General features: G+C 40.6%; 2 protein-coding genes across 4 annotated transcripts in view; both read left to right on the top strand.

Moving 5' to 3' along the window:
• The first annotated feature begins 7,010 nt into the window (after positions 1–7,010).
• GLRB (glycine receptor beta) lies at positions 7,011–69,469 on the top strand. 3 transcript variants are annotated; one of them, XM_045018996.1, is made up of 10 exons: positions 7,011–7,143; positions 9,249–9,403; positions 27,799–27,905; positions 30,352–30,419; positions 32,975–33,204; positions 35,194–35,276; positions 43,889–44,029; positions 48,038–48,190; positions 56,540–56,832; positions 68,628–69,469. In XM_045018996.1, the coding sequence occupies exons 2-10, from the start codon at positions 9,282–9,284 to the stop codon at positions 68,922–68,924; spliced, it is 1,494 nt and encodes a 497-aa protein (XP_044874931.1). In that variant the 5' UTR covers positions 7,011–7,143; positions 9,249–9,281; the 3' UTR covers positions 68,925–69,469. The 3 variants fall into 3 exon arrangements, with proteins under 3 accessions (XP_044874931.1, XP_044874930.1, XP_044874932.1); XM_045018995.1 differs by lacking the exon at positions 7,011–7,143 and adding an exon at positions 8,084–8,117; XM_045018997.1 differs by lacking the exons at positions 7,011–7,143; positions 48,038–48,190 and adding an exon at positions 8,088–8,117.
• Positions 69,470–102,741: 33,272 nt separating this feature from the next.
• The window catches only part of GRIA2 (glutamate ionotropic receptor AMPA type subunit 2), a 127,984-nt gene continuing 86,546 nt past the window's right edge, over positions 102,742–144,179 (top strand). Inside the window, 2 exon segments of the mRNA XM_045018888.1 lie at positions 102,742–103,022; positions 103,544–103,684. Of these exon segments, the coding sequence (XP_044874823.1) occupies positions 102,929–103,022; positions 103,544–103,684 (235 nt within the window). The 5' untranslated portion in view covers positions 102,742–102,928.

Consider the following 144,179-nt stretch of genomic DNA (forward strand, 5'->3'; position numbering starts at 1 on the left):
GTTTCAACCCACATGTCTCTCTCTTACCTGACTCAGAAGGTGTGACTCTGTGCTTTACTCTGCTGGAGATTAGGCCATCCTCAGCTGTTTTTAGAAGATCAGATAGCTGTGGCCTGGATTGCCTTTATTTTAATCTGGGGAAAAAAAGGTGGTGACCTTTTTTCCTGGGATGTGGACCATTATACGTCCTGGCTGGATAACTGCATTGTGCTTCACTGTACAGAGTGCTGCACTTTAAAAACCATTCTGAAACTTAAGTGGTTTGAAAAATGCTACTGCCTGCATGTTGAGTGGAGTCTCTAATATGGAGCACATTACAACAGTGCTGCATAGTCTACATTCAATGTCTATTTGCTGATATTAATTTGTGAAGCATTAAGTGGCCTGAGACCTCTCTAATAAAAAGATATTACATTCTGCTACCTTTACTATCAGTACCAGAAGATACCTGGGTTTGAGTTCTTTCACTTTATAAGAGAAGGGAATGCAGCTAGAGTACTTTCTGTGAAGAGGCCTTATCATTAGAACTCAGTTTCCAACAGTCCAAAGTAGCCTGAGTTTGTTGACATTCAAGTCACTCTATGTGACACTTCTTGGGGCAACCAAAGCTATGAGTCACTCTGTCATCACTTGCCTCCAATGTGAGTGGGTCTTTCCTGTGCTGGCTGGGTATTAGCTTCTAACAAAACCAGCCACTCAAGTACTATGTTCTAGGCTACACCTGCCCTGTCTTTGCCTTTTATGATGACAACAGGTGCACCTGAGCCCCTGAGGCCTTTCAAAGTGTCCCTCTGTGTTATCCAGCCCCACAGAAATACGCTCTGAATTCCCAGATCCTCTGTTCCCAAAGGAATAGTGACCACAGTTCACCGTAGACCGCTGCTTCTGTATTATGCACAGCACTTGAGTTCAGTTATAAAACAAAGAAATTTATTTCAGAAATAATAGAGTCAAATAAAAAGTAGCATGAGTGATGGGAACAAATGGTAACATATAACACAGCATCATAATGCATTCTGATGCCTAAACTTAACTAACTAGTTATCATTCTGTTTAAAGAAGAATATCTCATCCAAAGTTCTCTTCAGAATTTTCCGTCAAGCCTGATTGAGATCCCTTTTTCATGAAGCAAACTCTGTTTACTTCCTAGGTGTCTCTTTGCACCCCAAAATATACCGGAACAGATCTTTGATGTTCACCTCAGGATAGGGGGTCCCCCCGACCTGCAGCTTACCTCTTCCTGTTAGTTTCCTTCCAAAGTCTCCTCCTCATTAGCATTTGACTTAGAATGCTAAGACTCCTGTTGTATGACATACAACACACAATCACCCCCCACTTCTGCCCAGAGATAAGTGTCTCCTACCCCTTTTCTGGATGAGGTTTGTCTTGAGTGACCTGTTTTTAACTACAGAGCTAGAGAACATAATTTTTAGTGTATATACACATAACTCTGCACTTATTCTCCATACATATATCTTGCAATGATTATGATGACCTATATCATCAGAGTTCTCAACCTTTTTACTTTCTGAGGTTCCCTAACATGCTATACAAACTCCAGAGCCCAACAGAGTGGGAGGGGGATCTCAGGCCTTATGTGGGGGCTGGGGGGCTTGGGATTTCAGGCTTCAGCTGCCAGGTTGGCAGAGGGGAGGGGCAGAGGGGGCTCAGGGCTTCTGCCCCACAGGCAGCAGGGCTGGGGGCTTGGGACACCAGGTTGAGAGATTCTGACCTATGTTACACAGGCTTTCAGTAGAGACCATACATGACAATTCTGTGGTGAACCCAGAGATCCTTATACCCCAGTACCCTCTGCTAGTTGGTATGCATTAGGTTCTTGGGTAACACTCTGCAGGGGTCATCTATTTTCTTGAATGTTTGAGAAAGATTGAGAAGTATGGGAGAACTGGAGTTCGTAGAAATGATGTTATCTTTTTTTTCTTTGCTTGGTTGTCGAGCTTGTTGATTATTTCAATTATTTTGTTTATATGTTGGTAATTTATGCTGGGTTTTCCTTTTTAAGTTTAATGTATGAATTGTATATTTTAAAATGAAATTAAGGTGCCTAGACTTCTAATAAGTGGCACCATCACTCTTCACAGAGCATGATGTATGCACCAATGAGTTCTTTGATGGCTGAGTCTGATGCATGACTGACAGTCCCATCCACAGGTCCGGCACACCCATGCACTAGCAGTGCTGTGAATCTGAGTAGCAGATTCTTTACTTCTCTGACACTGGTTATCATAAAGCTTGATCCAGTCTGCCTCACTCCATCTACAAGCTGACTCCACCAACCAGAGTGGCATTTGCATTCCTTCCCCAGTCATCCACGGAGATTCCAAAGGATATTGTCATTTTTTTCAAGCATTCCAAAATCTGTGCAGCAGTCTGCCTCTCTTTCTAGACCCTTCATGAGCTTCAGAATACAGCACACTCTTTGCGATCCTGTAATCGCATTCGCTTGACATGTCCAAGCCATCTGAGTCTTTTCTTACAAATCAACATTCTCATGAATGACATACCAGCACAATTTCAGACTTCCACATTTGTCACCCTGTCTTGCTATCTTATTCAAAGAATTTTATACAAGCATCTGGTATGAAAGATATTCAGTCTTTTGGTATGTTTGGCGTAAGTTGTCCACATTTCTGAGCCATATAGAACAGTGGATAAAACAAATCTCATAGACATGGATTTTCATTTTAGTTAACAATTTGTTATTTTTCCAAGGTCTGTGTTGCAAAAGACCAAAGTTCCTGGATGCTTTTCAGATTCTACTAGTGAGTTCAGCTCCGCATCAAGATCTACATTACTGATAACAATAGAGCCAAGGTAGCAAAATGGTCAAAATTAGACTTCTAGATGACAAATAAATCAAATGCCATTTCCATTTTGGCCACTGGCACCTATAAAAACTGACATTTTATGTCCGGTCCCAGGCTGGTATTAGAATAGTCAATTCACTGACGCAGTTTGACTTCTCTTCTTGCCACCTCGTATTGGCAAATAGACTTATATCACTATATATCTATGTGGCAGAAGTGAATTCAATAGAACGCTCTACATTCTTGGGAGGGAACATGCCTAATAAAATGATGGTTATTTCTATTGGGTTTGTTCTCATTAGTGTCTCCTGTGAAGAGTAAGACGTCTGTGCTATCAGTATTAACTTGAGTTGGAGGTGTAATGGATGAAGACTTGCCTGTCTAATCTGACTAATCATGACCTAGTTATTTTATAAAAAACTGTTGGATGCAGCGTATTATTAGGAGTGGTGCAGAGCCATATTGCCCCTTAGAGGGGAGAAGGGAAAAAAAACCCTCCTAAAGGTGCTTGATAATGTTGGGAGAGAGAGAAGATAACTTGCTATACCTTTGAAACTGCCACTATGTAACAGAGGCAATCAAAATGTGTGACAAATAACCAAAATGAGGAGCATCAGTGTTTTGTTGCATGTCACATTATAACTGACAAATTGTTGTTTTTAGTATAAAATCTTTTAAAAGGAGTGTTAATTAAATCACCCAGTTATATAAAAAAATGAAAAAACAAATTTCATCATGTGCAATTGCAAGGACCCTGTGTGTGAGTTGTCAGTAGGGTTTTAGTGCTAGACTTTCAGATGCCCAGCATGAACCCTTACAACTTGAGCTCAAGAAGCAATTGACATCCCTAGTTTGGAGGAATCCCTATAAGAGGACTAGATATTTATTGCCAGTGGTTTATGCTACTATTAGTAGTAGAATGCTGGCGATCAGGAATTTTGTGATCTCTTCCTGAATCTGCAAGGTGAACATGGCCAAATATTTAGAGACAGGATAGTGAAGCCCACAGGTTTGGCATATTTATTTTGGGAGGCACAGTGGATAAGATTTGGGTTTGCATTTTCGAGAACTATGTTCTATTCCTAGCTTCTGTAACTTACTTATTGTTAAAAGAAGGGGTGGGATGATATTAGCTTCCTTCTAGGCAGGGTATGAGATCTTGCTCATTAATAAGTGCACAGAAATATAAACAATCGGCGGAGGTAAAACCATAACTCATGGTCTCTTGGCACCCTGCGTGTGTGGAGAAATCCCTCTTCATCTCTTTGATCCACAGATACCATTGCCCTGACTGGGCAGTGCAGTGGACCAGATAGCAGATTGAACAAAATGTAAAATGTCCTGCAAAATCCTGTACATATGAAAGCCCTGGGTTTTTCTGGAAAGCACAGAGCAAGGAGGGGGAGTAACTATTGCTCTGCCTATTCCCTGGCACCTTTTCAAAAACTTGCTCTGAGGTTCTAGGGCTGTGATCTTGTCCAGCTGTTACACAGGATTTTCAAGGGCTGAAGGGGAGACCTCACTCCCTCTATCCCTCCACTCTATGTAGCTTCTTAAGGGCTAGCCATAATCTGTCCACTATTAAGTACATCTTTAAACAAATCAGTTTTATAGGAATACTTGCTCCTTGTATTTGTGGGTTTTGAACCATATGGTATCATCTATATGTATAGCTAGAGAGAGAGAGAGAGAGAGAGAGAATCTATATCTGACCCAGACAGGTCTTCTATGTCTGTATTTGTAACATCTATGTATCTCATAGCTACAGTGCTAGGTAAAGATTTAGCCATTTTTTCTCATTTTCTTGAGTCTCGGGGCAGGGGGTGGGGTGGAGGAGGAGGACAAGAAATGCATTACTTTCCATATTTCAACTTAAGTATTTGGCTAGCACTGATCCATCCATTAGCTGTGTGTTGCTGTAGCAGCAGGTTCTTGCAAATGTTAGTGGATTTGCAGCAAGCCCATAGAAGGCAACTGCACACTTTGCAATGTAAATAAAGTTTAAAGGCACCATCATTGTGTGGCTGTTGGGAAGAAGATTGCAGGAATCGGGAACACTTTTCAGTGTCGCTGTAGCACTAGCTCAGTCTGCTGCTGCTGCTATTACTGCACATGCTGCAGGTACTATACTCGTCTCCTCCATGTTAATACTTTCCTGAGCCAAAAGAAATTGAAACAATCAGGTGGCCAAATCCCTTTATCACATTCTAGGATGCTGTCAAGATGCCTTTGGCTTATTTCTGCTGCTGCTTTAACCTTTTTCCTTTCATCTCTGTCATAACAGCAGTCCACACACAAAATATGAGATGCAGTCAGTGGGGCACTCCCCTTTAATGTGCCCATTATATCAGAAGGAGCCTGTTGCCGATCTTAACTTCTGGCAATGAAATCTGTGGTTGCAAATTCTGATGAGCACAGAGCAAATATTAGAAAGTACCCCAAGCATTTGATGTATAGTAGCAAAGGAAAAATCCCCAGCACATACCCGCACACACTTCCATTACTACAGGGCACGTTCTGGTGGATGTAGAATACCCTTTTGAATGTGCCCACCCTCCACTAGCACCCGTGCCTCATAGCACAGAATATTTGAGAGATATGAAATGCCTCAGAATGTGCCCATCAATACATTCTCATCTCTTATAGCAAGACACGTTCTAAGGCATATGCTCAGCAGAATGTGCTTGCCCTTCCATTAGCATCCATGGTCCCTTACAAGGAACATTCTGAGTGGCACAAGGCAACGCTCAGAATTTGTCTTTCTGCAAACCATGGATGAAGAGTTGAAGATGGGCACACTTTGAGGAATATTACATAATATTGAGAATATGCCCTGCAACAAGGAATGGTAGTTGAAAGGTGCCCTGCTAAGGACCATGATGCTAATGGAGGAGTAGACTTGTTCTGTGCTGAGTCTACTCAGATGACTAAACTTACTCCTGTATGTGTTTCCATAATTTGGTCTTAATGCTCTGATTTTGCAAGTATTTATGCACTTCATTGGAACTATTTATATGGTTAAAGTGCTGCGCATGTGTACATTTCAGCACAATTGGGGCCTAATTTTTTTTGTAAATGATGTCCCTTTCTATTCACTCTTAATTTATAATACAACTAATTTATGTAATAATTAGGAAAGATTTTATAATATAAAAATTACAGTATCTGCAAGAGATGCAAATGTACAATAATCTTTGAAACAGAAATCCTTCCTTTTTTTCAGTGGAATTATGCCAGTTTAAATGACATGCTGTTCAATGCCCAAAGGTCTCCAACAAGAATTTATCATTATTTTTATTTGCATTATGATAGTGCCCCAAGGCCCCAACTGGAACCATCTGTGCTAGGCACTGTACAAACACATAGGAGGATTTAGTCTCTGTGATTTGTTCACATAATCTAAAACAAAAAATGACAAAAATAATGGGCAAACATACAAGCAGAATGAGCAGGTGGTCATAGGTACATATCTTGTAGTTCAAGATTATTTCCTCTTATTTATTTACTAAAATTGTCCTATATTACTGCTCTTGCCTATTCTGATTCCCCCCTCCATGTTTTTCTGATATTTTTTAATTATTTCATCCTCCTCTCCATTTTTTAAATTGTATTAACTGTACATTCCTATTCCATTTTCCCTACTTTTGTGTAGTTTCTATTTCCAGAGCGTGTTAATTGCCCTTTTCCGTTTACTTGGGAACCCCTTTGGATACTTACTCCTACCCCCATATCCTGATCCAGTGTTTCACCCCATACATGATTTCCGCTGGGAATTCTGCCTTCCTCTAGCCCTCATGTCTCACAGTGGGTGCCCACCCTTCTCTGTATCTGAGCACGCGGGGTGCCCACAAGAGCCGGGGATCTGGTTGAGAGGAGGTGGGGAGAGCGAGGCTAGCGTTTTCCCCCCTTATGCCACTGTCCCAGTTTAACCTTTTTTTTCCTCCCCGAATTCTAGCGGTGATGCTCATAGGTAAGAGCGAATATGCATCCCTAGCCCCTTCCCTCTCCGCTCCTAACTATACCTCCCCCTCCCCGCATTCCCTCGGGGAAATGAACACACAGGGAAACTGAGGGCAAAAGGCTTCACTTCCCCAGGGCACATGGGCAGGCGCTGTGCACATGCTCACTAGGGCCAGCCCGAGCATTTTGCACATGCTCAGTAGGGGAAAAGGCGCATTTTGATGCAGGGTTCATTTTGCTACGCTGCTGGAGGAGCTGCTCGGTCCGTTGCGGCTCTGCCATGGCGCGCTGCAGGTTCCCGAGCCACCTCCGGCTCTAGGAATCGGGGGCTGCGGCGCCCTGCGCTCGGGCTGTGGTATGTAGCGGGTGTTTGCAGGGTGGGCCGTGGGGCTGCGTGGGTGCTACGTTTGCACGGGCGCGGGGGGATTCGCCCCCCCGGAGAGGGGTTTGGAGCCGGGAAGCGGCGGAGGAGAAGCTCCATCAGCCCCGTTGGCCCAGGGAGCCCCTGTCTCTGGGGCCCCTGTGCACGGGGCGCGCTTGCCGCCTCGCGAAGCGCCTTCAGTACCTCGGCCAGCACTGGGCAGCTGGTGGAGACGCTGCTGCTCGCGGCCGTGGGGAGCTGGGCGGGCAGGGAGACGGGGCTGCTGCGCGGGAGGGGGCAGACAGAGAGCCCCAGGGCTGGGCTTGCGGAGGCCGGCGGGGCGTCGCTCGCGCAGCTGTTGCAGGTGGGGTGGCTGCTGCTGGAGAATGGGGGGCCCGGGGAGCCCCTGTTGTCGCTGGGTTGGTGATGAGTTTAGTGCAGATAACGTGTGGCTAGCACTATACAAGAACAATTTGTGTTGGGACAGTTTGTAAGTGGGGATGCTGAGAGCCATTGAACCAAACTGTAAACTCTGAATCTAAGGGAAACTATTTCAGGGGGTGCAGCAACCTCCCCATCCCTAGTTCTGGCACCTATGTACCAGACCCACAGCTGAAGGGAGCCCCAGAGAGCTTCATGTGGTTGGAGAAGGAGGCAGTGGGGAACCCCCCTGTTGCTCTGCTTGGGTCCGGGAGGAGTAGAAAGTCACTGTTGCTGTGATTGGAGAATGGTGTGTGTGTGAGGGGGGTGGGGGAGTAGGTTAGTGGGACCGGATGCTATAGTTAGAGAGTAAGATCCCTTATGTGCATTTTGTAAAGCTCTTTGGGAGCCTCCAATGAAAGATCCAATATGAATGATTATTATTACTATTGTGTATTAATGCTGCTTTCTTTGAGGGGAGGACAGTTTTCTATGTGGGAGAGAGGACAGGAAGTCCCTGGATGCTCTATATGAGTGAAGGTATTAAGGTATCCCTCATCCTCCTGCTGCTATTGTGGTTGACAGTCAAGAGACTGCTACTGCAGTTGCGGAAGGTATCAGAGAGCTCTGCAGCTGTTGCTTGGGAAGGAGATGGAGATTCCCATATCTTGCAATTTGGCAAGGTGCCCCTGCTGCTGTTTGCTTAGGGCATAAGAAGCCCCTTCTGTTGTTGCTTTTGGAGGGCGGACAAGAAGCTCCTTCTGTTGCTGATGTTAAAAGGAGTATAAATATCCTGCTGTTTCCAAGGGAGAGAGCAATGCAACTACTGTTTCTTAAAAAAAATCCATAAAGTGCTTCTGTTGGTCTAGGAAGAAAAGAATGGAAAAGCTACTTGTGTTACTTGGGACACAAAATGCACAGGAAAGCATAGTATTCTGTAGGTTATTGGTCACCCTTGATAATTACCATGTTCATTATAATCTGTAATTTCTGTAATACTTGTTATGGTATATTCATTGTTGTCTAATATGTTGTATTTGAAAGCTATTCAAATATACAATCCCATTTAAGAGCCTACATGTGCAATCTTTGTTCACACTTAACATTTAGAATAATGGGACTACTTGTGAGAGTTAAGGTTGAAGTGTGAGTCCCTAACTTTGTGTCTTGTCTATTAATGGTAAATTTGTTGATCAAAATGTTTTAAAATGAAATATGAAATTTTCATTATCTCAATACTTGGCATACTGTGGGGCATACTGTTGCATATAAATGTCTCTGAGTGAATATGGTGGTTTTTTTGCGGGGGAGAGGAAGAGAGGGAAGTCCATCCATGTCTGGTGAGACATCATAGGCCTCTTGAGTTAGGGCTTCTTTTAGATGGTTTAAATGTATTCCTCCAAAACACAGCAACAAAAATATGTTTATATCAACCTGTTGTGTATCTCTTAACTATCATACAGTCTATCCATGTACGTAAATATTGGGAGGATACTTAAAACAGACACTATATCTCATTTGTAGCCCAGGAGCACCTCTCTCTTGAGATAACTTACAGAGCTGAGTTTTCTGTGATCGTTGTGTGTGAATGAAATATATTTGTTTACTTCCTATATGTAGGTGATCCCATTTTCCATAATTAATCCCACTAATATAGCCCTTTTTCTTATCTACCATAGATCAGCTGTACTTCTGAGACTTATGCCCTCAAGATGAAGTTCTTACTGGCAGTTCTCTTTTTTGTTTTATTGTCATTATGGGTTGAAGAAGCGTATTCCAAAGAGAAATCTTCAAAGAAAGGAAAGGGGAAAAAGAAGCAATATCTCTGCCCATCGTATGTTCCTTATCTCTTTTATACTTTTTGTGTGACAAGACTGATGGGTATTATCTTTCTTTTATCTGAAGAGATTGCATACAATTATAAAGTGAAGCCTGATTTTTCCTATTGAAAGAATATAGTTGTTTAATAAGTTTTGTGGGTGGGAAAGAGAGCAAGGGCTTTTGGTCAGTATAATGTCTTAAAGGTCTATCAGTTGGCATTCATTTTCTGCCCTAGACTCCTTTGGGTTTCCTTTCAAGTTTCATGAAAAAAATCTGATGGCAAAATGACTTTGTTTTTAATTGTGATGTAGAATGTTGTGATTTCAGCCCAATACCCTCAGATTTTTGCAAAAATAACACTACAGGCTTATAATTGTGTGTTGTCTAGCATCAGATCAAAAATATACTAGTAAGTAAAGAGAATTTAAAACGTGGTATTAAAATCCCTTTCCTGGGTATGTAGGTTTTGTTCCAGCCAAAAAGTAATGTATTGGTAATGCATTACTAGTGTCTTTAATATCTCCCCACCAATAAGATGTAAATATTCATTTTATATTAAAGGAAGTACCATTGATGGTTGCTGTATTAGGTGAACTGGCACGTGCCTTTTTGGAATAGTTCTACTAATGAAATATAGAACTTAAAAGTTATTAATTGCCAAGTTGAATATAAAGAGCTCAGTAACAGAGAGCATATACAGTAAAACCCTTAGTGAAAATCTATGATGATTTCATTTTGCAAAGACTCCCTGTTTTTAATGTCAAAACACTTTAGTTATATTTCAACTTCTAAAATGGCATAACAGTTTTCTCATGGACAAATTGCCCTTTGTCATTTTTTGCATGGTGTGATGTAAAGACTCCAGACAGGGATTGACAGGGTAGAATGGGTTATCACTAAATATAGAAAAAACATGCTGTAAATGCAGAGATTGCCAAAGTAAAATGGTGAGGCTAGAGGCCATGTAGGAGGTACCAGAGTCGCCAGTTAAAAAAATCAGCATTTTACACAGAGTTACTACACAGGGATATCTGAGATACTGCTGTCACTTTGTGTGCTTCTGTGCTAAATGTAGACTTTTTAACCAGTGTCATTCCTTAATGCACTATAAGAAAGAGGCAGGAATTAGGGGACATATCTTCCTGGGAAAAGAGAAAGGAGATATTAACTGAAAAAGCCATTATTATTTTTCTTTTAAATGCCAGACACAAACACTGGTTGTATATACCCTTTTTGAACTCTCATTTTGAACAATGGCTATAGTGTTTGTTTATTTGGCAAAGGAGCAGAAACATCAACCTATGGAAGTAGTTATTTATTTATTTTATTTTATTTTATTTTATTTTGTTGTTTTCATTGGGTTCCAAAGAATTGGGTGCTGGTCAGTTAGATTTGGAACTCTTGAGTTTTTAGTGTCAAATGTGACCAGAGATCTCCTGAAATGTTACAGGTAGATTTTACTTTGTGTTCTTCTACTATTTTTTTTTTGTCAGATGAACAGTACACCTCATTGATTTGTAAATAAATTCTTAAACCAGTATTTAGAATCCTTTGATAAAATGTTTTTAGGTCATTGGAGAGAAGTTGTGTAAGGAAAAGCTGAGGCTGATAATAATACCTAGCTTTTATATAGCACGTTTCATGAGTAGATCTCAAAGAACTTTAAAAAGGACGTCAGTATCATTATTCTTATTTTATAGAGGTGGAAACTCAGGCTTCAGGTCATTAACATAAAGATAGGCCCAGTCAGATTTTCTAAAAATAAACAAAGTACCCATAGTTGGCATATCTTAAATTCAGAGCCTCACAGCCAATAGGATCCTGATGTTATAATATGGAGGAGTCCCTGTTGGAGTAGTTAGAAGACATCGAGAACACATCAATGTCAATGGGTGGTGAAAATATTAATTTTTAGAATTGAGGTAGAATGATATCTTGCATTGAATCTGTGCAGAAATATTCTCATATTCTATTTGCTATTGTCTTGATAAGAAAAGATGATGACTCAGCTATGAACCTGCCAGTTGATTCCAAAATCCTAAAAAATACATACCTAGTCTGTGTGAGTTTGCCAAACCTGAGAGAATTTCCCATAATGTCTCTTAAACTGCATGATACAGATTGGATACTTCGTTAGTTGATGACCTTGTATATTGTAGAGTTGTGTTTTATTTATTTGGGGTTTTTTGTTCGTTTTGTTGTTGGTTTTTTTTGTTTGTTTGCTTTTTGCTGATGACATAATTAAGTCTTTTTGTTAATACTATTTACGTGGAAAAATTCAGGGAATCTCTCTCCCTCCCGCCAATAAATTTCAATAAGTAACCTCTTAAGGGCTGACTAAAATAGCCTCAAAGGAGTGGTCTTTTCATAAAGTGGGATGAGAATGTTACTTGACAAGCAAAAGGGAGGGATAGCTCAGTGGTTTGAGCATTGGCCTGCTAAACCTAGGATTGAGTTCAATCCCTGAGGGGGCAATTTAGGGATCTGGGCAAAAATCTGTCTGGGGATTGGTCCAGCTTTGAGCAGGCGGTTGGACTAGATGGACCTCCTGAGTTCCCTTCCAACCGTGATATTCTATGAATCCTATAAAAGATTAAATTTTCTTGATGCGGAATATTATTGCATTCTTTATTAAACTAATATGTTTTAATATTTTAAATACAAATAACTGGTGAAAACATGCCTAAGTATATAACATCAAAATGTTCATCTGTCTTCCATTAACCCTAGCCATTAGTGAAGGAAAAAAATTATAAGTTATTATAATGATCTACTGCAGGGTTTCTCAAACTTCATTGCACTGTGACCACCTTCTGACAACAAAAATTACTACATGAGCGTGGGTGGGAGGGGGCTAAAGCCTGAGCCCCGCCGCCCCTCGCTGAAGCCGGCCCTGGGCAGTTGAGATCGGGCTGCAATCCTGGGCCTGAGCAAGTCTAACGCCAGCCCTGCCGACCCCATTAAAATGGGGTCGCCACCCACTTTGGGGTCCCAACACACAGTTTGAGAACCACTGATCTACTGTGAACTATGAATAATTAACTATGTAAATCACAGTCCTAAGTCATTCAGCTATTCTCCTAGGAAAGATTTATACTACGTCGGACAAATATTTGGTTACTTTGGTTGGAGAGATTGTAATTTACTACCGGTAATTTAACACTGTAAAATGGACTCTTAATGAAGGTCATCTTTAAACTTTATCACCAGGTTTCTCTGTAATACAGGCAAATATGTCAGTATTTCCCCCTTTACCTGCACCATTCCCAGTGTACTAGCTGTCAGCCAAACACTACTCTCCCTTGTGAAATTGACTAGCGTCAGCATGAAACTGACAGATGGGGGTGCGGAAGAAAAAAAAAGTTGCATTAAGTTCATTTTATTATTTACAAATATTTACTGGAAACTAACTTGTTTTGCAAACAAGAAAATTCTAGTTTCTATCTAAGACAAAAAACTTTTGTCATGATTATTTATGATTCCTTTTTTTCTGTGTGTTCTATTTGATTATACAATTGGTGAGTAGTATGATGTGCTGCTCTCTAGTCTGTTTGAATCTGAACCAGTTTACCAGTTGTGTTTTGAAACAGTGCAGACTCTTGCTTTCATTAAATAGACAATTAACAGGCTATTAAGATTTAATGCTTATATATAAACCTATAATGATTATAGTAGAATAGGGCTGCTGTAGTGTCTGACCCTTGAATATTTTCCCGTTTTAAAGAACAAATTGATATATTGGAATTAAAAGGCCATAATAGGGAGCTCTGCTGTATAAACCTGCAAAGAATTCCACAGATGGGGAATGTGTTTGTGAAATGATTTGACATAAACTCTTGCTCAAGGAACTACATAAATCCCAGTGTCTCCATTGTTCACTAAATGGAGGTGACTGTGTGCTTGTGGTGCGCCTGCTGTAATTAACCAGGAGTTCAGGTATAAAAAGCATGATGAATGCATTTGTGAAGTGAATCCTTGATTGCCACTGAAATCTTTGTAAAGATCTTGGGTGTTAGAAAGATTTCAAATAGAGGAACATTGAACTGACAATGGTTTCTGAGTAGTAAAAATCTTAAAGGGACACTGTCCTGTTGATTAAGGCACTAATGTGATCTATTTTATAAAAGTATTTATTAGGTGGGAAATGTTTATCAGATTAAAAGTATTTATTTAATTTAAAAATCCATCCTTGTCACAGAGAAGGAGCATAAGATAACTAATAAATGTTAGCCATAGATATAAGTATTGTGTGCTGTTGATGATGGATAAGTACGTTTAGATGGGAATCTTTGAGACTGGAATTCTGTAGCCTGCTTCTAAGGTTTGTTCAAAGCAGTCATCAAGTAACTTGTTTTTCCCCAGAGTACATTCTTCTCAGTTCCCTGGTATTTCTGGTTAAGGAAAATTGAAATACATTGAGATGATTGCTGTATCATTCTTGTAGCCTTTTTTATAGGGTTACCAGATAGCAACCGTAAAAAAATGGGAAATGGGGTGGGGGATAATAGGTGCCTATATAAGAAAAAGTCTTAAAAAATGGGACTGTCCCTTTAAAACGGGACATCTGGTCACCCTACTTTTTTCTAAGATATTCTCCAAAACCCTGGTCTGGACTCAGTAACACACATCAACCCCTTCTGAAGCTGAGAAATAGCCCCTTTAAGCCTTTCAGAGAATATCACTTCTGTCATTGGCCAGAAGCAGAAACTCAGAAAGGTCAGAGACAACAAAGTCCAATAAATCGCTTATTTTAAAAGAAAATGAATACATTTTACATTTTAAAATGTTAGTGGAATTGAAGATTTTCTAGGTGGCTAAAAAATGGAATTACTTGAAAATTTATCCTAGAATTTTTATTGGTGAACTACCAGTCCACAAAATATTCCTTGCATTCTCTACTCTTCTTTTAGTTATTTATCTTGGCTTTGCAGAACCTCTCTGGCACACCACACAGCAGTAGAAAAAATAACCTCTTGTTTCCTTACCTGGTATCTAGCTGGGTACTTACTTGGCTCCATTTCTGCAGTGTCTGAGCACCTCCCAAATATTTAAGGGTATGGCTACACTTGCAGCTGTACAGCGCTGGGAGTTAAACCTGTCTTCGTACAGCTGACTAGGGAAAGCACTGCAATCTGGCCACACTGACAGCTACCAGTGCACTGTCGTGGCCACATTTGCAGCATCTGCAGCTGCATTGGGAGCGGTGCATTATGGGCAGCTATCCCAGCGTTCAAGTGGCCGCAACATGCTTTTCAAAAGGGGGAGGGGTGGAGTGTGACAGGGAGCATGGGGGAGAGAGAGAGTGAATTTTTGGAGCCCACACTCTGTCAGCAGCAGCAAGTTCCAACCCCCTCCCCCACCCCTCTCTCGCTCAATGAAAGCACCAGATAAGCAGCCTCCCCGAAACGGACTCCCTCCTCTCGCACGCCGTGCTGCTTCTCTCCTCAAGCCCCCTCTCTTCAAGCAAACACTAGCTGTGGGCGTTCCAAAGGGAGCTCATTCACAGCAAACAGGAGCTGTGTTTGTTTTTTTGATAAGCAGCTTCGGGAGCCTGGAGTTCACAACAAAACAAACAGAGGCATCACAACAAAACAAAGAGCGTAATCTTTACTTAAAAGCATTATGGGAAGCTTCCGGAGGTCAGTTACAGTGTAGTAAGATTATTCCCTGTTTACACTGGCACCCCAGCGCTGCAGCACCAGCGCTTTTCTCTTTATTCCTCTCGTCGAGGTGGAGTACATGCAGCGCTGTAGCCAGGGAGATACAGTGCTGTATGTGCCTTGCCAGTGTGGACAGGGAGTGAGTTACAGCGCTGTAAAGCCACCACCAGCGCTGTAACTCTCAAGTGTAGCCAAGGCCTAAATATAAGGAGTGTGGCAGGGAGGGAGAAGGATAAGCAATCATCTCTCTGTTTTTTCCTTCTTTCCTAGCTTGTAGGAGAAATAGTTTGCTAGTTTACAAAGGTTTGGGGGTGAGTGGCTGGGGGTGTAAGTAAAATTATGAAGAAAAGCTAAATTGAATAAATGAGTTGTGTATTTAGTTTTTAAAGTTGTGAGGTTTTGTGGCCCTTCTGAAGATAAATAAGCTCCATAATCTACATCTGACTCCTGTGAAATTTCATTATTCACATACTCATAAGCCTCTCCTGTTGATCAATAGTTTCATTGTTCTGGTGGCACATGGCTGTCATGGGAAGTTATGGGGGAATAAATGATCTCCCAGGTATCTAGGGACAGTCCCCTGGAGGGCATTCAGTATCAGGACAGCCCTGTATTCAATGTAGATAGGCATTCTGGAGAGTAAAGGGACAAAATTCTGTATAAACTGTGCATTATATTGTTTTTGTAAAATATTTATACTGTAATATTACACATAATCTGGGCCTATTTATGCAACCCTCACTCAGTAGTGCTTGCTCACATGTGTGGCTATACTGCATGTATTTTGACCACTGGTGTGATTAGATACTACTCCTTGTGAGTAATGGTTACACAATCTGTCCCTGTATTTCATCTTATAGTTACTAGGTTGAGAAACACTTGTAACTTCCCCTGGAAATCTGTCCCACAATACAACCATATAAGAAAAAATTTAAGGGGTAAATTGTGTTCTCAGATCTGTCAAATGGATCTTTAAAAATTGACTAAAGTATGTGTGATGTATCTCCATTTATATTTTCTAACCAAGATAATATTATTCCCAAGATCTATATGTTATCTGTGTGTGGCTGCACATATTTAGGGAAAAAAAGAACATGGCAAGTGAAAATGTGGGTGGATTAGTCTAAAACATGTTTTTTTGCCTGGTGCTCTTTAAGAGGTAGATGCTGGCCATGTTTCATGTGTGTATATATAATAATGCCAACACTAGTTCGTGTATATACTTCACTTGGGGGCCAATCCTGAAACCTTTGTGCATGTAAAAACGCCCAGTAAATTAAGAAATGTTGGGTATGCAAGGAATGTGTGGTTGGATACTAGCAGTTGTCTGTTTACATGAGTATACACCTAGTTATTCAGAGATACACAGATCTAAAATAATATTATGAGAAATCATGTGAAGAATTTGAATTTCTGGAGGATTCTTCTTCTTGATATCATTCAGTGCTTGTCCCAAAATGGATATATTGTACATGGGGCAGTTATATAAATACTGATATTTATCACATACATATTGTATAATTCCCTTCATACTGAAAGAAGTTATATAATTATATGGTACTAGACCTTTTCTACAGTATGATGCATATCACTCAGAATATCAAATGCCCACATCACAAAAGACTAATTCATATAAAAAGTAATAGTGCTTGCGGTTTACTGTGATATGTCAGATGTCTTGTTGCATTATGTTATGTTTCACTGCATTACGTTTTACTTTATCGATATCTGCATCGCTGTTATTTGTGTATCACTGTTTGTGTAAAACATCTGCTCATATCACTGTGGTTAGATAAGCTAGAATCAAAGTCTGCTTGAGTGATATATTGTTTGTTTGTTTTTAAATGCTTGAAGTTAATACAGCAGTGTGTATATTTACCACACTCTCTATCAGTCAACCAGCAGTCTTGAACTCTTCAATAGTGGGACAAGATGCTAAATCATTTAATGCCTACGCTATAAGGAGGTTCTGGCAACTCGGTTTACATATGGCAGTCTGGACAGTAGTACAGTGTTTTATAAAATGACATGTGGATTAACTTGGCTGAGACATGTCTATTTCTTCTCTCATAGTCATGCTCCATGTCAACGGTGTATACCACACACTCATTAAAATTACAGATGCCACAGCATAATGAGATCTTAAGAGGTAATTGATATGAGAACAAGACAATAACAAATAGTATTCACTAGCAGTTCTTTCCCCAAATAATTATCCTTGTATAACATAGTCTGTTAGGATAAAGATTCCCTGTAACCTCAGTGAATTGTGTGAGACAATAAATCCCATCATATGTATGTCTCAGAAGCCCAAAAAAATGAGACATAATGTATCCTGACAAACTCAAGGAAGCCTTATAGACTTCAAACTGAGAATGCCACCTATATGTCTGCTCAGACTTGCTGAGCTGAACAAGAGTTCTAAGAGTCACCTTTGGTCAATGAATCAGTATCTCACCACCATCAATATAAATGTATTTCCTCCACCACACATTTGATAATGCCTTGCTTCCATATCACATATGGATAAGCTGTCTGAGAATTTGTGTTGACGATATAGGATCCATATGGTTTGCAGGGATTATACAGGTGAGATGATTGGAAATCTTTCATTTAAAGTCATTGTTACATCCTGTCAGTGATGCTAATGGTTACTGATCAGGTAATGATGATTATTAAGAGGTCCAATGTATTCTACCGTATTGTGGTGATTGCAATGTTAACTGTATCTTTGTCCCTTTTTGGCCTCTCTGAGTGCACCCTCCTTTCAGCTGTCAGGCCTTGTTTCTTTACCTTTCCTGCAGTGGAATTCCACAGTATTTCTGCTTTTTGACCAGGCCCTGTTCTACAGTGCTCTGTGTATCAACTGTACTTAGCCACCAGGTCCAACTGAACATGGGCGCCTGTCGGTCTTCTTTTTGGCAGTCTGTGACCAGTTGTGTATATAGTGACCAGAGAGTCTTCTTAAGCTAAAATATTGTTTATTTTGCAGTAAGAACAAAGCGTTTAGAGAGAGGATTTTAAAACAACAAACGGACTACTTGCATGGCTAGCTTACCTAAAGACTTACCATTCCCTGATGGCAATCTATGCAGGCCTAACTTTTCCAGATTTCTCAGCAGATACTTGTGTCTTAGTCTGGTTCCCCAGAACAACTGACCCTCTGTCTTGAGAGAGTGTTCTCTTTCTTTCTTTCTTTTTTTTTTATTAAACTCTGCTGTAGTTCTTTTGATCTCCTGCGTTCGTTAGACTCTTCCTTTCCTGCTTTGAACCACTTTTGCAAGTTGGGTGGAGAAGAGGCAAAATATTAAAAGCTAATAGTCTTGGCACTTCCCCTGTAACAAGCACCAAGTGTTTGTGGAGAGGTGGCCCTCTTGAGCCATTCTTTCCCTTCCTGCCTGTTTTTCTAGACAGCCTCCTGTTGATTTGAAGCCAGTGTAATCAAACCAAAAAACCCATCCCTATAACTAGTCAATATACTTTAGTCATGAAATATCACAGAGCATCTCCAAATCCATCACGAGGTTATTGAAGTAATAGAGACATTGGGAAGGTGATAGCAAAATGAATGTGAATTTTAAACCTCCCCCCCACCAAAAAAAAACAAACCCCAAAACTGCTCCAGTAAAGTGACTGAACTTAGGAGTGGAGAACAGGGTTTTTATGGACAACCTTAATGAAGTCTTAATTTTTAAATTTGGTGTCCAGATACCATGGCAATAGGCTCATTAAAAATGATGAGAAATGATAATCAAGAAAAGGTTATATATCTCCCATTTGTCTAGGAATAAGAAACCGATCTTTCTCTATCTCTGTCTGTCTCTGTCTCTCTCTCTAACACATTTCACAGAATTGCAATGACAATGTACTTTTGTAGGTATGGTAACTAAGTTCTGAAGGTGAGTGTCCATGGAATATTAAAGGTCTCTCATATCAGGGACTGCCACTTATGTGGCAGAGACTCTGATTATCTATCTTAGCTACTTATATGGCAACCATCACCATAGTATATGAGCACTTCCCAATCTTTAATGTCATTGTTTCTTCATCCTGTCTGTTGTTTTCCTCCAGAGGCAGCAGATCATATTTTGACTGGCCTGTGACCACACAGGCTGAAAATGCGTTTGTATTAACATGCCATGAGGATTATGCTTTAGGAGAAACCATTACTTTAGAGGAAATGGCATTATCAGTGGTTGCAGAGGCAAGAAAATGTAGATTTAGATGCAAGCAAGATTGAGCTTTAATGTCCTAGACCAGGGGTGGCCAACCTGAACCTGAGAAGGAGCCAGAATTTACCAACATACACTGCCAAAGAGCCACAGTAACATGTAATGATTATATACGTGTGTGTGTGTATGCACACACATAATAATTTATATAAGTTGATAATGTATATTTATTATGCATTTATATTGTATAGTTAACGATAATAACAACCATATGAATGGCCGTACTGGGTAAGACCAAACGTCCATCTAGCCCAGTATCGTGTCTACCGACAGTGGCCAATGCCAGGTGCCCCAGAGGGAGTGAGCCTAACAGGTAATGATCAAGTGTAAGGGTAAGAATGGTGTCCCTAGCCTCTGTTCGTCAGAGGATGGAGATGGATGGCAGGAGAGAGATCACTTGATCATTGCCTGTTAGATTCACTCCCTCTGGGGCACCTGGCATTGGCCACTGTCGGTAGACAGATACTGGGCTAGATGGACCTTTGGTCTGACCCAGTACGGCCTTTCTTATGTTCTTATGTTCTTAAGTGATCTCTCTCCTGCCATCCACCTCCACCCTCTGACAAACAGAGTCTAGGGACACCATTCCTTACCCATCCTGTCTAATAGCCATTAATGGACTTAACCTCCATTAATTTATCCAGTTCTCTTTTAAACACTGTTATAGTCCTAGCCTTCAGAACCTCCTCAGGCAAGGAGTTCCACAAGTTGACTGTGCTGTGTGAAAAAGAACTTCCTTATATTTGTTTTTTAAACCTGCTGCCTGTTAATTTCATTTGGTGACCCTCTAGTTCTTGTATTATGGGAATACGTAAATAACTTTTCCTTAACTAACTTTTCCAACTTTAATCTTTTACTTAGTGGAACTTCTGGCAATCTTTGCTTTCAACAATTACCTTGAAGTTTGGTTTGTGTTCAGTTGTGCTCCAACGCAGCAGTTCTCTTAAATGGCTGTCTGTCAAAATGGATCGGTGCTTGGATTTTATGTGTTTGAGTGTTGAGAAAACAGACTCAGAAAGATAGGTTGAGGCAAACATTGAGATTAATTTTAGGGTTGCATCTCTGATGTTGGTGTATTTATTCCTTGGTACAGATATCTGGAAAGGAAGGTCCCCTCTGTCTTCTGAACAGATTTCAATCTGTCATCTTCCAAAAGTTCTGTTATTTCCATCTGGGACGTTGCTTCATCAGTGACTAAAGGGGGCTTCAGACAATCAGCTTCAGCACTAAAAGGGTCAATCAGAAATCTGATTTGAGGTCTTTTCTGCTGCAAATCTTGGAATCTTTCCTCAAAACTGTCCTTAAGATCTTTAATCACGCTTGCATACCTAGTTGTGCTCCGTTTTAGGGGTTCTGCTGCATCTTCTTTTGATCTGGCTTGAAGTTGAGGGAAAAGTGTCAGCTCTCCCTCAAGCATTTGTCTGTGAAACAACTGCAGTTTGTTCATGAACACAAATACACCTTGCACTAGATCAGACAGCAACCGGAATTTTCCTTGTAAGTCCATGTTTAGTTTATCCAAATGCAGCAGCATGTCTGCAAGAAATGCCAAGTCTAGAAACCATACAGGATCTGTAAGCTCAGGCTGTATTCTGTGCTTCTCCTCCATAAACAATTTTACTGGTTCCAGGAGCTTGAAAAAATGGGAAATAACTTTATCTTTTGAGAGCCATCCAAATGCGCAGTGAAATGGCAAATTGGCAAGGGAGTCATCTTCATCCAGTTCAACTAGATTTTGAAATTGTCTGTGATTGAGTGCATATGAGAGAATGAATTTCACAATATGCAAGACAGGTTTCATGATGTGATCAAATTTGAGATTTGTAGATACCAGTTTCTCCCGGTGAATAATACAGTGAAATGTCCAAAATCAGGAAAGCTCTCGTCAGACTTATAAACCCCTACTAATCCATTCTCAGATCCCCACAGGATGGAGCCCCATCCATTGCAATGGCAGTGAGCTTCTCTAAAGGCAAGTCACTTTTCGCAACTACAGACATCCACACTTCCTTTAGCTCTCGTCCACGAGTTCTGTCCTTCAGTGACATGATATCGAGGAGTTCTTCCCTTACAACACAGTCGTCAGACACAGTGCGAACAAGTAAGGTTTATCCTGTGCATGGCACGACTCATCCAAAGTGATGCTCAAATACTCAGACTGCTGAAGCTGCGAGTGCAGTTGCGATTCGATGTCACTGTTCAGGTAGGAGATTCTGCGTTCTGTTGTGTGGCGTGAAAGCTGCAGGCCAGAAATTTTCTTCTGTAGATTCTTGTTCTCTGGTGACAGGATTGAAATCACATCAGTGAGGCACGTTTTTATAAGCTCCTTCAGATTAGGGCTTTTTCACACAAGCTGTATGCCAGGCCACATAATAGGAGGCTAATGTTACAGTCTGCGATCAGTTGGCTAATCTGGTGAAGAACTGGTCTTCTACATCTGTTTGTTTTTTCAAAGTTTTCAGTTTTAAAGTGTGGAGTTCAGAAACTTATCGGAATTCTTGATCCATGTGTGCATGGTTCAAAGCGAAATGACGCTGCAAGTTTGAAGATTTGAACTGAGAGATACATGTCTGGCAAAGAAGACACATGGCCTTACCATTACATTCAACAAAAAAGTACTTATTCTCTCACTCCAGATGGAACCCTCGATTTTCATCTGTGTATTTTCTTTCCTATTTGTACTTGCCTTCCATTGTTAGATAGTGTAAGAAAAAATTTGATTAAATTTTTCCACACCAGCTAGTCACCATGTGCTTTATTTAAGGAGACACTGGTGCCAGCCAGTGGGTGCTGGACGCCTGGCTCTGTCCCAGGCCCCGGCCCCAAGCCCCAGATTGTATTTACATTCACACCTAATCTACCTAGATATCCAGCAAACAGAGCTGTGTTGCCCAAGTGATAGATTTTGGCTGGGGCTGGGTTACAAATCACTTGAATGCAGGGGGTAATGAAACGTTGTTATTCTTATTGTACGAGTAAAGGGCAGTAGAACTGTACTTAGCCTGTGCTGATTGAGGGCATCAAGAGAGAGGTGGGAACAGGTGTTTTTGCTTGATGGTCTGCCTGAGTCACAAGTACTATTTGACCTGCTCGTTTCCACCATTTAAAGACAGAGCTGATTAGGCTCCATACATAGTCTTTTGTTTTGTTTAGTGACTACTACAGCTGAAATCACTGACAGGTCTAAGTGCTTAGACCTGCTGTGGGATGGTGTTTCTGTGGAAGTGATGGCCCAGACTGCACTAGCAGCGAGGTTCCCCCACTGAGAGCTCAACAGAAATCACTGAGACCTGGGCGGAACCTCAAGAGACCAATTTGCAGAGGTCACAGTGGCAGCAGAAGGTGACGGCTCAGGGCCGTTGGCAACAGAGCGGTGGAGTGAATGGTGACACAACAAACAACAGTGGCCAGGGCAAACAGTGAGCAGCTGAAGGAACGAGCAAGGTGCCTTCTTGTCCCCCACCTTGGAGGTAAACTCATGTAAAAGCACCTCTGGAACTCTGAGTCTCCACTGGCCAAAGACAACACTGGTGAGTGGGGTGCGGTGGAGGGAAAAGTGAGGGGCACGTTGTATAAACATTTGTTTGTTGGATGATATTTTAGTGACTTTGCTCCAGAATGCTAGATTTGTGACTGGGAATGGAAACTTATATAAATATGTTTCCTAGTAGGCCAAAATTTTTAAAACACATTATTTGTCCAGGTTATCATCTCACATCATTGCTATCTTGAGAGCTCATTTTGTTAGAGTTTCTGTACTAAACATTTTTATTATTATAATTAATTTTTACATAAGAATGGTCATACTGGGTCAGACCAATGGTCCATATAGCCCAGTATTCTGTCTTCCGACAGTGGTCAAGGCCAGGTGTGTCAGAGAGAATGAACAGAACAGGGAATCATCAAGTGATCCATCCCCTGTTGCCCATTCCCAGCTACTGGCAAACAGGCTAGGGACACTCAGAGCATGGTGTTGCATCCCTTCCCATCCTGGCTAATAGCTGCTGATGGACCTATTCTCCAGGAATTTATCTAGTTCTTTTTTTAATACTGTTATAGTTTTGGTCTTCATAGCATCCCCTGGCAAAGAGTTCCACAGGTTGACCGTGTGTTGTGTGAAGAAGTACTTCCTTTTTGGGTTTTTTTTTAAACCTGATGCCTGTTAATTTCATTGGGTGACTGCTAGTTCTTGTGTTATGGGAAGGATTAAATAACATTTCCTTATTTACTTTCTTCACACCAGTCAAGATTTTATAGACCTCTATCATATTCCCCCCTAATCATCTCTTTTCTAAGATGAACATTCCCAGTCATTTTAATCTCTCCTCCAGTTTCATACCCCTACTCATTTTAGTTGCCCATCTTTGTACCTTTTCCAATTCCAATATATCTTTTTTTGGATGGGGTGACCAGATCTGCACACAGTATTCGAGGTGTGCACGTACCATGGATTTATATAGAGTCAATATATTTTGTCTTATTATCTATCCCTTTCTTAATGATTCCCAACATTCTGTTTTCTTTTTTGACTGCCACTGCCCATTTAGTGGATATTTTCGGAGAACCATCCACATTGACTCCAACATCTTTCTTGAGTGGTAACAGCTAATTTAGACCCCATCATTTTGTATATATAGTTGAGATTATGTTTTCCAATGTGCATTACTTTGCATTTATCAACACTGAATTTCATCTTCCATTTTGTTGCCCAGTCACCCAGTTTTGTGAGATTCTCTTTGTAACTCTTCACAGTCTACTTTGGACTTAACTATCTTGAATAGTTTTGCATAATCTGCAAATTTTGCCACCTCACTGTTTTACCCACTTTTCCAGATCATTTATGAATATGTTGAACAGTAATGGTCCCAGTACTGACCCCTCAGGGATACCACTATTTATCTCTCTCCCTTCTGAAAACTGACTATTTATTCCTACCCTTTGTTTCTCATCTTTTAATCAGTTACTTATCCATGAGAAGACTTCCCTCTTATCCCATGATGGCTTATTTTCCAAAAGTCAATTTAAATTAAATATTTTTTTAAAAAAAATATTTGTTTTAGAAATCTAGAACTGTTCTGTGTTTTGGTGTAATTTGCATTATCCTTATGCTAAATTTGCATTATCCTAACAAAACATTTAATTTATTCATATCTCTGTTATATGTTGAAGGTCAAAGTGAAAATGAAAAGACAAAAAACAATGCAACAATTTTTCTACTCAAAGGCCTCAAAAACCAACCAAGGTGAAGAATACATCAAGAACCAAGAATATGTCAACATTTCATCTGAAGGTTCAAGTGATGTATCTACATACAACCAGCCCGAAGCACAAATACAGCTACCTACTGAAAAAACAGTGTCTCCAAAACCTAAAGGCAGTTCTTGATGTTTGTCGGTCTAAGTGTTCCCATTTATTGACGTTACAAAAGAAGGCTACTGGTCCACCTCTTGTAAAAAAGCTTACGAAGAAGGAAAGCTTTTTAATGGTATAACTGGTAAAAGTGGAGGAGATTTGTCAGACCGATCAGCAAAGCCAATGCTGACAAACTATGTGAAAAGGCTGCAAAACACCATGCCTCTGGAGTGCATCAACATGCAGAAAGCTTTATAAGACCACTTGCAATGCCAATTTTAGAAGTACTTAATGAGGCTGTTAAGAATGCTGGAGACACAACACAGTTCATGCGAACAAACATGGCTGTGGCATCATACTTTCTATTTAAGCAAGAGATACCACACACTACAGACTGGAGGCCAATGTTAAGTGCTCTGTCTCTTGTTCATCCTGAAGTTGAACACTGGTTCTGAACAAGACCAGCAAATGCTCACTATCTTTCTGCAAGAAACTCAACAGACTGGCTAGAAGCATGCGGTGCAACAGTGAAAGACTCAACAGTTGAAAAAGTGAAGAACTCTGTCACCACAATCAAAAGATTGCATACATGGCTGATGAATGTACCGATGCAAATGGGCATCAAGTATTAAGTCATTGTGTACATTATCTTGATGTCAGTGGTAGGCCAGTAGATGCATTTCTAGATGTTCAAGTTATAGACGACACATCGGCTGCATCCGTGACAACCCACATCTTAGAGTTAAATTCTTGTCAACTAGATCCCAAATAGATGGCTGCTTGTGCATTTCGTGGAGCTGCAAACTTCTCTGGAAGACATGGTGGAGCACAAGTTTTGCTCAGAGAAAAGTGTAACCCTAATCTCTCCTATACACACTGCAGAGGCCATCTACTCCAACTAGTGCTAGTACGAGCTGCAGACTCTTCAAAAGACATTAAAAAAGCTACAAATTTAATGTCTTCATTATATTCTTTTTTCAGAAAGAGTCCAAAAAGACTGAATAGCTTGGAAAATATAGAAGATACACTGGGACTGAAGTTCAAATTAGTCCAACCTGGGAAAGCCCGCTGGCTTTCTCATGAGAAGTCCTTGGCTGTTGTCTTAAAATTACTCCAGCCGTTATTACTGGCTTTGGAAAGTATCTACCAAGATGGGATGGATCTAAGTAGTGAGGCTGGTGGACTACTTTTGCTACTACGTTCAGAGAAGACTATTGCCATTCTCTTGTAAGTCCCTTGGGTCATTAAAAAATGCCATCAACCCATCTGCTACAACAGTAGTAGATCTTTGTCCAGCAATAGAAGCTACATTTGGATCAATCAGAGCTATCCATTGAAAAAGTACTGGAAGAAGTAAAGACTTCAGTCCAGAAGTTGACTAATGAAGGCATTTATATCGAATCCTTAAGTGAAGAGGTCAAGAAGTGTTTAAGACAACTTAAAAAGTGCACAGACTTCATTCTTAAAAATCTACAACAGCGACTTCTAGATTCTACTCAACCTCTACATAGCTTTTACAGATGCCTGTCCTATAAAACACTGACAGTTGAGTGGAGTGAGGCACTACCAGCAATGGGGCTGCCATGTGCTCAGGACAGAATAGAGAATTTGAACACAGAGTGGAATATCATACGACGAATGAATGAAGATTTGACTTCCACTTCTTTTTTATCATCACTAGTGGCTCGACCTGATCTTTGTTCTATGTTTCCTGGGATGAAAGAAGTAGGAATTCATTTCTTGCTACTCCCAGTCACAATAGCTACAGTTGAGCATTCTTTTTCATCACTGAGTAGAATTTTGTGTTCTGAAAGAAGTCGCCTTCTGCCTGATCACGTGAATGAACTAATGAGCATATCAACTGAAGGAATGGAAGTACCGGACACACGAGAAGCCACCAAAGATGAATGCATTGCATTCGAGAAGTTCATTAACAGAGTTGTGCAAAATTATAACAAGAAAGCAAGAAGGATGTAGATGTATTGTTTCATAGAAGGCTTGAGTAGCCAACTTTAATTTGTGTGATGATTTTAAAACATGAGTTAAATCTAATAAAATTATCATCAAACATTTTTACTATGGTGCCATACAGCCCACCTTCACCCTCACGGTCTCACCCCTCATTGGCCCTAACTCCCCCTCCCCCCCATAAATTCAAAGACCCCCCCCCTCATTTCAATTCCTGGGGAAAACCCTGTCCCATTTCCCGCCCCACTCCAGCCTCCTGCATGTTGCAAAACAGCTAATCGTGGTGGGCGGGAGGCACAGGGAGTGAGGAGGAGGCACTGGGGGAGGGAGGGGTGAGGCTGTACACTGCATCCTCACTCCTCTGCCCTTCCCCCCCCCCCCGAATCTCCTGAATGCTGCGAAACATACATAACATTACCAGACTGTGTGTGTGGATGGTCCACTGAATTGCATGGGTGAGTTGCAAGGAGGGGTGTGTATGTGTGTGGCATTGTGTGCACACATGTGCCTGCTGACCTTAATATCAAAATTCAGTAGCTAAGCTACACTTACCTATCCCAAGCTAACTAATTTTACTGATCACCTGAAACATGAATTGTAATGGGAAGGTTAATGAGGATTGCAATTCTCCCAGTGAAAGTAAAATGAGAATCTGCAACCTCTTTTTCAATTGAAAAGGGTTATCAGGATTTACCAATTAAATTACAAAAAGCCTTTAACTCTCTATGGGATAGCTGAGTCTGCCACATGAAAGCAATAGACTGCCAAAAACCTCTGAAAGTTTTGGCTCCTAAAATTGCTTGTCAATTTGTTTGTTCCTAATTTGACAGTCACTAAAAATAGTCCTGTAGGCTGCTTCTACTAATGAAGAAATTAAAGCATCTCTGATATGTCATTAGTACATTTTTGCTTATTTGATGTTTAGTTTTTTATTTAGTTTACAATCAGAAACTGAGAGTTTTCATTGTTTTTATAACATTATGAAGAAAATATTGAAATGTCAGTACTACAGTGTATTAGAGTAAGATAGGTAAAGGAAGTTTAAATACTATAGACGTTACTTGAAAGGAGTAAACTTGGGGGAGGTTTATATGTATGATGCCTTTTTGATAGTTTGAATGGCATTTTAAAATGACTCAGGAAGTTCAAAATTACAGTACCTACTATCTTAACAATAACCAATGCACTTTTCACAGCCAGCAATCAGCTGAAGATCTTGCAAGAGTACCTGTTAATTCTACCAGCAATATCTTGAATAGGCTGTTGCTCACTTATGATCCCAGGATAAGACCAAATTTCAAAGGTTTGTCACACATAAAAGACATTTTCTACTTTTTCATGTTATTAACATTTCCTCTTTTATTTTTTATTTTGTTATTCACATGCACAGAATCTGTGGAAACTAGATTTCTGGAAAGATACAGGATAAAATTTCTGAAAAGGGGGTGAAACTGCTGAAAGATATTTACCCTTTTTAGCTGATGGATTGATAGCATATGCATATTTCATGCTGCTAACACATGGAGTGTTTTTAGGGATTTTTTTAATTAATAGCTTTTTAAAAATTAAATTATATGGTTTTATTTAGTATTTGAATACTGTTTTCAAGGCAATGTATTTTTAAAACATTAAACAGTTTTACTTAATTGCTTGTAAGGAGGTTCTTGTCAATGATCATGAAAATACTACAGAATTTAGGCCCTACCGTGTTAATATTTCTAAAGTACACAGAAGTTATAATTCCCTTAAACCTGTGCTAAGTCCTGTTGCTGCATTTTGGAAATTAATGTGGTTCATATGCTTAAGTACATGCCCTTAGCAGCTATCACTTCTGTACAGTTATAATAATGACAGGAGTATATATCCTCTAAATAATATGTGATAATTCTCACAGCTGCATCTTAAGTTTTCCAGGAATGAGATTCTTTCTAAAAAAAACCAATTTTTATTACACTACTTAAACTGCAGCTTGTGAGTGTGGCTTTTGCCACATTAAAAATCGCATATAAATATGCGTGTGTAGGTATATAATTGTAACACACATACATATATAGTATGAAGAAAACTACTCTGGAAAGCTATAATCTTGATTGTACTTCTGAGGAGAGTGCTACAGATATGCCATTACCACCTTGTCCTCAAGATAAAGACTTTTACTCTTCCCAGTGGGAAACAGTTCTTCAGATAGATCTATTCAACTCACTTTATAAAAGTATTAACCCCGCCTCCCAACCTCAAATACTATATCTTACCTCAGAAGAAACCTCACCCCTTTTTTGTTCACTATGGAAGCTTACTCAATTATTTTCAACACTAGGCATTGCCACAGGGGTCGCATGACCACCTAATAGGCTACTTGATATTCAGCAATAGGTAGGCATATAGCCCAAAATCTTATTGTCAATATTTGATTCCTTCTCTCCCACCTACTCCCATCGCTGGCAGTCCAGAATGAATCAGGACTGAAGAAGAAAGAGGAGAAATGTTGCATCATTTCAGAGGGAAGTGATGGGGGAAGAAGAATATCTTCTGACAAGTGATTTGCTCACATTAAAATATTTCTCAAGCATGACTGATTTACTTGGCTTGCACATAGACCTGGCCTAAATCTGCAAGGTACTGAGCACCCTCAATGGCACTGAAGGCATTTGGAGTTGAGGGCACTCAGCCACTTGCAGAAGGGGCTCAATGCGACATAGTATCAAGCCTCCACATAAGGCAGAATCTACACTTTCACCCCAGTCAGTCTTAGCAGCATGAATTGGAACAATATTAATTAAATAAAATTTATATTAGATTCTGAATCTGAATGTTTTCCATGTTGTCAGACCTTATTTAGGACACAAACAAGATTCTGCCATCCTTGTCCATCATGCTGGTTGCTGGAAAGGCTACCTTGTTGTGTCGGCCTCTCTCTCATCCCAACCTGGAGGACCAAAGGACTGCTTTTCATCTGGTCCCTTTCTATCCTTTGACCATCCATCTTGGGTGACCCCACCAGGAATTAAAACTCCTGCCAGCATAGCTCTCAGGGTCATTGGAACACACAAGCTGCCCCCTCATGTCAAGTTGTAGTCTCCAGGGAAGAGTATATAAGAGCAACCTTCAGGTTCAGTTAAATTATGTTGTGCTGCGGATGAAGAAGCTGCAAAGGGCCATTTTTATACCCCACCACAACCACCAACCCCTTTACACACTCACACCAGACTTGCACAAAGAACAGTTGGTCTGGAGAATCTAAGCAAATATGACAGTATAAATCACAAATCAGTGAAGAGAGACGAAAGTCTGTCTTTCCTCTCTCTGTACGTATGTTGTCTGTATCTATTACACTATATACAGGGGCTGGTACTAGATTGTGAGCTTTGTGATAACACAAAAGCATTACATTTGCAAATGATTCCAATTTACTGTTCATGTACCATTTTAAGCTTAGATATGTGGGCTAGTTTCTTATCACCAGAATGAAAATAATTTTCATAATTTTTATTTTAATGGGATTAGGATTGGACACCATATCTTTAACCTGGCAAATGTATATTAGAAGATAAAAAGATACTAATGGCCTGATTCTTATCTATATTTCAGTGCCAGAGCAGTGTTAAGTGCATTTAAAAGGGGCCCTAAAGTGGGTGCAATTCAATTTAAGGACCCTTTACTTTGCCAGAATGGTATAAATGGTCACTAGTTCACAAGAGAATCATGCCCTAAACCTTACATTGTGTATTTTCTATTTTTTTTTTCTTTAGGAATTCCAGTCGATGTAACAGTCAACCTTTTCATTAACAGCTTTGGATCAATCCAAGAGACAACGATGGTAAGTGTGAAATTTGAGTATTTGCATATAAAATTTCTAAATTAAACTAAATTAAATCTACTCATCCACAGAGAGGATTGTATCTTGTTGTTCATAAATTGTGAGAGGTTTTATTATCTGATGGATTCAAGGCCTAAAAAATTAAAAAGAGTCTAGTGGCTTCTGAGAAGTGTGAAATGTGGTTCTTCCTTGCTTAAGATATGCAACTCAGCAATGTGTTAGTGTGTATTAGTGTGAGGTCAATGACCTCCCTGAGTGCCAGTTTTGTCACTTACACAATCTTAAAGTAAATGTTTGGTCCATAAATGAGACACATAGAAAGGTGACCATGCCAAAAGCAGAAGGATGTGTAGTGTACAAATTCTTAATTTTCCAGGCACCTGAAGATATGAGTAAGCACAGTGGAGGAATGTAAAGAAATGCAATATCAATGTACAGTTGATCACACTTATACCCATGTTTGTTACCCAGGATGAGCGAAGGTAAATTGATTATTGATAAAGGACAGATGGTAATGATTGGGAACTCCCTACTACAGTAAGTCATTTTGGTAGTTTTTCTGAGTGCCAGGGTGAGAAGCATTCTCTTATGGACATAAAAGTTGAGGAATATTCAATAGCTTAGTCCTTGTTGGACCCAATGACATTAGCAGAAGTAGTGTGAAAGACTTGCATTTAAATTTGGAATTTGGTTTAGGAAGGGGGAGTCTAAATTTAAAGCTTTTCCCTTTGTCACAGTCTGTTCCAATCTTCTGCTCACTCTCCTGTCTGGCCCCATCCCACTGTTTGGATTCATATTCAGTAGTCAGTAAATGCCCAGGCCAACTATTTGGTATCAGGTCAAATACGAATAACCTACATTCATCATACCCCTGTGTGTGCATCCTATATTGCATTGGCTTCTCTTATTGCCATATTGCATTATTAACTCTCTCTCTCTGCGTTACAGCTTTTCAGGTTTTTCCCTCAGACTGAATATCTACTTTGGGATTATTTCCCCCCAGAGATATTAACCTGCTTTTTTCAAGATGAATCTAAATTGTGTTTTTTGCTCATTTTTTAAATCCCTTTAAGTCCCTTTTATATTATATCTCTGTCCTCACTGATGTTTGAAACTCCTCCCAATTTCCTACAAGACTGCAATTTCATCTGTGAATTTCATTAGTATGACATTATTTCCTCTCTTATATCACTCAGGAAGATTTCATTTAAGCAAACCGGATGTAACACAAATACCTGTGGTAATCCACTGAATTCCTCCCCCAACTCAGTCCTGCTATTTTCAGTTATCATTAACTTAGTCATTCAGCAGGAATTGATTTGAGAATACATTTTAGGAGACACAGTATCAAATATTTTATTGGGGCCTAAATACCCTGTCATATATCTGCTATTTTCCTTACATCCAGTTTTGTGACTGCTTTTTTTTTTTTTTGGGAAAGAATCAAGTTTGTCTGGCAAGAGCTTTCCTTTTTTAAAAACTCAGTGCGTATTAACCATGGTTCCACTGTCTAAATCCATGATTCTTAAATATATGCCAAAAGTTAGGCTCCTCAATCCATATTCAAACATCTAACTAAATAAGGATCTCTTCTGAAGTCCTTTGAAGTCACTGGGAATCTTTCCAATGATGTCGGTGGGCTTTGGATCAAGTCCTTAGTTACCTGGTTTTTCAAAGGTGCTGAGCACCCACCAACTCCCTTGGGAGCTCAGCAGTTTTGAAAATCTGTCCATTTACTTCAGGCTCTGATTTAGAAAACTTCCCTGTTAAGGACAGTATGTAAGCACATGGACTACAATATAAATGTTTAATAATAATAGTAAAAGCCCCTTTTGATGTCAATGGACTTAAACGTGCTTAAAATTAAGGACACACATAGGTGCTGTCCTAAGACAATTTCAATGGGGTTGCTCAAGTGCTTAAAGTTAAGCGTGCATGTAAGTGTTTGCAGTGGACTGACACCAAAATTTAGAAACATGTTTCATTTTTCTTTCGCTTGTTGTTTATTCTGTGGGTCCTTAGTATTACTTCTCTGCTCTGTTTTCTTCTTTGACAATGTAATGCCATATTGTTAACATACCATCTAACCAACTGGAGCATGTGCTGCAGTTTACACTTACCAGGTCATTGATGTAAATGTGAAATACACATGGGCCGTGCCTGATATCCTGTTGCCTGAAATACATATATGTTGTAGAAATATGAGACCACACTCTGTCCTCATTTACACACATGTGGCACCATTGGTGTAATTGAGGCTGCACAGATGTGAGTGAGGGCAGAATTTGACCCATATTATTTTAATTTAACATGGCTAATCTTGAAAAACAAGGCATTTATGTAACCTAACTTTATGTATCTTGTAGCTAATTCCTTTAAAACCAAGAAAATTGTGTGCTGAAGAATGATCAGGTGTATCCATTAGAGGAAAACCACAAAATTTAATAGATATTTTTTTCATTTTGGAGCCTGCATGTTTTTTTGTTTGTTTGTTTGTTTTCTGTTTTGTTGTTTTGTGGTTAGATTAATATACACTTGCAAATTCTTCTCATCAGGATTACAGAGTTAACATCTTCCTAAGACAAAAGTGGAATGACCCCAGACTTAAATTGCCCAATGACTGGAGGGGTTCAGATACACTGACAGTGGATCCTACAATGTTTAAATGTCTGTGGAAACCAGACTTGTTCTTTGCAAATGAAAAGAACGCCAACTTCCATGATGTCACTCAAGAAAATATTCTTCTATTTATATTTCGGGATGGAGATGTTCTAGTCAGTATGAGGTATTGTGTTATTTTTAATTGTAAATATTTACTATTGGTTTTATTTAAAGCTTCAATAAGTTATTTGGTGTAGGACATACATCTCACTTTGCAGGTTAGTAATATGTATAATTTACAAAGATAATCATTGGTAGAACTTTCAGCTGATATTGATATTAAAAATGCATAAAAATAAATCAGAGTGAATTATAAAACTACAGATTCTAAAGTATATTGATTGATATTTTGGCTAGTATGAAAGATTCTGAAGCTTAGGTATGTATTAGATCATTTTAAGATACCAAATGTAGGTAAAATAAGATTTTACAAAATGGAATAAAGATCTTAGTGAGATAGTTGGCCAAATTCAGCAGAAGCCTGGTGAAACTGACAATAATTAGGGTCTTTCAGAGTAAGTGATACAATTTTCAGACCACATTAGATGCCCCTTAAATTAATAAGAATTTGATTTATAGCTACTAACAATTGCTGCAGCCAGAGGCAGAAAATGAAAAAAACCTGTATGTAGGGGATTGTCCATTGGTCTGTAAATGTAGCAGGAACATACTGATTAGGGTCAGTGTAATACTGGATATAAGTTTTTCAGAGGATCCAAATATTTTTTTTATTAGAAGACTATCTTAGAAATACAATTAAACTTTTTTATTGAGGATTGAGTTAGTGGTAAAAGACACACAAGAGAAACAATGTGCCATAGCATAGTTAAATACAGAGGCTTGCAACCTTATTAAAACTACTGACCAATGGGGAACCCCCGCCCCCCCACATACAAACTACCTGGCAGGACTGCTCTAGTGTGGGTTTCACCTGGCATCTGTGGTCCTGGGTTCTACAAACCTGAGGGTGGATATGGGAGCAATGCCCCCTTTATTCCCTCAGGCCTGTCTGGAGACCCTGGCTCGAAGTTAGTCCCAACCCATTCCTCTCCTCCACACAAGGGGTAGAAGAGATGAGGAGAGACATATGCTGCATGAGACATAGAGGCAAGCCCATCACTATGCAGTGTTGTGCATGAGGCTCATGCCCAAGCAGCCCATTGGGGTTACAGAGACCTCACTTCAAAAGTTGCAATGAATGTAATTTAAATTCCCCAAGTAAATCTTTCAGATGCCAGATAGAAGGTGAAAAAACCCACAGAGCAGTTTGCCATTTTTCCATATGGGAAAACAAAAATCCCTTCCAAACCCCAAACAAAATTTGGCAATCAGTCTCGTCCCTGGCATCATGAGATTCAGCTCTCCACACAAAAGTGGGCCTGGAAAAGAGCTTAAACTGGCTACTTGCCAACAGCAAGCAGAAACAGTCCTCCCCCAGTCCAGCAGGTGAGAGCCAATCAGCTGGCTTATCCTGACCCCCTACTGCTGTTCAGTGGAGCAGGAGCAGACAGGACATGGTCCTCCCCATTTTCCTCCACAGCCTGATGGGGGAGAGGGGACTAGAAAGTAGCAATACCCTCCCCACAATGTAGTACTTCCCCAACTGCTCTCACTTGAGATTTTCCCCCTCCCACTACCTATGGTGAGGGGAGATGCCCTCCCAGATAGGGTTACCAGATAACAACTGTGAAAAAACGGGACAGGGGTGGGAGGTAATAGGTGCCTATATAAGAAAAAGTCTCAAAAAAGGAGACTGTCCCTTTTAAAAGCAGGCCATCTGGTCACCCTACTCCCGGATACATCAAAGACACATCCTGACTTGTGAGCTGAGCTTTTTTTCCCTCAAAATGTTATACATTAAAACCTTATTGCACTATTTTTAAACCATGCAGAATTTAGCCGACAAAATACATTAATAAATTTTGAATGATGTTTGTTCGATACCTCAGTATTTTGGAATCAGACTCTGACAAGAGAAAATTGAGGCTCTACTCTATACATTCTTGTTGTTTTTGTACTTCTTTAAATTTAAAGCTATATATATAATCTTACTCTACTTTGTTTCTTACAAAGCATTTCAAATTGTGTCTAAGATCTATTTTTCCGTTTTCAGATTATCCGTTACTCTGTCATGCCCTTTGGACTTGACCTTGTTTCCGATGGATACACAGCGTTGCAAGATGCAGTTGGAGAGCTGTATGTAAATCAGTCTATGCATAAAAATAGTTACCTTCTAGGCAGGCCTGAAAATCAAACAAGAAATATATTATATATGATGTTTAGTATAAACATTTCTTAATTAATTTTAAAATTAATATTCCATGATCATTACAAATTTAAATATATGGTTCTTTCCTACAAAAATTTCTAATTTTTATGGCACCGTTTGTTCTATTTTTAGTTTTTTGCTAACAAACACATAATGACACTGTTTAACATTTCTGAAAACATTTAAAATGTATTGGGTAAAATCAGGACATAAATATCATTTGGAAAAGTGAATTAGTAGTTCCCTCAGGTAGTTTTAACTTGCATGACAACCACTTCCTCTGCAGAATATTTTGGGATAAATTAGCTCTTGTATTATTGAGTGTAAATCTACTGAATTAAATAGGTCTGCCCCTGTTCATAATAGGTTTGAATTAGGTTTTATATGTTTAATTAATACTGGGCTCAGTCCTTTGAATCCCCAAACCCTTGATATCAGTGGAAGTTTGCCTGAGAAAAACTTCAATATAAGGCCCATTAGCAGCATTATAGATATCATATTTACTCAAGGAAGAAGTATTCATGAACAGTTTTCTCTACTTTATTAGAAACACTGACCTTTCTTTAATACCAGACCTGCTAAATTCAAACTGGTGAGGAGGAGGAGGAGGAATTGATTATCACCCTCTCCCTTGAGTGATAGTGTGATTTAAGCTTTTGCCCTTTTTTATTCTACTAGCAACAGTAAGAAGTTAGCTCATGGCATAACTACCTGTATTCCCTTCCAGTTCCAACAGTGGGGATGCTTTCTTGTTTCACTTATTTGTTACCTATAAGATGTTTTGTTTTACTTAATTACTTCACTAATGGAACTTCCAAAACCAAATTGTTTCTTACATAGTGTCAGCCTTTTTTAAAAAAGGTCACCATCTGGAAAAAAAAATCATGAAATTCACTAAATTAAATGGATTTGACTACGTGCTTATGCTCTTGAATTCTAGAGCAATCTTATTAATGTGTCCCTGATGGAAGATCTCTGGATGCATTTTCCCCAATGGTATGCATTTAAGCATTATTCTGACCTCAGACTGAATACACGCATGTCACAAAATATTGGCATAATATGTGTATTTAAAAAAAAGCTACTGCCTCCATGTTAAACTGTAGCTCTAACAATCTGCTAGAACAGCTATGTATCTCATCCAAACCTTTGATTAAACATACCAAAATGGGGCACAGTTACTAAAAACGGTGTAATAAAGCCACAAACTGCATTTTCGCCTTCCTCCGCAGCATGGGGCAGGGGTCGCTTGCTGGAGGATTATCTGCTACTTGAAGTCTTTAAATCAGGATTTGGGGACTTCAACAGCTGAGTCAAGGGAAAGAATTATTTCAGGAGTGGGTGGGTCAGCTTTTGTGGCCTGCATCTTGCGGGAGGTCAGACTAGATGATCATAATGGTCCCTTCTGATCTTAAGTTCTATGATTCTATGATCACAGTGACTGGAAAAAGCTTTAAAATGGTATTGGGGATCATATCATGAACCCTTGATTCTAGTCACCCAGGTGCATATCACTTGAGCTAAAGGAAAATGTCTGGTAGCTCGAGAAGGATTACACTTAAGAGCTCTGTTTTAGTGGGCTAGCCACTAGATGAGCAGAGAGCTATATATAGTAGGAGGTCTTTATTTACATACAGACTCTCGGGCTTTAAGGATTTAATGAGTGATGAGTTAGTTTTTTTAGATACATCTTCTGAACAATAAATCCCACCCAGGATTTACTTTAGATCATACAAATCAAATGTTTTAAAGTAGTAATAATTAAATATTGTCCTGGCTTTGGATTTGGATTCTTGGGTGGGTTAATCACTTGCTGTTTTGAAAGTTTAAAAATTATGGGCCAAATTCTCTTCTCTTCTCGTTCTACTCAGGTGACACAAAGGAATCTGGCCATAGTGGAGTAACTGGGAATGCCCCAGTGTAATGAGGGCACTCATCTCTCCCTGCAAACCCAGCTCAAGAAAATGCAGTCAGAAACAAACTCTGGTTATCTCTCAAGTTCCTTTGAGCAGAGGCACACCTGTCCTTAATCCTCTGATCCCAACCAGGAACTTACCTGCTAAGGCCCTGGAGCTCCTTTTATCTGAACCTGCTGGTTTCTTATTGGCTTCTTTCATGAGGCTTGTCTAGGCAGGCCTGGAGGACCCACCTTTGCTGCTGTTTTCCTGTCACTTCTCTGCTTTCTGGGGTGGGGTACAGTAGAACCGCTGGGCCTCTGTTAGGTAGTTGCAAAGGCCAGGTATGCCCTGTCACACCCCATTAAGGAGGATCTCTCAGCAGGAATGAAGCCAGCAGATCTGGCTCCTTTGTGACTTTCTCCTTACCTCTATGTAGAGGACAAGGAAAGGCACTTTGTTTGCAGTTCCACTCCACCAATTCTTAACTGACAGGTGATAACTTACACAGCTGGCATTCGGCAGCTGTACTTCAGAATAGGGGAGCCGTAACCAGATCTCAGCAAAGAGAGACTCTCCCGCAATATTTCTTTCTCTCATTCCAAAGTCTCTAGTAACCTCTATGTAATTTGAGATAGTAATTACACCGAATAGTCTGAGTTGGAGAGGCTTTGAACACCCATAGCTCCTGCTGACGATAATGGAAGTTGTGGACATTCTCTCAAAACCAAGCCCTATATTGTGTTTTATTTTTGGGGGGGGGGGAAGCTGTTTTTTTTTTTTCCCCTGACAACTTGCTTCTGTAAAACCATTTTCCATTGCTTACACCTTGAGAACCCCATGGCATAATGATGAATACAGAGCCCTTAAGAGATGTAACAAGGTGACTGGCTCTTTAAGGGGAGAAGGGTCCAGCCTCACATGTAACACACACAGCTTGCCTCTCCATATGGAGAAAATGTTTGAAGTCATGTGGCAGGCAAGTCTTATGACTAAATCAGGGTTTCTGGGATGGGGTAAAACAAAACCCCTGGAGAGCCAGCGGGAGAGAAAGAAAGACTTATGTTGAAAGTCCTGGTAGTTGCTGCTTGATAGAGAGCAGGGAGAGACTCTCCCTAGTTCCCCAGCAGCAGGTTTGGGGGTGCATGTCAGCAGAGCGCAGGAGTCAGTGAGGACGGATAGAGTGTGGAGAATGTCTGTCTGCTAGAGGAGAGCTTCAGCAGGCACAGGACTAAGAAACCTGCACCAACAGTTGAGCCAGCCAGGGTAGGGGTTCTTGTGTTTCCTTGGAAACTTTGTTAATAAACCCAGACCCCAAGAAGGGGTGTTATTTGACACACAAAAGCTTATTTTGACATTACCAGAAAGCCCAAGGGTGGGAACTGAGACAGACCAGGTAGGTATGAACATGTTTTTCTCTCATCTGTTAAGATGCTGTTTTATTATTCTGCAGTCTCTAAAGGCAATTGAAAGCCTCACTTAGTCTAGAAGAGTATCATAGAATATCAGGGTGGGAAGGGGCCTCGGGAGGTCAGCTAGTCCAACCCTCTGCTCAAAGGGGAAACCAATCCCCAGATGGCTCCCCTCAAAGATTGAACTCACAACCCTGGGTTTAACAGGCCAATGCTCAAACCACTGAGCTATTTCATTAATCCATAACAACACTACAGCCACCAATTCCATAGTCTATCTGCCTTTACCGCTAGTCTTCCCCAAAAATCTATAGCTGTTCTGCTCCTACCACATCTGGCTACACGAACATTCTCTTGGGAAAGTAAAATGCCTCCTTCTTGATCTCCCTACCACCTCTGGTCACCCTGTGTCTGTAAGAAAATAGCAGAAATAGAGGAGGTTTAGAAACAGGTGATGAAAATTAGAAACTGAAGAGAAGAGAAACTGAAAAGACTGGCATTGCTTAGTTTAGAGAGAGATGAATAGAGTATATAATAGTTCAGAGAAGGTAAATTAAATGCTTCCGTTATCCTCTCTCATAATTCAAGGACAAGAGGACACTTATTGTAGTTGAAAAGCAGCAAATTTAAAATTGATAATAGGTAATACAATTTTATTTAAAATAGAATTAACCTTTGAAACTCATTTCCACTAGATGTTATTGAGACAGAGCCTGGTGGGATTCAGAAAAGGAATATCTACAGTTACATTTACGATTCTAAAAAACAGAAGGGATATAAACCCTCCTGCATCATGGGATAAGTCAAACTTTGCGTGGTGGGATTAGGAAAAATTTCCCCAATGGGCAGGTTATGCCATAATTGTCAACTATAGAGTTTTATGCTCCTTCCTCTGAAGCATGTGGTCTGGCCAGTGTTAGAGACCAGATACTGGACTAGATTGACCGTTGTCCTGATCTGGTATGGTAGGTCTTAATTCCTAACTCAGCTCACTCAATCAAGATGCCTTCTAGCTTTAGCTCCCTGAATTGCCATCTTCATTTTACGTTGTAGCATTTTCACTACTGCACTAAAAAATCCATAATTGATAAGAAATCTATCTTTGACCCCAATATTCCCAACAGCTATTACCACCTGTACAAGTTACACTCATTCTATAAAGTGTTGGTGAGATTAGTGAAGTTAACTTTCTCCAGTTACTTTACTGCTCACCTCCTTTTGATCCAGCCTTGTATGTCTTCAACCTCCTCCATGGCAAGAAACTGCTTTGCTTGGCCTGTTCAGTTACCTCTTCCACTTTGCTAAAGATAACTCCTTGTGCTATTTATTCTTCTTAATCTCAGTGCAGCATATGACACCAATGTCAAGAAATATACTCTTTGACTGACCTGAACACTAAATAGATATGAGTCCCTCCTCACCAAGTTTGGCTACTATATCTCTAATGACCATTTCTTTGTCTCTAGTTTCAGAGTGGTAGCCATGTTAGTCTGTATCAGCAAAAACAACGAGGAGTCCTTGTGGCACCTTAGAGACTAACAGATTTATTTGGGCATAAATAAGCTTTTGTGGGCTAGAATCCACCTCATCAGATGCATGAAGTGAAAAATACAGGAGCAGGTATAAATACATGAAAGGATGGGGGTTGCTTTACCAAGTGTGAGGTCAGTCTTATGAGATAAATCAATTAACAGCAGGATACCAAAGGAGGAAAAATCTGTTTCTGCACTTCACTCTGGGTATTGCAGGTTTAAGAACGCTTGATAGAGATTCTGTAGGTGTTTGTCTCTGTTTCCTACATGCCTCCAGCTTTCATCCACATCACATCACATGATCCATTGTCTACAGCCAAGCTCTGAGATACAACCGCATTTGCTCTGATCCCTCAGACAGACAAACACCTATAGAATCTCTATCAAGCGTTCTTAATGGCAGAGGGGCATACCTTCCTGGTGAAGTGAAGAAACAGATTGACAGGACCAGAAGGGTACTACAAGACAGGTCCAACAAAGAGAGTAACAGAATGCCACTAGCTGTCACCTATAGCCTCAACTAAAAGCTCTCCAGTGCATCATCAAGGATCTACAACCTATCCTGAAGGATGATCCCTCACTCTCACAGACCTTGGGAGACAGACCAGTCCTCGCCTACAGACAGCCCCCAAACCTGAAGCAAATACTCACCAGCAACTACACACCACACAACAAAAACACCAACCTAGGAACCAAAACCTGCTACAAACCCCAATGCCAACTCTGTCCACCTATCTATTCAAGGGACATAATCATAGGACCTAACCACATCAGCCACACCATCTGCGGCTTGTTCACCAGCACATCTACCAATGTGATATATGCAATCATGTGCCAGCGATGCCCTTCTGCCATGTACATTGGCCAAACCAGACAATCTCTATGCAAAAGAATAAATGGACACAAATCTGACATCAGGAATCATAACATTCAAAAACCAGTAGGAGAACACTTCAATCTCTCTGGTCACTCAATAACAGACCTAAAAGTGGCAATTCTTCAACAAAAAAACTTCCAAAACCAGACTCCCAATGTGAAGCTGCAGAACTGGAATTAATTTGCAAACTCGATACTGTCAGATTAGGCCTGAGGAAAGACTGGGAGTGGTTGAGTCACTATACTAATTTCTCCTTACTGTTACTCAGACTTTCTTGTCAACTGTCTGTAATAGGCCACTCTCTTACCACCTCAAAAGATATTTTTCCTCCCTTGGTATCCTGCTGTTAATTGATTTACCTCATTAGACTGACCTCACACTTGGTAAAGCAACCCCCATCCTTTCATGTATTTAGACCTGCTCCTGTATAATAATAATAAGAGGAGATATACCAATCTTCTAGAACTGGAAGAGACCTTGAAAGGTCAGCAAGTCCAGCCCCCTGCCTTCATTAGCAGGACCAGTTTTTGCCCCAGATCCCTAGGTGGCCCACTCAAGGATTGAACTCACAACCCTGGGTTTAGCAGGCTAATTCTCAAACCACTGAGCTATCCCTTCCCCCTCCAAGTAGTTTTCACTTCATGCATTTGATGAAATGGGTTCTAGCCCACGAAAGCTTATGCCCAAATAAATTTGTTAGTCTCTAAGGTGTCACAAGGATTCCTTGTTGTTTTTGTCTCTAGTGATGACTGTGCCTTGGATTCTAAACCATTCTGCTCTAGTCTCCCAAAAGCTCTCTGCTTCATTTGCCTCCTCTTCTTTACACTAAAAATTTGACAATTTAAGCACAACTACCACTTTTATGCCAGTGACATCTAACTCTGTCTGTCCTTTTAACTCTTTCATTTACCTTTCTCTCAGCTCTCCCCCAGTCTCTCTGAAGCATATAAATCCTTGATGTGATATTAAATTAAATGTTAGAAAGACAGGTATCCTCCACCTTTGCAAGAGAAGTATCCTCAGCTATGTCTCTAAGACCTGCATTTCCTTCCTCGCCTCTGACCTTCCTGGCACTTCACAGGGCTATAATCTTGGAGTTATCCCTGACTCTAAAATTTCCACTGCAGCTTTCATTACTATTTTTTACTAGTCCATCTACTTACTACCATCTCTGCAATATAGTCTGTGGCTTCCTCAGCATTCACATGAAGAACTGCTTTTTTGTGAATTAGTTACTTCATGCCTTGATTTTTACAACACATTTCCTGCAAGGCCTCCTAGAGATCCTCCTATCCAAACTCCAGTCTGCTGGGAGTGCTACCACCTCTCTCATACCTATCACCTTTGTCCTGAAAGACCTCTACTGACTTCCCAGCCACTTGAAAATTGACTCATACTAAGTATCCTTCATGACTATGCCCTTAACTACCTCTGGTCTCCTGTCTCTTTACTCTTCTGCTCTGCCAATTGAGGTATCCTCTTAGACTTACATTCTCCCTCTACTCTGATTCTTTGCTGCATCATCAGCTATCCTGACCATATGCTTGCCTCCCACTCCCTCACTAATTCTTCATCTGCAGTTATTGTTAATAATCCTAAACACCTCTCACTGTCTACTAAGCACATCCTCTGTACTCCCCCCCACTTGACTATAACAGTTTTGTTGTAATTTGCTGTGCATATTGAGGATGTGAGATACATTTATTAAGGGTGTATTAAAACTTATTTTCATGATATAGCTTTTATGACAGAAATGTGGAGGTAGATAATAAGTATTAAGTTTTGAGAAGTTTTAGAGGGTCATTCACATTTTAGTTTTTTATCACAGATACTTTTCAAATGTGAAAATCATCTGCCTAATTCTCACCCCTGAATGGAACAGCTCTTTAAGCATTTCTTAAAGATTCTGCATTCTTAGAAAAAAATTACATTGCATTCTCAATTTACCCTTTGTATGTTTCCCCATTCCTCCCACTACTTGTCATGCTTTATCTGGGTTTAACTCCATTTTTAATGAATATCAGGCAGACAGAAAAATGACGTAAAATTATGATCGTGACTGCACTTTTAGTTAACATCCTTTTATGCTCAAACATCATGGGCCTGCTTTTTCCACTGCTTTGCACTATGTATAAATGCAGTGGTCAAAAGTGATCTGTGGGCCCAGATTTAGGCAAGCACTTAAGCATGTGCTTAAGTCTATCTGTATTTAAGAAAGCACTTAAGCAAATGTTTAAATTGAAGTATGTTCTGAAACTGCATTGACTTCAGTAGAATTTAGGCATGTACCTAATGTTAAGCACATGCTTAAGTGTTTTGCTGAAGGGATGCTTTTCTGAATTAGGCCCTTAAGTCTGTCCAAATCAGAAAGGAACACATGAAAGGCCACTTTGTACACATGAAAGGCCCAGGTTCAGAAAGTCACGTAAACACAGTCTTAAATCCCACAGAAGTCGATGGGACTTAAGAACATATTTTAAAGTTAAGCATGTGTTAATGTTCTTTGCTGAATCGGAGTCTAAATGACAATACAATGTTAAAAGTTGTGGGGAATCAGGTACTGTTTTCTCTGTTTAAATACTGAGTGCTAAAATAACTCTCATTCAGTTTCAGATTTTCAGTAATACAGAGTTCCATCTAGTCCTAATTAACAAACAGACAATAAAAATCTAGTTGTGAATCAACTGATAATTTTATGACAGGAAGCAGGAATCAAGAAATGAAAGAAACACATACATGCATATATATAGATATAGATATTTTTGCTGAATTGACTCTCTGGTGTAAGGTAGCTTTAACATTTTTTGTTTTTTTTTCTTGTAGTTGGTTACACAACTGATGATTTACGATTTATCTGGCAATCTGGAGATCCTGTTCAGTTAGAAAAAATTGCTTTGCCCCAGTTTGACATTAAAGAAGAGGATATTGAATATGGTAACTGTACCAAATATTATAAAGGCACAGGTACGTAATTCTGTTAACTAATTTATTTGTTAAAGATTTCAGTTTGCATTTAGTTATTGTAATATTGTTAATGATTAATAGTTGCATTGATAGTTTTTGTATTGCAGAAGAAGACATTAGTTTTTAGCTAATCAATAATTTAGATATGAATAACACAATAACAGCCAAATATAATAACCATAAACTTATACAGACATTGAGATGTTGGAGGTCAGGATAGATGACATCCTTATTTTTGTTTAGATGTCTCTGATCCTCCCATAGCAATTTCATTTCCATTATCCTGATAAGTTTTTATGTTTAAAAGTGCCTGGGCTTTCCTGGCTGGTCATTCATCTAGAACTACTCTTTCAAATTGTATTATGGTTGAGTCCTGTTAGTTTTCTTGTTTGAACTTGTCAAATTTTGTTTCAGAGTACTTGAGTATTACTTCAAACTCTTCTTCCTGCAGCTTATAGCTTTTTTGATAGGGAGCTCTTGAAAGCATGTTTACTAAAAAAAAAAACTGTTTACAGGTCCTGTATTTGTTCTTTTGCAATTTCATGATATTCTGAAATCCAGACTCTGCTACGTACAATGATTTCTGTAACATGGCTCCTAGTGATTTACTGTCTTTTTTTACTGCCACTGATTTCTGCCAACAATCATAGCTATGAAATTGCTCACATCCAGAAGCAATGACCAGCATTTCTTTTTCAGCTAAGCATGTTTTTTGTTGTATTTTGGTCAGTGCTTTTTGAAACATATATTGCTGGCTTGCAGAAAGCCTCCAGCAAAACACAGAAAGGAGAGCTAAGGGGAAGGGAATCTCTGAGGCTCCCCTTGCGATCATCAAGAAACTCTGCTCTGTCAAAGGATAGTGTTTGTTATCCTGCAGGTACTGTGGAGACATACCCTATATCTGGAGAGTTCCCAGGTAATCGTAATAATCCTCAGAGCTAATTTGATCTGAGTCTGAAGTATGTATTGGAACTTGAAATCATTTGAGCTTTGCATTATTTCAGGTTTCAGTGTAAATTTTCCTTGGAACTATTGTCTTAACTACAACAGGAATGAATTCTCAATCCAAGTCTTTGCTAGGTAATCCATTGTCTCTGGGTGATTTACCATTTTAAAATATTATAGAATTACTCCACATCCAGTATCAGAGGAGTAGCTGTATTAGTCTGGATCTGTAAAAGCAGCAAAGAGTCCTGTGGCACCTTATAGACTAACAGAAGTTTTGGAGCATGAGCTTTCGTGGGTGAATACCCACTTCATCAAATGCATCCACATCCAGCAAAATTATACAGCTGTAAAAAGTACAATCCAGAGGTGCTAGTCAACAATTCTGTTCACCCCTACTTTCAGATAAGATACCAGTTTATGTAGCAGCTACAGGGGTATTTAATTCTTAAACAATTAAACAACACATTACTCACAAAAGTGCTAATAATTAGACTAAAAAAATTGAATTTCAGCTTCAAATGGCCAGATGGTATTTAAATAAAATAGGGAAGCACCAGATCACAAAAAAGAGGCTGTTCCATCTTATTTGGATGGTGAAAAATGGAATACTTAGGACCAATTGCTGTGCTGTGCTTGGATGCTGGAAAAATATTTGACAGTTGAGTGGGATTAATTGGAGTTTTGTTTATATTTTGGAGGGGCAGTGGGGGAAGGAAGTAGTGGTGCTCCCTTATGATAGAAAAATAAGATATTTAATGGCAGATTGTGAATATCTTCCATGTTCCTCTCTTTTTCTTTCTCATATGAAAGAAAGAGTTAACATTTAGAACTGGTAAGATTTTCATGAAAGTTTTTGTCAAATTTTGACTCAATTTTTTTATCAACTCTCTTAATGTTCACCTTTGTAATAACTAGGCTTTGGACTTAACACTCCCTTGAGATGACTCTCAGAGGTATTGTTGTAGGTTCTTTGCAGATACAGGCAGGAATTGCTAGGTTTGCATATTGATTTACTAAAGGTTCATATTTTGAAGGCATATGGTGGGAGATCGTCTCTTTGCAATACCAAATTAAAGCCAATCTCATGTACTGTACAAGAGCACCTCATTAATGTACAAACTGGATTTTAAAGCTATGGTTTATGCTGGAAATGCATGACAACTGCAAACATAGTCCCCGACCTTGTTCACTCATTTATGTCAATGGGTGTTTTTAACATTTGGTTCAGTAGAAGTAGGATTGGATCCGTATGTTCTGTACATGTCCAAGTAAAAATAAATCTGGGGATTACATTTTTATGATAATCATTGCCTGCACTAAAATAAAAGTCCCTGCATTTCTTTTTCTTTGTGTGCCAGACAGAAATTTCTCATGAAAGTGCTAAATGGATACCATTATGATAAATGGTGATGGCAAAGAATATTATACTCTGCTTATTGAAAGATGATACAAGGCCATTAGCCAAAGCCAGAATGAATTTGACCTAACACAAACAGCCGAACACATAAAAGTCATAAATAGTGTGGAAAATAAATAAGAATTTGAAAATATCTGGAAATGATTCACAAACTGCATAGGAAGAATTCCTCAAGATCATAAAAGGGGAGAAGAAGAATTAAGAGCATATGGATGTCTTCTACCTACAAAATAATGAGGAAAACTCTTTCCCTTCTGTTTTTGTTTGTACTTGGCTTTGTGATTATTATATATTCAAACAGCTTCTAACTATAAACTGTTTGTGTGTGTGTGTGTGTGTGGTGAACAATTTATTAATGTAACAACATAAAGAATGTATTTCCCTTTTTGCTATTTAAGCTCTATATTTAAGATATACTTGCTTTTCACCAACTTTAGCTACTAACTGGATAGACTAATTTGTATTGTATAAAGCACCTGGGAAAAGTCTTGGTCTGAGATGGTGAGAGTGAAGTTTATGGAGTTATTTTTATACTATCAAATCAGGTGAACATAAGACAATGTCAGTGGAGTTACATGAATTTAAATATGAGCAGAATTTGGCTACTGTTTTTACCACCATATTCCTTGATCCCTTTGTTCTCTACCAGCAAATATAGGGGGCTGTGGAGTTCATTTTTACTCTTTGCTCCAGTCACCTTTCCAGGTAGTCCAGCAGTATGTTTGTGTGATAAAGTTCCATATTTAAATAAGCCTGAGCCTCTTTGCCTAGTTTTTCCCAATTTTAAATTTAAAGATCTCTTTTAAAATTTTGTCCCAACACGAAAAATTATCTGTATTAACTTTCATTATCATGGCAATTTTCATTAAGCACTGCTTTAGGTCTCTACTTTTCCAAAAAAAATTTTCTAATCTGAACAAGACTTCATAGCTGTACACCTTATTTTAATAAGCGTTTCCTTCTTTTTCACAAAATTGATACCAGCTGGGATTTTCACATGAGCCTAAGGGAGATAAGTGCTCTGCTCCCATTTGCAAAATTCTGCTTTTGGAGACCGTGCATCTTTGAGAACAGAATTTTGCCAGTGTGAGCTGGGAAGCCTAATTCTTTTTGGATGCTTGAAAACCCTAGTCTCTGTCTATGCATTACACTTCCTTGGAATACAGAAGAATCCCCTCAGGCCCCCTTTTCTCTCTTTGGTTTTGCTTGTCCCTATTTGGCTTCCTGAATATGACCTTTCATATGCCTGCAGGAACACCCACTAGCAATGACAAGATATTACTTTACTTTTCTGTAAAGTAAGAAAGACTTGTAAATCTAGAGATTGATTTAGCAGCAGGCACTGTGATTTTCTCTGTGTTCTGAAAGGTCAAGTGCAACAGGCCAGTCATGAGCTACGGCTTTCTCTTCATTCAGGTTTTGTAAGCTCTCATATGTGCTTCAAACATGTTTTCAGATGAACTATTTGGTTTTGGGGAAAACAATTTATTTTAAGCCTAATTCATTGAGAGCCTTATTGAAATCATGGGCATAATTTCAACTGATTTCAACAGGGCAGGATTCTGAGTAATGCTAAGGCATTCAAATCTGAAAAGGTTGGCCTGTAAAACATTTAGAACATTAATGTGTTTATTTCTTTAAAGGTTATTACACTTGTGTAGAAGTAATCTTCACTTTAAGAAGACAAGTTGGATTTTACATGATGGGTGTTTATGCTCCTACACTGCTTATTGTTGTTCTGTCGTGGCTGTCATTTTGGATCAATCCTGATGCAAGTGCTGCAAGAGTGCCACTGGGTAACCGACATTTACACTTACTGTCAGAACGCACTTAGCACCACTTTACCCTTTTCAGTTGCTTTGATAGCAAAAGATGGGGTATTGAAAGCAACTGCATCCCATTGCATGGTCTTCATTTTCATTGAAACCTTCCCATTTCTAGCCTCTATAAAACACATCTTTTCATCCAGGCTTTTGCTTAATGCCATATCTAGTGTTTAGGCATGGCTTTCCTAGCTCTGCCTTCTAATGTGGTTTTGAGGCAAGGAAGTTGTGATGTATCTACTTTCCATACCTGGAAAAGTTCTCGCTTTTATCTTATACATGTATAGCGCGCACCACAGATACAGTGGTGATAGGCACCTTATAGAAACTTGAATATATATATTGAATATATATATAAAATAAAAATAATGGCTAATCAAGATGATTATTAAGGTGTAGAATACCTACCTCTTGCAGCAGTTGTTTGAAGATTAAGTAGCAGTAATGCTCTGAAGAGGATTAACGGCCAACGTTATCTGACTGGCTTCTGTCTCATCAGGGCCTTGATTTATCAAAGTACTTTAACCATGTGTTCCATCCTGTTCAGCAAAACATGTAAGAGTTTACATTAAGGTTTTCTATGGACTGAATTCATGCTTAGAAGAGGTAATTCTAGTCTGCAGGAGTGCTGCTGCTTCTGGTAACGTCAGTGACAAAAGTCCCATTGATTTGAATGGGAGCAAGATCAGATCCTTCATTTGCTACCAAGCAGTAGGGGCATAGAATTAATTAAGAAAAAAAACTTGACTAATTGGATCATAGATGATACTCTAATAGATATTAAATGAAAATAAAATCTATTTAATATTTGTCTTTTTCAAAGGAGTATTTTAGCATGTCCATCACAGGCATATACTTTCTCCTTTCTTTTTTACTTGCACCTTTAAAAACAAATTTGTCTATGAAACATAGTTTATTTTAGTTTGATAGCACATGGAGTATATCATGTTCTAACTTTACAGTGTTTACAGCTTTACAAGGATCATGAATATAAAGTGCAACAGAGAGAAATAATGTTTAGATAGAGGAATTTTTATAAAGTAGTATAGGGAAAATATATTTTTTTGTGAAATAAAAAAATCTGTTGCAAACAAGTCTTTTTCATATAGTCATTTCCAATATGATTAAAACTTGAAATTTTATATTTCATATGCATTAATATTACAACTTTTAAAAGTAATTTAGTAGAAAGGTTGAACTAATTAAACATTAAATTTATAAGAAGCATGTTGCAGATTGTACAGTATTTGAGGATTATATATATATATATACAAACTTCAGAGTATTTCCTGGTCTCAGTAAATGAATATGTGTGTCTGGTTTTTTTTTAAATGTAATACAGCAGCATAATTATGTGGCATTTGGTGTGACCCCAAAAGGAAGCAATGGATTGTACATAATTTGCCTCCTCCTTGCTCAGGAGGTTGGAGTGAGTGTTACTGAGGGAAGATTGAGACTGAAGTCCCCACAAATTACAGGCATTGTGTTTTGCAGTATGGCATCAGGACAAACCTAACTTTATAGCAGCATCCTGAAGTTTTGACTTTTTATAGTCTAATGAGATAAAAATTTGGTGTGAAGTGGACTTTACATTATAATCCATATTGAAACAAATCCTAAGTCAAAAAATACAAATATGCTTGTAAAATTATACTAATGTTTTTTCTTTGTACGAGGAAAATTGTATTGCGCATGCAGTATTGAGAGAGATCAGAGACAACTAAATCCAACAAAGCAGCAGTAATGTGTTTTGTCAACTCCCTGTGTCTCGACTGATCATGTCACATTTGTACAACCTTTGGAGAAGCAATTGCTCCACACCTTAAAAGATTGCTTCTGGAATAGCTAGCTATAGAGAGCCACAAGAGGAGAGGGTGGCTACTGTCAATTCAAGCTATAGAGAGCCATTAGAGGAGAGAGTGGTTACTGTCAATTCAGTCCTAAGGAATTGGTTCAAGAAATAAACGTAATTGTGCCTAAATTCCATGGGTGGAATTTTCAATAGCGTTCGAGTGACTTAGGAACACAAGACCCATTGAAAATCAGTGGGCAAAAGCTGTTTATTATGTTCACTAATTAATCAGAAGAATTGACATGTTAGTGTAGGGAATATGTCTGTGTCCAGTTACGAATTCCAGTTGGTTTTATGAACTCTATTTGTACTTGTAGCGGTCATTATGAATTAGATCAGGAGTTCTCAACCTTTTTCTTTCTGAGCCCTCTCCCTCACCCAACATGCTATAAAACAACTCCACAGACCACCTGTGCCACAACAACTAGTTTTCTGCATAAAAAAGCCGGAGTAGGGGTTAGCAAGCAGTGTAATTGCCTGGGGCCCTCAGGAAGATAAGTTGCTCAGGCTTCAACTTCAGTCCCAGGTGAAAGGGCTCAGGGCCCCAGGATTCAGCCCCATGCAGTGGGACTTCAGCTTTCTGCCCTGGGCCCCAGTGAGTCTAACACTGGCCCTGCTTGACGGACCCCCTGAACCTGCTCATGGCACCCCAGGGGGCATCGGACCCCTGGTTGAGAACCACTGAATTAGATCATCCATTTGGTAGCAGGAACCTGGCAAGCAGTGAGGTGCTATGTCTGGAAAGGTGTGCCACAGAAGTCAAGTTGCCATCAGTATTGAATGACTCTCACCTGCTTGAACAATGAGGCTTCTGCCTACAGGTCCTCTGCCTTTGACTGGACTGTGTCTTCACAAAAACCTATTTGGAGAGGAGGGGGCTGGAATCCTCACCGGCCTGATCACGTGAAGAGCCGTTTTTTGTTTTTTTTTTCTTTAGCTGACCACAGGGGGACAGACTATTAATAAAAGAGGGCTTCTGCAAGCCAAGGGGAGACTTTTCATCACCAAGAGCACATGACTCAGCAGGAGGGTGTTGAAAAAATGGTTGTCTTTGCCTCCTCTAAAGATTTGGATCAAATCCAGTGAGTCCCAAAAGAGGGTCAGATTAGATTAAGTTGGATTGCATTTGAGAGTTTTTCCATAGATCTCTAATTCTCTCTTATACTTTCTAAGAGTAAAGTCTATTTAAGAAATTCCTTTGCGCCTTACTTTACTAGTATGTGGTGCCCATTGGGTGTCACTAGGGAAATCAGAGCTCCGCCAGCCAGATTATTCTTGGCGGAGAATGGGTCTAAACAACTGGGGGCTCAGGTGGGCTATGGCACTGGTTCCTGGGCCTAAGCATCCAGGATTCAGGGTCCCACTGCCCAAAAGGGGTGTTGCACATGGGGTCTGCAGCTGGGGAGAGCACTTGAGAGCCAGAGCTTGGAACTGTGACTAATCACTACTCAGACACAGGAGGGTTAGCAGCACATGGGATTCAGTAGGTTGATCTCAGCACAACCTGCTGGTATCCATCAAACAAGCGGGACTGGACAAAATTTGCAGATGACATATGGTTATTTATGCTAGTTAAAACTAAAGAAGGCTGAAGAATTGCAGAGAAATCTAATAAAGCTACATAAATTGGCAGTACAGTGGCAGATGAAATTGTATTGACAAATGCCAGGTAATACACATTGAAAGGAAGAATTTGAACTTCTCATATGCCTGGATTCTAAATTAACTCTAACTACTCAGGAGAGAGACCTGGGGGTTGCTGCGTATGACATTTCCTCTGCAGCAGTTGTCCAAAAAAAAAAAAGTTAAGATGTGTAGAGAATAAGAGAGAAAATAATGATGAAACTATTTTAATGTCATTACACAAATCAATGATATGCCTCACCATGAATTCTGCTAGTTCTGGTCACCCTATCTCATATAAAATTTAACAGAAATACAAAGAAAGGCCACAAAATAATTAGAGACATGTAAAGACTTCCATTTGAAGAGAGACTGTGACAAGATTAGATCTGTTAATTTAGAGAGATTAATAAGAGGGGACATGATAGAAGTCTATAAAATAAAGAGTGTCACAAGGAAGGCAAATCAGATGCTTCTGTGTACCTTTTCTTAGACAGGAATAAGGAGGAGACCAATGTTTTTTAAAGGTAGTATGTTTAAAACAGATGACAGGAAATACTGTTTTATATAACATATAATTAACCTGTGGAACTCATTGATGGAAAATAACATGGAGGCTGAGAAGCTAGAACGATTAAAAAAGGGATTATTGACTACATCCCAGTCCAGCAAAATACATGCTTAAGTGCTCTGCTGGATTAGCACCCTAATGAAAACACCCACCATTACCTCAGATAGAAATTTAAAAAATAAGAGCTATAAATCATGATTCTTAGGGCCATAAGCCAACCACTAGCTGACAGGGGTTAAGAAGAAACTTCTATGAACTGTTTATTCCATTACTGTCCACCAAGGGCTGTTTTACACATCCCTCTAAAACAGAAGTGGGATATGTGGAAAACAGGTCTGATCCAGTATAGCAATTCTTATGTACCTGTGTTTCCTCAAACCCAGCTTCTTGGTTGCTGCCTACATTTGTTGTACCATGCAGAGACCCCGGAAACTGTGTATTGAGCAAAGGAACTATCTATCAGTTGCTATATGAGCATGTAGCAGGGCAAGCACCCCGCTCCAAAGAGAAAGGGGTTAAAACCAGCTCTGGGAAAGGGCTGCCCTGAGGAGCCAATCAGGAGAAGACAGGTAGCAGCCAATCCGGGCCCGGTAGGGCTGGTATAAAGAAGGCTGTGAGCTAAGAGGCAGGCAGTTTCACACCAGTCTTGGGGTGGGAAGGATTGGGCCGCCTGGGAGCACAGGGTACTTTCAACAGAGCAGTGCTGGGGAATGGGCAGGCTGAGCTGGGGAGCTCAGGCCTGGTGACCTCTCAGCATGAGGCCTGACAGGAAGGCCTAAGGAGGTACTGGGGCTGTAAGGAATGTCAGCAAGTCCAACCCCCTAGCCAATGATGAGTGGCCATTGTAGACTGCAGTTTTCCCCTGATTGAAGGGGCTAGATGAGGACTGGCAGTGGGTCACTGAGGTGAGGTGGGCTCAGGGGAGTGGGGTTCCCTGGGTGAGGGGCACTGTAGTCTGGGAGGGATGTGGAGCCTATATGTGGTGGAGATAAAGGGACTGCAGGGGGTAGGCACTGGCCCAAAGAGGGCACTTCAGGGCTGAGAGAGCTAATTCCCAGATGACCAGCAGGAGGTGCCATGCTGGTGAGTCAGTACTCTGCTACAGAGCAACACACAGAAATCAGGGAAGGAAGGGGAAATGTTATTACTTGTCCTACTGGGCACCTCTTCCATGAAATTAAGAGGAGCCAGGTTTAGACTAGCTGCATCGTTGAACAAGGGCTGTTTCAAAAAGAAAAAAAATCTTTCTGTTGTATGGAGAAAACTGCTAAGGTACCCTTCCCCCCCCACCCCCCCCAAGCTCCTCACCAGTCAGGCAGTAAAGATGCAATAGAAATTAGCTGGGATAGAAGGAAGTTAAAGAGGAATCCAAGTAGCAGGTTACATATGGAAGGGGGTTTCAAGAGGATCCAGTTATAAAAGAATCCCACATTGCTAGAAAGAGCCACGAGAGAAGTCAGGTTAGGAGTTCCATGTGACTGGGAAAAGAACATTATGGTAGGAGAGGTGTGTGCGTGTGTGCACAGAGTAGGGAGTCCCCATAAAGGGAAATCAGGACATGAGGCTTAGGAATTGAAATGTAACCTTAAACCTGTGAAATCAAAGGTTGGTACTGTTCTTGGCACTGAGCAGCCCTGCTCCGTATTCCTGGCTAATCCCCTTCTGCCACCTACCTGGGGCCCTAGGAGAGGGGAAGAGGAACAGATACATTCCCAGCCCAGGCCAAGCACTTCTCTACCCCAGAAAAATTATGGAGGGCCTCCAAGCCCTTCCTCTGAGTGCTCCATGGGAATAAAATATTGTTTATATTTCAACTTTTGAGTTTCTTTTTTTCTCCCCAACTGTATTCCAGCATTTTGCTTTGGGCCAGTTTAGGTAAGCACCTAATATAGCAGCACTCAGAGGTGCAACTTACGAAACTGCTGTCAGGTTCTCTAAGCTATGTCAGTGTTGATTTTGCAGTGAATGTTTACTTAATAGAATATTTCCTCCACTTGATTATATTCTTTCCTTAATCTGATAAAATGTTCTTTCCTTTCTTTTGCTCTGACACTGAACTTTTTACCCCAGGTTTCCAGACAAATGGAAACTAGCAGAAGGTCATTGTGGCCTCAGTTGCCCTATTGAACAAAGTGATGAAAGCTCTGCTGTAATCTTTTCAGTCAGTAGGATTTACAAGTTAGTTTTCCAACTTTAAGCCCAAAATCATAAGCTCCAAGATCTTACGTACTTCTGGGCAGCGACTGTAAAGTACTGAGTGTTTTCAGCACCTAACACATAATACTAATAAAAATAGCTTATTAGGCCAATAAACATATTTAAAGGCAGTAAAAATAATTACATATTACAAAGAATATCCAGTTACAAAGAGATATTTACTAGCCCATATTGGTAGTCCGTTTGGCTACTAGTGAGGTGATTCAGGATCAGAATAGGTGTTGATTTTCAGGGCTGTTGAATGAAAGTGGATAGATGTATTAAGCATTTTCTATAGAGTGAACAGTAAATAGGGCATAGAGCTTTATTTAACTCTAACATTGCATTTGCATTTCCACTCCCCACTGTTAAAAATGGGAAGTGGAAATCTCTAATGAGATCATCTCAGATAAGTGGTTCATAATGATGTGAAGGGCGAGGAAAAAGGGGGATTTATTGTATGTGCTCAAATGCTTCAGATATGAAACAGGGAAAATCATCTGGTCCAAGCACAGGGATTTGCTACTTTCACTCTTGGCCCAGTGATATCAGTCTGATATCTCACTAGGGCAGGAAATAAATGCATTACACCAATGGAAAGCTGGAATTTTGAGCTTTAGAATGATATAGGGATATTATCTCTTTCTAGACAGTATATTGAAAGATTTTGACTTTGAAATCATATCACTTTGATTATTATCATTCCCCCCATCTTTGTTTTAATGCCTCATACTAAATAAAATCTGGGATTCTAAGGTGATAGGAGACAAATTTCTAATTATAGCAGTTCTGAATATACTGGCCACTACAATCTCACCAAAATCTAAGCAAAATAAACAAGGGTGTGATAAAGTCTGATATTTTGTGCCCTGCTCAGTTTAAAATTTCTTTGATGGAGCAGTGCAAATATTATAAGGACCATTAAAATTTTCCAAACATAAGTGGATATGGATCAGAAAAAAAATCCCTGTATGAATTAATATTTTAGTGTGTGTATATTGGACAACATATGTCAGCAACTTAGATGATAGTATGGGCTGTCTTGATGCCTCTTCTTAAGGCCAGATTTTGCAGTTATTTACATCCATCCAACATCACTTACTTCATTGAGATTGCACAGGTGCAACTGAGGGAAGAATTTTACCAATAGAGATCATAGCACCAAAAATGGCTGTTCTGACTTGGGGAAGAGGGTGTAAGTGTGCCTAATTTGACAACCATTTAGAAAGTCTTTTCAGCACATAACTGTGTATGACTGAACTGCTTCACTGAGGTGATCTCCACATTTGTCACTAGTGAGATGTATCCATGGGTGTTGCTGAGCTTTGAGAACCTTCTAGGAAAGTGGTGCTCATTGGGACCATACAAAGGCCCCCTCTGAGCACCAGTCATTTGAAGCTGAGATTATAAAACACCATGCAGTCCCTAGCCATTTTATTTCCTTCGTTTGTGCAGCTAATTGTGGACAGGTTTTCTTTTTGATTTTTAGCCAGAAACCTAGTTTTAACTTGTACTTTAGACATGTTACACTGATAAAGACCATTTTAAGTATTTTCCATGCTGTCTAGATTCCTGGGACACCTCTGGCTTAATTCTGGGCCATCATGTTAGCGTTAGAGGATATGGAGGAAAAGACACGGTTTTAACAGTGTATTTCATTCCCTTCCATCTTCCAGAGTTAGATACACATACTCAAATGACTCTGTGTGTGTGTGTGTGTGTGTGTGTGTGTGTGTGTGTGTGTGTGTGTGTGTGTAAAACCATAAGTAGTTTAGCATCTCTATGTCTGTTTATCTCTCTCTCAAGGCATTTGGGGTTTATTAATATTAATAAAATCCTGTCTAGATTATTAAACCATTAATTAACTGAAGGCATGTGTATCATGTATATTCAGCAGATGGTCATTTCTTGCAAAGCATACCTGCTACATCATGAAGTTCCATTCACTCATAAGAAATGTCATCCATTAGAATCTAGCAGTATAGATGTTTCGGGAACTGGGAAGAGAGCTCCAGCAGGGAAGAGGCTAAGAAGACTGCACAGTTTTCATTACTTTAATATATTGCTTTACTGTTTCTAGGTATCTTCTCGGTGCTCAGCTTGGCATCTGAATGTATGACTCTTGCTGCTGAACTTCCCAAAGTGTCTTATGTGAAGGCCTTAGATGTCTGGCTGATTGTTTGTCTTCTTTTTGGGTTTGCTTCACTGGTTGAGTATGCAGTGGTTCAGGTAATGCTGAACAATCCAAAGAGAATTGAAGCTGAAAAAGCAAAAATTGCCAAGGCAGATCAAGCAGAAGGGAAAGGTGGCAATGTAGCCAAAAAGAACACGGTAAATGGTACAGGGACCCCTGTGCACATCAGCACTTTACAGGTAAGAGCTATGATATGTGATTCTCAGTCATCGTTATTTAAGAAATATTTTTCATAGTTTAATAGTTTTAATCTTAAAAATGGAATTAGAAATAGCCAGAACACATTATTCTTTATGCACCATCATCATTAATGGGCAACATTCTGAACAGTCCACCACAAATGACTTGCGTTCAGATGTTCCCAGTGAAAAAAACGTGAAGCACATTTTTTAACATCCTAATAAGATGCCTGCTGCTGTGCTTCAAGTAAATCAAGTGACAAGCAACTTTATGATAATCTTGCACTTCTAATAGCAGCTGTGAAATTATAACTGGGTTTAATTCAGTCCGGGCTTTCAGTAAGCATTTATTAAGAGCATACTCAAGTAACATCACTCTCACTGCTTTGCTTGAAATGGCCACAGCTGTACTGCATTATACGTAAAGAATTTCTAATCCTTGGGACCCAGAAGTCCTGGCATATATAAATAGGGGAGATCTCTCCCTGTTAAACTGTCCCCCCTTTTCTTGTGCTGTTAGAGCTGATGGAGAAATCTGTTAGTTGTCATTATATGGTTATGCATACTGTCCCATGCCAAAGTTTTCTATATTGCTGCAGGCTTTACACGGCAGTAACACCATTCTTGTTTAGAGAGATGTGGACTCCACAGGCCAACCCTCACCTGTCCTAGATGATATTTAACTTGATGCTTATTCTGCAGGAGGAAATATAGAGCTATACCAGGCACAAATTTGGCTTATGTTTTCCAATGACTCAGCAATTTTAAATGAACAAAAATACGGCTGGGGTCCTGCTAAGGACACTTTGAGTCCAACAAATTACCTTAAAAAGCTGTCCTAAGAAGGCATGGGAGGATTCACCCAGCATGGGGGGTATCCTTGGTTAGTGAAAAGCTGACATACACCAGTTCCTACTAGTCCACTAGCACCAGGAACATGCTGGGGTTGGACTATGGTATACTCCACCAATTCCCAGCTGGCAGTAGAGTCCCTAGGAAATCATTCTGTCTGGCATAAGTGGCTGCTTTAGCTTGTGGCTGCTTTAGCTTGTGCAAGGAGCCACTCTGGACCCCCAGTCATCCCTGGATTGTGGGGAGGGGTAAAGGTGGCATAGCAACACTGGTGCACTGAGCATGAACAGCTGGGAATTATGCCCATGCCCTTTGTGTTTAGACGGGTACCAATTTCAGTAATTCCTTACAACAGAATAGTGTAGATACAACATTCCAGCAGAGCAGCATGGAATCTATTGATTACTTTTGTCAAAATTGATTACTTTTGTGCAGCTTAATTAAGGTTAATATTTTAAAATGACTATGGTGTTGCTAGCTAAAACAGATCTATGTGATCCTCTGTCCAAATCATGTATTCCTCTGGTTGCATATCTCCTATCCACTGTGTGAGGTCCTTTTAATTGCTTTAACCACGCTGTGTAAGAACATTAGGTGTTTCTCTGTGATCATGTCTTTCATCTGTGCTATATGATAGTAGTGTTCTGCAAAGCTTTCCTAAAAGATGGCATATCACTATAGATTTTAAGGGCCGGATGTAGGTAAGGGATTGTGCATAGACAATCAACAGAAATATTACACACACACACACACACACACACACACACACACACACACACACACAAAACGGAGGGGCAGAAGTGGGATGAAGGCTTGTACTCAAGTCCTGATTTCTCTCCCCAGAAACTGCAGGGGCCTACTCTGTGGGTCATTCATTACAGGAGCCTGGGTAGGGCACTCCAAGATGAAGACGGTTTGGCCTGCATAGTTTTGGGTATTCCTCCAAGCTATCAGGGACCCTTATATGCGAACACCTGGTGGGAATAATGTTTGCTGGATAGGGAGAGCTATGCTTATGGCTTCTGCTGGCCAGAATATAGGTACAAATGAAACACTGCTTTTTCTGAGAAATTTTGGAAGCATTTATGTAGTTGGACAGAATTTGTCTCTGTAATAGGGTTGTCTCCTTAAATGATAGTGGGGTTTGGGTCCAGCTGATTCTCTGTTCCAAGGTGCAGTCCCTTTAAGAACAGGTGTTCTGAGACTGTTAGTTCCTGGAGAGGGCCAAAGTGCTCCATATCCTCAACATTTCAGCTTTAATTCCTTATTAGCAGCACCTTCTTTTCAGGGCCAAGGGAACGAAGTCAAAACGTTCAAAGTTGGGTGCCTAAAGTTAAGCACTTGAATCCATATTTAGGTATCTACGTAAGTAGTCTGATTGGTAGAGGTGCTGAGCAGAGTTGCATGCTCAGAACTTCTGCAATAAGCCTATTTATTTAGGTGTCCAACTATGGGCTTAAGTGCCTAAATTTTGGCACTCAAGTTTGGAAATTAAAAGTATGCCTGACTGAAAACTCCATATCTGAACTGCCTGACATTTTAGAGAGCTCTGAAATCCAAATCCACATTTCAGAGCTGGTTCTTCATACTACGAAGGGCTGAAAAGGAGCTCAAAAGTAGATCCAGCTTGGGCCTATCTCTAGTACAGATTACAGAAACCAGGGTAAGGAGATACTTAATGGTGAACAGAATAAGGCATGAAGGCCAATGGCCAAAAGAGGAAAACATTAAGAAGCATACAGAAGGCAAGGGAGAAATGATGTTTTAAAAGAGATGGAGAATTTGAGACAAAAAAAAAATATAGGAATGCTGTTTCAGGTAGCAGCATAGGTGCCGACTTCCCCTCTTTCCCGTGGGTGCTCGACCCCCCTCTGCCCCCTGCCCCGCCCGCATTCCACCCCCTTCCCCAAAGTCCCTGCCCCAACTCCTTCCCCAAATCCAGGCCCCGCCTCTTCCCTGCCTCCTCCCTTGAGCGTGCCATGTTCCCGCTCCTCCTCCTCCCTCCCGGAGCACACTAATGCTGCCAAACCACTGTTTGGTGGTGACTGGGCGGGAAACACTGGGAGGTAGGTGGAGGAGCGGGGACACAGTGCACTCAGGGGAGGAGGAGGTGGGAGAGGGGTGAGGGGAGCTTGGCTGCCAGTGGGTGCAGAGCACCCACTAATTTTTCCATGTGGGTGCTCCCCCACCCTCACTCACTTTCACCAGGCTTGGGAAGGGGTGCAGGAAGAGGTGCAGGATTTGGGCTCTGGGAGGGAGTTTGGGTACAGGAGGAGTTATGGGGTGCTGGCTTTGGGAAGAAGCTCAGGGCTGGGATGCAGGAGGGGGTTTGGGGTGCTGGCTCTGGGAAGGGGCTCAGGGATGAGGGTTGGAGTGCGGCCTCCCACCAGGCAGCACTTACCTCTGGTAGCTCCTGGTCAGTGGTGGACGCAGTAAGGCTAAGGCAGGTTCCCTGCCTACCCCGGCCCAACCCCGCTCCCGGAAGGGGCCAATGTGCCCATGGAGGGAATGGGGGGCACATGGCTCTGCCTGCTTCCCCTCTCTGCAAGCACCGCCCCCGCAGCTCTCCCAGCCAATGGGAGCTGTGGGGGGTAGTACTTGCAACCAGGAGCAGTACGCAGAGGGAGACCCCCACCCCTGAGGCCGCTGGGCTGCGCTGGCCGCTTCTGGGAGCGGCGTGGGGCTGGCGTAGGGAGCCTCTCTTAGTGGCAGGCATGCTGCACCACCTGAGATCGCGATTGAGTGGGAGATCCTCTAGGATCATCCAGCCAATCGCGATCCATCGGTTGGTGACCACTGCTTTACTAGAATCAGCCTGGCAACAAATTACCCTCTGACTCCCTCTAATGCTTCATTAGTGTCATCAGCAACTTTAATAAAGGTCTTGGGCCCCAATCATTATCTTGAATGCAAAAAAGCACATTAGTAGGAAAAATGTGCTGAAATTACACCCAAAAGTAAACATCCAGAGTGCACCCAAACCATTCTTCTTAGTAGGGCAGATATACTGCCTGCATGGGGCTTAGTGTGGCAACAGGTGTTATTTTTATTTATTTATTTATTCATTCAATTTATAATCAATAAAACAGAATCTATCCTGGGCTCTGGGCACCCATAACATTATTAAAGGTACAGATAAAAACAGTAACTTCCCCTCCTCCCAAAATTAGAAAATAACCAACCAGAGATTTAAAATCAAACGCAAACAATACCCAGGCTCACCCAGAAATGCCAGCCCTTATCATGCCTCTCAGTCATAAGAACATAAGAACGGCCATACTGGGTCAGACCAAAGGTCCATCCAGCCCAGTATCCTGTCTACCAACAGTGGCCAATGCCAGGTGCCCCAGAGGGAGTGAACCTGACAGGTAATGATCAAGTGATCTCTCTCCTGCCATTCATCTCCACCCTCTTACAAACAGAGGCTAAGGACACCATTCCTTTCCCATCCTGGCTAATATTCATTAATGGGCTTAACTTCCATGAATTTATCTAGTTCTCTTTTAAACCCTGTTATAGTCCTAGCCTTCACAATCTCCTCAGGCAAGGAGTTCCACAGGTTGACCGTGTGCTGTGTGAAGAACAACTTCCTTTTATTTGTTTTAAACCTGCTGCCCATTAATTTCATTTGGTGGCCCCTAGTTCTTATATTATGGGAACAAGTAAATAACTTTTCCTTATTCACTTTCTCCACACCACTCATGATTTTATATACCTCTATCATATCTCCCCTTAGTCTCCTCTTTTCCAAGCTGAAAAGTCCTAGCCTCTTTAATTTCTCCTCATATGGGACTTGTTCCAAACCCCTAATCGTTTTAGTTGTACTTTTCTGAACTTTTTCTAATGCCAGTATATCTTTTTTGAGATGAGGAGACCACATCTGTACGCAGTATTCAAGATGTGGGCGTAGCATGGATTTATATAAGGGCAATAAAATATTCTCCGTTTTATTCTCTATCCCTTTTTAAATGATTCCTAACATCCAGTTTGCTTTTTTGACTGCTGCTGCACACTGCATGGACGTCTTCAGAGAACTATCCATAATGACTCCAAGGTCTCTTTCCTGATCAGTTATAGCTAAATAAGCCCCCATCATATTGTATGTATAGTTGGGGTTATTTTTGCAATGTGCATTACTTTACATTTATCCACAGTAAATTTCATTTGCCATTTTGTTGCTCAATCACTTAGTTTTGTGAGATCTTTTTGAAGTTCTTCACAGTCTGCTTTGGTCTTAACTATCTTGAGCAGTTTAGTATCATCTGCAAACTTTGCCACCTCACTGTTTACCCCTTTCTCCAGATCATTTATGAATAAGTTGAATAGGAATGGTCCTAGGACTGACCCTTGGGGAATACCACTAGTTACCCCTCTCCATTCTGAGAATTTACCATTTATTCCTACACTTTGTTCTCTGTCTTTTAACCAGTTCTCAATCCATGAAAGGATCTTCCCTCTTATCCCATGACAACTTAATTTACATAAGAGCCTTTGGGGAGGGACCTTGTCAAAGGCTTTCTGGAAACCTAAGTATACTATGACCACTGGATCCCCCTTGTCCACATGTTTGTTGACCCCTTCAAAGAACTCTAGTAGATTAGGAATGTTAAATGTTATTATATTATGGTCACTATTTCCAAGTGGTCCTGTTATAGTTACCTCTTCAACCAGATTTTGCTCTCCACTCAGGACTAAATTGAGAATTGCCTCTCCTCTTGTGGGTTCCTGTACCAGCTGCTCTAAGAAGCAGTATTTTAAAGTATCGAGAAATTTTGTCTCTGCATTTCGTCCTGAGGTGACATGTACCCAGTCAGTATGGGGATAATTGAAATCCCCCACTATTATCGAGTTCTTTATTTTGATAGCCTCTCTAATCTCCCTTAGCATTTCATCGTCACTATCACTGTCCTGGTCAGGTGGTCGCTAATAGATCCCTACTGTTATATTCTTATTAGACCATGGAATTACTATCCATAGCGATTCTATGGAATATGTGGATTCATTTAAGATTTTTACTTCAGTTGATTCTACAATTTCTTTCACATATAGTGTCCCTCCCCTTCTCCCCCTCCTCCCCCCCACGCATGACTTGTTCTGTCCTTCCGATATATTTTGTACCCCCGAATGATTGTATCCCATTGATTGTCCCCACTCCACCAGGTTTCTATGATGCCTATTATATCAATATCCTCCTTTAACACGAGACACTCTAGTTCACCCATCTTATTAGCATTTGTGTACAAGCACTTTAAAAACTTGTCACTGTTTAATTGTCTGCCCTTTTCTGATGTGTGATTCTTTTTATGTGAATGTTTCTCGTCTGATCTGGCCCATACTTTATCCTCTTCCATCCTCTCCTCCTGACTAGAACCTAGAGAATCTCTATCAATAGACTCTCCTCTAAGAGAAGTCTCTGTGCGATCCACTGCAGCAGTCGGCTTTCCCCCATCTCTTAGTTTAAAAACTGCTGGGCAACCTTTTTAATGTTAAGTGCCAGCAGTCTGGATCCACTTTGGTTTAGGTGGAGCCCATCCTTCCTGTATAGGCTCCCCTTAACCCAAAAGTTTCCCCAGTTCCTAATAACTCTAAACCCCTAAATTTTATCCACGCATTGAGACTCTGAAGCTCTGTCTGCCTACCTGGCCCTGCGCGTGGAACTGGAAGCATTTCTGAGAATGCTACCATAGAGGTCCTGGATTTCAGTCTCTTTCCTAGCAGCCTAAATTTGGCCTCAAGGATGTCTCTCCAACCCTTCCCTATGTCATTGGCACCTACATGTACCACGACCACCTACTCCACCCCAGCACTACACATAAGTCTATCTAGATGCCTTGAGATATCCGCAACCTTCGCACCAGGCAGGCAAGTCACCATACAGTTCTCCCGGTCATCACAAACCCAGTTATCTATGTTTCTAATGATTGAATCTCCCATTACTAACACCTGCCTTTTCCTAATGACTGGAGTTCCCTCCCCTGGAGAGGTAACCTCAGTGCAAGAGGATACCCCAACATAATCTGGAAGAAGGGTCACAACTATGGGAAGGTTTCCCTCTGCTCCCATTGACTGCTCTCCTTCCCTGGGCCTTTCATCCTACTTAACAGCACAGGGGGTCTGATTGGAGGTGGGACAAATCTACAGTGTCCCAGAAAGCCTCATCAACAAACCGCTCTGCCTCCCTTAGCTCCTCCAGTTCCCAATCTGTGTAAAATGGTGGCCTTTGCAGCATGTTCTAAAGGTTAAGATTGATGCTATTTAGAACTGAGAGTGGGGAATAAAAGTAAATTCCAAAGTCAAGAAAGCCCCTCCCTGGTAGAAACTCCCTCTTTTAAACCAGTGGGAGCCTAGCTTGAGTTTTTCTGTTGAGTGCAGCTGTGACAGTATGACAAAGGGATCATATATGGCAGGTCACAAGAAATTGTCCCAATTTCTGAGCCAGAGAAAGATGGAGAAATGCCTTTCTCTTCAATTCTGCACTCAGAACAACAGAGGTTTCAACAACAGCCTGAGATTGTGAACTCTAGAAACAAAAAGTGGGCACACACCCATGGCTGAGAGGACAGATAAAATTATCGCCGCATTTCCAGATGTTCCTATCAGCATCATCTTCCCCAACCTACACTTCAGATAGCTAAACTTCCTCTCTACCCAAACCCTGGATGAGGTGTTCAGCAGTACTGGCTGAGTTGGATGAGAAAGAGAAATAGAGCTGGGTGTCATCAGTCTATTGCAATCCTCACAGCCTCTTCAGTAACCCTCTCAACTGTCATAGAGTCATAGAGTTTAAGGCCAGAAAGGCCCATTAGATCATCTCATCTGATCTCCTATATATCATCCATATACATACTGAATGAAAGGAGACAAGACAGAACCCTGCAGAATTACACATGAGAGAGTCCTTAGTAAAGAAAACCAATTGCCCCAAGTTACCTTCTAGAATCTGTGAGAGATAAGACTGACCCATGTAAAGGGAAGTGCTAGGGTTCACAGATATGTTAATAGGGCTTCATGATCACTGCTATCAAAAGGCATCTGGTAGATCTAACAAAATCACATGGACACCTACGTGTGAGAAAACAAAAGAAGATTCAGTTGCTCTTGTAGCTTTTGCTAGTGCAGAAAGCTCTAATGCATATCAATCTACACATCAGGAGCCACCTTTACCACAGTTTCCATAGATATCACTGGTTCTAAGCATGGAGAAAATTTTGATAATCTCTGATGCTGTGGTAACTTTTTTTTTTATAGCAAATTCTGACTTTTTAATGGGAACCACTGTGGGAGTTTGATTGTTTTTTCCACTGCAGAGTAACATCATATAGTGAGAAAAACAGGGAAAAGGAGAACTGTTTGAAAGATGAGTCATTTTTTCTTTGCTACCACTCGTGGTGTGATTGCAGAGAGAGATTACATTGTTAACTCTGGCAAACCCTCCTGGATATGAAAAGTCACATTTTCATCATGCCCATTTATAGAAGCCATCCCACACATGTGTGCTGATGACTGAACTGAACATTTGCTAAAAGAATAATGATTTTGGCAGATGATGAATGGCTCCCTGAAGGTGGTGATAACACCCCCAATTCAGTCAGTCTTAAGGAGAAATAGGCATATTTCTTGCTAATCTTCTCAGAGCATTGCTAACATATTTCTAGGCTTTGGCATCTGATGCATATTATGTTCATCTATGCTGATTTATAACATATATGACCATTCCTTTGATCTTACTATAGTGCTTTTTCCTTCACCTGTGTGCTTTAACCCCAGAGATTTTTCTTGGAGATTCATTACGTGAACAGTTTTGACTTTGACAGCTAAACCACTGTGTATGTTTGTGAAGGCAATATTAAATACCTTTTACCTATTGCTGACTTCAAGACAAGCAGACCATGGGCACTTGGGTTTTGTTGGTTTGTGTCTTTTGTAGCTAAGCATTACTTTTGATGCTATTGCTCTGCCATAAAGATGGTTTAGGGACAAGTGTTGAGAATTTACAGAAAAGATGATACTTTAGTATCATACCAACTTCCTTGATAAAACACAAGAAACTTAGTCTAACTGCCCTAAAAACATATAGGTAGAATACATTCTAGGTAATGATCCTAGGAACTCATCACCTTGTGTATTAGCATCAGGTTTGCCTGCTAAGGGCAAGACTCAATAGATCAGTTTTCTAAGAGATAAAGCACAAGATGGAGTACTAGCTGGTCTGTTATGGACCATCAAATCACACTAGAGAACAGGATGACTGGCTCCTTAAGCACCTAGCTATAGTGTGTAGAGAGAAAACTGTTATCAGGAGGAACTTCAATCTAAGAACATATGCTGGAAGTCTTATGTTGCCAGTACTAAAACATCCTTGGAATTTCTAGAAATTATGGATGACAATTTTACTAACTCAGAAATTGTTGGAACCATTATGTGGGAGATTCTATTACCACACCTCATATTGACAAATAAAAAGGAATTCATCACAGAATTAAAAGTTAATGGTTGCTTAGGTAAAAGTGATCATGACTTGATTACATGTGTTTTGTGCAAACAGAATAAATTTATTGTTATTTAATGTGTATTTTACCATAGCACGTAGGAGCCCTGACATTGGACCAAGACTCCATTGTGCTAGGCCTTCCACCGGGCAGTACTTACTTCTGGTAGCGCCCAGTCAGTGGCGGATGCATCCATGGAGGGGGTGGGGGGCACATGGCTCTGCGTGCTTCCCCTCTCTGCAAGCACCGCCCCCGCAGCTCTCCCAGCCAATGGGAGCTGTGGAGGTGGTACTTGCAACCAGGAGCAGTACGCAGAGGGAGACCCCCAGCCGCGGGGCTGCGCTGGATGCTTCTGGGAGCGGTGTGGGGCCGGGGTAGGGAGCCTGTCTTAGTGGCAGGCACGCTGCGCTGCCTGAGATCACGATTGAGTGGGAGATCCTCTAGGATCGACCAGTCAATCGCAATCCGCCGGTTGGTGACCACTGCTTTACTAGAATCAGTCTGGCAACAAATTACCCTCTGACTCCCTCTAATGCTTCATTAGTGTCATCAGCATCTTTAATAAAGGTCTTGGGCCCCAATCATTATCTTGAATGCGAAAAAGCACATTAGTAGGAAAAATGTGCTGAAATTACACCCAAAAGTAAACATCCAGAGTGCACCCAAACCCTCTGTAAAACCACTGTCGGTAGATAGGCTACTGGGCTGGATGGACCTTTGTTCTGACCCAGTATGGCCGTTCTTATGAGTCTATGGTATATCCATTCATCAAACCTGATCGGTTTTAATCATGACAAAATGAGTCAGATACCCTAAAGTACATACAGATTAATAACAAGTGAAGAAAAAGAAATCAATGACTCTTGATCTAAAACATTTAAATTAAAAACTGACTTGGGCCCCAATCCTTCAAGTTCTCCTTTCTTGCTGCTCAGGCAAATGCAGTTGCAGTATCCAAACATGTTTTGTTTTTGTTTATTTTTTGTCTTACCTCTGAAGTAAAATGTATCATTTAAAAAAAACCTGATTTTAGTTGGGTAACTAGCATAGCAACATTAGTGCATTCTGTTTGCAAATCCTCCGTTTTTGTCTACAAAATTGAGTTTGGCAAATGTGGCACCATATGATGAACCCCATTGCCAAAATGGAACACTTGCTGATTACCTCCCCCAAAACCATTGTGATCAGCTAAGAAAAATAAATAAATGAGCAGTGATAGTATGATGTACCTATCCTGATGCTAGGATTTATTTTTATGTAGTGTACCTTGGCAGTTTTCAAAGAGGGGTAAAATATAAACTCCAAAATATTTTTTCAGTTGATCCAAAAGTCCTGATGTGCTTTCCAACCCTGAAATTACCTGTTAAACCAGTATACTTACATTTTTATTTTTTGACTGCTTCTCTGAATATTCTAAAATGAAAGGAGTCTCTGGGAGAGGTTTTCAAATGCACAGAAGACAGTTAGATATCCACCTCCCATTGATGCTTAGCAGTGGTCTCCAAATCTCTGCAGGCTGACTGGATTGTGTGATGGTTTAATCTTTTTCTGGTGTTTGTAACAGCTGAAATATAAACTCTCTGCAGATCAGGTATTGGGACCCAGGTAACTGTTTTTCAAAACCTTAGTCCTTGAATTACATCAAATATCAATTTATTTTTAAAATTTCCTTTCTATGTACCAGCAAAGAGGGCGAGTCTGGGATAGAGACAGACTCAGCTGAGTTTAAATTCCCTTCCCCATGACCTGTTCCCCTTTGCCCCCGGAGTGCTGGGGGAACAGACAGCTAGGAGAAAGGTTGCCCTTCAGTCTCTCAGGGGAGTTTTCCATTCATGAGATCCTCTAGCAATGTGTGGCTCTGGGAAAGTGCTGTATTACCTTTGTTGAAGTCATTATAGAGGGACAAGGACTATTGATACAAGGAGGGTGCTCTCTCTCTCCTTTAGAGAAGGGCCCTCTCTGACAGGGTTTAGGCATATTAGCTATCTGGTATGGGGAACCTTTCTGTGTTCAAGCTTGGTGGATAAAGTACTGCAATTCCCAGATTCCAATCCTAATTGCAGCTTCTGAGCCCCAGTGTAACGTAAGTATTAAATTATATCAATCTAACAACTTTCTTGTGCTCTGAATCCACTTAGAAAAAATATTCTCTCTCTCTCTCTGTAGCCTTAAAATATAATCTAGCAATATAGCGTAGTTAGTCCCACAGCATGAGGCACCTTGTATATGCAAAATTATATAATTATGAATGTTTAGATTAGTTTATATGATAGACTGATCATCCTTAAGTACTCTATATTACAACCATTCCTGAAAATTAAGCTAATGTTGTGAATCCCCATCAACAAGTAATTTCATATATATTTGTTTGCTGCATTCTCTCACAGGTGCATTATGTTTGTGAATAAAATATTTGTGAGTAGATCATGATTTCCCAAACTCTTTATTTCATAGGTTGGCGAGACCAGATGCAAAAAAGTTTGCACCTCGAAATCTGATCTGAGATCCAATGATTTCAGCATCGTTGGAAGCTTGCCAAGAGATTTTGAATTATCAAACTATGACTGTTACGGAAAGCCCATTGAAGTCAACAGTGGGCTCGGGAAATCTCAAGCAAAGAACAACAAGAAGCCACCTCCTCCCAAGCCTGTCATTCCATCAGCAGCAAAGCGAATTGATCTTTATGCAAGAGCATTGTTTCCTTTCTGCTTCTTGTTCTTCAATGTCATATACTGGTCCATATATTTATGATAAATCTTTTATTTTTTCATTTGTGTAAAATATGTCTCATTTCATTATTCCCTTCCCCAATCATGAAGGCCAGTCTGTGAAATTATTTTGCATTTGCAAAGCAATATATTGCATTTGAGATGCCATGCGATTGTAATGAAAATATGGCATCTTAATTTTGAATGAAAGCATGACACTGCAATGTCTGTGCTGAAACCAACTGTTGTATATAAATGTACAACATACATCCTGCTTTAGGAATATATGAAGGATGATGCATACCACATTATTAAAGCAAAATAATTCTCTTCAGTTATTAACATACAGATTTAAAGTGTTTCTGATAATGAAACTGATGTGCATGTTGAGTATTAAGATCAATATTCTAGTACATGTAGTATTTAACAACTCTTCTTATGACTTTCAGATAAAAAAATCTGTTCTTGTATAATTTTAAATGGCACTGTTAAAGAAAAAGCGAAGTTGTAATTAATATTCTTTAGACTTTGTAAGTAAGTGGAGAAAGTATTGACTAAGCTGATCTTGTCTATGTGAAAAAATAAAGATCAGAGAATAACTAATTTTGTAAAATTAGCTCATTTAGATATATTACTTTGCATCCTTCAAGCAAACCCACTGCAAAAGTGAGTGAAAATGTGTTGGCAATAAATATTGGACCAAATTTTTGGTTGCCATCTCCACAAGGCACACGTTAGAAAACCTGCAGGCAGAGGAGAAATTGGGGCTAGAGGCTGTATTTGCTATTTCTAGAACATGCCCCCCCAAAATCTATCAACAGGCTGCTCTCCAGGCTTCCAAGCAACAGGAATTGTGGAGCAGCATCACAAGGTAGGGTCTAAAATCTGTACCTGACTTATGTGTGGCAAACCCTTCCAAGCTTGCAGTGTAGGAGTCATAGTCTGGTCTGGTTTGCATGGGTTTGCAGTTTCTGAAGTTCAAAAGGCTTGAATATAAGTGAACCCATTCTTCCCATGGTCAAATTTCATCATGACCCATATTCAAGGTTTGCTTTTTCACAAGTTAGAACAGATCACCAAAAGTGAGGCCTAGCAACTATAATGAAAGGGACAGGTTTCTGATTCTGAACAACTCAGAGGCTGAGGCCCATACAAAAAGTCGTCTTGTGCAGAGGCCAGAGAGCAGGGGTTCAGTGTCTGTCCATCCAACCCATTTATATTGCTGCTGCTTGTTGAAAATGAAATCCTAAATGTAGTAAGGGTGTGACACAGGAGTCCTGATGAGAAGCTGCTCTTTATTTTGTAGACCACATTTTCCTAATAGTTTAGTCCCATGAGGGCTGTAATATCATGGTTTAATTTTAGTTGCTGGGTTTAGTGTTCAGGTGATGGCCTGTGAGATACAGAAGTTTGGACTAGATGATTTGGTGATTCCTGCTGGCCTTAAACGCTTTATGACTCTATGACCCAGTAACATGACATGAGTTAGGATTACAAAAGTACATTAGCTTAGTGTATGTAGTACTGCAGTCAGATTTCACAGACTCCAGTGGTTACTATTACATTGTCCTTTGTGAAACTAAGATATAAAGTGAGACTAACAATAAAATGACATTTTGTGCTATCTGAAGGAATCAAAGAAGGTACGAGCAACGTAGCCCTCCTCCAGTACACAGTGAGAATTTGCTTCAGCAATTCAGCTGAAGCAGCAGAACTGTGCCTAATGCAGCAGCAGAACTGTGACCTCGGAATACATTTCCTTTTGGAAAACTGAGTTATAGTTGTTAGTCAAAATATTAAAATATGACATTTCCTACTAACTGGGGGATTTACCAAAGTTAATATATACTAGTCCCCCCTAAAAGATAGAAATGGGCCAGGAGAAAAGTCTGATTTTTCCAGGTGAATCAGAGAGTTCAACTGAAATGCAGTCTTTAAGGAGAAGCAGGTAATAAAGCTTCTGTTGAGCTGACCCTCTTGTTCACAGGGGCAGATTCAACCAGGACGGGCAACAGAAAAAGCATCACATGGCTTCCATGTTGTAACTTGTCATATGTCCCTGTGCACTTGAGCTCAAAATGCATCTGACCTAGCTGCCTCCAAAACTGCATATATAGAACAGAAAAGTTCACCAGAGCTTCAGTGGGCAGCTCACAAACAAAAACAAGTTTTAACAAATAACTGCCCATCTGTGAATAAAGGTGGAGTACTTTTCTGAAGTGCAAGGTCTATGCCCCCCTTAAGCACAGAGGTGAATTTCAATATTTGGGTATTCTTTGATTTTCAGCAAAACATTGTGGACAGCTCTTACATTGAAAATTCCAATGCATGTAGATAGTTTCTGATTCTAGCAGTAATAATCTATGTATGGTTCAGAGATGTGCTGCTGTTCAGGATATTGGGTGCTCAACAATCCTGCATTTCCAATGTATAGGTATGCAGCCTTCAGGGGCTATTTACATAGGCAGCCTGAATACAGCCCATAGATTGGTTTCTGACTGCAAAAGATAGAAGTAACCCAAATGTTACTGGACACTGTTGAACTGAAAAACAAGTTGAGGGGTGAGAGGGAGGAGTTAACATTGTTTAGGCCAGTAAGTCTCAAACTTTTGTATTGGTGACCCCTTTCACACAGTAAGCCTCTGAGTGCATCCTTCCTTATAAATTAAAACCACATCTTTTTATATTTAACACTATTATAAATGCTGGAGGTGGAGGCAGACATCTTGCAACCCCCTCACATAATAACCTTGCGACCAGCTGAGGGGTCACAACCCCAAGTTTGAGAACTCCTGGTTTAGGCTCTGTTTCAAAGTTGCCAATTTTTTCCAGCTGAGGTTTGGAAGTTGTTACAAAACCTAAGGAGAGATGAAGAAGATTCAGAGAGGGAAGGCTACATAAAGGCAGAGTAATATATATAATTTATTCTCATACTTGTATTTTTTTCCTAAGGTTCTGGAGGGCAAGCAAATAATTACCCAGTGTTGGAAATTATATGCCTTCTGAAAGATACTTTGTTTGTTAGTACTTTTATATCAGATGGCTTGTCTGTAATTAATGTCCATATTTTATATGTATAATTCCATTACAGATTTTATTGTTAAATTAATCTCAGTTCCTTCTTGCTTTCCTGCTTACTTTATGGTGTTCATGTTTACCACAAAACATTTAATCACTAATACACCATAATTACTTTCCAATTCAACTCCCACAAGAGCAAGCAAAAGGAATATATATTATTATGGCAGATGTTTTGTTTCTTTCCTGAAAGCACAAAAGACTAAGGACAAGAATAAGATGTAGTACCAAATCCAAAACACACAAAATTTAGAATAACATCCATATGAGGCTTAAAATAGAAGATACCTTGTACTTTGACAAGCAAAGGATATCAAATGCAACAATATTTTTATCACAGCAGAACACTCTACTTGCTCCAGTGAGTAATAATTGATATAAGAAGGCTTTTACATTTTATTTTTCACCCTACTATTAAAAGGTCATGAAGAGTTTCATATGTCATCTTATCGTATCATGGTCCTTCAGCTCCCTCTAGTTGTAAAATTCTGCCTGTAGAATGACATCTGCCAGCTACATTCTGGAATAGGATGCAAAAGTGCAAAACTGATTGCCTATTTGGGGGATACAGATATTAAGCACAGTGATGTTATAGAGTAAAACAATACTAGCAGGCTCAATAAAGAGCTAAGTTCGATAACTGTAGTTACTAATACAATAGGGGTTGTTAAGAAAACAATATAACAATTAAGAAATTCTAATAATGAAGGTAAAAATTTCAATTCCTCCTGAGCAAACAGCAGATTTATAATTAGATTAAACACAGTAGTTCTGAACAACCTACATAGTGGAGCAACCTGTTCTGAAAGGAGGAATCTTTGCAAGTTTCAACTTGCATGGTTTCCCTGTAAGCAGAAGAAACACAGGTTTCCATTCTCCCTTTAATCGGTACATCTTTCAAGATTCACTTGAGCCTCAGGGAATTCAAAATAGGCATGGGGTTGCCCTTTGTCTCCGCTGTGCTATCTAGTATAACCAGCTCTGAAATGCCCCTGAACAGCACAGCTCCTGCTCAGAGAAAATCCAAGTGGATCAAACTTTGTATTCAAATGTGCTAAGAACTTGTAGGTGACTCCATACCTTAAGATCTTAGAATGCATTCCACCAGGTCCAAAACAACATATATTAGTAATTTCCATGGGAATGAGTTTGGCTGTTGCCTGGAGCACAAATCACACATTTATGGATCATTACTCTCTAGAATTGGCATCTAAATCAGATATCCAATTTTGGAGACCAGTTCTGCAACCGTTATATGACGAATCCTTCTCCTTTTATTCTCTTTTAAGAGATGTTACTTCTAGTTTCTTTTCTACAAGAGGGAATCTATACAAACAGTTCTTGAAAGAAAAAGAAAGACTTACTAATAAATAACCTAACTTTTAGAAAACATTGCCCATATCGCACCACACTTCCAACCCTATTTTCTTACTTCTTCTGTGTCTTTAATAGTTTGAGTAAGAGGGAAAAGGAAGTGAGTGGGGCTAATCTGTACCTGAATATTTCTCAGCTGCCAATACCAATTTGTTTTTCACTTTAAATCTTCAGTGCTGTATCTTTGCCTTGTTTCTGATTTCATCAGATAATATCCAATACCTTAATAACTGGTCATCTTGAAATGATTTAATGCAGGAATCTACTGATCATTTACCATGACCTGGCTTCAAGACATCAGTGGTGACATCATGTAACAGCCTTGGGTTTTTGGTATGGTAAATAAAACTAAAATTGTCATCGTGGAATCTCTTTGGAAAACTTAACTGATTGTCTATGACACAAGCTTTGCCTCTGCAGTGAGACACTTTGTCCAAGTGCAATGATGGAGTGAAGTGTCTTTACAAGGTACTCCCTGTATGTCATATTTGCTTTCTGCCATATTTGCATTTTGTTGTGGTTTACTGACAGCTGTGGTAGAAGTGATTTACTTTGGGTTTTTTTTATTACTATTAGTAGTGCCAAAAGTGAAACCCACACTCACATGCACACATTTGGCAGGCGTGGGGCTGAGAGCAGCAATAAGACTGTATGGGAATGTGACTGAATAAAGGTTCATTGTATGGGAATGTGATTGAATAAAGGTTGATCTGGATGGTAAAGTGTATGTGAATAGTAAATAAGATGAAAATATATTGGCCTTATTTAGTGCTTATATATGAAAGGTAACTATATTTCACCACTGTTAGATACATGTGTAACTGTAGAATTATATGTTGTTTGGATGAATACCCACTACAGGCATGATATTTTCCAGCTCTCTCTAGAGATTATTGCTGAAAACAACTTACGAGAAACAAATTGTAACATTTTCAGTCTTATTGATTTTGACTATTACCTTCTAAATTTTCTGTTGATCCATTGAGCCAACAAAATATCCTTCTCAGTGTTTAATAAGTGTTTACAACAGATATATTTCTCAGTGTCCCAGGCAGGCTTCTTTGTTGGATTAAAATGTTCATTTATTTTACTCCTGAAGACCTGCTTGCATTGGAATTTGGAATTGGTTTGCGGTTTGGCCATTTCAAAGGCTGAAAGCCATGCTCCTGAGAGTTTCTGAGGCCCAGATTCTCAAAGGTATTTAGGCACCTAAACCCTATTTAAATCAATCGGAGTTAGGGACCTAAATACCTTTTGATCATCCAGGCCTAAGTGTCTGCTCCTCCCAGAGATCTCTCTCAGGATCAGGCCTATGCTAGAGAATGGCACATTCAATAGAATGTCAATAGGCAAATCATTATCCATTATAATATACTTAATTATTCTACTTAATTTAATATATTGTTACTAATCTATTAATGCTTCACATATGTTAATTGGCTGCTCATTAGGACCTCCTGCATTAATTAAATGAAGACTAAACAAACAAAAATACGGGGGAAGGAATCCTGTAGCCCAACACAGGTGGGAAAAAATGTTGCTATTATTCCCTTAGAAATATGCCAAGCAGTCTCTGGTTTCTTTGGGTCTTACAAGTCTTGGAGGATTTGAGGACGTCACTATTGCTACAGAGAGAATAATTAAGCTCCCCTCCCCATTTGACTTATGGAGCGAAAAGGTGAAGAAAAACAATAGGGGAGACAAAAGGGGACAGCAGAGGATTGGTGGAGGTAGGGGGAAGCTGCCAAATCTCTGCTCTCACTGCAAAAAGTCCTCTCTGTTGCTGTTCTATAGTAATGACCCAAACCCCAACTTGGAATAGTATTACTGCTATAGCAGTATTTTTGCCCATTACTGAGAAATGCTGCAGTGTAATTCTATTGGGAGTTTGGGTCCCTGCCCTGCAAAAATTCACCCTAAGAGATTTTAAACAGAAAATACCAACTACTTAGCCAAGTTTGGCAGCAATTTATTATCTCGTATATTACTCACAACCACATTTGATTGCTTTATTTATCAAAATTCTTCCTTGCTATTCCCATGGAAAAGCATTTTAAATTAGGAAGGTAGGGGGGTTTTCTTTGTGGGTTTTTTTATTATTATTATTTTTTACATATACACAATATTGAACCAGATTACAGTTTACCTTATTTTCTTGAGGAATATAAAAAAGGATACTGTGCATTTTAAATGACTGCTTCTCAGAGTGAATTTGTCAATCTCCATCAAGAAAGTCTTGATGAAAGTAAATTGGCGGGGGGAAAAATTCACAGCCAGAAATGAATCCATTAATGCAAGAAAAACTCCTGCTGAGAGTCTGATGAACATTGACAATTGAACTAAACCACTTTGGCTGAAAGGAAATCCTATATTTAAAGACAAGAAAACATTCAATCTTCAAATACTTTCCATTTACCAACAGAAAAGAAAAAATAGCTTGATTGAAATTATCAGGTAATCTTTTCCATTATTGTCATGTCCATTCCCTGCCAATGATGGATTGTTTCCTTCAGTAAATGCTTCAGTGTTCTGACCAGTTCATTTTTAAATAATTCAAGGGATAGAGTAGTTTCTACTTTCTAGCTAAATATTATGGGCCAGATCATTTGAGTCTACCTGAATTTTGCTGGTGCAGAACCTGAGATGGGGGTGGAGACATCAGTTCGTTCCCTGGCATAATTTTAGAGCAGCATCAGGGAGGAAGGATGGTCTGTTGGTTATACCACTGGGCTGTTGTGACGTTGCACTCTATATGATTTTATGAAAATATGCTAATGAGTTTAAATATAATGTAACTGGAATATGCTTCATCCAAAAGGTCTCTTGTAAGGTATCATTACAAAGCTTATAATCTACTGAGTGTGATCATCCTATTTGTATAAATGTATCACTCTTGTATCTGAAACTAGAAATGTGAAATATAACTCTGAGGGCCTATTGTAATTATGCAAAGTGTGGGCCATTAATGGTGGTTTGGAATCTTGATGACTCCCGTTAACCAGGACAATTGTCTGCAGATGGCTCTGTTTTACTTGTAAGTCTCTCTGTATACATGGGTGCGGGCAAGTGGGTAATGAAGTCTTACAGTGATATGTGATCATGTCACCTGAACTGGAATCCATCTTTAACCTGGTGCTTTTCCATTGAAAAGGAGGGGGTGGGAACCTAGAGAGGGACAAAGGATTCCTGCGTTATGCAAAAGATATATAAATGGGTGGAACAGAACAAAGGGGCAGCCATCATGAGGAATCCCCTAGCTACCACCTGAGCTGGAACAAGGGCTGTACCAGGTGAAAGGACTGTGCCCAGACTAGGAAGGCATCTAGTCTGTGAAAGAGACTTATTAAAATGTCTCTCAGGGTGAGGTTTTATCTGTACTCAGTTGTATTACTGTATTAGGCTTATATTTGCGTGTTTTATTTAATTTCACTTGGTAATTCACTTTGTTCTGTCTGTTACTACTTGGAACCATTTAAATCTTACTTTCTGTATTTAATAAAATCACTTTTTACTTATTAATTAACCCAGAGTATGCCTTAATACCTGAGGGTGGGGGTGGGCAAACAGCTCTGCATATCTCTCTATCAGTGTTCTAGAGGGCAAACAATTTATGAGTTTACCCTGGGATAAGAGTAGTTTCTTATAAACTACTTGTAAACTTTATACAGGGTAAAATGGATTTATTTGTGGTTTAGACCCCATTGGGAGTTGGGCATCTGAGTGCTAAAGACAGAAACACTTCTGTAAATTGCTTTCAGTTTAAGTCTGCAGCTTTGGGGCACGTGATTCAGACCCTGGGTCTGTGTTGGAGCAGATGGGTGTGTCTGGCTCAGCAAGACAGGGAGCTGGAGTCCCAAGCTGCCAGGGCAGAGAAGCAGGGGCAGTAGTCTTGGCACATTGGTTGGCAGTTCCCAAGAGGGTTTCTGTGATCCAACCCATCACAACTGCAATTCAGGAAATCTCAATTCGGTTCCAAGCACTATCACAGACTTCCCGTGTGATCTTGGGCAGGTCACTTCTTCTTCAAGTGATTGCTCATGTGTATTCCACAATAGGTGTGCGTGCTCGTAACGTGCACCCGTGCTGGAAGTTTTTCCCCTAACAGCACCCATAGCAACCCCTAGAGTGGCACCTCCATAGTGTGGTATAAGGGGCGCTGCGTGCTCCTCCCACTCTCAGTTCCTTCTTGCCGCCAGTGAAGGTGCTTCGGAACTGCTCTGCTCCAGCTTGGCTGCAGCTCTCCTCCAGAACTCTTATTCATTCAGTGTAGTAGTACCTGTAGTTAAAGTAGTTTGATTAGTTTAGTTCAGTTTAGTTAGTGCACCTGGGCCAGGGCATGCCCTGTGCCCCTGGTTTTAAGTTGTGTGACGCATGTAGGTGACTGATGCTAGTGAGTGATCCGCACGCGGACTGTTTACGCTGTTTGGGTGAAACCTATCTCAGCGATCGCTGCAAGATTTGCAAGTCGTTCAAGTCTTGGACCAAGAGAGAAAGAGACATTCGTCTCCTGGCCATCCTGATGGAGTCGGCGTTGACTTCGATTCCAGTTCGCCGCTCCGAGTCAGCACCGGGTACAGCGGTGTCAGTTCACGGCGACCCCCTGGCACCATCTACCAGTCGGCACCACTCCCCATCTGCAGGGCAGCCAAGAAGGCTATGAAGAGGCCTTCTCCACCCCAGCACCGGAGCAAAACTGGGAGAGAGTCCAGACCCAAGTTGGGCAGTCCTTGGTCCCCATCGGCCTCTAGGCCTCTGACTCAGGTCGAGCACAGTAGCCCGGCCCATTTGGAGCAGGCTTCCCCAGATGTCCGGATGCCCTCCATGCCAGAGGCCCTGCAAGCGGCCGGGGACATTATGTTCATGCCGGTACCAGGGGCACCGCCAATGCTGGCTCCGCGGTCCAGAGGCAAGCCACCACTGGGATCTTGGCAGTCAGCCCCGACTTGGTACCGGTCACGGTCGAGGGAATGTTCCCGATGCTGTTTGCTGCTCGGCAACCATCCCATGCATAGTCCACACAGGTCACCGTCGACCCCCACCAGGTTGTCTGGCTGGGTTCTGACTGACAGAGGCTCCAGGCACTGCTTTGCCTCGAGGAGCGGACACCAATGGGACCAAGGCAGACGCCACCGAACTTCCTCGTCTCCAAGGGGCTATCATAGCCAGTCGCAGGAGGTGGGGCGGCTCCTTGGCCTAGGAGTGGTGGAAGTGGTGCTAGTGGAGTTCAAATGCAAGGGATACAACTCCTGCTATTTCCTTATCCCAAAAGCCAAAAGGGGGGCTCAGGCCCATCCTGGACCTGCGAGGCCTGAATCAGTACATGGTGAAGCTCAAGTTCTGCATGGTCTCCCTGGTCTCCATCATTTCCTCCCTGGATCCCAGGGACTGGTATGCCGCCCTCGATCTGCAGGACGCATACTTCCACATCCATATATTTGACAGGCACAGAAGCTTCCTCCGTTTCATGGTTGGACAGGAACACTACCAATTTACGGTCCTCCTGTTTGGCCTGTCCGCTGCACCCACGGTATTCACAAAGTGTATGTCTGTGGTGGCGGCCCACCTCAGGCGCCATGGGTCCAGATCTTCCCCTATCTGGATGACTGGCTGGTCAAGGGCAACTCCCAGTCGCAGGTGTGGGATCACGTGGCGCTCCTTCTGTCCATGTGCGCCACTCTGGGCCTGTTGGTGAACGACACCAAGTCCACATTCGTTCCGGTACAATGTATAGAGTTTATTGGGGCAGTCCTGGACACCACGTCGGCCAGGGCATCCCTCCCACTGGACAGGTTCGAGACCCTGAAAGGGTTCATCGACACAGTCACAAGGTTTCCAGTGACAACATCCAGAGCGTATCTCCAGCTCTTGGTCACATGTTAGCGTGCACTTATGTGGTTTGCTGTGCCAGACTCAGGATGAGGCCCCTCCAGCTCTGGTTGGCCTCGGTGTTCTCCCAGGCCAGAGACAGGATGGACAAGGTCCTCACTGTGCCTAAGCCGGTGATTGCCTCCCTACAATGGTGGTCCTCCCCGGGGAACATGCTCTGTAGGGTCCCGTTCAGAGGCAGGCCCCCGTCAATGGAACTGGTGTCTGACGCATTGGACCTGGGGTGAGGAGCCCATATGGGAGACGTTCAGACCCAAGGTCTGTGGTCTGCAGAGGAGCTGGCCCTCCACATAAACGTCAAGGAGCTCAGGGCGGTCCAGCTGGCGTGCGTGGCCCTCCGCTCGCAACCAGAGGGCAGGGTGGTCAGGGTTCTCACAGACAACACAGTCTTGATGTTTTACATCAACAGGCAAGGCAGGGCCCAATCCTCTGCCCTCTGCCTGGAAGCCCTCAGACTCTGGGACTTCTGTATAGCACACGACATTTGCCTACAGGCCTACCACCTACTGGGCGCCCAGAACTCACAGGTGGATCACTTGAGCAGGGACTTCTACTCTCAGCATGAGTGGTCTCTTCACCCAGAGGTGGTGCACAGACTTTTCCAAGAGTGAAGAACTCCCCAAGTGGACCTGTTTGCGACTTGGCAAAACTGTCAGCGTCCTCGGTTCTGCTCCCAGGAGGGCTGGGACTGGATGCTATCTCCGACGCCTTCCTCCTATCATGGTCAGGCCAGTTTCTCTATGCCTTCTCCCCATTCCTGCTGATCGGCAAGGTCCTGGAAAGTATAAAGACGGACAGGGCCCGGGTCCTCCTGATAGCCCCGGCGTGGCCCAGGCAGCATTGGTATGGGACCTTCATGAGCCTGGAGATCGCCCCACCGTGGCCATTGCTGTCCCACCCGGACCTACTCTCCCAGTTCCGAGGCCGCCTCCACCACCCCATCCTAGTGGCTCTCCACCTCACGGCATGGCTGCTTAATGGATAGGCCAGGAGGAAAGGACGTGCTCAGAAGGAGTTCAGCACATCCTCTTGGAAAGCAGGCAACCCTCCACACATCAAGCCTACTTGACAAAGTGGTCTCAGTTCTCCAGATGGGTGGCTGAGCTGGGCGTTTACCCCATGGCTGCCCCAATCCAGCTTATTTTAGACTATCTCCTTCACCTTAGGGCCCAAGGCTTGTGCCCTCATCTGTCTAGGTGCACTTGGCGGCCATATCGGCCTTCCACCCGCCGGTGCAGGGGCACACAGTATTCTCCCATGCTATGACTGGCTGATTCCTTAAGGGATTGGATTGTCTCTTCCCGTACATTAGGCCCCCGGTCCGACAATGGGACCTGAACTTGGTGCTGGCCCAGTTGATGGGTCCCCCCTTTGAGCCACTAGCTAAATGCTCCTGGTCGCACCTCTTGTAGAAGATATCCTTCCTGGTGGTGATCATGTCAGCTAGACGAGTCTCGGAACTCAGGGCCCTGACCTCCAAGCCCCTGTAAACGGTGTTCCATAAGGATAAGGTCCAGCTCCGCCCACATCCTTTGTTCCTTCTGAAGGTGGTTTCCACCTACGACATGGGTCAGGATATTTTCCTGCCGGTCCTATGCCCCAAGCCCCAGGCGTCCAGTGAGGAGCGCCGCCTCCACACGCTTGATGTAAGACGGGCTCTGGCCTTTGACCTGGAATGGACTAAGCCATTCAGTAAGTCTTCGCAGCTGTTCATCTCCTCAGTTGAACGCATGAGGGGTCGGCCAATTTCCACTCAGCGGCTTTCCAACTGGATCACCTCGTGCATCCGTACCTATTATGACCTGGCAGGTATCCCTCCCCCTTCGATTGTGAGGGCACACTCAACTAGGGTGCAAGCCTTGTCTGCTGCCTTTTTTAGCCCATGTCTCCATTCAGGACATCTGCGGGGCTGCCACATGGTCTTCAGTTCACATGTTCACCTCGCACTATGCGATTGTCTCCCAGACCAGGGAAGATGCCGCGTTTGGCTGGGCTGTGCTCTGTCCTGAGAATTTGTGAACTCCTACCCACCTCCAACAGATATAGCTTGGAATCACCTATTGTGGAATACACATGAGCAATCACTCGAAGAAGAAAAGACAGTTACCTTTTCCATAACTGGTGTTCCTCCAGATGTGTTGCTCATGTCTATTCCACATCCCACTTTCCTTCCCCTCTGTTGGAGTTGTCTGGAAAGAAGGAACTGAGGGTGGAGAGAGTGCGCAGCGCCCCTTATACTGCACCATGGAGGCACCACTCTAGGGGTCACTAGGGGCGCTCCCCTACAGGTACTGCTGGGGAAAAACTTCCGGCACCAGTACACATGGCGAGCATGCAAACCTATTGTGAAATAGATATGAGCAACACATCTTGAAGAACACCAGTTATGGAAAAGGTAACTGTCTTTTCTCTCTTTCCCTCAATTTCCCATCTGTAAAAGGAGGAAAATAATACTTCCTTTCTCCCACTCTTTGTCCTCTGTATTTGGATTGGAAGCTGTTTGGGATGATTATTGACCCATACCAGCACAATGATATCAGTTGGAGCCTCTAGACACTCTCATATTACAAATAATTAATAATAATAACTTGGATCAGTTAGTAACAACTACAGATCTAGGAGCAGAAAGGTAGTTGAAAGCCACCTTGGCCTACCATCAATGTGCTGTTGTGGTCTGATTTCTGCTGAGGATATTCACCCTGACTTCAAAATGTCTCATTCTCCTCTCACTTACACCAGCTTTACAGCATTGTTACTCCTGATTTACCCTGGTGTGATTGAGACAGGAATCATGCCCTTTGTGTTTACATATAATCTTAGATACTATTCTTTCCTGAATCTCTAAATAATATTCCTAAAATGGCCTAACACATTCTTCCCCTGATCAAAATTCTGGGAGCACCTGCACACTTACTAGAAATAGGAAATACTGTATTTTGTGGAAGAGATAAATATATTTTATTTATTCTTTTAATATAATAGAAAGCTTAGGACTAAAGCTGCATGAAATGTGGTCTGTCAGGATTTAACAAAGTACTGACATCTTCTCTTAAATTATTATTGTCAGTTGGCTACTACTTCCAAAATACATCAATATCAGATTATGTATGCATTTTTATGAGTTGTCTATATTAATTAGTCATGTGCTCCATGAAGTGGAGAATCTATTACTGTAACTTTTAATTATACAATTGGACATACAATTCTGAATTGGAATAAATTCTTCATTTTCAGATTGTGAACAAGTGTTTTATATAGTACAATTTATAAGCCTGAATTGTGAAGATTAATGCTTATCTCTTGGTATTTGCCATTTACTAAAATAGTTTTAAGCAGTACTAGAAGAACATGAATGTGTTAGTTGGGAATGTGAGGCAAAAATCGTTAGATAAATACTGAAGAAGCGAGCTCACTTTAAGTGAGCAATGCAATCTCTGATATCCTCTTGTATGGGGCAGTAATCCTGTTTCTATGAAGATCTGCTAATCCATTCTCTAAACAAAACCATGGAAATTTCTGGGTCAGCATATACTTTGTAAATTGAAAGTATCAATTTCACACATTTGTCATGCTCATAAACAGATTACCATTGCTCCAGGTTAAAGTCAGAGCCTAAAACTGCTCCTACCAGCAACAGTGCAAGTAGGGCAGTACGGTACAATACACCACACCAGCATGATATTTATAGCTGATATGGGGTACTGGAAAGATACAGGAGGAGCAGAACGTGGGGCTGCTGGACAGCCCCACGACGCTGGCTCTGGTGCAGCTGTACCACAGCGTCCCCAGCCCTTCAATGCAGGGTCTCCTTGTCTGTACAGCAACCCCGCTGGAGGACAGAGTTGGGGGCGGGGTTGGGGATGGTACAGCCACCCAGCGGCTCCACATTCTGCTTTCACTGCTGCAGTTCCGAAATCTCTGGTGCAGTGGGAGGAGGACAGAGCCTCCCCTCCCCTCCCCAGGTAAGGGGGGTGGATCATGGGGAAGGGACGGGGAGAGTATGGTGGCCCCAGGCTGGGGACGGGGTGGGTAGGAGTCACGTGGAGGGTAACGTGAGGAGGTCACATGCCCCCCAGGCTGCCCCCCGTACCAGTAAGAAATTGATTCCATTTGCACTACTGCCTATCAGGGTGAGAATTTTAATTTAATGGTTCACCTTAGGTGAATGGAAATTTCACTCAAAATCAGAACAATTGTAGCACAGACAACTGTTCTGCTCCTATACTGGGGCAGTGAGGCCACATCATTATTTTCTTCCACTGTACCATTAGCAAAATCTTATTCACAAGACCTGATCAGCGTGCTAGGCAGGCTTCTGATTTGCCTTAACTACATTACTGAGTTTTTCTCCCTGAGAAGAATTTTCCATTTACTTCTGTGAAAGAAATTCAGCCAGATCCAGCTAAATTGAAGGCCAGATCCATACAGGCCAGATGAGGAAGCTATATATGGCTTCCCTTGTTGCATTTCACTCTGTTTTGCTAAGTGAGGTCTTAGATGTGTTGGGTAAATGCACCTCATTATCTGTGAGTTTAACCCTTGTTCCTCATAGCTTTTGTTTTCCAGACATTAGACTTGGGGCCCATTCTTGCAGGGATTATTAACGTCTCACAGCAGGACAGTAGGCAGGTTGTGGTGAGATCCTGCCCCAGAGAACCATTTTTTTTATATTAACAGCATCTTCAGTTTTCATCAACCATTACTGTATATCAGGGGTCTCAAACATGCGGCCCGTGGGCCGCATGCGGCCCTCGGAGCTCTTCCCTGCGGCCCGCGGAGCTCCCCCAGTTACTTCCTGTTGCCGCCAAACTCCCCTCACCCCCGCCCCCCTCCCCGAGTTATTTTCTGTGCCTAAGCTCCCCGCGCACTGCTCCCCAATGTTTGGGGCCGGGTCTCTCCCCTGGCCCCACCTGCCGCCCCCACGCGCCTCCCCCCAGTGTCTCCCGGCCCCCACTTGCTGCCCCCTCACCGCCCGGGAGCCTGCCCGGGAGCTCACGCTGACTCCACTCCTCTGCTATGCCGGCTTCCGGCATCACCTGCTGCTGCAGGGTCCTAGCGCCCCCTGCACTAGGGCCAGGGCAGGCTGCCCTTCCCCTGCCCTTCTGCCCTAGTCCTGAGACTCTCCAATGCCCCGAGCCTCTCCAATGCCTCAAACCCCTCACCCTCAGCCCCACAGCCCTCACCCCTGCACCCCCTCCTATCCCCAAACTCCGTCCCAAAGCCTGCACCCCCACCCCCTGCCGCAGCCTGGAGCCTGCACCGAGCACAGAGCCTGCACTCCAGACCCCCTCCCCCACCCAAACTCCAGCCCAGGGCCTGAACTCCAGACCCCCTCCCACACCCAAACTCCCTCCCAGAGCCTTAGGCAGTAAATCTAAGTGCGTGTTTTGTCCTTTGAGTGAGGTGCATTACTGAGTGCATATATTTATTAAAACTGCTTGGAAATGACTTCATCAAAAAAAAGAACACTCATGGAAGAAAAGAGAGTTTTCCAAGACAAATGGGAGAATTTATATTTTTTCACAGAGGTAAAAGATAAAATTCAATGCCTTATTTGTCAGCAAACGATTGCTGTTCCCAAGGAGTATAACGTGCGTCGGCACTATGACACGATGCACCGTGAAAAATATGATGCATTCACCGGAAAAATCCGAGAGGAAAAAGTTCAGCAACTTAAAGCAGCATTTGCCAAGCAAAGAAATTTATTTTCAGGGATTAACAAGTCTAGCGAAGATTCAGTAAGAGCAAGTTTTGTGATAAGCGAAATGATAGCTAAATCATCGTGACCTTTTACAGAAGGCTTATTCATAAAAGAATGTCTTATGAAGGCCAGTGAAATTTTATGTCCTGATAGGAAGAAAGTTTTTGAAGGCATAAGCTTGTCTGCAAATACAGTTGCCTGCAGGATAACGGATTTAGCTGATAATGTGCAAAAACAATTGATTCAAATGGCAAAAGACTTTGAAGTATTTTCAATTGCTCTTGATTGGAGTACAGATGTATCAGATACCGCACAGTGTGCAGTGTTCATTAGAGGTGTGGACTGCAATTTGAATATAACTGAAGAATTGCTAGACTTAATGCCACTGAAGGGTACCACAACGGGACGTGACATATTTCAAGGATTGGAAGAGTGCATTGAAAAAGCTGCGCTGCCATGGAACAAACTCGTATCTTTGGCTACGGATGGTGCGCCATCAATGTGCTCTGAAAACATTGGTGTGGTTGGATTATTGAAGACCAAACTGAACAGCCTCAATATACCAGGAATTAGCTTCACCAGTATACATTGTATTTTGCACCAAGAAGCCCTGTGTAGTAAAAGTCTACAAATGAAAGAAGTTATGGATGTAGTTGTTAAAACTGTTAATTTTATACGTGCATGAGGGCTGAATCACAGACAGTTCACTTCTTTTCTAGCAAGTATGGACAGTGAATATGGGGAACTTCTGTATCACACTCAAGTTAGATGGCTGAGTCGTGGAAATGTTTTGAAGCGTTTTTTTGCACTTAAAGAGGAGATTGATTCCTTCATGAAAATGAAAAACAAGGAGGTTCCACAGCTTGCTGATTCCACTTTTATCTGCAACCTTGCTTTTCTAACAGATGTAACTGATCACCTGAATGCACTGAACTTGAAACTTCAGGGTAGAAAACAGGTGATAACACAGATGTATGACAGTATTAAGTCATTCAAAGTCAAGCTTACTTTATGGGGGAAACAGCTGACTGCTGGCAATTTGGTCCATTTCTCAACTCTGAATTCCTTAGGAAAAGTTGAACCCAAATCCTTGAAAGAATATGCAGAGATCATTTCTAACTTACACAGTTTGATGTGCGGTTTAAAGATTTCAAGGCACTTGAACCACATTTTCAACTTTTTTTCACACCATTTGCTGTTGAAATTGACAATGTTGCAGAGGAAATGCAGATGGAGTTAGTGGAGCTTCAGTGTGACACGATTTTGAAGCAGAAGTATACAGATGTTGGAATTCCAGAATTCTACAGGTTTCTTTCACAAGAAAGATTTCCCATGTTATTCTCTGCTTCTGCAAGGATAATGGCAATGTTTGGAAGTACATATATATGTGAACAGTTTTTCTCTTCCATGAAGATTAACAAATCTGTGTTAAGGTCAAGGCTCACTGATGAACATTTGCAAGCAACACTGAGATTGGTTTCGTCTCAGGATATCAAACCTAATATTGATGCTCTGGTTGATGCAAAACGCTGCCAGCTAAGTGGCCAAAAATGAAATGACTGTCAAAATTAGCACTGACGTTTCACATTACAGTTAAAGAAGTTAATAAAAAAGTTAATAAATTGACTTTTAATAGCATACTATATTTTAATACTATACTACTATATTACTCTTCATTTTTTTTCCTGCCTACCTCCAGGCGCTTCCCGCCGCCAAGCCGCCAAACAGCTGTTGGTGGCGCTTAGCACTTTCCAGGAGGGAGAGGGGAGGAGCGGGGAGCCGCGCGCTTAGGGAGGAGGTGGAGAAGAGACAGGGCAGGGGCAGGGCCTCATGGAAGGGGTGGATTTGGGGTGGGGCTAGGGGCAGCAAGGGGGCGTGTCAGTGATGCGGCCCTCGGGCCAATGCACTAGTCCTCATGCGGCCCTCGGGGTCATTTGAGTTTGAGACCCCTGCTGTATATCTTTTTGCCTAAGGCAACTGACAAAGTGGTGCAGGATTCACTGCATCATGATTTCACAATGGTCTCTGATTCCTACCAGTCTGGTTTCAAATGTGGTTATAAAGCAACTATTCCCCATGATTTGATTATCTTCTTTTAGCAATACACATGTGACATGTCCAGATGAGAGCTAAATACAGATAAATCAGAAGTGGTGCTAGTAGACAAAGGTACATCTAAAATGCCAGGGCTGTGAGTGCCCCTTTTATCGGGAGTGTCTGTTCATGGCTCACACATACACCTCTACCTTGATATAACGCAACCCAATATAACACGAATTCTTGATATAACATGGTAAAGCAGCGCTCTAGGAGGTGGGGGCGGGGCTGCTCACTCCGGTGGATCAAAGCAAGTTTGATATAATGCGGTTTCACCTATAACGCGGGAAGACTTTTTGGCTCCTGAGGACAGCATTATATGGAGGTAGAGGTGTACATAATTATTAGGAAAAATAATCATTTGTGTTGACTCTACTGCTGCAACATGGTAAGCAGGGAATTCTGTACAGAAAACTCATCTATCAAATCTTGCATATAAAAATCATACAATTGGAAGAAAACACTTTTCTGTGCATTTACTTTGAGTTTTAATTACATACTTATGGCTATATTAGAATGCCTAATTACAATTATAATTTCATTTGTTTTATGTTTGCTCAGTAATAGTGACCATAATGTAATTAAATTTAATGTCCTTGTGGGTGGGAAAATACAAAAGAAGTCCACCACAGCATTTAACTTCAGAAAGGGGAATGACAAAAAAAAGAGAGAGCTCGTAAAACAGAATTTAAAAGATACAGTCAAAAGAGTGAAATGCTGGCAAGTTGCATGGAAACTTTTTAAAAACACCATAAAAGAGGTTCAAATTAAATGTATACCCCAAACTAAAAAAACAAACATAGTAAGAGGACCAAAAAAGTGCCACCATGGCTAAACAACAGAGCGAAAGAAGCAGCTATAGGCAAAAAAGGCATCCCTTAAAAATTGGAAGTCAAATCCTACTGAGGAAAATAGAAAGGAACATAAACTCTGGCAAGTCAAATGTAAAAGTATAATTAAGCAGGCCAAAAAGAATCTGAAGGGCAACTAGCAAAAGATACAAAAACTAGCAGCAATTTCTTTTTAAGTAAAACAGAAGCAGGAAGCCTGCCAAACATTCAGTGGGGCCACTGGATGATTGAGGTGCTGAAAAGACAATGTCATTGCTGAGAAGCTAAATTAATTCTTTTCATCGGTCTTCACTGCAGAGGATGTGAGGGAGATTCCCACACCTCAGCTATTCTTTTTAGGTGACAAATCTGAAGAACTATCCCAGATTGAGGTGTTAATAGAGGAGGTGTTGGAACAAATTGATAAATTAAATAGTAACAAGTCACCAGGTCCAGATGGTATTCATCCAAGAGTTCTGAAAGAACTCAAATATGAAATTGCAGAACTATTAACTGTGGTATATAACCTATCACTTAAATCAGCTTTTGTACCAGATGACTGGAGGAAAGCTAATGTGATAATTTTTAAGACTCCAGAGGTGATCCTGGCAATTACAGGCTTGTAAGTCTAACTTCTGTACCAGGCAAATTGGTTGAAACTATAGTAAAGAACACCATTACCAGATTCATAGATTAACAGGATTTGTAGAGGAAGAGTCAGCATGGCTTTTGTAAAGAGAAATCATGCCTCACCAATCTATTAGAATACTTTGAGGGGATCAGCAAACATGTGGACAAGGGTGATACAGTGGATATAGTGTACATGAACTTTCTGAAAGTCTTTGACAGGGTTCCCCACCAAAGATGCTTAAGCAAAGTAAGCTGTCCTGGGATAAGAGGGAAGGCCCTCTCATGAATCAGTAACTGCTTAAAAGAGAGGAAACAAAGGGTGGGAATAAACGGTCAGTTTCAGAATAGAGAGAGGTAAATAGCATTGTCCCCCAAGGAGCTGTCCTGTGACCACGGCTGTTCAACATATTCATAAATGATCTGGAAAATCAGTAAACAGTGAGGTGGCAAAATTTGAAGATGTTACAAAACTACTCAAGATAGATAAGTTCAAAGCAGACTGTGAAGAGTTACAAAAGAATTTCACAAAACTGGGTGTTTGGGAAACAAAATGGCAGATGAAATTCAATGTTAAAAAATGCAAAGTAATGCACATTAGAAAAAATAATCCCAACTACACATACAAAATGATGGGGTCTAAATTAGCTGTTATCACTCAAAAAAGAGATATCAGAATCCTTGTGGATAATTATCTGACAACATTCACTCAATGTGCAACGGCAGTCAAAAAAGCTAACAGAATGTGAGGCCTCATTAGGAAAGTGATAGGTAGGAAGGCAGAAAATATCATAATGCTCCTACATAAATCATGTTATGCCCACACCTTTAATACTCTGTGCAGTTCTGGTCGTCCCATCTCCAAAAAGATATATTAGAATTGGAAAAAATACAGAGCAAGGCAACAAAAATGATTAAAGGCATGGAACAGCTTCCACATGAGGAGAGATTCACCTAATGAAATTAATTTAAAGCAAACAAAAGGAAGTAGATACTTGTTTGCAGCAACATCTTAGAAGAGCAAGCACCACTTACAAGCAACATTTCTCCTGGGAACACTTTCCCTACTGTGAATTGTTGACACTTCCCCATAAAAGCAATAGCCACTTAGGAGTAACATAGCAAAAGAGCACTAATATGTTGTTACTAATGAGTATCCACTCTATACTTTACACAAGGCATAGTCAACCTGTGGAACTCATTGCCAGGGGAGGCTGTGAAGGCCAAAACCATAACTGGGTTCTAAAAAGAATTAGGTAAGTTCATAGAGGATGGGTTCATCAATGGCTATTAGCCAAGATGATCTGGGATGCAACCCCATGCTATGGGAGTCCAAAGCCTCTAAGTGCCAGAAGCTGGGACTCGATGACAGGGGATGGATTGCTTGGTAATTTCCCTGTTCTGTTCATTCCTTCTGAAGCATCTGGCATTGGCACTGTCAGAAGACAGGATACTGGGCTAGATGGAACATTGGTCCGACCCAGAATGGCCATTCTAATGTTCTTAATACTTGCACTAATACAACATAACATAATAATTAATCACTAGGAGACTATTTCCATGCAGTGGTGAAAGTTGAAATACCTCTGACCTATACTGTGAGCCAGTGCTGGGATTGAAGAACAAGTGTTACTTTGCCCAAAACTCAAAATAAATGTCCACTGGGAACAACCTAGTATATTTTAATGATAATTTGAATGAGTTTCTTCTTTACACAATTATAACTTCTTGGAATGAAAATCTCTCATGCCAAAACTCAAGGTATTTATGGCAAATAAACTATGAGGTCATAAAATCAAGCAAGATCTATTCAGGAGATCAGAATGATAGGAACATAAAATTTGCAGTTCCAGAACTGACCAATGGTCTCACTGATCTACTATCCTGTCTTTGACAATGATTGGTACCAAATTCTTCAAAAAAAGACAAAAAAGAGTAATCCAGCAATAATACAACTATCAGGGTAAATTCTTTGTAACTCTAGGCCAGGGGTAGGCAACCTATGGCACGTGTGCCAAAGGCGGCACGTGAGCTGATTTTTCAGTGGCACTCACACTGCCCGGGTCCTGGCCACCAGTCAGGAGGGCTCTACATTTTAATTTAATTTTAAATGAAGCTTCTTAAACATTTTAAAAACCTTATTTACTTTACATACAACAATAGTTTAGTTATATATTATAGACTTATAGAAAGAGACCTTCTAAAAACGTTAAGATGTATTACTGGCATGCAAAACCTTAAATTAGAGTGAATAAATGAAGACTCGGCACACCACTTCTGAAAGGTTGCTGACCCCTGCTCTAGGCAATTTGGTGGTTGGGTAGTATCCCGAAGAAAGAGTTTGTGATTATCCTATATAACTGTATATATTCCTATTATTTGTAGACATGTCTAATCAGTTTTTGAATACTGCTAAGTTCTTGATCTTGATAATATCTTGTGACTACAGTCTATAGATAAAATTTGCTTTACTATTTGATGCAGATTTTGTTTTAACGTCACAATATCCTCTTTGTTATATTCCTATCAAAATTGTAAATAGGTGTGTCTGACTGATCTTTGTGTAGTCTTTTATTCATCTCCTCTGAGCCAGGAGGGCTGGAACAATTTTTATAGTGGGGGTGCTGAACCAAACTGTAAACCCTGTATAAGATGGAAACCACTTCAAGCCAGGGGGGTGCAGCCGCCCCCACAGCAGCCCTAGTTCCAGCAACTATGCTATGAACTAAATAGTCCTAACCTTTTAATTTCTCTTCTTTCCTGACCGAAAAAAAAATTGCTAAAGGATACTAGATTGTCAGTAAAATAAATGAGTACCACAACCATTATTTGGTTCATTAACTATAGTCTGAAGTGTTAGGTTTTTTTTAAATGGAGTGTATGTGTGTGGGGGGGGGGTTTGTTTTGTCTTTTCTTTGTTTTCTTTGTTAAAATTTATAACTAGAAATGGACAGGTTTGTAGAAAACTTTCAAACACCCATCTGAGATGACTATGGGCCTGATTCTCATTTACACTATCTAGCAGTATAAAGGGGCCTTAAAATGGGTGTAACTGTGATTCAGGGTAAAGTAACCTTAGTGTAAATGTGAATTCAGGCCTATACATCCTGCCAAAGAGGCTTACTTCAGAAATTTTCTAAAGGAAAAGCATTCTAAGAGAGGAAATGAAAAATGGTGGATTCACTTACTTTATTAGTAACCACAGTGAATTCTATTCTCCTTACACCAAAGATGGAGCAGCACAGAATGCACCAAAGATGGAGTGCCAAGTGGTAGAAAAGCAGCAAAAGACAACTCATATATGTGAGTTCAATCACAATTTTGAATCCAATTACATTGACAGGTTGCTAAATCACTTGCTGGTCTTGTGAGCAATATAGCTTCTCAGTCCAAAGAGACAGAGTTCATACACTATGCCAGTCCTGTTCCCCTCCCCCTGCCCCCACATGGTATATTGCTGAGTATCTAGGCCTGGAGGCCAGAATCAGTCTGCACACTAGTAGTCTAACAGCAGAGTTTATTGTGGTTGAAAGGACCTATAAGGCCTCAAAGTAAGATATTACAATTGGTAAAGGAAATTCCAACCAAAACAGACTCGTTTGAGAGCATCTTGATCCACTACTGTATTGTAGAATATTATAAAAAGTTGTCTTAATTGGATTAAGATCTTTGATGTAAGACTTTGCAATTCATTAGTCTTGCTATTGTTCAGGATCCTTTGATCCTTGAGGGGTCCATTTAAGGATCTGGGGCAAAAATCTGTCTGGGAATTGGTCCTGCTTTGAGCAGGGGGTTGGACTAGATGACCTCCTGAGGTCCCTTCCAACCCTGACATTCTATGAAAATAATTAGGAGGAGAATTCTAAACTAAAAGTTTACTTGAATTATTATGCTGAATCCCCTGTGAGGTCATATCACAAATTACAGTATTGATCAATAGTATAATACTATCATTATTTGTAATATTTTAGTATTCGTGATATAAATCTACACTGGATGTGTATATATATTTTTTAAAAAACAGTCAAGTGACTGACATTCTCTCACTCTGTTTAAGCATCGGGTTTTAAATGTCCAAACTTTGTGGAATAACCAATTCAAATTCCAACAGGATCAACTGAATTCTTCATCCTTCTAAGGTAGGTAGAGTGCGCACATTCTTTATGTTTGGTTATTGTCAATAAGACCTTAAAATTAAGGTCCAGTCTGCTCTGTGTAGACTTTAATCATTCCATGGCACATTTTGTAGCAGTAGGGTTTGCTTGAATATCCTTGCTCAACCAATGATTCCAGTGCTCTTTCTGCTTGCTATGATGTTGAACACATCTTGCTGTTCATAGTTCTATCCACAACCATGTGGAGTGCAAGCATATACACAGATGACATTAGCTATGATATATGTTAGCCACATAGATCATCACTGTATGCAGTTTATGGACATGGATCTAATTATCTATTATATCTCTGGCATTGGCCAGAATCTTAATGGATGTGTGAGCACTTTCACTTCTGTAATCACTGAATAAAAAACAGCTTATTCTTGGAAGCCACTTTTGCTGTTGTCACTGTTGTTGTCTATATAGGTAATAAGACATGAGTAATTCACAAGTAAATGTGACAGATGTACATGCCAAATGTCAATAGAAAGTGGACTATTACACTTTTATAGCTGGTACTTGCCAGTCAACATTTGTATCACATTTTTTGTAAATGCTGAGAGCTATTGAATCTTTGTTGCATAGCTAGTCTGTGAAATACTCTGTTTTGGGCTATTCAAAATGCTTTTCTTTTAAAATAATTATTCACTCATTTCTCATAGGTGACAGAGCAAAGTGAGGCTTAAATAGGGATTTGGATGATTAAAGGGAGCCAGTTTGGTGAATGGGTTTAGGGAGTGCACTTCAAGCACAGAAGTCAGCATAGAAGAAGGCATGGAAAGCAGGAGTGGGAATAAAAAACAAAGTTGAAGTCAAGGCTAGCATAAGTGATGAAGTAGATGGGAAGAGCAGAACTTGAAAGAAGACAAAATCAGGGCTGAGTGCTGCAGCATTTCAAAAGCAATGACAAAAAGCTTGAACTTTCTACACCCAGTTGAAGGATTAGAAGATGGGTGATGTAATAAAAAAATGCATCAGAAAATTATTTTTGCTGCATCATTTTTGACAAAATGAAAGAGATGAGGTGAGGAGGCAAAAAACCAGAGAGGAACTAGCAGATGAGGCAGGAGATAATTAGAACATGAAAAAGCAATTTATTTCTTGGAACTAAAAGAAGAGACAAAAATTTTAACTGTGGTGGAAAAAAGTACAAGATTTAGCCACTCCCAAAGGGAAGCATTGACAACTAACTCCAAAATTAGCTTCATATTTATTTTCCAGCCAAGAATCATAGATCTAATTTGCAGGTTGTGTCATTGGCCAAAATCTAAGCAGTAAAAACTGTATTTGTCTTCACCAGAGATGGCTTTGTTATTATACACACAGACAGCTTAGCTTGAATCTGAGTGGCTTTATCCTCAAAATAATGTGAAAATGTGTCACAGATGGATGAAAATAACCTGGATTGATATACTGAATCCCAATGCACTAGAAACTCCAACATATTATTTATATAACTAAACCATTCCAAAAATGCAGTGAAGTGACATTAAATGACACTGTCTGATATTTGCATATTACTTTCCATTATTTGTAATAGCCACTCCAAAGCTTCATGATGCATTTTTTCTCCACCAATATCATGAAGCAGAAATTTAACCTGGCTATGTTTGTCGACTGTCTTCCTTATAGCTCACCACTAGTGATTATATATCTGGGAACAATGCTAGTTAATTGCAGGTGAAGAGCCAGCAGAGGGGACACTACAGCAGAAACCATTGTTCTAATGGCTTTATTTATTTTGTACATTGGTGACACTGCTGTATTTTTTATTTTTAAAGAGACATTTGAAATCCAGAACCTGCGTGTCAGACTAAACAATTTTAAAGTAAGTCAGTTTTAGGGCTTGAACACTTTGCTTTCATTTACTTTTGTATTGAACTTTACATTCGCTTGGAGAAAACCATTTACTTATTTCAGAAGTCCAAAGAAAACAATTTTTTTTAGTACAAATGGAGTGTTTTGTTCCCTGACAGACACTAAGCCTTGGAGAGTATGTTAGTTGTCTAGAATCAGATTTTTTTTTACATCTGAACAGATATTGCAGTTCTGCATTCTGCAAGCCTTTGTTTTTTGAAAGAACAAAAATGTATTTAATATGATTTCAAAATTAGAGGTGAATTCCTAGTTATGAAAAACAAATATGCATATTCAGAGTGTAAGGCCAGAAAAGACCATTGTGATCATCATCTAGTCTGACCACCTGCATAACAGCCTATAGGAGCTGCCTGAATTAATTTCTGTTTGAACCAGAGTCTATCTTTTAGAAAAAGAAAGCAAGCAAGCACTCATGACTTAAAAATTCCAGTGATGGAGACTCCACTACAATTGGAAAGTTGTTCCAAAGGTTAATTACCCTTACTCTTAAAAAAATGTCACTTATTTCTGAATTTGTCTAGCTTCAACTTCCAGCCATTTTTATACCTTTTGTCTTCTAGATTTGTCTTCTGTTATCAAAGTCCTCCTTGTAGGTACTTATACACTGTGTCACTTAGAATCATAGAATCATAGAATATCAGGGTTGGAAGGGACCTCAGGAGGTCATCTAGTCCAACTCCCTGCTCAAAGCAGGACCAATTCCCAACTAAATCATCCCAGCCAGGGCTTTGTCAAGCCTGACCTTAAAAACCTCTAAGGAAGGAGATTCCACCACCTCCCTAGGTAACCCATTCTAGTGCTTCACCACCCTCCTAGTGAAAAAGTTTTTCCTAATATCCAACCTAAACCTCCCCCACTGCAACTTGAGACCACTACTCCTTGTTCTGTCATCTGGTACCACTGAGAACAGTCTAGATCCATCCTCTTTGGAACCCCCTTTCAGGTAGTTGAAAACAGCTATCAAATCCCCCCTCATTATTCTCTTCTGCAGATTAAACAATCCCAGTTCCCTCAATCTCTCCTCATAAATCATGTGCTCCAGCCCTCTAATCATTTTTGTTGCCCTCCACTGGACTCTTTCCAATTTTTCCACATCCTTCTTGTAGTGTGGGGCCCAAAACTGGACACAGTACCCCAGATGAGGCCTCACCAATGTTGATCTGCTGGCAATGCCCCTACTTATACAGCCCAAAATGCCATTAGCCTTCTTGGCAACAAGGGCACACTGTTGACTCATATCCAGCTTCTTGTCCACTGTAACCACTAGGTCCTTTTCTGCAGAACTGCTTCCTAGCCAATCGGTCCCTAGTCTGTAACAGTGAATGGGATTCTTCCGTCCTAAGTGCAGGACTTTGCACTTGTCCTTGTTGAACCTCATCAGGTTTCTTTTGGCCCAATCCTCTAATTTGTTTAGGTCTCTCTGTATCCTATCCCTACCCTCCAGCGTTTCTACCACTCCTCCCAGTTTTGTGTCATCTGAAAACTTGCTTAGAGTGCAGTCCTCGCCATCCTCCGGATCATTAACGAAGATATTGAACAAAAACCCACCCCAGGACCGACCCTTGGGGCACTTCGCTTGAAACTGGCTGTCAACTAGACATGGAGCCACTGATCACTACCCGTTGAGCCTGATAATCTGGCCAGCTTTCTATCCACCTTATAGTCCATTCATCCAGCCCATACTTATTTAACTTGCCAGAAAGAACACTGTGGGAGACTATATCAAAAGCTTTGCTAAAGTCAAGGAATAACACATCCACTGCTTTCCCCTCATCCACAGACCCAGTTATCTCCTCATAGAAGGCAATTAGGTTAGTCAAGCATGACTTGCCTTTGGTGAATCCATGCTGATTGTTCCTGATGACTTTCCTCTCCTCTAAGTGCTTCAAAATTGATTCCTTGAGGACCTGCTCCATGATTTTTCCAGGGACTGAGGTGAGGCTGACTGCCCTGTAGTTCCCCGGATCCTCCTTCTTCCTTTTTAAAGATGGGAACTACATTAGCCTTTTTCCAGTCATCTGGGACCTCCCCCGATCACCATGGGTTTTCAAAGATAATAGCCAATGGCTCTGCAATCACATCCACCAACTCCTTTAGCACCCTCGGATGCAGTGCATCCAGCCCCATGGACTTGTGCTTGTCCAGTGCAGTCCCAAACCACTTCTTTCTCCAAAGAGGGATAGTCACCTCCTCCCCATACTGTGCTGCCCAGTGCATCAGTCTGGGAGCTGACCTTTCTCATGAAGACAGAGGCAAAAAAAGCATTGAGTACATTAGCTTTTTCCACATCCTCTGTCACTAGATTGCCTCCCTCATTCAGTAAGGGGCCCACACTTAGCAACAAGAAGAAAGTCAAGGTAACATACTTGAAGAAACCCTTCTTGTTACTTTTAACATCTCTTGCTAGCTGCAACTCCAAGTGTGATTTGGCCTTCCTGATTTCACTCCTGCATGCTTGAGCAATATTTTTAGACTCCTCCCTGGTCATTTGTCCAGTCTTCCACTTCTTGTAAGCTTCTTTTTTGCGTTTAAGATCAGCAAGGATTTCACTGTTAAGCCAAGCTGGTCGCCTGCTGTATTTACTATTCTTTCTACACATCGGGATGTTTTTTTCCTGCAACCTCAATAAGGATTCTTTAAAATATAGCCAGCTCTCGTAGACTCCTTTCCCCCTCATGTTATTCTCCCAGGGGATCCTGCCCATCAGTTCCCTGAGGGACTCAAAGTCTGCTTTTCTGAAGTCCAGGGTCCATATTCTGCTGCTCTCCTTTCTTCCTTGTGCCAGGATCCTGAACTCAACCATCTCATGGTCACTGCCTCCCAGGTTCCCATCCAATTTTGCTTCCCCTACTAATTCTTCCTGGTTTGTGAGCAGCAGGTCTAGAAGAGCTCTGCCCCTAGTTGGTTCCTCCAGCACTTGTACCAGGAAATTGTCCCCTACACTTTCCAAAAACTTCCTGGATTGTCTGTGCACCGTTGTATTGCTCTCCCAGCAGATATCAGGGTGATTAAAGTCTCCCATGGGAACCAGGGTCTGCGATCTAGTAACTTCTGCTAGTTGCCGGAAGAAAGCCTTGTCCACTTCATCCCTCTGGTCTGGTGGTCTATAGCAGACTCCGACCACAACATCACCCTTGTTGCTCATACTTCTAAACTTAATCTAGAGACTCTCAGGTTTTTCTGCAGTTTCATCCCGGAGCTCTGAGCAGTCATACTGCTCTCTTACATACAATGCAACTCCCCCACCTTTTCTGCCCTGCCTGTCCTTCCTGAACAGTTTATGTCCATCCATGACAGTACTCCAGTCATGGGAGTTATTCCACCAAGTCTCTATTATTCCAATCACATCATAGTTCCTTGACTGTGCCAGGACTTCCAGTTCTCCCTGCTTGTTTCCCAGGCTTCTTGCATTTGTATATAAGCACTTAAGATAACTCGCTGATTGTCCTGCTTTCTCAGTCTGAGACAGGAGTCCTCCCCTCTTGCACTCTCCTGCTCATGCTTCCTCCCAGTATCCCATTTCCCCACTTACCTCAGGGCTTTGGTCTCCTTCCCCCGGTGAACCTAGTTTAAAGCCCTGCTCACTGGGTTAGCCAGCCTGCTTGCGAAGATGCTCTTCCCTCTCTTCGTTAGGTGGAGCCCATCTCTGCCTAGCACTCCTCCTTCTTGGAACACCATCCCATGGTCGAAGAATCCAAAGCCTTCTCTCTGACACCACCTGCGTAGCTATTCGTTGACTTCCACAGTTCGACGGTCTCTACCCAGGCCTTTTCCCTGTACAGGGAGGATGGACGAGAACATCACTTGCGCCTCAAACTCCTTTATCCTTCTTCCCAGAGCCTCGTAGTCTGCACTGATCTGCTCAAGGTCATTTTTGGCAGTATCATTGGTGTCCACATGGAGAAGCAAGACAGGGTAGCAATCTGAGGGCTGATGAGCCTCGGCAGTCTCTCCATCACATCGTGAATCCTAGCTTCTGGCAAGCAGCAGACCTCTCGGTTTTCTTGGTCAGGGCGGCAGATAGATGACTCAGTCCCTCTGAGGAGGGAGTCCCCGACCACCACCACCTGCCTCCTTCTCTTGGGAGCCGTGGTTGTGGAACCCCCATCCCTAGGACAGTGCATCTCATGCCTTCCAATTAGTGGAGTCTCCTTCTGCTCCCTTCCCTCAGATGTATGTATGTACTTCTTAACCTTTTCTTTGGTAAGTTGAATAGGTTGATCTTCTTGAGTCTTTCAATATAAGGAAAGTTTTCCAATCCTTTAATTTTTCTCGTGGTTCTCCTCTGAGCCCTCTCCAATTTTTCAACAATATCCTTGAACTGTGGATACCAGAACTGGACACATTATTCCAGCAGTGGTCATATCAGTGCCAAATACAGAAATAATATCTCTTTACTTCTACTTGATATTGTCCTGCTTACACATCCAGAGATCACATTAGTCCTTTTGGCCACAATGTCATACTGGTTCGTTATGTTCAGGAATTATCCATGATGATCCCCCACAAGTCTTTTCAGTTACTGTTCCCTAGGATAGAGTCCTACATATTGTAATTATGGCCTACATTCTTTGTTCCTAGATGTATGACTTTACGTTTGGCTGTACTGAAATGCATATAATTTGCTTGCACCCAATTTATCATGTAATCCTTTTCTTTTTTTTGTGCAAAGAGTACCAAACACGAATCTCAGTCATATTATGTGGGTTTTTAATATAATATTAATTAGTATGGTCTATTCTTACTATGTTAGCATAATTTATTATCAGCCAGTTTTTCTTTTTTTCTCCATTGCCTGTCTTGCATCTTTTCACTGAACTTCATTCTTTTTCTATAAAAATCCTTAGAGAGGTAGAATGCCTTATTTTATTGTCAGCATAACTTTTTACATCTGTTTGTAACGTCTGATGTAATTATCTTCTTGCAGTTTCATTGGACTGTATTGTCCTCTTATTTGAACCATTTCACCTCAATTGCAGTCAGTGGGCTCACCAGGGTGGAGCTGAAAAGAGAATGGGGCCAAATGGCTTTTATATTTTTCTGCAGTTGGCCACCTAGTAAAATAAAAAGAAAAACTGATTATTTTTAATTCTACAATAACACAATCAGACTATTACTACTGACTTGTTATTACACAAGAACTGTGCACACAGTCTATGCTAAACATCCAATATTTTTCTACATAGTCCTCACTCTTCTACCCTTGCCACTTCTGTGTTTCATCCACCTCTTATTCCTTGTCTTTTAGGCCTTTATTCTATATAGTGTACAGATGGACTGCTCAGCCCTCACAATGCAGATCAAGGCCTTCAATTGTAATCTCTTTGGGGCAGGCACAGTCTTTTATTATATAAATGTACAGTACTTAGTACACTAGGACCGCAACTCGGTTTAGTACCCTAGTTGTTACTGTGATATAAAAAATAAAAATAACATTTTACTAGATACAGGATAAAACGTATCATCATAAATTATACTTGCAACATTTCTGGCAAAGAAATATATGTGCACATGAATAGATATTTTTTCTACTTATATGTATTGCCAGTTTATTTCATTTCTAAACTGTAAAGGCAATGAATCCACATAATGGATTTATTCTAAATTTCATTTTTATCAAAGCACAAAATAGTCTCAGGTTATTTTGCTGTTGTTTGTTTTCTTGTGTATTTTGCAATTCAAACTCACAAATAGGATTTTTGTTTGCTTGTTTGTTTAAACATAAAATATCACTCTCATAATAAGATATATGCCAAATTTGTGTCACAATGAATTTTTAGAGTAGAGCTCTTAATCCCTGAGACTGGAGGGATAGACTGGACATATCTGTACTAAAATTATATGTAGTATGGCATTTTGACCCTGAAATATTTACCAGACATAATGACTGTGGATTTGACAGTCCTCTAAATATATGCACAGAGGGATTATTTATATGCACATTTTCCCTAGACGATGTGAAGTACAGCAGGGCTGGTCATTTCAGTGAAGTTTACTACCCCCTTCCCAGACCTCTGTATTGCCATCTTCATGTAGCACATGATATGAGCATTGGGAAGGGGCAGCCCAGATAAAGAATGGGGAGGCACCAGAGTAGGAATAGTGTGCCTTGCATAATTCCTCCCCCCCCCCAAATAGGGCACCTGGGCACAATGTATTATAGTTGTAGGATTTATTTATTATTATTATTTATTGAGCCCATCCATCTCGGGGAACCTCCTCCTAATCCCAGTAGTTTCCAAAGGAATTCCCTGGTAGCATGGCTGCAATGAAGCTGCACTTCTCAGAAATTAGACAGGGGTAAAGCTTTTTTAGTTGCTCTTGATCTCCAGCAACTGTTAGTTTGGAGCTGCAGGCCCTGATTCTTCTGTAGAAAAGAGACACAAACAGAATCCAATAAAAAAATCAAAAGGAAATCCAGCAGGAGAACATCAGCGTTTTCCTTGCCAGAAAGGTATTTTTCCAAAGAAGGGGCAATTGCCCCCACTCTTATTATTTGTGATATGAACTAACTTAAAAATGCACTCACTATTCACCATTTATTGGCAAATTTCTTTGCAGTGTATGTATTAAAATGTTCTTACATAAGATATTTTTGGGGGCAGCTTCTTATGGCAAACTGAAAAAAGTTCACTTATAGTTCACTGTAAATTTATCTATTGGATGTGAAGTGAATTTTGGAAAATAAATGTGGGTGCTAATTAAATTTGGTAATTTGAGCTTTGGCTAAGCATTCATAAATAAAACAACTTCCTTAGCCACTTAATAGTATTAGTGTGTAAATTAAAAACAGGTTTTCCAGATATACCTGAATTTCAGATACAGCCAACATTCATGCAGGTAAGATCTGGATGAGAATAAAAGTAGTAAAAAATGAGCTACCTCAAACAAAGGTCTGCCTCCTTTTTCGCCTCTACTTTCCACCTAGACAAATCTCTCCTGTCCTTATGGAGAGAAATGTGTTTATGGAGATTTCTCTCCATTTTTTAATTATTCACTTAGGCCAAACCTTCCAAAAGCCAGAGTCTAAAGTTAAGCTCTTAAATCCATCTTTTACAGGATGCTTGCTGTAGGTGCTCAGCATCTGTGAAAATCAGGACACTCATTCAGGTGTGGACATTTGGAGTGAGGTGAGGTGTCCAATTATTGGCACCTGGGTTTGATAATGTTGCCCATAATGTTTGGGTCTCTCATCTTTATAAGTGAAGGCTTAGGGTTTTCCAAAAAGCCTAGGGGAATTAGGCGCCAGCTCCTACTGAGCAACCAACATCCTTAAGCTTCTCTTGAGAGTCCCCGCCTAAGTGACTGACACAAAACAAATCACGTATGGAAGCAAGTCCTGGCCGTTTCCTTTCGCTGCCCAAAGTTAAACTGACGCCCCCGCGCTGACTCCGCAGACCAGAGCCGCTTAGTGCCCCCGCCCCAATGGGCGAGCACCGCGCCTGCCACAGGCCAAGCGAGTCCTGGTGCGCGTGGAGGGAGGCAGGGCCCAAATCCCGTGTCACGCCCGCACGCGCGGCGGCTCCGGGTCCCTTTGGGCCGCAGCACGAGGCGCTTTGGCCAGTGTGGCAAGGCCGGCTGGCAGGCGGAACCGGCCCGCAGGGAGCATGCGGGGGAGCCGCTCTGCTGCAGTTCCCCCTGCCGCCGCCGCGCGCCTGCAAGGCTCTGATGTGGGGGGAAGGGAGGCCCTGTGCTCCGCCGCAGCTGAACACCCCCCCCACCCCCCTCCTTGACCTAGCCACGGACAGATACAGGGGACCTTTACCCAGCACAACTGGGGGGGGGGCGGTTAGGCCAGCGAGCCTCCCGCTGCCCCCAGGCGAGCCTGTCGGGAGCCCCCTGCAGCACTGGGGGCCGGCGGCTGGTAGGTCCGCGGCTGCTTCGTTGCTCTTGCTGCGGCGCTGTCCGCGGTGCGCAAAGGCACCAGCCACCTGCTTAGCGCTATCCCGGCGGCAGCGGCCCCGGGGGGACGCGGGAAGCAGCCGCAGCAGCGCAGCCCTGATGCTGAGCCGGGCGAGCCGCGCAAGCCGCGCTCTAGGGCCGGGGCAAGGAGAGAAAGTGGGGGTGGGCGCGCGCTCCCGCGCGCTATGCTGCTCGCGCACGCGCGCCAGGTTCTTCCCCGCTCCCCAGCCTGTGAGCTAGCGCGAGGGGGTGCGAGTGTGTGAGTGCATGTGCGTGTGCTGGATGTACTGGGACCACGGCAGCGTTCAAGCAGCCTTCTTACTTCTGGAGCTGGGACAAGGACCAGACCTTGTGCAAACGCGTCTCCCTCTTCCGCCGCGTCGGGGTTATTTTCCTTTCTTTGGGTGGTCTGGTCCCTCGGCCAACATTGCAGAGGATCTAATTCGCTGGCGAGAACGGACAAAGAACTAGGAGGAGGAAAGGGATCGTTTGTGGCTTCGTGGATGCTCTACTTTTCATGGAAATGCACAAGATTATGCATATTTCTGTCTTCCTGGCTCCTGTGTTCTGGGGACTGATTTGGGGGGTCTATTCTAACAGCATACAAATAGGTAGGTGTCCCTGCCTGGGAGGATATTTTTTTCTGATTGAGGTTTAATTTGGAGGGGTTATTTATTCATTCATTCACAGCTGGCATTGCGCTCGCGTATTCATGTCCTGTCAAGCCCTGAATGCCATGTATTATACACACACACATGTGTGTGTGTGTGTGATTTTGTATGACGCCTCCTCCCTTCAGAAATGATGGCTATTCCCCCTTTGCCTTAAACAGAAACGAAATCGTGTAGCTGATCCGATAGCGGTTTGCCGATGCTAGAGACTCGCATCTCTCTGGCTTGATGGAGAACCAACGGCTCCCGACAAATAACATGCCCCCCGCGACAGCTGACTAGCAGAGCTCCACCGCCCCGGAGCGAGCGTGCATGTAGCTGCCCCTCTCCCTGGCAGCGAGACTAAGCGGCTCCCCGCGGTGCGACGCCCCAGGGGGGATGCCCCTGTTGCCTGAAGCTTCTCTCTTTGCAGTACTGACCGGGTCTCTTGTTCTGTTCTATGTGTGTTTGTTTCCCTGCAGGGGGGTTGTTTCCGAGGGGTGCCGATCAGGAATACAGTGCATTTCGGGTAGGGATGGTTCAATTTTCCACTTCAGAGTTTAGGCTGACGCCCCACATCGACAACCTGGAGGTAGCCAACAGCTTCGCCGTCACCAATGCTTGTGAGTAACGAATGCTCGTGTCATTCAAACAACCGTGGACAGGGCTGCTCCGGGGGAGGCGTGAGACCGCCGGGACCCCTTTCTTTCGTGTTCGGGGGGGGGGGAGGAAGGGAGGGGAGCAGGGGCGCGTGCGCACTGGGAATGGGGCGGTGGGAGAGGAGAGGGTGGTGTGCAGGCTGCGCAGGGCTTTGCCCCCCCTCCCCCCCCCGGTAGCTGCGGGGCAGGTTCGGGGAGAACGCGACCATCTAATGCGCTCCTCTGGCGATGACTTTGGGGCTCAAGGGGCGCCTCCCACGCGGATTGCACACACTGCTTTACAGATGGTCCAGGTTTAAAATGGTTCCTTTTCGGCTCTTTCCATACATTACATAAGCCTGGCTTACTGCACATGGCGTGGGACCATATGCTAGCTTTCCCCGTCCAGCTGGACAGGCAGGCTCAGCAAATTAAACGCTCCAAGCTTAGCTAGGAGCTGTTAAGCGGAGATCCATTTAACTCTCCAATTAATCAATTTAACTTAACTGGGAGAGCCTGCTGCCCACGAAAGCTGTGCAGTGCTAGCTCCGTTGCGCGGCGTTCCTGGCTTCCGCCTTGGTGTGGTACAGCGGTGCTCTGGCAAATAAAGCAGGATGTGCCAGGCGATCGGGAGCGAGGGAAGCCAAACGCGAGTGGATCCGGTCGGATCTGAGCATCAATAGCTAAATGAGACACGGATCAGCCATTTTATTGTTTGCAATTCTCCATATTACATCAAGCTCCCTCTTCCTTCCATTACCCCAATAATTCAAGCCTCCCTGAGGAACCCCTCCAGCGTGGCAGGGGGCACCTTAACAAAGAGACCAGCAAAGAAATCGGATTTTCGGGAGGAAATGCACATTAAGAAGGAGCCCGCTTACTCCCTGTATAAAATCATTGCTACCTCGAGGGTTGTACTGTTGGAAAACTGATGCTTTCTTCCGACACAGACTCTGGGGTTTTCTTATAATCTACTGTATTGTAATTTCATAGGGCCAGAACAGCTGCCATCCCTTCCCATCCTCAGGATTTCCTGTTTGTTTCCCCGAGTTCCGTTGTTTTGCAGTCGGCTCAGACAATAGGTAAAATGCCAAGGCCACGCGGAAAAATATCACAGTAAAACCAGCACTGAAAAGTCCCTACGAACATCGTAGGTTGCAAACCACATGACCTCATCCGAAATGGTTGATTGAACGATTAACAATTTTGGCTGAGCATGTAGACGCGAGAGTCATGATCATCCCCCCGTTTTAAAATCACTCCGGCAGAGGCTGTTGTTTTTCGTTTCCTTGGTAAAAGAAGGATACATCAAGAAAACATCATAAATCTGCCTGAGTGTATAACAAATACATACATCCTTTGAGTGGGGTATATCAAAATAGCTGGAGTCAGGGGTTTAGTCTTAGTTCGATGAAAAGAGAGAGCCATTCCTCTAGTAAGGTGCTTTGCAATCACGTATGCTATAGAATCATTTGCAAATTTTATCTAGTGGTGTATGCGTGTACACTCCGATTCCGATTAGATGGTTTTACGCCCATATTTTGCATTGTTTCAGTGTCGGAGGATTGTTTAAACCTGTATAGTATCTTGAATGAGAAAGGCGCTTTTAAGTTCTGGGAATGAATTATGAACGTTCAGTCTGGCCTGTGAGATTCCCTGATTGTATAGTGGCGGCGCAACACCTTTAAAAAAAAGGGGGGGGTAGGGAGGACGCCCATTTAGGCGCCTGCCTAACGAGAAAAATCATCTCAGACTCAGCCGATTAGAGCTGCAATTTGTCATTCTAACTTTAAGGGGAAACCGTGCGATACAGAGTAGAAAACCCAAACAACCGTTTAAAATGACAATTGTAACAAATCCAGGAGCCCTAAAAAGGCACACCTGTCCAGGTGGAGCATTACAAGCTGTATTTTGTCCCTCATGCTCCGAAAGGCTTCCTACATAGTCTCCAGCTTTCAGTCTTGCTCTCCTAACACATCTTTTTGCAGTGAAAATGAGCCCACTGCAGAGACACCGTTTACAAGGACAAACAGGCAACACACATTGATATTAGCTTAGGAAACTGACTGTTCCTTATTGTACACTACGAAGAGAGCATTGCATGGTCACACTGAAGTTTCCCTTAATTCTGCGTGTAGGCTGCACTCAGCCAGGGTCTCTCGTTTTTTTAACATGTCCTTCAAAAGTGGGAATGAAGGAAGAAGGTACCTTTTTAAAGAAAAACCTTGCTGTTATCTTTGAATAAGGGTAGTAATGGCTGGGGAAAACACAGATTTCCTCCAACAGCCAGCTAGTTCCATAATTTTATTGCATTAGTTATTTACTATAATGTGAGAGAACTGCCCAGTTTATTTAATTGACAATGTCTCAGCTCATCAAATATCATGGGAGACGCCAGGGACTTAATACTGTTCTGCATCCGAAGAAGTGGGTATTCACCCAGGGGAAAGCTCATGCTGCAAAACGTCTGTTAGTCTATAAGGTGCCACAGGATTCTTTGCTGTTTCTGGGTAGTATTTTCAAGACATTTTGTTGGAAATTAGACAACTGAACTAGATATTTCTTAAAATCCTAGTCCTGACAAAATTCAAGGTCAGCCTGAATGATTGTTCTGTGTTTTCTTGCTTTTCCACTCCAAGTCAATGAACTCCTGACTATGATTTAGTTAAAGCAGCACCAGTGATTTTCCTGCTGCTAACAATCCCGAACGGCAAACATGGCTGCTTTTAAATTTCTTCCAGAAAGTGGAGGAATCACGCTTTCCTTAATAAACCACATTGGATGTTTGTACCTGATTCGTTCTTGATCTTAAATATCTTCCTCCAGACAACTCCTACAATATTTATGGGACCTCTGGGGGGATTTATGAAAGGCTCTGACGCCATTAAAGAGGCTGAGGATATCGGACGCTTTCAGTAGGCTGAGGATATCGTGGGCTCTCCTTTTTCTTTGTGTGGCCAAATCCCAAACTTCCATTTTCGAGCAACTTGAAGATCGGTGTCCAGGATAAAAACCCGGTCCATGACAAGCTAAAGTGTGTAAAGTAAGAGCAGGTAGTATCTCTCAAATCTATCATAAGTGACCGTTTAGTGCAGGCATCCTGTTGGTTCTGGATTGAATCAAGCGGCACATACCAAAAATAATTAGAAATAGTACTTCTTCGATTACCATCCAATAAAGGTTTGTGATTAGCCATCAGAGGATACTGGAGACCAGTAGTTGCTGAGGCAGATAAAATTAGAAGTTCATTTAGAATTGGAGATACTGAACGTTTCAAAATTAGCTTCCCCCGCCCCATTACCATTTCCACTACCTCATCCTGTGAAATTCGTTCTTGATTGAGTACTGAGGTTCTGTATCTGGTTCTCTCTCAGACTGCTTTCTTGTGGTGACCTACAAAGCATTTTACAGGTGAAATAAAACTGATATTGGAAACTGCTGCTGGATCTTTACCCAGTCATTTTAAGATAGTCAGTTCATCAACCTTGCTTAGCAGAGGTGCTCTTCTGCTAGTTTAGCCCATGCCTTAACCAAAGTTCAGTAATAATAATATTCAGGAGAAACTGTTACTATTCAAAGTAGTCATGGCAGTGACTAAATAAAACAAAATGCTGTTTTGACCGCTAGAAACTCTACACAGTACTTGCAAAAATGGAATTCTGCACCTTTAAGAGTAGGTTCACAGACCGAAGACAAAAATGTCAGACATAGATTAAGCATCCAGCAGATGGCAGACTAGTTCCAACAACAGGCAGTCAGCCTTTCCAACTCCTCTCCTACCAAATGAAATTGTTGAGAGAACAGGAAGTCTTACTCAGCATTGGATGTTGATTTTAAATGTCTGTAAATCATTCTTTTGAAACAGAGACACATTTCAAAAGTTAGCACGCACACAGACACGTCAACACCTAATAATGGCCCGTGTAAGCAAAGGACCTCCCAAAATAACGAAAGCCAAGGGAAACCCAGGACGCAGGGTGCTCAAAAAGTGTTTTTAGTTAAAGATCTTATGTATTATTGAAAACATTTAATTGCACGTAAATATTGAGTCTATACATGGAACGAGTGGCTTTTACATAAAGCAGTACTGTTTAAAGTATTACGTTCCCACATGCACAGACAAAGGAAGGAGGCATGCGCGATTGTCAGTTGTCGAAACAGGCAGCAAACAGTCCAGTGAATGAGTCCTTCTGATCCGTAGATGATGACCAAAAGACAGATTTGTTGGGAGGGAGGCTCTGCTTTGGGTAGCACAGGTTGCACTACGTTGTGTAACACATACCGCAAGCTGTCGTTTGGGAGGGTTCATTTTGGTCTTTAGCAAATACTTGAGAGCAAATCTTCAGCAGCTGGTGTCAATCGAGTAGCACCATTTCTTTCATGCCGGAGGTGAGGCTCTGGTGTGTGGTTTTCATTGAGGGGCTGTGCAGCCCTTACATGGATTAGACAAGCGTGAGTGGTACTCAGGAGCGAGAGTACAATCTCTCCCTAAGGGGGAAGCGGGCTAGAAGCAGCAGATTTCGATGCGCGTAGGTGATTCCAATGACGTAAATCGGGGAAAGAAGTAAAGGGGAAAGGAAAGTAACAAGGTCACTACTATGCACCACAAACTGGTATTTGGGAGCTTTTGTGTTTAATAGTTGTGACAAGGTTACAGTATTGGCGGTGATCTATAGCGTAAAACTGGAGGTTATCCAGAACAATGAACTATTAGTCCTTAGCACAGTATAATTAAATCTAACCCAACTAATGAAATCACTCATCATCTACTATATCAGGAATAGATTCTGTTGTGTAATTACATCAAAACAGAAAACAGCTGAGGTGATGAACCTTGACAATCTTCCTGTTAACCCTACAAACACTAAACAGTACCAATTTTTTTGTGAACACTGATTTTTTTTTACCCTAAAAAGAGATTTGAGTCCCTTCAAGAGAAGTTTTCTCAGGGTAATGTAAAAGCTCAATGACAGTAACAAGTTATTCATAAAGTAGCCATGGCACAGAGGTAATATATGTACGATCTTGGAGGTTTAATCTTGATGGCTCAAGAGGGGGTTGAGCATTTCCATTTTAAATAAAGTCTTACAGCTCTGCAGGGATCACTGCACCATGACATTATGACAACGAGTTGCTGATTCATGCATAAATCTCAGATCCTCTCATTATATCATCAACCAGCAGCTTTGAAGGAGAGGTATTCATGGCATTTGGTTTTCTAGCTATTTTGTACTATAATGCTACAGATGGAATTCTTAAGAGAATAGCATTTAGAACATCACCAGTAAAAACATTTAAAAATAAATATATTTTAAAAAAATAGACTATTCTAGGAAAGCCAGGAGAGATGTATCTGTGTTTATGTGGAGTAAATATGCTCTGGACCAAAAGCAAATATATTGCACAATAATGGTTTTGTTTTGTTTTTAAGGAGAGGAGAAAATGTTTCAATAGTTATGCTTAGGTTTGTTCATGTTTCTCCTGTTAGTTCTTTTTCATTTCTTTTCCCCTACAAATCTCTACACAGGAAAGTCATGGAACTTCCTTATAGTTAGAATTGACAAGCTCCAAACTGTATCTACCATAAAAATGATTTAAAAATATCTGTGGATGGTGTGCTATATGAACTGTCACACTTCTCACACTCCCAAACAATCCTCCCTCCCCCTACCTTCTCACTTAATATCAAGAAATTTAGCAGCCTTTAAAGTACTTTCTTGCTGCTGGTGGCCTTACAAAAATCAAACCCAGAACACTTGTTCCTTGTGATAGTTCTGTCCCTGCTGTACCTGTTTGCTTCTTGCTGATATTTAAATTTACATACACAGAGCCATGAACCAGAAGTTGGGGAATTACACATAAGTGACATTTTTGGTTTGACAGCTTGACTTTCCAGATTTTCATTGCATGTTTGCATTTATTGCACAAATCTTGTCTGTGTCTTAAATATACATCCTATTTATATTTCTGAAGATACTTAATTAAAATAAAACTATCAGATGAGTTAGGTTTAACTGCTAATCGTGAGATACACATCAATTAAATCTTGACTAGTCTCTAAATATTTTGATGAATTAATTATTATTTTACTTGTCATTAAATAACTACTGAAATTAATTTTAGTTCCTTATACTTAATAATATATTTATTGTGTGAATTACTACTATAATAACTAATTTACATTGACTTTAATGGGACTATTCACAGTGCATAAAGTTAAACGTGCACAAATCTTTGCATGATCTGGATCTACTGCATGAACTGGGGACTGATCTAAAGCTGTTGACGTAAATTATAGTCTTACTACTGATGTCAATAGAGTGGATCAGATTTCTGATGATAAAGATATATTTGAGAATTAATTTGTGTAACAGCTACAATTCTACTTGCACAGTTGATAATTCCTGAGGGAAAATTTTTTCATTAGGTAATCTTGACATAATGAAACATGTTTTCCCTCAAGAATTATCAACTGTGCACGAAATTGAAGGTAAACTATCATTGTTATGTCAATGTGTACACAAGCAGGATGCTTAATATAATTAGCAGTAACTTTCTTCTAGAACAGGAGTGGGCACATTGGGGTTGCAAAATGGTATGGAGGGCCGGGTAGGGAAGGCTGTGCCTCCCCAAACAGCCTGGCCCCCACCCCCTATCTAACCCCTCCCACTTCCTGCCCCCTGACTGCTCCCCTCAAAACCCAAGAACCATCCAACCCCCCCTGTTCCTTGTCCCCGAACCGCTCCCTCTCGGGACCCCCCACCCCTAACTGCCCCCGGGATCCCGCTCCCGGGATCCCACCCCCATCCAACCTCCCCTGCTCCCAGCCCCCTGACTGCTCTTACCCTATCCACCCTTGACAGGCCCCTCCAGGATCCCACGCCTATCCAACCCCTGTTCCCCATCCCCTGACCTATATCCATACTCCCACCCCCTGACAGGCCCCCTGGGACTCCAAAACATCCACCCCCCATTCCCTGTCCTCTGACTGCCCCCCAGAATTCCTGCCCCTTATCCAACTCCCCGACCCCCTTACCATGCTGCTCAGAGCAGCATGTCTGGCAGCCGTGCCACCTGGCTGGAGCTGGACACGCTGCTGCACTGCTCAGCAGGAGCGCGCAACCCTGTGACCCAGAGTGCTGCCCACGTGGCTGCGGGGAGGGGGGACAGTGAGGGAGGGGCCTGGGGCTAGCCTCCCTGGCTGGGAGCTCAAGGGCCAGGCAGGACGGTCCTGCAGGCTGGATGTGGCCCACGGGCCATAGTTTGCCCACCTCTGTTCTAGAACATGTCATGTCTACATCTTGACAGAAAAAGGTTTATGCAATGATAAGACCATTTGTAAAATCTGAGTGACCTTACAGAAAGTTCTAATAAGACCAATTATTTGATACTGAAATGGTTGGAAAAATACTCCATACTAAACTTGTCAAATAAATACAACTAATAAGTAAATACTTGGCTTTGGTGTAATATAAAAAAAAGATGGAAATTGTTTAAACCACACAATAACTTTCTGAATAAGATGATTCCAAAAGCCCTTACAAGCAAAATTAGTATTTTAAGTCAACCTTCCCATCTCTATAAATCAGCTGGGAGCATGAATTACCAATATGTTATACTGAAGGCTCTGTCCTGCATTCTTGGATAGTGGACACTGGCACTGAAGGCAAAGCTTGTAGGATCAGGCTCAAAGTAATGTTGAGAAGAGGTTTGAATAGGTAAATGCATCACACACATTGATTAAGTATTGTGCTTCTCATATGAAAACTCCTGAGTCAAAAGATTTTTATTTTATTATATTTTTAAATTGTTTGATACCTAACTTGTGGTACCTACAGTTATCTGGCATACAGTGGCTAACATCACAGTACTGTGAGAAATTATATTTGTAGAAGACCAAGAGTTAGGGATTCACTCGTGTAGTTTTCTACAGTTGTTCTGCCCATGGTGATTTTATTCTTTTGTGTCATATAGTTTACTGAAATCTGGTTTCAGTGTTGTAGAAGGTTTGCTGTTGTAGAAATCTGTCTTACGTTATTTGAAATTAATGTGTTTTGTATCAGCATTATTATTTTATTTAAAACCTTCAGGTTTTTCTTTAAAAAGTTAATTAAAATTGTACATTGGTTACAAATACATATTAGTTTTAAGCTAGTTAAAATTGAAAAGGTACTTTGATGATAAACAAACAGTCTGGCATTCCATTAGTGAACGCTTTACAATTTATTTGAATGGAAAGGAGAGATGAAAAGAACTAGGCAAATATAGTAAATGCATATTTTTTTAAAAAAATCACCTGTTAAGATAATACAAACTGTGGCATCAGTAGCTCCATTTACCGCACTGTATTTCTAATTTGCAATGTGTACTTACAGTGATATGGATTATGCTGTTTTAAGTATTACTTCTGATGTCTACGCTTCATGTATCTTTTTGTCTGTGGCGCAAAGATGCTTTGTGAATCACTGATCAAGGGGAATACATCCTCATTTTTTTTTTACTTTTCCCTAAATACATCTTTGACATTTTGTATGCTTTTAAGAAACTTTAACCATTTTCTTACCTATACATTGGTCAGTTTAAAAGAGAAGTGTATTTGTGCCCTAAAGTTTCCATTTGGAGAATGAAGTAAAGCTTTTGGGGCCTGATTCTGTTTTCATTTACACTATTTCAGACAGTGTAATTCTATTGGTCTTCAGTATGCCTAGGTAAAGAGTACAAAAAGACGTAACGAAGAAAAGACTTTCATCAAGGGATATTAATTATTCTCTACAAAATAAGGGTCCAGTTCTTCTACAATAGGCTGACTTTGAATATCATTTTACTCCACAGGCAACCTTATAGAAACTAATGAGATTGCTTTTTGGGTTAAGGTACTATATTCAATGCAATTAAAGGTGGCAGGATCAGGCCATAAGAAATTTCCTGTTTCAGGACAAAGCTATAACTTCATTCTATATAAGACCAGACTGTTCAGCTCTATATTAACAGAGTTAACTTGGCATGGGATCCTCTTGGATGTTTGCTTGATGGTGCTGTGCCTACAACTGAATTACCACTTGAATTATTCTGTGAATAGCCTATTGTGCACATCAGAAATGTTAAACACTGAAGTTAAAAATTGTTTTAGATACTGAAAAGAAGAGAAAAATGGCAATTTCCCATTTGTGGTCTAATCCCATGATCCTTTTGCTGGCAAAATTCCCACTGAAGTCCATGAGAGTATTTACTTGTCATGTGCAGTGTAGGGGAATGTCAGTAAAAATGTTCATATAGGGCCAGATTTTCAAATTTTCAGAATCCGCAATTGGTGCTAGATTTTTCAAGAGTTCTGCACTTGTTTCTCTTTGTGACATTCATGGCTGAATATGCAAAAGAACTCAGCACCAAACATACTGAGCAATTTTGAAAATATGGCTACTTATTTTGGTGCCTATGTGAACACTGGACTCTCTTGAAAACCTGTGCCACCGTTTCTATTTTGTTTACCAGTAGACTGTATCACCCTTGAAAACTTATAAATGCAGTTTCTTTCATAGATAAAGCCAAATCAGCCTAACTCCAGCTTCAGGTCCACTCGAGGCAAGGATACTGTAACTGAGACAGTACATAAAATGCTCACAATAACCAGCATCTGATGAAGTCTAGTTGCTATATTATCCCACCTTTTCATTTTAGTCTCTGATTGAATTTCAGTTACGTAATACTGCATTTTCTCATATTACTGTAGTTAAGAATGTCATCTCAGCATTTTTATTAGAAATTTCTATTTATAAAGAGTTAAAATTTTGACCCAGGCTGAAACTGGGCATAATGTTATTTCAGCCTGGGAACAAATTGTTTGATTTTATTTCCTTTTAAATGATTTGAAAAATAAAAGGGTTTGACTCTAAAATGTTAAGAATGAAAAGCAAAAGACAAAGCAGTCCATTAAGTAGTGCTTTCAGTTGCTTTTTTACCAAATAAATCATAGAATTTAAATGACTGTTATTGAATTGCTGAAGTTTTGCAGCCCACTAGTGCATGGCATCAGCTATCAGTTAGTGGCCTGTTTTGAGGTGGAAAGAGAAGTAGCTACAGTAACTCCTTACTTACCATCCTCCCATTTAACATTGTTTCGAAGTTATGTCACTGCTCCATTAGGGAACATACTCATTTAAAGTTGTGCAATGCTCCCTTATAATGTTGTTTGGCTGACTTTACAAGGAAGCATTGCACAAGTTCCTCTTCTCTGTCTCCTCCCCCTCCCTCCCTCCCAGCGCTTCCCCAGCCGTCAAACAGCTGTTTGGTGGCGCTTAGGACTTTCTGGGAGGGAGCGAGCTCTCTCCAGCCGGCTTTCAAGGGGAAAGCGCCGCTTCTTTCCAGCCGCTGGCTGCACGGCTGCCCCTGCTCCTCCTGAGTCCTCCAGTCTGTGCTCGCAGGGCTGCATTGCCAAAGGGGCTTTAGAGCTGCAGGCGAGGGCCCCGGGGCCCCCAAAGGGCCCTGCATTCCAGGTGGCCCTGCCTGCTGGGAGGGGGCAGCTCCCAGAATCGCAGCCAGGGGAGCGGTGCCGCGCTGTGCAGAGCCACCTGCACACACCCTGCACCAAACAGGAGCTGCCCCAGGTAAGTGCTCTGCACCTCCTGCCTGCCCCAGCCCGGAGCCTCCCCCCGCACCCCCACCCTGAGTGCCCTTACGCACCCTAACTCCCTCCCAGACTCCACACCCCACCCTGAACGCCCTCCTGCACCCTAACTCCCTTCCAGACCCCACGCCCCCACCCTGAATGCCATCCTGCACCCTAACTCCCTTTCAGACCCCGCAACCCCACCCTGAACACCCTCCTGCACCCTAACTCCCTCCCAGACCCTGTACCCCCAGCCCTGAGCCCCAGAGGTAAGCCAGGGACACCTCCCCACCACAGTACAGTACTGTACAGTATATAATGCCTTTTGTCTGCCCCCCAAAAATTTCCTTGGAACCTAACCCCTCGCCTTTACATTAAATCTTATGGGAAAATTGGATTCATTTAACATTGTTTCACTTAAAGTTGCATTTTTCAGGAACATAACTACAATGTTCAGTGAGGAGTTACTGTACTGCAAATTCAAACTAACCTTTTTCATTAAAAATGCCATTTGTTACCTTTTAAACAGGATTAAGGGGATATCCAGCTTCCTTCTCCAAGGCTGAGAAAGGCCTCCTGGTAGTGGGACAAGATGGCTATTCTGCACAGGTTGTGAATGTGCTGCTCGAGGAGTATGCAATCCTTATATGGTGCAGAGCCCTGCTCTGTGAGTCGCAACACCCCTGCGATCTACCTTTCTTGACAAGAGAACACTGTGGAGGATAATGAGATACTCTAGCTTATGTGACCCAGGATTCCAAGTATTTCAAAACACTTCTAACATGGTTTCTAAAGAGGAAGTGTGGAAATACGAGTTAAAACAATGTAATTTAGCACAAGTATGTAGCTGAAACTGTGTTAGTTAAGCCATTTTTGAAAATGGGTTTGATTTCTGCTTGTGTAGATCGGTCTTAAAGATGAACAGCAAAGCAAAGTTAATGTTTTTTCCCTTTCCTCCTTTGCATTTTATCTTTAAAAGAATACTGTCATGACACTTACTTTATTTAGGCAATATCTATGTGAAATTTACAAGGAAATTTACTTTCAGGATTGCTTAAACTGGCTCCAGTTCTGCTCTTATAGAAAGAAGCAAAACTCCACTCTGGAAATAACTGTGCACAACTACGTACTACTGGCACTGCATTTTTTAGGAAACAGATCATTGTAACATTTGTTTGGAGGAAAATACAACTTTATCTATTTATATTGACTTCTGTGCATGTGTGCCAGAGTGAGTGAGTCAGTGTGTGTGTGTGTGTGTGTGTATGCATGTATGTGGCCGACATTTTCAGAAGTGACTAGTAATTTTAAGTGTCTCAATTTTTGGAAACTCAATGTAAGACACTTTCAAGGGACCACATTTTCAGAAGATTCTTATCAGCCATGCTCTGAAAATCAGGCTTCCTTAAGATATCTCAAATTGGGCACCCAAAATCACTAATCATTTTGAAAATTTTAGCTGTAGTCCTTGTAAAGTAATATAATGAAAAGGGAAATCAATTTCTGAGGCTACCAACTATGATATAGTTAATTCAAACAATCTGGGGCAGATCCTGAACTGGTGTAAATGGTCATAGTTAAATTGGATCTGTCCCTCTGTGTAAATGTTTTTTTTAAAATCTGTAACTCTAGTGCAAATGTTTTGTTGACTATAAATAGACACTCTAAACTGAAATAGACAACACTAATATTGTGACAAAAGCAAATACATTCAAAGGCCATTCTTCCTGTGTTTGTCAGTGTGACTTGGTCTTGCAGGGATCTCAGATGAAAGAGTTCTATGAAATGTGCAATACTAAAGCCCAGTGGGATACATAAAGGATTTAATTGTTTTTTGTAGGTTTGTGTCACCTGTGAAATGTTTCTTAAAATATTATATAGGGTTTTTTGTGTGTTTCTCTAGACTACCATCAAAGATAAAACAATGGGGCTATTGTTATGTCTTGTTCTTGCATGATGCTTTAAGGTAAATTTAGTGGAACAATATAAAACACATACACATCTTGAATATTAAGATCAAGTAGTAAAACTATGTATTAAAAGAGAAGGCTTTGGTTAAGAAATGGGAAAGTAAGTCTTTTATAAAAAAAAAAAAGATGATGTATTCCCACTTAAACTATGAATTATGGGATAAATTTTAGTCTCATTTATGCAGGTGTGACTCTCATTGACATCAATTTATAATTGCAATAATAAAAAGATGATGCATGAGTTACTGTTATATGTGCTATTTCCATCAAACTAAAAACACCCCAAATGACATTTCATTGCCATTGAATTAACATTTGCATGCTGAAGGTATGAAGATATACCATAATTCATATAACTATCAAGTCTGAGGGCGTGTTATTTTCAGAATGTTCAGTGTGATGATGAAAATAGCATCTCTACATCCCTACAAACATGTCGAGTGTTGACTCTTGGGAGCTCAGAAGCTTTCTTCGAGTGCTTTTTTTTCCCCGACATGATTAATTCCTATTTGCTGTGACAGGAGTGGATCATTCTAGATCATAATGTCTTTTTTGGTTGTGTCAAATAAATGGTGTATTCCACACAATACTTTACAACCATTGGGAGCACCATCTGAATCATGATACTTTTTCTCTTCCCATTACCCTTTATCCTTTCAGAGGTGACAAAAATGCCTAATTGCTTCTGCTTTAGGAATTTTGTTTTCCAGTCTGTTGAGAAGTAGATGTTTCTGGCTTATATGTGGACCCATGAATACTGTCATGCTTATCAGTATTAGTTTCATTTTATGGTATACCCAGATGGCTAAGCACTGCGTAAGCTTTTCTGCCTCCATTTCTGGGCTTTATCCCATCAATATCCAAAATCTGTCTAATAGCCTGCATTGTGTATTGTGTGATATTTCATTCTGACATGATAAATAGAGAAGAAAACATTTCAGCGTGTAAAAAACCAGAAAATTTCAAACTGAATCTACACTGTCAAAAACCCATTATAATAAAATGAAGGAGTGGGGGAGAACTTTGCTTATAGGTTTATCTTCTTTCCTTTCTGTGAAATATTTTTGACAGCATTCACCTGGTTTTGAAGTTGCCTGTTTCACCTGTTTGTACTGTTTATTGTATTTTCTAGCCTTGAAAACAGTAGATCATATTGCAGAGTCAGCTTTTTTAGTCCAATATTCAAACATGAAAGAAAAGTGAACACTGTTGTGATGGGAGCCAGGTGTTACACTGTTAGATCTGCTTTATATCAAGCCATTAAATCTTCCCCATTCATTGTTCTCAAAAACATGAGCTCTGCTACTACTACTTTGTTGTTTTAAAAGTTTGTGAAAATAATAGTATTAACTCTCTAACTCTGATTCACCAGTGATTCTATATGGAGAAATTTATATCTTGCAGTTTTCCAGGTTGACCATTCAAAATAAATAAAAGTTCTTTTCAACCTTGTCTGTAAGTATCCTTTGAAGCATGATGCTGAAGCTCTCACTGCACCCAGAAGCAGGTGTGACCTTTCTGTGTCACTTTGGGTTTTTTTTTTTTTCAGTTGTTACCTAAACGCTTACCAAACATGTCTCTGTGTTCCTTGCTCCCTCCTGCATTCAGCTCAAACATATGTTTTGGAGGGTAGCAGTTTTAATGTTTAGTTCTCCCTCTTGATTCAAAAAATCCTACTTTTCTCTTTTCTGGGCTCTTCTATTCTCCTCTGCCCTGACCAATGCAGGCCCCAAAAATATTTCCTTCCTCAGAGTTCTTAGGCAGTAGACTATTCCTCTACCCACTAGTATCATTTTCAACTTTCCCAGGTTCAGCTTCAGCAAGAAACTTTCCCATCTAGGATGGGGTGGCCAACCTGAGCCTGAGAAGGAGCCAGAATTTACCAATGTACATTGCCAAAGAGCCACAGTAATACGTCTCAGAGTAGCAGCTATGTTAGTCTGTATCCGCAAAAAGAACAGGATTACTTGTGGCACCTTAAAGACTAACAAATTTATTTTAGCATGAGCTTTCGTGATACGTCTGCAGCCCCCCGCATTCCCTGTGCCTCCTGCCCACCGGCAGGCCCACTGATCAGCGCCTCCCCCTCCCTGCACCTCCAGTTCAGCTGTTTTGTGGTGTGCAGGAGGCTTGGGGGGGAGGGGGAGGAGCGAGGGCACGGCACGCTCAGGGGAGGGAGCAGGAAGGGGTGGAGTAGGGGCAGGGCCTGCAGCAGTGCCAGGGGTTGAGCAGTGAGCACCCCCCAGCACATTGGAAAGTTGGCACCTGTAGCTCCAGTCTCGGAGTCAGTGCCTATACAGGGAGCCACATATTAACTTCTGGGGAGCCACATGTGGCTCCGGAACCACAGGTTGGCCACCCCAATCTAGGAGTTGATTTTGTATAGGCGCTGGATCAGCTGGGTGATGGTGATGGTAGTGAAGAAGCTACATAGTTGAGTATATTTACATACGTTTAACACGGTAGACCTTGACATCTCAAGATCCCCCATGTAACTCCATAGATGCATTAAATAGGACATGAGAGGAACAATATAGCCTCACACATCTTGATAAGTGAGAGGTGCAGTTGTCTATTGCTACTCTATGGGAGCACGTTGAGAGTAAGGTTCTGAGTCAGATTAGAGCATGTCCAGGCAGCACTCCAGATCCTTAGGACTATGGGTAAGGTTTGGATGGTCTTTAATGTTAGTAGGCTTTCCTGTTGTGTGAATCTCAGATTCTGAAGATGGGATGGTAGCATTACATACTTTCTATTAGGTTATCCCTGATTCGGTGATCTTTTCTGTAAAATAGGCAGATAGTTCTTTGTAGAGTGTGTGACAGCCTCCTAATTTTCAGCTATCTCTGCTTAGAAGTAGTTTTTCCTTTTGTGAGGAATTTTCCATTTCCTTTACTATATTTTGTGGATTCAATCTAGAATGGCTGCCATTGTAGAGGCTGGCCCAGGGCTGAAGGGATTTCTTTTGTAGGCATGTTTTGACCAGATTCTTTCACTGAACATTTGGAGGTACTAGTGGAGATTTTAGACTGTAACCTCTGAATTATTATTACTAATTATTTGTATTACCATAATGCCTAGAAGCCCTAGTTATAGATCAGGAGTCTAGTCATAGACCTCATTGTGCTACATTACAAACATAGACCAAAAAGAGCTTACAATCTAAGTATAAGACAGGAGAAAACAGATAGGTGAGGGAGTACAAAGAAACAAGGCAACAGTATTGGTCAGCATGATAGGCTATGGTCTCAGTGCACCAACCGCTGTCAAGTTTTTTTATAGGCTTCACTACAAAGGAGGGGTTTGATGTGGACGAACAATGATAAGTAGGTCAAGTTCAGCAAGGAACATGTACATGAAGATTGGTTTTCCACCCAGTCCATCTTCTTTGTCAATAATTGTAACCATTTGATTGAAGAGATCGTCTTGGCACACATTGTCATTTAAGTCTTTGGAGTTCAGATTAGTAACTAGTCCAAAAGGATGTCCACCTTGGGTTGAAAGAGTACTCAACTGTGGCCTGTCTCGGTGTTGGAATCATTGTGTTCAGAGGAAAAGCTGTGAAGGTCTGGACAAAAACCTGGTAGTCTTCAGGGTACCAGAAAGAGGCACTAAGAGACACAGCAATAATATTTTCTGTCCACTTACTGGTGAAGCCTACCAGAAACTTTACACTGTTGAACTCATGCTCTCGTATCTTGTAAAATTAAGTAGGGAAATATAGGATCCATTGGTGTTAAATACTGTAGATGCCTCCCAATTAGAGGTGAGGTTCCAGTTTCCTCTAATGAACAGCTGGTAGGCCCTTGGTCAGGAAGTCGTGTCTTGACACTGATATTTTGTCAGTTATTGTTCTGTTCATAAACTTCCCTATCTGTGGAAGATTGTGGAGAGGCAACTTTGGTATCAGTTCAAGGCCTTGGATTTCACTGATCCCTTCCAGTCCATCTTTATTGTTGATCATGGGGGAAATGACGCTATTCCCATGAGCTGGTATATCCTCCTGGTGATGGATAATAGCCAGATGGCTATACCGACTCTTTTAGATTTCTTAACAGCATTTGATACTATTGCCCATGAGATTTTGTTAGCTGTCCTCAGCCCTTGGTTAAGGTAGATATTCTTTTCTCTTCAGTCAATCTCAGAAGGTGATTTGGTGCAGTTGCCTGCAAAGCAGCTCTTGTAGTGGTTTTTGCAAGGCTCTGTTTTCTCATCCTCCTTTCAACATCTGTGAGTGTCCGCATGGAGGTGGTAGGGAAATTTGGGTATATGGTGTCCTTTAATGTGAAGAAGATATACAGATTTTCCTTGTTTTTTCCATATCTGCACAGTTTAGCATCAGTGTTTGACCAGTGCCTAGCCAAATCTGGCACTTAGATGACTGAGACCAGGACAAAGTTCAGCTCAGATAAGGTGTAGTTGACCTTCGTGGTTGGGGAGAAGGATTTGATGGCATAGGAGGAGTATTTTTCTCTTCATTATTGTCTGTTTTGTACATTTTGTTCATGTAGACATAGCTCACTTTATAAATCAATCAACAATATGCAAGATCTCCATTGTGTATCCACACAACAATCAACAATGCACACATGTAAGTGGTCCATTCCCAGATGGGAGTTAAACAATTTTGAGGGCATTTTTCTTTGTGGACAGGTTTTTTACTCTTGGGATGATTGGAAACAAAGGGTGCAAGTTACATCCCACTTTATGCTCCTGTTCTCTTCCTGCAGAGGAGGAGAATACAGTATGAATGGCTTCCTCTTTTTTCATTTGCCGTATAGAAAATTTAGCAGGGTTTTAAAATAACAACAAAATGGATATGATCAGACCAAACTCCCTGCACAATACATTCCTCTCTTGCACAGCACAAGAAGTGAGCAATTTGAAGCTGGTGTGAATAACTGTAGCCATTTGTCACCTAAGAGGAAATGAAGAACATTTTTTTTTTTACAGGCAGTGTAATAACACCGTGATTACAAAATCTTATGCAACCCTCAGGAACAGTTTTATTTATTTATTTATTTATTTGATCTAACTAGTTCTGACAACTAACACAGACCAAATCCCAAAAGGTCCTAAGCATCTACAACTTTAATTGAAGTCAGTGGGAATTGCCAGAGTTCACACTTTGCAGGATTTGGCCCATACTTTCCCATCCATTTTAGGTGTTTGATGTGTTTGAAAACATTTAATCTAGTTTTGAGCCACATACACAAATATGAGAAACCAAGTATATAGAAAACATTTTTTTGTTTTAAATAACAGCTTTGCATGAGGAGTGCTTGGGGAAATTAATTGCTGCATGCATGTGGTTTGAGTAGAACTATGGCATAAACTTATAGTAACGAAAATTATCCAGAGTGTAAAATCCATGGTCCAGTGCAATGTCTTTATTTCTGTGTTGTACAGGGCAGACCATAATGTCAGCACTTAATAATGACTGGGGATGTGCAATCTGATTTGGTTAAATATTCAATAAGAATTCCCCTAAACCACTGTTCATTCTTCATAGCAAACCCAAACTGAATTTTTCTGAAGATTTGAAAATGTGTTTTGGTTAAGGACAATTCTATTTGCTATGTCTGGCAGATAGAGAAGATCCCAATATGCCCTTCTCTCTGAAAGTATTCTGAAAGTGTATTTCTTCAGATTAACTAGTCAGGGTTTACAGGGCCCAATTAAGGGGAAGTTTAGGACAAAAAAGGAAAGGGGGGAAAAAGGCTGGTCTGGATCTAGGTAGATATATGAATGAGCAAAAACTGTTTGCCAGAATTCCATACTTGCCAAATTGTACAAATGTATGTGGTTTTGGTATGCAGATGTTAGTAGTAATTTGCCTTATTTGAGGGTGTAAGTGGTGCTTGAGGGCACATAGTGTTCCTTTATTCAATGTCTGTGAGTATTCTAGCAGATGTGTACAGAAAGAATGTTCAAGAAAACATAATTTTAAGTTAATATTGACATAAATTTGAATTTTGAATTTGTAACCATAAGTAGTATTTACACTGAGAATCATATTCTGAGAGTTTTTGCTTATTCAGTTAGAAAACCCTAAGTTCTGTTATTTCACAACTCTGCAGGAGTGGAAAGGAGAGCTTTATAACATTGAGAAAGACAGACCAGGCTTAATTCTTGTCTTAGAAGATACGAACATTTTGGATCTTAAAATAACATCTGTAGGTTTTGAAAAGCTATTTTAAAGGTAGTTATTAGCCTTTTAGAAGTTTATTGTGGCTTCCCTTTGAGCTCAGTCCATTTGGAACTATGGTCCTTAAACCTGGAGGAAAAAAGTTTCAATAAAGAATGTTCTAGAATATTTGTAAAATTGCTTGTCTATACTATATAAAAGAGTCCATGATACTATATGTGGTGTATTGCATATATGGAGCATGGAGAATACGTGATGGGGTGAGATGGTAAAAAGTTAGGATAAATTTACTTGTGAGAAATCAGATTATCTTTGGTTAGTTTTCTTTATTATCTGCTATGCCACTCATGAGTAACCAACTTATCCAAACGAGTGCTGAAAACATATGGTGTGTAAACATGAATATATAGTGGGTTAGATCCTTAGTCCCGCCAAGTCCCCTTTGCACAATTCCTGTGATATTAAGGGCACTTAAAGCTATCTGTAATGTGGACTCCCCATGTATACTAGGGATTCTCCTGGCAAAGCTTAACTGGCTGTATGCTACTTCCTCCTGGTTCCTCTCCCACTAGCATAGGAGGTATGTCAAAGGTGTGCAAAGGGCAGGGGAGAGAGAGTGACATGTTGGAGTAGCATACTATTCTCTGTCCATTTTTGTTGTCATAACAGCCCCTAGGGAGGCAAGCCCTTACATCCTGATGCAATGAAGGGCAGCTTGTTCTAAGATGTGCCGGGAGCCAAGCCAGCCCCTAGCCACTCTAGGGATCAGGGATACAAAAGTGGCTGAAAGCCATCTCTCCCCGCCACCCCCTTTATATTAAGCATTGCTCAAGTGCATCAGAAAATCTGGCCAATATGCATGTTCTGGTCTCTGTGTTCCTGTAAACATTATTGGAAACAATCACAAAAATACAAATGTATTTAACAGATTTATCTTTATGTTTATCATAATGGAGAAAGAGCACAAAAATAGGACACAACATTTCTTTAATAATAGTTTATTAAATCTCATTGTGGAAGCAATATTCCATGATATGTTGCATAAATTTTTAGTTTTGCTAATATGCAAGGGAAAAAAAAGTTGTCATGTCATCAAGAAAATCTGATTCACTTTTATGACAAAAAATTCTGAATTCAGTATGATGGCTCCTTCAGGGAAACTGGATGAATTTTTTCCTGTGCTTTTCTGGAATCGTTATTAGTGTTACCTTCTAGCAATAAATTCAGGTGGCATTAGGAACCCCAGAGCTGCCAATTTCAATCCATGTCTACGATGTCTTCCCTCTTTCTGAGAGAAAAAAATGTATCACTATTTTTAGAGACCTCCTCTGTTGTTTGCCTTGCTGTGTTTTACCTTGCAGTGTATTAACAGAGAGATGAAATGTTTTATATGAGATTAATACTGTCTTTTTTAAATTCCAGCAAGTATGGGGAAATTATTTTTTGCCTTTTGCTGGAACTTTTGATTTAGCTATCCCAATGATCTATAATTCTATTTTGGAATTTATTATCCTCCTCCACCCCCGAAAGATGCAAAACAATGGATTTGCTTCGGAGATTCAGGCTTAAAGGCTTTTGATGCCAAGCTCTGTGTGGGCGTGTGAATGTGTGCATGAGAGAGAGAGATTGAGATGGGCACTTATGTTGTTATTGTTTGTCATTTTTAAGGTAGAACCTTGACTTTGAATTTCTGTGCTGCTTGGACTTTTTTTTTTTTCTTAGAATTGAAAAATTCTTTAAAATCTTTTCAGAAGTGCTGGTGTCTTGACTCCCCCTTAATTCCAATTTAACCAAGATTTTTTGCCTCAGAATTACATTGCAATCTAAAACAGCATCATTGGGGCAGAAAAATAGCTAAAGAAAATCTTTGGCCAACCAGTAATAGATTAGTACTGTTGGCCATAAAACTGAGGGACCTTATTCTGAACTCACACATATGTAAATTAGCAGAAATGCCATTGAAATTAACAAAGATCAGAATCAACCCTAAAATGCATACTGCAGGCTGGTAAATGGCAGAGCTCCACAAAAAGGCCAAATATTTCCATTTTCCAAGAGGGCATGTTCCATTAATGCCAATGGGAGTGTTGCACATGAATAGAAAGGCAGGGTAGAACCCTAGGTTGTGATCCTAGTTTTACACTCTACATTTATGTATCATTCTGAGGGGTTCTTAGCTGCATAAATAACTACCACTTATATAATTAATTTGGATGTTTTCTCAGGAATATTCAGGAACAGTAATCTATAACTGTTTCACCCATTGCTCCAAAAGTCTGCAAATACTTAAATACTGGGAAGAAATTAATTACCAGCTATTACTTCATGTTTGGAAAAGATATTATCATGAAGTGTAACTCTTCTTGCGGAATCATGGTAGGACAATTAATATAAAATAAGAGTTAGTTCCTACAAAATTATTTCATAGATTTGAGTTTATTATTACAAGAGTCCCTACAGCTCCTTAACGAAGATTGGGATTCCATTGAACGAGGCTTGTATAGACACACAAGTGGCAGTTCCTGCCCCAAAGAACTTAAAATCTAAATAGACAAGATAGACAAAGAGCATACTATTATGAGATACAGAAAGACTGAATGTTTGTTCAGCATCCCATTGGATGTCTGTGGCATTACTGGGAAATGAGCCCAGGTTTCTTGGGTCCCAGTCCAGTGCCACACAAGACCATAATTTCTCTCCTCTTTTATTGTATTATGCTGTTCTTTAGCATTCAAGGGTACAGAAAAGTCCATGTTTGCTGATTATTAAGGCTTCTTCCTGAATGCAAAACTGTAGTTTAACTGCTTTACTACTATGCTCCCTTGAGCAAGAGCTCATTAGAAAACAGAGGGGGGAAATTGCATCCTTTGTATTTTATTGTACCATATATTAAATAATCACAAGGCACCCACTTGTATGTTCATAATAAAATGTCTAATTTTTCTTAATGAAAAAGTTTCCAAGTTGTGACACAAATCAAAATATGAGACTAACCTGTTTCCAGGCAGTGTTCTTGCAGAGCTGAGTCTCTAGACATAGCAAATTCACACTAATTAAAGAGATACAAGTAAAGACTTGAGCAAATTGCAGAACTGTGCCTTTTTTACAATACCAAACTCTTCTAGCCAATAAAGGAACACAGTATCTCAGAGGGTCTGCATCACAGACCATGAGTATGCACTCTGACAAATAATTAACCCTTTTTTTACTGAACTAATATATAATACCATGCCTAACATATTTTCAGTGATAAAATTGCATGTGGATTTCTTAAATTTTAAGATTTTTATTTCTGTATCATGTACTATATATTTTATAAGTGAAGGAAAGGTTGGTGAAATTTACCTTGCATTTGCAATGGATGCTGAAGATGTTTTTTGCTGGTTCTTAGATTCTCCAGAAGATTGTTCCACAACTGTGCACTGGCTGAGTAAATGCTCTATCTCCTATACAAACAAGCTTTATCCTTGGAGCAAAGAGTTCTATTGTGCTTGAAGAATGGAGTTTGCTGCTGCAGTCCTCCTCTCAGAACTTGAAGTGATTTCTTAGGTATCCCAAGCCCAGACCATTAAGCACCTAAAAGATGATGACTGAAACTTTGAATTTTACATAGTAGCCTATGGGAAGCCAGTGTAGTGAGCGGAGGACAGGTCTGAAGCACTTGTGCTAACTTGTGTTCCTGAGGACAGGTGCTCATGCATTTTTGTACTAGTGTAGTTTCCATGTCGGTTGCATAGCAAAGAACTGTATTTTCAATTACAGGTTATTGTCCACCGGGATGCAGGTTCCTAGCCAGCAATAGATGATAGAGTGTGCAGATGCTGCTGTGTGAGAGCTTAGTAGCAAAGAATCCAGGAACCTGCTACACTGCAGACTGATTTGACCAACAGGTTTTTATCCCCAACCAGCGCCTATAAACTCTTAGGGCTAGTCTACACTTACCAGCCGGGTCGACGCGGTGAGTTCGACTTCTCAGAGTTCGAACTATCGCGTCTAATCTGGACGCGATAGTTTGAACTCCGGAAGCGCCGCGGTCGACTCCGGTACTCCACCACTGCAAAAGGCGGTGGCAGAGTCGACCTTGGAGCCGCGGACTTCGATTCTGCGGCGTCTGGACGGGTGAGTAGTTCGAACTAGGGTACTTCGAATTCAGCTACGCTATTCACGTAGCTGAACTTGCGTACCCTAGTTCGACCCCTGCCCTTAGTGTAGACCTGCCCTTAGTGTTTTCTTCTGCCAACCAATATGATTTTTGTTCTGAGTGAATTCAGTTTCAACCAACTGCTCTTCATCTATGAGTTCATCTCAGCCAAGCACTGGTCAGCTTAATGACAGTGCTGTTGTCTTCGTTGTGAAGGATAGTTAGAACTGTATTGTGATATGATATGTCATCTGCATATCATTGACTCTTGACTTTGATTTGAGTCCATGCTATCTTCTCAGTTCCTCTACAGGTTGTACATGAGTTATAAATATGACCAAGAGACAATTGATCCTTGTGGGATGTTGCAAATGAAAGGTTTGGTGCTTTAGATGCAGTTTCCTAAAACTATCCTTTGGGTGCATCCCTTGGCTCCAGGAAGAACACAGAGCATTTTAGTGAACATCCCTGAGACAGGACAGCAATATTTCTTAATAGACCTTGTCAAATACTGCAGAGAGTTCCAGGCATAGAAGAGTGGAAGTGTGCCTTCCATCTATTGACATTTGGAAATCATCCAACAGACCACTAATACTGCTTTCATTCCATGTCCTTATCTGTATCCAGACTGTGCAGGGTCTATGGTATTGGCTTAGTTAGATGAGCTTGAAGGTAGCCTTTGGCTAGCTTCTGCATGAACTTGTTCAGGAACAAGAAGCTTATTGCTTGGTCTTAGAGCCAGGTCGTCTGTCCAGGATGGGTTTCTTCATTGTTGGCATTACTGGGAAATGAGCCTTTCGGTCAGACTATACTTTTTTTGAAGGAGGAAGAGATGATCCCTTTACTGAATGTTACATTGGCTGTTCCTGTCAGGAGAGGTACCAGTTGCTCATTACTCTCTTTAACAGAGAAGGGTGGGGTCAGATTCACAGGTCCTCAGTCCTGTATATGTAAATGCCCTGTGCAATGTTTGTGAGTTAAAATACTGGTTAACGGAATATTTTCCAGGTCAGCTAAACTTTATAAATTAAATATACATAATTTTAGTTACGAGAATTTTGGTTATAAAGAAACTTCTTTAGACACACACAGGCGATGCTTATTTTAAAAAGACAATTTAAAATGGTAACCAAACAAGTCATTCAAACTGGGAGTAATTTTAATTCACAGTTAGCATGTGCCTTTAAAGGCTTGTCAGTCAACCATGCAATGACCAGAAGCTTAGAAATATTATGCTATAATCAGTAATATAGCTAAAGTGAAACTTAATAAATAAGGAGCTCTTGAGGTTTCAGTGCTGTGCAATGACAGACGTAATGAAAATCTTGAGTGTATGTGTAACCAGGCTTTTCATCCCTCCGGTCATTCGACTCTCCCTGCGCGCACACACTGGCCTTTGCCAGTTCCTTTTCATTACTGTTTGGGGAGGGGAATTGCAATTCTATTTTGCCCTTGACCTTGTGACCAAGCCATCACCTCACTCCTGCCTTTGCCTTCATGGAAGTCAGAAGTCAGTTTCCTTCGTTCTAGGGTATCCAGTAGCAGTAGTAAGTAACATCAATTTCAGTTATGTTAAAGAAAAGTTAACTCTTATTTTGCATAAGGCAGAACATATCACAGGCAGAACACATTTTAAGCAAGATCTAAACACAGTTTAATTGATCACATGTTTATCTAGCCAGGCCCTAAACTTATTTATAAACACAGAATATTGATGAAAAAGATGAAAACCTTACATATAAGGGAATCCCTTGTCTCATCCAGTTGCTGCCACTCTGTCTGCGTTTTAGTATCTGAAAAATGTTCTCAAGACCCAAGAAGTCTCTGTTTCTTTTTGTCATTTGTGACCCTAGATATAGTCCATTGGACTGCTATTCAGAGGTCAGTTAGCATGCTAGCACTATATTACTCCATTCCAAACTTTTGGTAGCCAAAACCAGTTTGAGTTCAGTTGTTATGACACTTCCTTTGTTCTGTCCACAAACCTGTGGGGCTATTAGGCAATTTTCTCTTTTAAGTATCCACTATCAATTTCACCGCATAATCTTAAAAGCCCTCTAGCTAAGGATGCAACATTAGTTTCTGTTTAAAGCTGAATTTTGCATCCTCTCTAAAATCTGCATATATAGATCAGCCTGAAAATTGACATGACAGTTCAATGGCTATGATGGAGTTTGTGGGGCAGATTTGAGCTCACTTAATCAGGGGATTCCTAAGATACAGCTCCTACCAAAATGACCTGTTAGGAAATTTCAACAGACGTATAATGCTTTTTGGGCACAGCTAAATAGGAATCCACATGAAATTTAAATCCCTGGAATATCCAGGTGAGATATAGTGTGAAAACTACAAACTGCTTATCCTCACTAGGATTTTACCTCATGTTAGTTAACTCAATTTATGTAATTTAAGAACACTCCTTTTTTCCTAATGAAAATGCACCCTGTGAGGAGGGGATTAGGGGTTTCCCAGGTGAAACATGCAGAGGCTGAAGAAGGAAATGGGGCACAGTTTGTTAGGTTAGACTTGTGTGAGGCTCTGGAGAGAGACAGAAGTTCCTGACAGCTGCTTCTGATGGGTCGCCAAAGGTGCTTTTACTTTAGTTTGTGCATGAAGTTGTTTGCATGTGGTTTGCTCCACCTCTGTTCAAGGAAACAGAATTTATGTATGTTTTGTAAATAAATAAATCCAAGAAAATATCTGACTCCACATTAGCAATTTTGGCTCCCACTAGAAACTGGACCCAAATTCTGCAAAGGGGCAACAAAACCATAATAATATTTTTCTTATAAGGTCTCTTTACAAAGCACCCAATGCATGGCCACATAAGGAGGTCTCCAGTTAGAAGAAAGTGCAAAGATTTCAGTGATTTTTTTTCTAAAGTATTATCAGAAATAGCAATTGGCTTAATGATAATCCATTTGCTCTGGGAAATGTGTGCTTGTAATAATAATAAAAAAGATAGAAATAGATTAGTTCTATAAGCTTGTATTCAGATGCCACTGTTTCAGAGTTGAGCACTGTCATGTTAAGAAGATACTGAGGTTTGAGATTATACTTCTTTAGCCTAATGGAAACCTGCCAAGCACATGATGATAGTGATGCATTTGGTCAAAAGTAGAGTACTGCACTGACAGAGGAATGGACTAGAAGACCTAACATTCTTTCCCATCTTTAGTGGCTATGACAGCAGCATTGGCCACAAGGCTGTTTGTCAGCTGAGCCACAAATCAACATTTATCCTGCCTAAATGTGAAGAGCCCACATTGGTAATTGTAGAAACGATACAACAATTGAGGAGGGATAATAAAATGGGGGTAGGGAAGGGAAAGGGATTGAAAGTAAAAATGGAATAAATCAACCATTCCTCAAAGCATCTTTTTAATATAATAGCTCACTCCAAGTTAAGGCCTCCAAAAATGAAATCTAAGTCAAAGAAAGCTTTTCAATGCAATCTATGTGGTAAACAAACATTGGTCAAGTCACATTTTTAAATTAAGTATGAATAATGTTTGATGATGGACTTTGCCTAAGGTAGTTAGCACATGCTTGCTCAAAATTTGACTTTCATGGTTGTCATTTGAATTTGTCAAGGAAGGCTGAGAATAGTTAGATTTACATAAACGAGGTCATATATCTTCCATACTTTTGTGTTAGGAGTGGCAAAACAGGAAGATGAGCCATACTAAACTCTTTACTGTCAGAAGGGTTTCTTGATGTGAACTCCCCCTCTTCTCAAAGTGATTACAAATGTCCGTTATTACATGTGACTATTTCTTCTGATTATTCATATATTCTAATATTATTCATCCATTCCAATATTATTATCTGTGGATTATAATTCCAATTTTTTTCATAGCACAAGTACTTGTATTACCTCAGGTTAAATAATCCACATGGTTCTTAGAATTGTCCTGTTTGACAGCTTTCAGATTAATTTTACAATTTATACACTTTACTGAACACAGAACTTTAAAAGCAGGCAACAAACGTAGTGTAAGACGGTTTGTGTTTTTAAGCACAAAAAGATTGTGTCTCCCTTTGATGTTAGAAACTACACAGTGAAACATGGCATATGCAATATTGTATTTCATAATTCTGTTTATCTAGACTAGAGCATTTCATAGAGTGGAAATAGGTTTATTTCCTCAAATTTTCCTTTGTAAATAGATTAGGATTGACTGACTTTTAAAATATACTAAACGGTCACTGCATGAACATTACATAGATTGTAGTCATGAAAACAAGGCCATCTTTAAAGTACGATGAATAATGTTGGCTGCATAGTAATAGTGAGAGCAAGATGTCCTGTGCAGATTTTTCTCTTTGCATTATGTTTTAGGAGATAATTTACTTCCCTAAAGTTACTAGTAAATCTTTCACATATTATATATATGGTAGCATGAAAGAGATTTACTAGCAACTTTGTAACAAAGACATGGAGCTTGGTTTTTTTTCCCCACTGTCTTGCACCTTGTGTAGTCATTTTCACCTGTGCACAGTGGGTGTGAAATCTTACCAATTCTCCAATCATATGCTGATGGAATTATACAGCCCTTTTCCATAGATGCAAAGCCATAACTCTCACTGTGCCCCTTAAAATCATGTTGTGATCACGTGTTTACTGAAGTCTAACTCTGTGTGGGACTGAGCACTCTTATTTCCACTGAACTCAACAGCAAGGGGTAGAGGCTATCAGACACCTCTCAGGAGGCAGAAAATTGGACCCAGGTGGACACTGTTTTATTTTGTGGTACTTATTTTTAGTGTGAGAGATTCCCAAATTCAAAGCTAGCCTGGTAGCTTGGTTCTCTTGTGTGAACTTCAGTGCTATTACATGATTTGCATAGGTTAATCTACCAATGTCCAGGTTCAGGTAATGTTGGAATATATTAGTTTTGATGCAATGTTTGGCCATATTCTTCTTATATTAAGTATTTTTTACTTTCCTTGTAAATTTACATTTTTTCACTTGCCATGTATATGTACAACTGCAGACTCTTGTAAAAACAGTACCTTTATTTGATTTGCATTTCTATTGCTATTCAAATAAGTATAGGAATGTCATTTTTAAAAAAAAAATCATTTCTGTTCTATTGGAGTCAACTGAACAATATGGACTAACAGGTGTTGCAAAAAAGTTCTGCTTAAAGAAAAGATCTACATATAAATTGATCAAGCCATATGGTTAAAATGTCTTGTGAAGGTGAAAAAATCTGTTTCATTCTGGCACCCAATATACATAGTAAGTGTTTATGAGGTATTTGATTAATATTTATTTGACAGAAGACAGTGGTGGAATATACATGACCTCTCCTGCCATTTATCAGTGTCTTAACATAAACCTATTCCTGGCATTCTGTAAATTACATTAGTAAAGGTAGAAACTATAAAGAGGCAGAGAGGTATAGCTCAGTGGTTTGAGCATTGGCCTCAGCCTCCTAAACCCAGGGTTGTGAGTTCAATCCTTGAGGGGGCCATCTGGGGCAAAAATCAGTACTTGGTCCTGCTAGTGAAGGCAGGGGGCTGGACTCAATGACCTGTCAAGGTCCCTTCCAGTTCTAGGAGATAGGTATATCTTCAATTATTATTATTTATTATGTAGCTTTGGTCTGGATTCATTTAAAACTGTGTGCATAGAATTACAGCGCCTCATCCTGCAAACCTATAATTAGTTCCATTGACTTCAGTGAGACTATTCAAGAGCCTGGTTGGTGACCAGACCTTACATGGGTATTTATGAAGGGAACATGGAAGAAGAAACACGGTGACTGCTCCCTCCATGCCGCTTTGAAGGCACACACAAGCCCAAATGGGACAGAGCGGAGGTAGGACCATGGGACTGCTCCTTTCCATCCTGCGACCATAGTGGGGGCCTGACACATAGAGCTGGAGAGGGGGTGAATGACCCCTTTTCATATGCCATATGACATAGAGCTGGAGAGGGGGTGAATGACCCCTTTTCATATGCTATATGACATGCCTTCCCATCTGCTCTTTCCTTAAGTGGTTTAGGATTAGTTTTTATTAAAAAAAGAAGTAAAATAAGGTGACATAATCAGAGCAGAAACCTACCTTTTAAAATCCATCCTCCCTACTCTATGGTTTCTGTTGACTTCAGTAGACTTTGGATCAGGCCCTTGGACTTCTTGTTTATGGGGACCAAGTATTTCCTCCATGTAATGCAGTGTTTTCTTCCAGCTCTTGTAGACCAACGCTGTTAGAGAGATTCAAAAGAACTGACATTGCTTATCCTACTAGGAGAGGTGGTTGCAGTATTTTGTTACATGGTTCATTGATTTAAGTGAAGTAACACACACCTGCATTTCAGCGGTGGCATGCCACCTAGGATGTGCCATATGGTAAAATAAGTGTTATGGAACAAATTAAGTGGCATACCGCAGCCAAGAGCCAGACATGTCCTTCACTTCACTGACATACATGCCATATGCTACAAAATGCTGCATTTTATTTCATTACATCCTGATAAGGTATATTTATAGAAGCATATCTATCTGGTGCTGAAAACATTGAAGGGGTATTAGAAAGCTATATGAGTAAAATCTGTGTACACTTTTACAATCTAGGGGTTGATAGTGTACAATATTGGGTTGCCCTGAATGCTATCAGTATTGGTAATATTTCAACTGGTTAAATAATGCTGGCCCATATACGTGACACGATCTTTATTCAATAAGTATCATCTGGAATAATCTAATTTCTGGGTCCTGTTCTTTTAGCCCAATAATACATTCAATTCAGATAGTATTGCCCTGAGTTTGGAATATGATTTTTATACTTACAAGTAGAAGAAACAGCAGATAGTGCATTCTGTGGTTTGAAGTCTGAATTAGGTACCTTAAATAGAATAGAATCCTTAGCTCTAAGCCCAGCAACTGGGCAAGCTATTATTTTCCTATTCATATACTTATGAGGCCTTCCTCACTGCAGTAGTGAAGCCTCTTGTATTTATTAATGAATTTATCCTTACAGCATCATTGTGAGGTAGGGACATACTACTCATATTTTACAGATAGAGAAACTGAGGCACAGAGGGCTATGTGCTGTTAAAGCACAACCATGAAAATCTCTCCCATAGCCAGATTCAGAAACACAGAGACTTAAAACTCAAAGGCCACAATCTGATAGAAATTCTGATGCCCCACATGGGCAGAACAATATTCTGTTTTCAGCTGAAACTTGTTTTTCATTGAAAAAGCCACTTTCTGACCCTTTATCTTTATAGAAGACAGGTGTTATATACCTATTGTACTATGCTATTATACAAAAAATAGAGGGCCAGCCCTTCCTTATGAAACAGTAGTGCTACAATTATCAGCTGTTGTCCCAAACACTCCATTTTACAATAGTATTACTCACTGCAGTGGTTTGGATGGCTATGGAAAAAAATACTGAAGTGTCTTTTTTAACAAGGGAACAAATTTTCTTCTCCAGCAATGTAAAAGGGCCACAAAGCCGCAGTGAGTCCCTCACTTCCCTAGCCTGTCCACTCTCAACCTTCTCCCCTTATGTAGAACTCTAGACCAATGGAAAGATCTCTGCTGGACCTATGGAAAGAGGGTATGGTTCTGGAATATATGAGTGCCTGAGCCCTTCTTCCATATGGAAAGAGGCAGCTTTACTTGCAGATTTGAGTGTAGGGAGGTAAGGGTTGAATTTATTCATTTGGGCAAAATTTCCCACTGAAGATGAATGAGACTTTTGCCTGAGAAAGGACTGAATGAAATATGAGAATTTGGCCCATATATTTTTCTAGCTATATTCTCTGATGATAAAAAAGAAAGGAGATTATAAAACAAGTGACATTTACTAAAAGCAATGAAATACACATTTTACACTGCAAAACTGTCGATAGCATAGACATCTCAATATGAAAATCAGAGCATGGCTCCAGTGAAGCCATTGCTTCAGGCAAGCTGCTGTCTGATGTTACTCAGCCAAATGAAACCATATCCAGGAGACCATCCATGGGATTAAACAGTAAGCAGCATCTCATTTATTAAATAGTGCTCTGTGTGTGGAATTTTCTCTGTCACAGTGTTGTGAAATAGACTACTGATTTCAAATACTTTCCATTCTCCATTTTCTACTATCCCTGCTTTCTACCCCCAAAGGTAATATTGAAGCAAAATATACTCTCCTATGCACATAATCTATTCTTAAAGTAGAATTCACCCTTGTGCATAGGTCTAACATATGGCCTACACACTGAGTGGAATGTAACAGGTGTAGACACCTTATACTGGAGCTTTCACCCATAATACCTAGCATATATGCAATTAAAGCTCCCATTAATATTAAGGTGACCCGCTCATGTAAATTACCCACAAATATGGGAGAAATCCCAACAAACTGAAGCTGAAAACTAGTCTATGCACTGAGCTCTTTTTATTAGTAGAATTTTTAACTGTGCAGTAGTGATGTTGCAATTAAATCCATCTAATAGTGAATGAAATCCTGCCCCACACCTTGTTCTTCATCCAACCCACATCAAACTGCAACTTTGCCTTTTCTGTTAGGTTTGAAATGAAAGCATTTCAGCATAAAGTATGAATCTTCTGGACAGTGACAACTTTTTCTGGCTTGCCCTTCAATAAAGCCTTCCTTCACTATTTTTAATAACTAAGCAAGAGTAATTTCTTCCTCAGAGCTTTACAACTATGTGATGGGACAATGTCTAAATGTGGAGAGTCTCAGACCAGGAAAAAAAACCAGTTATTTTATCCTTATGTCAATTGCAGCATAGGGACTATGTTGCCTGTACATGCCTTGCTTGCTTGAATTTATCCTTCCATAAGCTTCCAGGTCTTTGAGTTCAGACATGTAGGAGTAAGCAGGTGCTGCGGACCTGCTTACTTCCCCATCCCAGGGATTGGTGGGTAGGGCATAAGCAAACAGCTTTAGTTCCCTGTCTCCCCAATTGCTGCTCAGCAGAACAAAGCTAGAGCACGGGGCATCTAATCTGATGCTGGAATATACCAAATAACTACCCCTTAGAACAAAGAAGAAGCAGGGGAGGAATTGTGAGATGCCTCCTTGGGTTGTGCAATGTGCACAACTTCTCTTACTCAGGGATCTACCTAAAGTCATAATCTAACCAGAGGCCACTCTCTCTCTATAAGCAAGCTAGGAAGCTGCCCAGGATGGCAGATTTCTTGGCAGCTGCCAGGAGTGGCAGATTTGGACCAGCCACCCTTCCATCATGACAGAGGAGTGGCTGGGCCAAACTGTGTGGCCCTGTGAACCCATCTGCAAAGTTGCAACATTGCTCACTCAACTGAGTCATGACAGAGGAGCAGTGAGGCCAAATTTGAGTGGTGTGGGGGTGGCACAGTGTTGTATTGACTAGGATGGCAGATTGTGTTGAGTGGCCTCTGAATCTAGTCTTTAAGAGCCAGGGTACTTGATTTACTGCACAAAATTACCAACACCTAGTGTTCCAAAATCATGAGTGTGTTCTCAACAATAATAATTAAAAAAAACACATTTTGGAAGGTTATTTATTTATTTATTGCCTTCTGGTGTTGGAGCATTTAGGTTCACATTTCCAAGCTTTTCTCACAGCCAGGAGAGTCAGAAACTCACTTTAAAAATGCTGAGATTTCACATTATAATCTGGTTCCAGCAGCTGGGACTTTGAGAAACACCAAATATTATGAGATTCAGACTGTGAGAGTCACAGTTACAGGGTGACTTTTTTAGGAATTCATCATGCATTCTTTTTTTAGTATGTTACCAGTAAAAACTGAAAAATGTTTCCTAGTTGGTGCTTTAATCAAAAATTGTTTCTTAATGCAAAATAATATTTGATACAAGCAAAGGATGATTTTTGCCCCCACCACACAGTTAATAAAAGTGCCCCAAAACCATCGCTTTTAAACTAATTGGTATCCTGAACATTTGAATATACAGTTGCATGAAACATTTGCAAAGGAAATTGCAATGATTTATTTATAATTTCTTAGTATTCTAGTATTTACAAAGTAGTGTTTGTAAATATGCTAATTAATGTTTATTGCCATTAATTTATGATAAACTTGTAAAGAATTAAGACAATCTCTGTGATGAAAAAGCTCATTTTGTAAAAATGAATCACTGGTCTTGCATGCACAGTAGATATTTTTTGACATCATGTTAGTTTTGCTCAGCTAAGAAATAACACATACTTTGGAATTGTCAGTGTTCAAGTAGAAATTCAGTGGATTATCATTTTCCATTTGTTCTGTGGCTACTGGCACATCATACAGACAGTATCCCCATCCCTTTATCCAAGTAGCAGCCTAAGCCCCAATCTTTACACAAAATTGCACTGGTTTAACTGAAATTGTATCTTTTAAACTGATTTAGTTAAACAATTGCAACTTTGTTTGGATACTCTTATATCAGTTCAAACTGATGTAAGCCAGGTTCAGATAGACAAAAGAGCATGTACACAGTACTTTGCACTAGTTTAACTAAATCAGTTTAAAAACACACAATCAATTAAACTGGTATAACTTTGTGTATAGACCTGGTGTAATAGTATCTGTTCCTACACATGTGAAATTGTGAAAAAAGAATGTGCACGATTCATTAAGTTTTTGCTGGTTTAAAGGATTGGAAGAAATAGATGAAAAAATATTTTTAAAAGATTTCACACACCACAACATTAACTAAGGTAGTTTTACATAAAGTTGGAATCCAATTTTATTTTTGTGACATTAGTCCAAAAACATAAAGAGTGCTAACAGCTACTGCTCATTTCCATATTTTCCATTGTTTTTTCTCCCCGGGGAAATGACTTCATCCATATCAAATTCCTTATGATTTCTGATTTACACCAGTTTTTGATTTACAACTCAATTTCTGAGCCTCATTACATAGCCACTATTCTTCCAGCAAAGGAGCACTGGGCTGAATCCAACCATGTTTCCTTCTTATTGAATTGAGGTGTTATTGAGCAACATAAGAGGCTTTAACCAGGTGCTGTGCACACTGTTTTGGCAATACTCCCAGATCCTTTCAGTTCAGGGGGTGAGAAACTGGTTTTATAAATCTAACCCTGGTTTGTAGCCAGTTTAATGCAAAACACTTCCACTCAGTAACTAGTTTCCCAGTCTGTTGATGTGACTTTAAACATTCAATTATACATAAAAACTATCTTATAGGTACTGTGAAAGATGGTGAGTTTACTGAAATATAGAAAAGAACATGCTTCCATCAATACTAAATGAGGTTACAGAACTTCTTCTGTTAAATATAGTACATTTCAGTTACTTTTAAGAGTTTGTATTAATAGTCATGTTTAAAATGGAAAATCATGTTCTCATCTGGTGTAAATCATCATAATTCCTTTCAGGTTAATTGACCTATGCAGATTTACATCAGCTGAGAATTTGGCACAGAAAAATATATTCATTCTGAACTGTACCTGATCTGCTGTTTAAATTCATGAAGACATAAATTCCATTTGACCCAAATAGTGTTATTATATAATTGAAAAGATATTTTCAGATATTTGTCTAGTAGAATTTATCTTTCCTATGCCATGTTTCATTACTAGTATTTTCAAAAATTAATGCACAGGCCAAAAATAACATTTTTGTATTCATTTTTATACAGAGTACTAGCTATCATGTAATCAATAACAATAATTGTCAAAACAGGAAAACTGCAAATTTTATCAATTTCTGTTAAGTAATATATTACAATCAATTTCATGCTAAATTATTCCCATGCCATCTAATAATTATTCATTCTGAAGTATCTTTAAAATACAATATAGCTGTATAACAGTGTACAACAATCATAATACTTGATTATTTTAAAGCAATAAACAAAAATACACAGTGCTTTTGGGGAAGTATTATTACTTGTGTGTCAAGCATTCAAAAGTAAATAAATAATAGTAAAAAAAAGTATAGTTTTAATAAATGTAAAAATTTTAAAACAGGGCTTTGGAGCTGTGCTCCGGCTCAGCTCCAGCTCCAGGCAAAAACCTGCAGCTCCACTGCTCTGGAGCTGCTCCACACTCCAGCTCCATCCTTTCCAAAGCCCTGTTTTAAAACAATTTTCCCAGTAGTCAAATTACGGGCAAAAGTTCATGGTTACTATGCAGCTGCAGTAGCCTCAAATGAAGAGCAGCAGCAAGTTCCTAGTGGAGTAAGCATGGATCTGGACATCAAGGGTCCTACATTTTATTTTTGACCCTACCAGTGAATTGCAGCATAGACTTGGATAAATCATTGCACCTCTCTGAGACAGTTACCCACTCCTTCCCTTATAAAATGGGGATAATAATTTGTCAAGTACTTAAAGACTATGGATGAAAATTGGTATAAGTGTTAAAATTACAATAATTTTTAGGTGCTGGCAAAGACACAAACTCTATGAGAAATATTGGTCATAAATTTCCTATAGCATTACGGGAAGAAAATTTCTCAAACAGAAGGTTCATGGTCAGGTTAAACTCAGAGATTAAAATTACTAAAGCAGGTGCGTTAATAAAATCAATATCTAATTTTTATACTTCTTATTTACTTGCATTTCTCTCAGCCTGGAATTGACTTGTTTAACTTTCTAGTTCTGCATTAGCACTAAGCTACACTGTTTGCATTTAAACCAAGAACAAAGGTTTTTCATAAAAATAAATAAATGAAATAATTAAAGAGTTCCATTTAATTCTAGGTTTTGTAAAAAGCTCTTTATTTCCCTTTAAAAAAAAAGCTTATGTTTTTGGAATTAAAGTATCAGTACAATATCCTTTTACCCAATACAATCTCTCTTTAAATGTGTTCTCATTTTGAAATAGCTTCCTGATAATGCCAATTTAATTAACAATGGTTTTAATGGAAACACCTACTCAATACTTATTAGGCATAAATCCAAACAGAATTCATGATTCACGTCTAAATGCATGTTACTGTGCAAAATTACTACAGAAGACAAAGGGAATGTTATATTGGCATTGTTTTTCAAATATAGAGCCCAATCTTGTAAACTTTCACTCATCTGGGCCCTCTTTACTCTCTCACAAATAGTCTTGATGTTTGCAGTGTTTGTTGTAACTGTGTTGGTCCCACAATATGAAAGAGACAAGGAGGTTAAAAAATATTCCCTCACCCATCTTATTTCTCCTGTAGTCTTAATGACTATTAGTGTAAGTAAGTGCTGCTCATATGAGTAAAATTTTGCAGGATCAGCCTTAATCAGCAGAAAAAAATAAACACAAATTTAAATATAGTAGTAAATTTCATATATATAAAAAAGGTGATGGGCAGGTGGGAATAATCTGCCTCCGCAGCCTCCTGTCAGCTTGTGTCAATTATCTGTAGGTATCTTTACTAGTGCTTAAAGTTGAGCTTTGAGGAATTACATTGTGATTTCAGATAGATTTGGAAGGCTGACAAATTTGTACTTCCACTGTTCAACAGAGTTGCCAGACCATAGAATCCATGGTTCAGGGAAGCGTATAGCCACTGTGATTGATAATACCTTAGGTTATGAGCCCAGTACAGTCCTGAAAACTCTACAGAAATGTACGGAAGATGTGCAATTCCTCGCTGAGTAGATTATCATTTTTTTATGTTTGGGATTTGAATTTACTGTGTCAAATTTTATCACTCCTTAGCATGCTTTATTCAGTAATCATATCATTCAATAGTGTTGAAAGTTGAAGATCTGATGCATGTACAGAATTTGCAAAAGGAAAAAAAATACAAAGCATTTGTTCATTATGGCCCAACTCTGGTTCTGCACGAGATAACTATGCAAAAAAGTGTGGGCTAAGGTACAGTACAGGGCCTACTCTGGTGCACAGTAAGGCTTCTTTACACTGTCTGATAGTATAAAAGGACCTTTAAAATTAGTATAAATGTAGGCCTCTGGGTAAAGGAAAATCAAGCTCCAACCCCAACATATCTTCCTAGTTTTAATCATTTGAATTGTCTAATTTAAGCCTATATATTCAGTATTGCCAATCCTTGCAATTTTATCCCCAGTCTTGTGATTTTTTCCCCCTAAAGGCCCAGTTGCTTGAATTTAGAGATTATATGAGAATCTCAGCCTTCATTTACAATAAAATAAAATAAAAGGGAAGGTTTCTTCCCTCATTGTTGCAGAGAAAATCTTGAGAACTTTAAGCTAACTGGACAGCAAATTGCACGAAATCTAAATGTATGGCTTTAAAAAAACTAATTATTTTGTGCGGCTTGACTCATGGTTTTTAATGGTTGGGGTTGGCAATACTGTGCATAATTATTCTCCCCCCCCCATATTTCTAGATCATACTGTCCTGAACTACAATAGTTTTCAGATTCTGAATTGCCATTGTTGTGTGTTTAACCTTTCAGCCTTGCCGAGAAGAAACCCATGCTTTCTGCTAGGCTGCATTTGGTTGATAGCTTTTGAAAACAATCCATATTGTTGCTTTATTCACATAATGCTTTTCTAATGTAGCATCTATCATCTAAGAATTCTTTTGGCAGCTGTGGTTCTTGATTGTTCTTTACTACTTTTGTTCAGTGTATTGTTGTTTGTTGTTCTCTTCTAATGTCCATTTGTTTCTAACATGGCCTATTATAGAAACTGAATGATTGTTGAAATTACCAAGTGGATATTCAATTTCTGTCTCCCATTTCCTGGCTGCTTCCTCTTCATCTATCAACTTTTCAGCCCAACATGCATTTTCCTTTATCTTCTGGTCCTTTTTAGCTGTTTCTCTACTCTTGTGCCATATTTTCTTTAGAAGTGAGGGAATCATTACTTCATTGGACATGATTAAATAACTTGCTCTGAAATTTGATATATAGTTATGTCCCTATGTTAGTCTTGGAATTATTCTGATTCAGTCAACAATTAGTGCCATAGACTCTATAGCAAATAAAATTATGTGTGTAGGGTTGGCAGGATTCAGTTTAAATTGGTAAATGCTGGTACGCATCGATTTCACCTGACACACTGAAATTGTATTGGCAAGTGCAACCTCCCCTGTACCTTGCATGTGCAGGGATCCAGGGTCATCAGCTCTGTAGCCCTTAGGGTGACCAGATGTCCTGATTTTATATGGACAGTCCCAATTTTGGGGTCCTTTTCTTATATAGGCTCCTATTACCCTCCACCCCCTGTCCCGATTTTTCACCCCCCAATGTGTCCTGATATTTTGTTCCTCTCATCTGGTCACCCTAAACCTAGTGGCCCTGTAGGGAGACCCGTGCAGCCCCACTCACTAACTGAAATGTGGGGGCTATTTCTGGGCATGAGCCATTCAGCAATCGGGTGGCCTCGCCTGTGACCAGGGGTTCATCTTCCTCCTTGCAGTTATGGCTGGCAGTCTCTGCTCTGTCCTACAAGGCTCACAACCTTCCCCACATCTTGTGCTTGCAGAGATCTGGTGCCAATTGCCCCACAGCCACATTGAGAGCCTCCTAAAGTACTGGTATGAAAATGTACTGATAAAAATCAGAAAAAAAAGATTAAAAATAAAAATTGATATTAACCATGAATATACAAAAAAAATCAAATTTTGCCAAGGCCCCCACCCCATCTAGTTAGCACAAAAAGTCAAAACAAACTAATCTACTGTAATTACAGTAGATTAATGCTTATGATCAAAATATGAGCATTCAAAGGCTAAAATCAGATGAGATTTTACTGAAAATATTTGCCTTTGGGTGAAGACCAAGTATAGAAACTTATAGCACAAAAGGTGAATATTTTCAAAAGTTAGGAACATATGAAAAAAAGAATTATAACCTAAGCCATTTGCAACCTTAACTAGTTGAAGATCCTGCTAAGCACCTGCTACAATAACTTAATTGAACATTTACTAACTGAATTCAAGGATTTTTTCCTCCTACATTGTCTTTGAGTTTTAAGGACATTTAGGTTTATCTTTCTTCTATGTAGGAGATGATATTGGTTTAGAAAGACATTACTAGAAACCTGTTCTACATACATACTTTGAGGAAACCATTTCTGACTATTTTTATGCCTCTGTAGATGTTCACCTTGATAAGGACTGAAGAAATTTAACTACCCTTCATTTGGGACCATATTATAATGCAACAAATGTACATATTTTTTGATAATTTCATATTATGAATTTTCATATTTAAGTTCTTAAATCTGCAGTGACTCTTTTAAAGTTAGATATTTCAAGGACTGGATTCATATTAAGGACCAAAATGAATGTAATATGTAGACTGTATATTTAACATGTCTTTTTTAAAGCAGGCCACTAATGATAGGAGTCAAATAATTTCTGCAGCTGTTTTTTTTTTAAATTATTATTATTTAGCCCCAACAATGTGGAAAAAAACCAAGTATCATGACAGTTATTGCCCAGAGAGCTTACAGTCTAATTGCTATTGAAAAGGTGATGAGGATGGGAAAAGATAATATTAAAATATAAGCTGAGTTTTGCAGGGCTTTGAAGATGGAGACAAGAAGTTTGAACACAGAACAGTAAGCAAGTGGAAGCCTTTGGAATTATTTTTAAAAAGAGGGTTGATATGGTCTGGCCAAAAGTCAAAGAAGATAATTTTGGCTGTTGTATTTTGGGACAGATTGTAGGGGAACAATAGCAAGGAGCCCAAGAAGAGATGGTTACAGTTGTCAAGGCAAGAACAATAGCAAGGAGCCCAAGAAGAGATGGTTACAGTTGTCAAGGCAAGAGATTATAATGGAGTAACCAAGTGTTTTAGATCCCAATCGAGCAAAGCGTTTTAGCACATTTAAGTTTAGGCATGTGCTTAAGTTCCATTGACTTCCATGGAACTAAATCACAAACTTAAATGCTTTGCTGAATGAGAGCAAAACCTACTGGGGTCTCTTCTTTCTCCAGTACCTTGTATTGTTTTATCTCATTTTTGATGATCAGCAGTTATGTGTCAGAGCGGACAACTATTCTCCATGAATGTTATATAATGGATTTGCTTTCCACTAATCTTTATGTTGTCAGGTAGGCCATTTTCCAGTCCTAACAAAAAGGATAGTATATACACAAGAAAAACACTTGAAAATAAGACAGATTGAAAGAAATTAACTCTGGCAGTTGCTTATAATGTTTTTAATTAAATATATCATTCATGTTACAGTGGTTTGTGAGTCCTAATCATCATGATTTATTTAACCTAATAACAGTGAACAGCTTGTGATTCACCATTGTAAAACTAATGTCCTCCAGCAATAGCAGTATCACTGTAGACATTTGCAGAGTGGGAATTCTGCCAAAAAGAGTTAGAGTTTTTACATTATTCACTGGTTCATCTTATATATACATATGAGCATCTTTCCTCATTTCTTCCCTCCTGCTCCCAAGAGGCCAAATGCCCCAGAATCATTGAGACCATTTGCCTTGTGACAAGTCTAGGAGCATATTGTAAATGTGTCTCTTGCTGGCATTCGATGGATGACCTCCCATTGATCTTTAACGGGAGTTTTGCGCATGAAAGCACCACAGGCTTGGGCTATTTCAGCATATAATTATAAGATTAATGGTTGTGGGTGGGGGAAAATGTAGTCCAGGTTTAAAATTGACACCTGTATTCTGACTGGACCAGATAGTTTAACATTTGAAATTGTATGCTGTTTCCTACTGCTTGACAGTTTATATA

The sequence above is a fragment of the Mauremys mutica genome, chromosome 5, assembly GCF_020497125.1.
Source record: "Mauremys mutica isolate MM-2020 ecotype Southern chromosome 5, ASM2049712v1, whole genome shotgun sequence".
NCBI lineage: Eukaryota > Metazoa > Chordata > Testudines > Geoemydidae > Mauremys > Mauremys mutica.

Excerpts from the sequence above, each read along its gene's own strand:
- GLRB (XM_045018995.1), top strand. The coding sequence starts at position 8,091 with ATGCTCTATATGAGTGAAGGTATTAAG. Across the intron at positions 33,205-35,193 it reads GATGTTCTAGTCAGTATGAG|ATTATCCGTTACTCTGTCAT; the intron begins GTATTGTGTTAT and ends TTCCGTTTTCAG. Across the intron at positions 35,277-43,888 it reads CAAGATGCAGTTGGAGAGCT|TTGGTTACACAACTGATGAT; the intron begins GTATGTAAATCA and ends TTTTTCTTGTAG.